General features: G+C 32.9%; 3 protein-coding genes and 1 long non-coding RNA gene across 4 annotated transcripts; 2 read left to right on the top strand and 2 right to left on the bottom strand.

The window, feature by feature from the left end:
- Nucleotides 1–399: 399 nt before the first annotated feature.
- LOC125053893 (centromere protein S-like) lies at nucleotides 400–3,530 on the bottom strand. The gene is made up of 4 exons (XM_047655503.1): nucleotides 3,278–3,530; nucleotides 2,811–2,968; nucleotides 2,025–2,091; nucleotides 400–606 (listed from the first exon to the last, which is right to left on the bottom strand). Exons 1-4 carry the CDS (start codon nucleotides 3,308–3,310, stop codon nucleotides 415–417), a joined length of 450 nt encoding a protein of 149 aa, XP_047511459.1. The 5' UTR covers nucleotides 3,311–3,530; the 3' UTR covers nucleotides 400–414.
- A 599-nt stretch (nucleotides 3,531–4,129) lies between these two features.
- Nucleotides 4,130–8,031, bottom strand: LOC125053965 (GTP-binding protein 128up). Its single transcript, XM_047655601.1, has 7 exons — nucleotides 7,839–8,031; nucleotides 7,544–7,664; nucleotides 7,175–7,350; nucleotides 6,606–6,845; nucleotides 6,207–6,375; nucleotides 5,648–5,900; nucleotides 4,130–5,111 (listed from the first exon to the last, which is right to left on the bottom strand). Exons 1-7 carry the CDS (start codon nucleotides 7,878–7,880, stop codon nucleotides 5,009–5,011), a joined length of 1,104 nt encoding a protein of 367 aa, XP_047511557.1. The 5' UTR covers nucleotides 7,881–8,031; the 3' UTR covers nucleotides 4,130–5,008.
- A 926-nt stretch (nucleotides 8,032–8,957) lies between these two features.
- On the top strand, nucleotides 8,958–114,518 carry LOC125054012 (TWiK family of potassium channels protein 7-like). The gene is made up of 6 exons (XM_047655662.1): nucleotides 8,958–9,493; nucleotides 110,024–110,209; nucleotides 111,167–111,351; nucleotides 111,966–112,185; nucleotides 112,733–112,961; nucleotides 113,795–114,518. Exons 1-6 carry the CDS (start codon nucleotides 9,259–9,261, stop codon nucleotides 114,255–114,257), a joined length of 1,518 nt encoding a protein of 505 aa, XP_047511618.1. The 5' UTR covers nucleotides 8,958–9,258; the 3' UTR covers nucleotides 114,258–114,518.
- On the top strand, nucleotides 36,582–37,013 carry LOC125054013. Its single transcript, XR_007117650.1, has 2 exons — nucleotides 36,582–36,636; nucleotides 36,849–37,013. It is a non-coding gene; the product is annotated as an uncharacterized LOC125054013 (long non-coding RNA).
- Nucleotides 114,519–121,896: the final 7,378 nt, after the last annotated feature.

Here is a 121,896-nt window from a genome sequence, read left to right as displayed (position 1 = left end):
TTTGGGCGTTGTTTCCTTTATAACCATAAGAAATTAAATTAAGAATATTTATATACACAGCGAGTGGAGTTGTTGGCATTAATACCTGCAGCTGAGTTCCATCATCGGTTGTTGAGGTAGAATACGAAATTCCACCCGTATCACCTCGTCGTCCGTCGTTCCACAATTGAGCGATTTTAAGCCAGTTTTTGCCGCGCACCATCACTATGTGGAACCAGCTGCCCACTGAAGTATTCCCGAACCAATTCGATTTAGGGTCCTTCAAGAGCGTACCAATTCTTAAAAGGCCGGCAACGCACTCACGAGCCCTCTGGCATTGAGTGTCCATGGGTGGCTATCATCAGGTGAGCCTCCTGTCCCTTAGCAAAAAAGAGTCACACTCGTGCAAATAAAATACAATTTTAGGTAAAGCGTTTAATCAAAAGTGAGGTCGATTTGATCGACAACCATATCTTCTACGTCCGACTCCTTCGACTCGAGCTGCACATTCGCGGCGCATTCGCCGGATGTGGACGCACCCTTAGATACATCTTGTTTCACTACTGGCACTGTTTTTCTTCGTTTATCCTTTCCACAGTTGGAACTTAGCGAGAGGAGGCGTGATTTCTGCAAAATTAAAAAAGGTTTGTACGTCACGTCATACGTCTATAGATACAATGTTATGCATGTTGGTGTCTCCGCACACATAGACAATAAAATTTGTTGACACTGAAACAAAACTAACTAATACAATGTCTGAGAATCGGCTACTATCTTTCAAACCCCTAAGTAATAAGGGGTGTCCACCTCAACAAAACTTTTTATATTCTTATGATACAGCATACAAAAATACATACAACCCCTTATTTTTAAACCTCTACGTAAAAATAAAAATTCAGAGCTTTAATAAGCTCGGTATTGCATCATCCAAATGTAATGGAATAAACAACTATTATGTGATATAACACCTGTTTATTTACTTTCGGGTGTGCGAATGAAAATGTCATTATGCTGGTTACATGGCGAGAACATCAATTATGTGATTTTCCCTTGAAAACAGCGGTTGCATAAATAACAAGCTCCATCATACGGATAGTTAGTGATTCAGAATCGAATTTGAATTAAAATTGCTATTTTAATAACCACTAACGGATTCATTATTGTCTGTTATCAGGTATTTTGTTATTACTCGTGATAACTAAAGCTGGTGGTACATGGGAAGTAATAAGAAACGCTCAGTTGAAGTTTATAGTAAATGTGTTTAGGTAAAAATACGTGGTAGTAACTTCTTTCGTAAATAATATAAGCTTAGCAGTTGTTATTAACTTTTTGTTGTTAAATAATAAATCAGTGGCGCTACAACCATTTTAGGTCTGGGCCTCAGATTTTTGTATCTGTTTCATGATGTCAATCTAATAGGCTAATCTGTCAAAATAATAGGTGTCCCTGAAGTGCACTTTTTGGTCAAGGGCAAGCTGGTTTTCTCACGATGTTTACCTTCACCGTTCGAGTGAATGTTAAATGCGCACTTAGAAAGTCCATTGGTGCACAGCCGGGGATCGAACCTACGACCTCAGGGATGAGAGTCGCACGCTGAAGCCACTAGGCCAACACTCAAGTCCAAGAGAAGTAGCTTGATTATTAATTTTAGAATACGGACTGGATTAAATGCGTCCGTGTCTAGTGTTTCATCGAATGGAACGCACGTGAATATTACATTATCACCTTTCTGTACTATACGAACTTATTCATGGGAAGATAAGTTTAATCTAGGTAAAACGAAAACTGTAATATGTTTGGTAAGTGCCGCCAGCAGAGAAAAGTATGTCAAATGAAAACTTCGAAGTAATCTTGATGATAAATAAAACATGTAAACATAGTAACTAAAATAATAATACAACAAAATATTGTTAAAAAAGGATTTAGACTAGGCTGGTCGCACCATCTGGCGACGCCCTTGGGTACCATTAACATAGTACCTACCAACTAGATTGCATATGAGGTAAGACTGTAATTAGATTTATTTTTAATTCGGGTATACGAACCAGAGATGGATTTCTTCGAACTAACAACTTGACGTCATCGGCGTTAATTGTTGAACGTTTTGCGTGTCTGAAAAAAAACTCAATTTTAGTGAGCTTCGGCCTATTGCGTAAATTTATTTGTATTGTGGCACAAACAGTCAATACAAGCACAGGTAATATACACCGTCAACAAAGACCTATAGCGCTGAAACAGAAGCTAGTTACAATATTTAATAGACTGATTGAACAATGTTTGCGTTAAAAATCGAATCCAGGACCATCGAATGCCTGAGATGCAATGAACACTAGGTGTATATTATTTACTATTAAAAGATGAGCCCTAACATATCATCTACTAATGAGGATAAAAATAATGTATGGTTGTATTTTTTTATATATTTCTATCAATACCAGTGTATTTGCAACAGTGGTAGAAACATAGACGCAACAGACACGAGTCGCTAGGCTAACACTTCTCCCCTATCAACATACTTAGAAGAATGTTTTATAATATTTTGTAACAATTAGGCGAAAAAACGTAACACTTTTTAGTCTTATAAATTTTACGACTAAAAAACAATTATTGTGAACTACTAAAAGCAAGTTCTCTGACTTGTATGTATTGTTGTTCAAATCGGTAACGATTTAAATCAAGTATATTACAACTAAAAGAAAAGTCTAAGATTTAAGAAAATCGATTCAGTAGTTTTTGAGATCCAATCCACGCATTTCTGTTAATATTTTTTCTTTTTCAGTTGACAAGTCGGTTTAATTTTTTAAATTACTTTTATGATATGTATAGTTTACTTAGCGAATGCCTCTAAATCTGATCCATATACACGGCATTTCTTAAAAACTAGCTCCGCGATCACTTCGATTGCTGGTTTTGTGATTTCCAAGCCTAGAAAGTGGCAGGCTTCAGTACAAATACCTCTTACGTCTTTATGTACGGCCGCTTGTAACTTCTGAAATAAACACATTTAAGTACGAGTTATTTAGTCGCCGAACTAGGAAAAATATGCATTTATAGTAATACCTACACGATTTACGAAGACGCGTTATTACGTGTATTGTCCAGCAAAGTAGGTCATAATAAAAGGGCAGTAGTCCACCAGGCAGATTCTGGCCAAATTAAAATATGATATCTATGCAGAAAACGGTAGGATATTTAGGTTTTTTAATTCGCGGTCAAAACATAACCTCTCAGCCTAAAGTTTATTATCAAAAACCTAATTCAAATAATTTAAGGTCTATATATTACTTTTAGTACATACCTGAGTTGCTGATAGATTCTGAAACATTGCCATTTTATCCTAACTTGTATAGTATAACGCCGAAAACTTGGACGGTTAATACTTTGAAATTATAACCTCCATTCTTACAATAAACAGAAACGTTAATTATTACACACAGAAACTTTAAAATTTCTGTATTAATTAATTAATAATTATTGTTATAATATTTTTTTAACAAAAACACAAACTGGGTACAATATTTATACAATAAACATAAAACAGCTGTTAAATGACATATGACTTATTATCACAAGTCACAACTGCTAGTTGACACTTTGGATTTTTTTATAAATTTCAGAAAAATAATTGTATCATTAAGTTTTAAAAAGTTATGAAATATTATGATATTTAGTTTTAAACTAATATTTTCTATTAAAACAGCGATAATGATAGTTTAAACACATCCCTAAATTATTGAATTACAACGCCATCTCGTGGAAATTATTTTAACTACGATAGACTAAATTTGGAAATAGAAACCATAATAATTATGAATATCCCGAAATAACTTATCTCTTCAGATTGGTGTTCTGTAACTTCATATAATTAAATTTTTATACAATATGTTGATTAAAATACTTTTTTTTTTAAGTTGATGCTTATTAATAACTAAGTATACCGTGAGCTTAATTTTGTAACGTTTTCTGTTTTATTTCTATAACTTTTAAAGTTAAAAATTACATGATTCCGTCCTGTAATTTTTATTATACGAAAAATTTAATATTGACATTGGAATTTATAGGTACATACATAATCCGAGATACGTATCTAAGTCAATTTATTTATTATTTGTGTGATTGTCCATGATATTACAGGTAATAAATAAAAGAGTATGTTTAAATAATTTTATTACAAATAACAATCCTTATAACACTTACAGGGGTTGCTTATTTCATGTAACTTTTAGTTCACAAAAAGTCGACTGCATGATTTCATGCAATTTCTATCTAGGTAGTTTCACATAATTATTTTAGAATATTCTTTTTTATGTAAAAAATTAGTTAATATTTTATTTCACTTATTTGTTTAAAGAAATTTTCATACAATATGTAGCGTTTTAACGGTGCTAATTCTGATGTACACTTCCAACTATACACATATAAGAAAGTATACAAAGTGTATGATATCTGTATTCAGGTTGTCGCTCAAATAATTCTGATGCATATAAAATAACTTTTATTATACAAGTTTTTTTAACCATATATATCTATGTAGATATAGACAATTTGATGTGTCAATAACAGTCTGACACATTTTAAGTTCAATAGACATTTGAAATTTAGTTTTCGTTATATGATGCGTAGCCCTATAAAGGATATGTATTTGCTTTTTTGATCAATGAAAACTAATTGAACGTATGTTACTATACTAATATGTAATTATTTAATTTTGAATTTTAGTATCAATAAATGCAAAGCACCATTACAGCAACCAGGCATGCATAGATCTTAAAAATATTTGTTTCATAGCGTTGTCATATTTATATTCCCTATTATTACCCCCATAAATAAAACAGTATTATTGTATAATATTCACTAAAGTATTCCCATATGTATTCATCTGTCTCTTTTTGTCACAGCGTTAAGACAATTTGATAGAAAGAGACAAGAGTACTTACACAGTACAGATTGAACTGATTAACTTTTATGTACGAAGGGAATTAGTTTTTGAAACACTGGCATACATCAGTGTTAGCACCATCATCTGTAATTACACTTTCTTCACAATTTGGACAACATCTTCATCAGCTAACACATGTTCAATACCAACTTTCTGCGGCTGATGCTTCACCGAAGAACCCCATACCAGGGCACTGAAAAGTTATATGTGGAATAAGTAACATTGGAAGAATAAGTAACACATGTAGGAACATCAAGCTTGTAGCTATTACAAATCTATGTGATACAATTCTTGATTTTATATATGATATTAGGAGCAACATTTGTTATATAATTATTGACCAAAGGCACTTTTTTATAAGACAGGGGGGGCCAGCAGGTTGATATTGTGTACCATTAAATAATAAATAATAATACATTTAATTAATAAAAACCAATACATTTAATTAAAAATAAAGAAGATAAATGCCTTAACATTGCAATAATGGGAATATTTTGAAAATAGAATTGAGATTAGAAATTTTTTTTTTATAGAACCGGGGGGCAAACAGGCAGGTAAAGTGATACCACCGCCCATGGACAATACTCTTAACTCTCAAGAGTTGGTACAATCTTTTCTTGTAGAACCCACAATCAAGTTGATTAAGGATACATTGCAGATACATATTCAATCATTATATAATTAAATGCATACCCTGAACTTCATCATATTTATAAAAGAAATACTCACTATTTAAACTCTTTCACAATAGACCTATGCAGCTTATTACAAAAATCTTCAACACTTGTTCTATCAGCATGCAACACCACAGGTGAGTTGTAATCCGGCAACTGGCCCTTTGGTTTTGTATATATCCTAATCAGTTTCAAATATTCCCACATTTTCTCCAATAAATCATCAAAGTTCCATCTGTGATGAGCGGAAATAGGTACACAATGGGGTATCTTGTAGATAACATCCAATTCCTCTATACTGATCTGATCTGAAAGGATAAATAATAATAAAAGTGAGAAATAAATTATTTTCAAGATGAAATTTGTTTATGTATCATAAATATTCTTTTAAATTATTGTAAAATTAGGAAGATAGACCAATTACCACTAGTGATATGGCAAGAATAGCAATTTTAGGGTAAAAGCATAAACAAAGCCACAATATTGGATGTATTTTAATAACTTTTTGGCTTGGAACTTAGCCCATTATCATACACTTTCCTTCCATAAAGACTCAATTAATGATGAATAGAAGTAGATAGTTATTTATCAAATTTAAAATAAAGTAGGCTTACCAATTTTATTCAACAAGTAGATACAGGGCACATAAATTCTATTTCCTTCAATAACATCAATAAGATCATCACTTGTCGCATCGAACCTTAGCGTAATATCAGCATTATGTATTTTATATTCAGAGAGTATCGTCTTTACAGCTTCCGCATCCAACTCAGTTTGAGGGCACTGGAATTTATAACATACACAATGTTGACCACTAGACCGATTTAATCACAGCAACAAATCTCGTGAGGCTGACCAGAACTTATAATGGTATACAAGTTTTTGTAAATAGATACTATTCCATAACTCTCATTGCCTGATTGGACAGATTACATAAGATAAAATTTGCTAAGATATTTAGTTATTCATTTATGAATATACTTTACACCACCTTATTGCAATTTGATACTTACAGTAGTATTCAAATTGATGCCACCTTTATCTTTCTTTCTAAAGTATATATTAGGTGGTTGCTTGTTTAACCGCAGCCCAAAACCTTCTAACTCATGTTCTAACAGCTTTTTGTGTTGTAGTGGTTTCAATACATCTAGTACAATAAATACGAGACTGCATGTACGGGCAACAGCAATTACTTGCCGACCACGACCTTTACCATCCTTAGCACCTTCAATAATACCAGGCAAGTCAAGAAGCTGAAAATTGTTTTGAAATTGTTAACTGTTTGTCTTTGTAACTTTTACTATACATATATGTTTCAACACATGTAGTATGTGATAAAATAGCAATATTAAATTTAAACACTTATTTGTAGACCTATTAATTATTATATATTAGCTTAGCTAGCTTCACATTGTATATAAATATAAGGATGATATGAAAGTATTTTTATGTGACATAATATTATTTTCTATAACAAAAAATAGAAGAAGTAACGTCAGAAATATGCCATTTATAATTTAAAAGTGATATTTTTTACTTTAAATTCCATCGCAAGATTTAGATAAATAATAATATAAATCACCTGTATTTTTGCCCCTTTATATTTAATACAACCAGGAACTGTTGTTAAGGTGGTGAACTCATATGCTGCTACTTCAGAATACACACCAGCCAAGTTGGACAATAATGTTGATTTTCCCACTGACGGAAAACCCACAAAGCCTATACGAGCATCACCAGTTTTGGCAACATCAAAACCTATAATTATATAAATATTAGGCTAATATAGGGTTAATAGCTTAGGCTATTTATACTTCTAAAATGCCAGAAAATTATGTAATGATGTATGAATCAGTCCATTTAGTTTATATTAAGAGCTCATGCTGTATAGAAATTAAGTCTTGGTTTAATTTAATGAGAAGAAACTTATGTATGACATTTACAAACTTACCCTCTCCAGTTGCACTAGCGCCACCTTTTGGGGTGATCAATTCACGTCTAAGCTTAGCTAATCTAGCTTTTAAAATACCTAAATGAAGAGCTGTGGCTTTATTTTTCTGGGTTCTAGCCATCTGAAAGGTATTTTAAAGATGTTATTTTTTGTCTTTACTTGAACATGCAATTGAGAAGATATTTATTTATTATAACATTAAATAATCTAATAAAATAAATTTGATATAATGTAAGATTTTAAAATTGTATTTCTCATCTAAAACTTCTAGAAAGGCATAACCTATTTCACTTACCTCAGACTCTATCCCAGCAATTTTTTCTAATATGGTACTCATATTGGTATTGTTTCTTGACTAATTTACAATTTAATTTGGAGGAAAACTCAAATGAATAATATTCGAGCGTATTTTTTATTCAAAATATTAAGATTTAAAATAAATACGGAGGCACGGAGCCTACAATACGAAGCGTGTCCCGCCGTCCGGTTTCAACTGTCAACCACGTCAATTTCAAACTAAGCCGTCAATTGTCATATGACAACACATATAAATGTCGAAGTTATTAACAGTTGAACTTAAAAATTATTTTAATAAGAATATCGTTTTTGGCACAAGATACAGTTAAAAATAAACAAATGTTTTAAAAAAATATATTTATGTTTAGTATAGTGTCATCTATCGTTCTTTACGTAAACTACAAAGGTCATCAATACGGTACCTAATTTCAGTATTTAACGGGTCGTACATTACCTAAAATCTTAATTGTCTTTGGGTATACCTACATATTACTGTTAAAATTGATTATTATCCAATTATTCAGTCAGACCAAGCTATCGTAAATTTCGATGAAAGTAATTCTTGGTTACATACAGAAGATTGAGCTCTTGTGGTTTATTAAAAAATAATTAAATTTAATGTATTTTTCGCATTTAAACAAACGTAAATTTATAATATAAGGCTATATTTATATGAGCATTTGCCGCCGGCGTCTAATTCTAGACAAGGGTCAGTCTTCACCCTTCATCATTGCCAAGCTTTTTACTTTACGAAGGGTAAGGAATTTTTAATGATGTCATTGTCTTTTGTTATTGTATCATTTACTTTGCAATCCACTCTTATATTTTATAGAGGGAACGTTTGTAGAAAGTAATTTTAGGAATATATATTTTATTTAAATAATTTCACACAACTCAACATCAACTTTTCTGAGTGAATTACCCGATATACATATTTTGTCCTATTTGAATGCTTTAGTAATCTTTATTATTTTACTACAATATATTATATTACTATTTACATTCCTATCATCAAATAATTGCTGACCAAACCGCGCTGGCGTGTTGAAGTTTAGGCCGTGTAGGAAAACTGAGAACAGCTAAAGCCTAAACGTGAAAACGTCAGTACTTCCCCATCGTTAATGGAGGGTGGTTGTGCGTACTTTCCAACGTCGAGAAGTTTTCGATGTTTAGTGGAATGGAAATAATTTAATACCGTAACGGTATCTATTAAAGTTGTGAATATTATATATCAAGTTGATCTATAAAAAGAATATCTTCAGATTTACTTTCAAATAAAATATATTAGGGCTTTCTGACCATGCAGTATTTAGAAACTGTTGAATATTTAATTTTAAAATGATAAGATACAATCTTATATCGAATAAGTGAAGCAACCTAAATAATTATGGTGCGTTTAGTGTAAATAATAAGCAATAATGTCTTCAGAAGTATCGTTAGATGGACAGGAAAGACCAAATTTTTTACGCCGCGCGGGAAAAGGCTGTTTGAAAGCTGCGTGTTCGCAAATTGGCTTAGTTATTTTGGTTATTATATACGTTCTTCTTGGTGCTGTGCTGTTTGAGTACTTGGAGTCAGGACCTGAGGTGGTGAAACGGTCAGCTATACAACGTTCGCGGGACGAATGCCTAAAGGAGCTGTGGGCAATCACAGGTTAGTTATTAATTTAAGTAAAAATTTTTATATACATATAAAAGAATACTTGTATAATACAAACGAGTTGGGTTGAGCGAGATATTATAAAACTGACGCGTGCGTAGATCTGGGTAGACAAAAGATGTTAAACATTTTAGAAATGCTCCCTGTGTCTTGTGTTTAATACAAATATTAATGTACCTACTGAATTATATGATTAGAAATGTGCAAAACCTTTAAAAGTTACATAAACTAAAGTGAAAGAATTTTTGAAGATAAAAAAATTTAATATAAAATTATGATTCAAATGTTTCTAAAAAGCATCCATATTTGCCTTTTAATAATATTCGATCTTTCAAAGCATAACCAAATGAAACTGACTGTCATAGAAAAGGTTTTTTCAACTGCAACAACGTTTCGTAACACGCACTTAATAGTTAGGCTCAATGCACAGTACATTGTTACGCACTAACTCTTGACGTGACAATTGTCAGAACAAATAGCTCTCTGTCAATCTTTGTCTGTTGGCAGTCGATGCAAACTGATAAAGATTGAGATGATTTAAGATTTTGTGTACGTTTTTATACAGAATATTATGTATTGTTCCTATGTTGAAACTGGAGAAAAAAAAAGTTAGATAAAGGGAGATAGCAGTGTTGGCCTAGTGGCTTTAGCGTGCGACTCTCATCCCTGACTCATCATCGTAGGTTCGATACCCTGATGTGCACAAATGGATTTTCTATGTGCGCATTTAACATTTGCTCGAACGGTAAAGGAAAACATCGTGAGAAAACCGGCTTGCCTTAGATCCAAACCTACTTGCCTATTAGATTGAGAAATGATCATGAAACAGATACAGAAATCTGAGGCCCAGACCTAAAAAGTTTGTAGAGCCACTGATTTGTTTTTTATTTATATTATTTTTTAAGGGAGAATGGTTACCTGAGACGTATTTATGACATATTTAACGCCTTTAGTTTTCTATCGCTTCCAAACCTTTTGAATTAAATTTTTCTATATAAAATTGAGTATTTGATTTTAGAAAACAATCAAGGGTTGTAATTAATAGCTTGGCAGGTGTCGTTGACCGCAGTTTCATTGTTTTGGGAAAGGAATTTGGTGTAATTAATTCAATTCGGACCTGCCTTGTCCATAAGTATACATAAGTTTTCTGAAAATACTGCGCAAACCAATTTGTGATATTCGACTATCGATTGATACCATTAAAGTGATTGTTTTTTTATCTACTTCGATTCCCAGTGTAAGAAAAATGCATTTCTTTGTTTAATTTATGTAAAATTCTATATAAAAAAATCAATGTCGCTACAACCTTTTTAGGTCTGGGCCTCAGATTTCTGTATCTGTTTCAGAATCATTTGTCAATCTAATAGGCAAGTAGGTGATCAGCGTCCTGTGCCTGACGCATGCCGTCGATATCTTGGGTCTACGGCAAGCTCACGATGTTTTCCTTCACCGTCCGAGCGAATGTTTACTGCGCACTTAGAAAGGAAGTCCGTTGGTGCACAGCCAAGAATCGAACCGCCCACACCGAGCCCACAATGAGAGTCGCACGCTGAAGCCACTAAGCCAACACTGCTCAAAATAAAATTCTATTCTATAAATTATAAATTATATATATCCTTAAATAATCCCTTCAAGTACACGGTGCATGTACATATTTTCAATTGGCTGTGAAGTTTTTGCCGCCTCTGCCCCTACAATTGTCATGTCCTAGATTTTTTTGAGTCCTATGGTTTTTGAGTACGAAAATCATCCTGTTTTCAGGCTCCGACCAGTAGTAGTAATATGTATGGGTTGGTAGGGGTAAGAGGGAAATACATTTTCTACAATTTCGCTCTTTTCAATCGTACAAAGTGTAAGCTGAATACACAGAGGTCGATTGCTGGTTGAGGCGAACTAGCTATTTTCCTCTAGAATATTGAAGTTTGCTACACCGAATGTACAATGACAACTTCTAGGGGAAAGTTATCGGCAAAATTTGCAGACTTCATGCAAAACCGTCATGTTTTTGATTTCTATGAGGTGGTAAAAAATATTTGGTTCCCAAATATCAGCCTACTCAGCCTGCTGGTAAATCCACCCCTGCCAAGTGCCGTCGACGGTGAAAGCTATATACATAATTAGGGTTATCTACAGTTATGATGTTTTGTTTAGCTTTTAATTGGCCAAGCTCAAAGCAATTAATTTTACCCTTTCCCTCATTAGAAAGCTATTAGAAATGGATTAGAAGCTCTATTAAAAAGAAAGGTCACGCTTTGTATTCATCATTATTGTACCAATTAAAAAGGTTATCAATTTTTAAATGAATTAAATTTAATCTGTCCTATGTTGAAACATAAAATATTCTTATGGTGAACAATAGTTGTAATAAAATGTAAGTGTTATGTAGTCATTTATCAAGTACCGTTAACATGTCAAATGGAAGAGAGCAGCTACCCACGACACAGGGAATCCTAGTGGGGGGCCTCTGGACTGTCCTTTTAAATAAATGTCCTTTTATTGTGTATAATACAGTATTTCTTTTCGCAAATAAATATTTAAAAAAAATAGACTGCAAATGCATTTGAAATCTCGAGTGTAATCAATTAATGAAAGTTAAAGAAATTGAATTTTTAATACTTGCGTAAATTTATATGGGAATTATATTTTATGAAACCAAACACATTGATAATATTGCAATACTAGAAAACAAATATTAATTTGAAACTAAAAATATTACGTACCTTATGTAAAAGGTATATGTAATGTATATAGAAACTGCTGATTTTAACAGTTAATTAAAAGGCCAAAGGAAAATATAATTTTCACTGACATTACGGGCACGTTTTTAGAACAATAAATTAGGAAGGCGATGTTTTAATTACACCTAAAAATACTTTTTAATATCACGATGAATTTGCCTGGAGTTGAGAAGAAAATTAAATATTTACTGCTAATTACTATCGTTTATAATATAGGCTACTTTTGTTCCCGTATGAACGTTAACGACTCTAAGTATATTATTACAGCCAGTTCTTGAATCATGGACGCAGAACGACAAGAACTGGCAAGAAACTCTCTACCATTCTTTGAATTGCCAATTGTACATAATGTCTGTAACTGCATTACACCTCGTCGGGCATAAGGAACGAATTAAAAAAATAAAAGTTTAAAAAAACTAAAAAACACGCTATCTTTTATTCATCTATAGACGAAGAAGTATGGCACAGAGCGCCCCATGCTTTTTCACAGTAATACCAGTATTTTTTGTTCATTACCATTTTCAGCCTAAATTAGGAATTATTTTTCACTTTTTAGTTTGATGTGCTTTAAAAGCGTGTTTATTAGTTTTTTTAACTATTATTTATTTTTAATTTTTTAGTTAAATTTTTTTTTCGGATTATTGCATTGTCATCGATCTTTGACAGGTGCGCAAAATTTGAATAAAATCTGTCCCTTTAAAGTGGGTCAAAATCGAGTCCGAAGGAGTCGGTTACATACATACATACAGGTGAAGCTAATATAAAGCGTGTAAAAACACAATATTACATTATACTTACAACCTGCCTGAAGAATAATAAATAATCTTTAAGAGTTAAGTGCGCGCCACTATTTCTTTTTATCACACAATTGACATATCGTGAGAAAATCGGCATACCAGGCCGAAAAATCGAGTACGTGTCGACGAAGGACTATCACCGATTTTCCTAGAGATAAACTGATTGAGACAGTTACGCCGAACCTTTCTTTATACTTCTACGACATATTTATTAAGAATATCCATAGCACACACAACACACCCGAATTAGGTATACTTAGTTAAATGTACGAGTATTTAATTTATTTTAATAGATTTTTTTTCCTTGAATATTTGAACCTTTTTAGATATATATATAATATGTAATAAATGACCCGGTGAACACAGAATCACCTACCTACATACGTATATATTTAAGTCAAAACTTAATACATTTTTTAATAACAGACCAAAGAGATCAGACCTCATACTACAGCATCAAACAAAAATTTCTGAAGGTCATAAGTATATGACAACCAAGAGACATTTTTTTATTTCTAAAAAGACGTATTTTTCTTTGCTTATTATTTATCTACGTTTCTCATCGTTTAAACCTTCCCTGAACTTCCATCAATATTTCAAGATCATAATAAGCCAAATGAGTTTTAGCGAGGCAAACGAACGATTTATTTTATATATAGAATTGACCCATCTTTGGACCCATCTTTGGACATATCTTTACCTAATAGTTTTTATTACATACTAGCGGCCCGTGCCGGCTTCGCACGGGTGGACATTTTTTTTTTCAAACATTTTTGTTAGAAAAAATATGTACTTGAATATAGTGTAAAAATTTTTTTTGTTCTATCATCAATAGTTTTCGCAGCGATTGCTAAGGCTTCATTTCTTAATATATAAGCTAATACTTCATATTTACATCTTAGTAAGAAAGAGCTTGACACTCGCACTCAGTGAAAAACCAACAATGGGGAATTGGTGAAAAGAAGTTGTAATGCCATATTTATTTTCTATACGTAATATTTTAAATAACAACAGCAAGCTTTTCCTTAAGGAATTCGTTAGCAAAATTAGGTTACTCGGGAGATGTTTTTAAGGCAGTAAAATCGATTTGAGGCCTTAGTAATGGAGGGTACTAAAATATTTATCCTTATCTGACATTACTTTTACTGAGGTTGGGAAATGTACCTATCAATTATGAAGGTAAGAAGGCAGCTGTGTTCGATATTTGAAAAAAAACTTGTTTGCTAAGATCCATATAGTCCAAAAACAATAACACAAGAACCTTAAGCTTAGTATTAAAATAACTGTTATGGACACATAGTTGTTCGAAAATTGGAGGGTTTCAAAAGGCTATGGGGCGTTCTATTCTTAGGTTGAAAATTTAATACAGATGGAAAAACAGCGTAGGACAAAGCTTAACAAATACAACAAATGTAGTAACACACTCCTAAAATCGCTAAATTCCAATGGCTGATGAACCAAAGAATTTTTTTTTATACTGAACTAAACAGACGTTTGGCAACCTCACCCGATGTTTATGCGGCCTATAAGAGGGCCACGCCTATCCAGGAGATGCCGCTTAAATTACTATATTAACTGTCTTGGGAAGATGAAAGGAGACTCCTTCCACTCCTTTGCTGTTTTAACAAGAAACAAAGATGCAAATCAGTGCTGCATCTTTGAATGTCATTAACGAAGAATTAAAGTCCAGCGTGCTTCTAGAAGAGCGCCCTTTAAAAGGGGAAAACTAACAAAAGCCAAGCTAGCGAAGATGATAGACAGGTGGAAGAATTTGGAGGTGGCTCAGACATTTGATCGCAGCTTCGGATATTGAAAAGAAATATTAGCTATTTCGTATTATTAGTATTGGAACTTAATCTGATTTATAATAGCTGATAAAATCTTTATTGAGATATATCTATATAATGTACTATTAATATAGACTGCATATTATGTCTTTGTATGCGATATACACATTAATATTGCCGTAAAGCACGCGAAACATCCGGCCAGTTTTATAATTAAATTTTTATTACAATCGCATCGCTAGTAAAACATTTGAATAAAGTGACTTTTGCAGTAAATCAAATAATAATAATTATTATTGGTTTCGTCAGTATTAGTGTTGTAGAAACTGTATTTTATTTTGTAACATGTGTGACATATATCGCACACTTGCACTGAAGTGGAACTAATGAACTGAATACAGAATATCAATAATAATCCAGTGGCGAACAAATCTTCATAAGGCCTCTGATTGCAGCTGTTCCCTGATCCTTTTTCTTTTATAGAAAGACTTACCTACAGCTTTCTGTGCCTGACACATGATTTCCAGTTCTTAGTGTATTTCAAGTCGTGATAGCGCTAAGTATGACTCCCTTTAAAAAGAGTGGCGGAGACTTTATTGCCAGTTCTTCTCTTCCGTTCTACGCCCTTGATTTGAGAACTGGCAGTAAATGTAAAATTAGAAGCATTTAATGTATATTTCTTTTTTGACGTTCATAAGTGTACATTGTGTTACCTACATGAATAGAACCTTATGTCAAAAACGAATTAGATTTCGTCATACAAGAGTATGGGTTAAGTCTCCACCTTAAGACCTGATTTCCACACGCTGTTTACTTTCAACGTACGCAAGCGCAAATATAAAACTCAACATAAAGCTTGCCCGTCGCACTTTTTTATAGAACAGAGGACAAACGGGCAGAAGTATCATCTCATACCGCCGCCCATAGACACTCAATGTCAGAGTGCTTGCGAGTGCGTTTCCGGCCTTTTAAGAATTGGTAAACTATTCCGCCACACATATAGATATATTAACGTACCAGTATAAAAAGATTTTAAATTAAAAGTGTTCAAACGTTTAAGTAATTAATTGGAGGCATTATGGAAATCCCTGAAGGCTTTGGAAAAGTAGATTGACGTATTATTGGTCTCTCCCGGGTTAGATAAAGTGGATAGATTATAATCCTTGGACAATCTTCGAGAGAATCCTCTCTTTATAATCCCATAGAGAGAATCTCGAGATTCTCATTGCGTTGTATGCACTCGTAATATGACTCCTTCATTAATCGCTTTCCATATCTGCAAGACAGCGATAAAAGCTGATCTTTGAGCTGGAAATAAAAATTACGTAACTTATGAACGTATAAAAATTTTCGGTCTTTGATTTTCTTATTTGGTGATAAAAAATTTTTAACAGTAATTATTTACTTTTTTACACATATTACCATGTGTAAAAAAAGATATTAGAGCCACTCATGGCCATGTGTAAGACCTTTTCAGTATCCCTATTTAATGCGCCAAAACGTGTAATACAGGCTCACTTTTCGGTAGAGTATTTTTTTATAAAGTAACCAAAAAGTAATGATTAGAGAAATTTTTATATCGTATAACTTAATATTATCTTCAATACACTCTATTAACAACTATAAATAGCATGTCTAACGCGAGGAGTCATCAGTACCAATCTAGTGAATATTATGAAAAATGGTACAGAATGTAGATTTTTTTCGAACTTTAATAGGAATAAGTAAAAAAAGTCAATTTTCTTATAAAAACGTAAAATGAATTATAACTCTGCAGGGGTTGAGCTTAGGGACCTCCCGTAGAACAATTTTTGCAGCTGATTACCTCATCTATCCCCTACTTGCGTTTGATCCACGACTTTTTGGCCACCCTGTATAACACACATTGTCTATGCTTGAAAACGAAATGCATTTTCGAGGATTCCTAAAAAAGTAATACGTTTATGAACTATTATTTGAAAGAGCTTTGCTTACTTTTGATATGAAGAAGCTGATAATTGGGGGATAAATATCCGTATGTCTGCTTACGTGATACTTGAACGGCCCCATAGTGCATATAGCCCTGCAGTTTAAATAATAAATAAAATACTCGAGGGGTTCAAATTTCAGACGCTATCAATCCACAGAACTCCGGAATTGAGTAACTTAGACCTTTATTTATTTACTTGTAACACAATTGAAAGTTTCGCACTCGCGTTATAAATAACACAGTTCACAAGCTCCTTTGAATTTAGTTTTGTAAGTAAATTATTTTTGTGGTTAAGAATGCAATTTACAGGCTTGAGTTAAAGAAAACAATTTTTTTACCGGATTGAAGTTATGTATTATGACTAAAAGATGGAGGGTTTTGGCAGAAATGGCTCACGGTGTCCTCTATTCACCGTGACCACGCACGCTGTAAAGTACGCGAAATGTCGGTTAAATTTAAAATTATGTATAATAATTGTAAATTTATAATAAAACATAACTTCAATCCGGTATAAAAATTGTTTTCTTTAAATGTGTAAAGGTTATGTCAATAAAAGACAATACTATAGGCTTGAGTTAGTTGTTACATAATTTTTATTAAGCAGTAAGCTCTTAATACGTTTAATTGTATACAACATTTGAGAATTTAAAATATTTATTGAGTGTCTAGTGCCTTCCGCATGCGACTCTCATCCTTGTGGTCGTAGGTTTGAACACTGCGCGAATGGACTTTCTATGTGCGCGTTTAACACCCGTTTAACGGTGAACGAAAACATCGTGAGGAAACCGGCATGCTTTGACTCAAAGTCAACGGCATGGTTCAGAAGGCTGATCACTTAATTGCCTATTAGGAAAATTAAATTAAACAAATACAGAAATCTGAGACCTAAAAAGGTTGTAGCGCCACCGGTTTTCTTATATAAACATTTTATATAAAAGACACGTATCTATATCATTATTATTGTCAATATGTGAGCGTATGTACTTCTAACAGTTAAAATACCTTAATAACGCTTTCCCAATTTTATTTGTAAAATACAACTTTAAATATTATGTTTATTATATATTTATATACTGCTATATGTAAGTATATACTACTCAGGAATAATGTGGCATCGCAATGGTAAAAGAATTTCTTAAATTTATTTAGGATTTATTCGTTACAATTAAGCAAAATCTTTTTACTAGAATAGATATTTTGTGTTATAACTGATATTTCATAAAATATGTGAGCATGATAACATTTAAAATATCATCGCAAAATACAAGTAACACAGCTGCATATATTTAAGTTATGTCAACTAATAATATTTTTTATTAATACGTAGGACAAATATTGTAATTTTATGAAAACATAAATTACTTACGCAGGTGTAAATAAGTTCACGCCAAAGAGGCATCGTCACGAACTTTGCGTATTAATCAGAGGAAATGATTCATATATTCATAAGGTCGTGTGCTGAAAAATATAGAGCTTTATAAAGTGTCATAATTTTGGTGGAATATAGTTTTATCTCTTTGCTATATTCGAGACAGATTTTACGTCCTTTCCAAGGCCCAATGGGTATGGGGGGGGGGGGCCAATAATGCTCAATGTTAGGTGGAGGGGCATCTTTTTGGGATTTGCTGTGAGGGTCATGCAGGGGGTTGTCAAAAGAAATAGGTAGTAGTAGAAATAGTAATACAGTAATATAGTAATATAGTAATAGAAAGTAAATATTCGGGTAATACCATTTATGTAAGCTCTTTAACACCTCCGACGACTACATAGTCGGGGAATTATCGGGAAAACGAAAAAAATTAAAAAAAAAAAACGCCCAAGGGGAAGCAGGAGATGAAGACGCCTCAAAAGAAGATAAAAAGAAATAGAAGCGTTAATAGGAAGCGAATGGAGAAAGAAAGCCATGGACAGAGATACTTGGAAAAGCTGAAGGAGGCCTTCTTGATAGGGGTTTAGATTAATAGTTCTGTAGAAACCTAGGATATTAGGATAACAAGGGAAAATTTATACAACAAATTCAAGCTGTATATTCTACTTTTGTAATGATTGGAAATTAAAAGGGCTTTTATTACTATATTATATAAAAGCTTAGTTGTACTTATTTCGTAAACCCACAGCTAACAAAAATTATATATAACAAAAATCAATTATACTAAAGATTTAGCCAAAGATGGAATACATAATATATACAAAAAGGTTCAAACATTTACGAAACGAAATTAGATTATAATTATTATGATGATGTGATGGTGTAAAAGTGTGGGTGTGTTGGGTGTGCACACACACATGCATGATGAAAATGAATTCTAGCCACAAATAGCTTGATATTTTGCCCTTTTCTTCTTCTTCTAGTGCCACTTTATTGCTAAAATGTGGCTGTTAAAACTTGAATTGCTGGATATCTTGTGTTAGTCTAAACAGCTTCACAGATGTGATGCTGGCCCACTCTCGTACGTTCCGCAACCACGACTTTTTCCCATCATTATACGCTGCAACAAGTCGTGGCGATGATGGCCCAAAATGCTTCCGAGATATGCGACTTTCCGTATTTTAATAGTCTGCATAAACTTTCGCATACCATTCTATGACATGACAAGATCTTATTGAACATGTGTTTCAACCCAGAAGTGTATTTTGAAAATTAGTGCCCATTTTTAATGTTTACTAGCCAGTTAATGAAGTAATGTCTTTGTTAACTTAACGAATTGAATTCTGCCCAAGCCCATTTTTAACGCAATGTTTCTTGTTAATATTTTTATAATAAATAAAAGCAGAGTGACTTCAGTGTCTAAAAGTCGTCGGCGTGTGTCAGACACAAGAGGCTGATCACCTGCTTGCCTATTTTATTGACAAATGATCATGAAACAGATACATAAATCTGAGGCCCAGACCTAAGAAAGTTGTAGCGCCACTGATTTATTTTTATTTATTGTATAATAAATAAAAGCAATTCTTGATATAGTATAACTTTAATAGGTATAATAACTATTAATTATATTAATTAAGACACACACTTCTCGTGTTATAAATGAGCGGAGATTAACTAACTCTGTGGGGAGTCGCGTGAGAATTGGCCTGAAAAATGTTAAACTCGCCCAAAATGTAAATTTGCTATTTTGTGTTGGTTTTATGGCTGGTGTAGCCGTTTCGTGTATTAGGCCTTTACATAAAATAAACCTCTTTAAAGATGTAGCCCAAGAGATGCTAAAAAATTTTTTTTAATATACATATTTTGATGCTTATATTTTTTTTCATTATTTCAAGGCATAATATCACCCTCTGTCGCCGACCAATTTCAAAAGTAAATGAAGTATTTTATTTATTTAACAAAAAAGCTTAAATTTATATCACATACAAAACAATACATAGAAACCACTTCTTAAAAGGCCGGCAACGCACTTGCGAGCCTTCTTGCAATGAGAGTGTCCATGGGCGGTGGTTTCCCTTAAAAGATGAGCCTCCTGCTTTGCCTCCTGTTACATACAAAAGAAAATCAAAATATGTAAATTCCTAACATTAATTATTAGGCGTAAAACCTTGGTTGATATTGAAATAAAGGCTTTATTCATTCATTTAATTATTCATGTATGTTAGTTTAAGTATTATTGTTTGGCCTTTTCCTGTTAATACATATTCTCTAAGAGTCTTACCTATGATAGGCCAGACCCAGTGGCTAAGTATACCGTTTTTATATAATAGGGGGGCAAACGAGCTTGCGGGACGACCAAAAAGGGCAGTCTTCGCAGCCCATAGACACCCATTTTTAGTGGGTGCGTTGCCGGACTTTAAAATGCTCTTTAGAATACAATCATTGCAATAGCGATGACGTTTGAATGTCACGATCGCTATTGCAATGATTGTAGGCGTAATGGTATCGCAACAATACAATATACTGGATATTAGATCTGGTGTTCAACTCTCAGCCTATAATTAGCAAGTGCGTCCACTCAATATTTTATGAGGTTTTCGGGATTTCTCATATAAATAAAGGGTGGAAATTATATGTTTTGTTGTTATTGCACATTTCGTATTGTTGTATTTATGAAATATTGTGGCATTGTATTTTTATTATATAATTATTTTTACAGATACACATATACATGCTATAAAAGAAAGCATTTATTCAGTCAAAACAGATTACATTATTAAGCAAAATATACGAAACAGATAACTAAGTACTTTAATAGATATGTAAGAAAACTGAAATTTAACATTAACAACTTAATATTTTAAAGAAAAATGTATTCCGTCTATTGCTCTCACACCCTCTTTGGTAAGGTTATATATGTTAACGTAAAATTGTAAACACCGTTAGATTGTAATCTATCTCGCGAGATTATAAACTGTCGAAAGATTGTGAACCTCAGCTTACTGCTTACAATTTAACGTATTATTATTCGGTAGATTGTACTACACTAACTTAGTTATCATTCAAACTTCTTTGGTCAATTACAGATTAATTTTACTTTCCAACAATTTCATATAACTACCGAATAATAATACGTTAAATTGTAAGCAGTTCGTTGAGGTTCACAATCTTTCGACAGTTTATAATCTCGCGAGATAGATTACAATCTAACGGTGTTTACAATTTTACGGTGACATATATATATGAAACACATATATATATATATGAAAAATCCCTACTGTTCACATCGCCGCTGCCATGGGATGCAATTTATAGAACAATACTTTTTCTACTTCAACTATAACAATTTTAATGTAACAAAATATACAATAAATTTTTAATCAACGTATAAGTATCGTAATATGAGGAAATAGCCAACATTAAAGTCACGTTACCACCGGAATTGAACTTTTTAAATTTGTTTTGATATTCTATTTATCTATTTTTAATGTGGTTAAGAATATTGTGAATACTGTATATGCGTGTGTTGGAAATAAATATTAATAAAACCATTAATTTAGTATTTTTCTCAACTTTTAACGGTAATTATAATACTGAGTTATAAAAATTACATTAATAGTATATGTATAATATATCTACACGCCGTTTTTTGAAAGAAAATCAGACGAAAATTTATAAAATTTTAAGTTACCCTTGCCAGTCTTGAAACGCTTGAATATATGTTAAAAGATTTTTTTTATATATTATAAAAATTATGTTTTTTCTATCAAAAATCGCCTTATAAACTATCCAGTCTTTCATTAGTTTTAATGCCATGCATTTTGTTTGGTTGACTAATATTTGAAAACTCCGTCTCTGCGTATAAAAATAGTGTTTAGATGCAAATGTGTGTTATTTCAATTTATTTAAATGAAGGTAACGTTATTTCAGCAGTGAAAACTTTTGCCAGTTAGCTACGTAGCCGATTTGCGTGAAATTTAAACTCGTTTTTCCACTTAAAACTTTAATATGTGTATTCTGCAAATTGCTTATGTGATTTTGGTTTGTGTGACATATATTATGCTAATTTAAATAAGTGCAGTGTTGGCCTAGTGGCTTCAGCGTGCGACTCTCATCTCTGAGGTCGAAAGTTCGATCTCTATGCACCAATGGAGTTTCTTTCTACATGAGCATTTAACATTTGCACGAACGGTGAAAGAAAACATCGTGAGAATACCGGCTTGCCTTAGACCCAAAAACGAGATACAGAAATCTGAGGCCTAGACATATAAAGGTTGTAGCGCCACTGATTTATTTAATTTTAATACACATACGTTAAAGTTAAGAATTTGCGCAGTGTCAGACTTGCAACAGAGAGTGCGTTTAGGGCAAATCTCAATAGGAAAAAACGCACTCTACCCAAAATACAAACGTAAGGTCTTCTTATCTCAAAAACCCGCTAAATTACCACAAGGAATGTATTCACAGCCGTATTTTATTCCAAGGCCCCTTAATCTGTATAAACCCGGTCCCTTGGTTTTAGTATTCATTATTTTTATTGTATAAATCATCTCTAATCTTTTAAACTGATCTCGAGATTTCGGGTACCTAATGAGGTTTTCATTATTTTTCGCTTTTCCTCATTTTGTTTGAGGAATTTAGTAATTAAAAATTAATTGGTAACTTAAATAAATTAACTGACTTATATTTTTATTTATTTATAATAATACCTTTTCTACTCCCCTGCCATTGTGTCCAGGGACTTTTTCTATATCTAAGCTTCACATCATACGTCTCGCGAAATACGCCCCGGCTACATCTGTAATAAAATAACTTAAATAAATTAACTGACTTATTTTTTTATTATTTATAATAATACCTTTTCTACTCCCCTGTCATTGTGTCCAGGGACTTTTTCTATACCTAAGCTTCACATCACACGTCTCGCGAAATACGCCCCGGCTACATCTGTAATAACTGACTTAATATTAAACACGATAATTTTCATAGTCAATTATCGAAATCTCAGCGATTAATTATCGAATATAAACATTCCACTTAGAGTGGACTTCGTCAAGAAGTGGAAAAGTTGGGGTTCCTAATCCAATAGAAATTTACGACTACGGGTTCAGAAGCAATCAATTATAGGCATATTTCAACCAGACCCATTCGACCACGGTTAATCTCTATTGATACTGGTCATCAATGCGGAAGATGTAATTTGCAAGTTTACGCAGGTGTCTTATGTTTTATCAGAATATCAGACAAGACTGGGTGGTGAGAATGTGAAGAAAAATGCAAGACGCAGAACATGATGTATCATATCGCATGCAATGCGTATTGAGCTGGATATCCTGTTAATCAATCACGATTGAAATCAGTAAAATCATTCTCTTTTAGCAAAATCTCGGCAAAAATTTGGGGGAAAATCGAGAATTCGTGAATATCAATCGCAGTACTATATAAATACTAGCTAACCCGGCAAACGTTTTCTCATGTATATTATTTGTAGGAAACATTTTTTTAGTTCAATAAAAATAACTATCTACAATAACAAAAATAGGGGTTGGTCGTAGAGGGGTAAAAATTAGGGGTTGTATTTATTTTTGTATGCTGTATCGTAAAAAAATAAAAACAAAAAAGGTACATATTTAAAATTACGAGATATATTATATTGAGATTATTATTATTATTGAGATTTATTTATATCCGAGTTTTCCACATCTTACAATCAATCGTTAATGGAAAATGTGATAAAAATAATACTTAGGGTTCAATAGAAACTACGATTATTCAAACAAAAGAAATATTTTACATAACATGACACAATTATACTTGGAAAAATATCTCAGCGGTATGCGAAAAACATTAAAATGCATTCGAAATTCAAATGAACGTTATAACAATAGGCTGGGGAAAAGCACAAATATGCTTTCATTCGGAGTTTGAAGAGCGAGCATATGAAACATAAACACCGCACATCTCATTACTGTTTATGTAGTAAAGCTTTTTAATAAAGCTTTTTATAAATTTGACGAATACTTAAATGATCCTTAGGATTGATTTGCTCTAGTTCAAACAATTTGTAAGACTCAAAAGTTTCTTGCCAGTTCTTCTTGCCCGCTCTACGCCCTTGCGAACTGGTAGTAAATGTAAATTTAGAATTAATTTGACTTCTTTTTTGACGTTCATAAGTATACTTATTTAACTATATGAATAAAGTTATTTTGAGTTTGAGTTAGTTTAATTGTGAACGAAAAACTGTTCTTCTGTAAGATAAGTGTAGAATGGCACTAGAATTTTATGGACCTGGGACTACAATCACTGAGAACATATAGAGTAAAAAAAAATAATAATACAAAAATGGTATTTCCTTATTTTTTCCTGAAAATAAATCAAAGTGATTATAGTGCACCCACGTGGCATGACTGAACCACATTTACGATACCCAAACAATGCGGTAATCAAATTAATATGATTTGTGACGTTACAATTTTTATTTATATTTGCCTGTTATCTACGGTAGAAAATGTTTGGAAAAACTGTTGTTTCACTATCGTAGTATAAATTTTGTAAATTTTAAATAACAACTAGCTGACCGGGCAAACGTCGTTTTGCCATGTATATCATTTATAATAATAAAATAGGGGTTGATCGTAGAGAGGTGAAAGTTAGGTGTTGTAAGTATTTTTAATTGCTGTATCATAAAAAAATAAAAAAATATATTAAGGGGTAGAAAAATATATTAATGGTAGTACCATTTAGGCCCTAAATTTTAGGGGGATGAAAAATAGATGTTGTCCGATTCTCAGACATACCCAATATGCACACAAAATTTCATGAGAATCGGTCGAGCCGTTTCGGAGGAGTTTAACCACAAACACAGCAACACGAGAATTTTATATATGTATTAGATTCACTATAATTATATGATTGATAATGTATTGTAATAGGTAACTTCTATGTAAAAGTTTACCTTTTAAGACAACCCTCACATTATATGTGGCAGAATATGCGAATGTTCTGAAGTTTAGATTGCACCTACCTAATATTTTTTTGCACATAAACTATTATAATTATAATTTGTAGGTTGTATTTTTCATTGGAATCGTACAAGAAATTTTGTTTTATAAATCAGATGATAAATGCAATGCCTTTTTAAGATAACATATGCGTTCCTTAAAGCCAAACTTAAGACCCTGCATAATCGTGTTTACCTTATGGTAGGGGAGCCCAAGAGGGGATTTCGGGATTTACTAAAGCGCGGCAGATTAATATATAGGGGGATACCTTGTACCCGGTTAAGTACCTCCACAAAATATGAGGCCCATATATAAGGCCGCACGTGAAGGAGACAGGATCAGTTTAGTAAAAAAAAATTGACCATCAGAAATTCCCGAGCGCGTCAGATTAAGGTAGGGTGAGTTAATTACATCCTAAAAAGTGTATATTCCACTAATCTGACAATTTGAGAGTGACGGAAAAAAAGGGGAGGGCAACAAAGTTGTAAAAAAAAAACGTCATCTCGACATTCTCGAGCGTAGCTAATTTTTTTTTTATTTTGAAGGAAATAATTCAAGAATAATGAAAAATATATAATCTGACGATTTCCGCAAGCCGAAATAACAAAAATTCGTCGATAAAGTTAAATGCGTGCAGCTGCGTGATGCCTACATTTCCTTAAACCGATCGGAATCTACTAAACGGCGTTCTAAATATTTCCCTCAAAATTACATTTCCTGTGAATTTGAACCGATTCGGACCGATAGATTTTGAGAAATTTCGAAAAATCTTAAAAAAATAAGAAATATTTTTTTTTAAAGTGGTTTCTTTATCGATCAATTTCAAAAACTAATCCGCCTTTGAGCTTGAAAAACCACGTCGATCGCCACCAAGCTGGTCAAAAGCGGTTGATTCGTTCGAGAGATATCGTACACGAAAGAAACCCGAAAAAGTGTTTTTTTTCGGGATTACTCCGAAATTTGTGCTTCGATCAATAAAAATTGCAAAATTATTTATGAGAATGATAAAACTGCGTCGAATGCCGCCAACCGCGTGAAAATTTTATTGATCCATTCAAAAGTTATTGCGGTTTGAAAATTCCAAAAATAGTGTTCTATGAAACTTCTATCAGACTTTCGAGCTGGGAGAGCTCAAATGCATAGAAATGTTATTTCTTTGAACTCAGCGAGCTCAAAATATCAATTTTAAGCGCCCAGGAATGGAATTAGCGGGAAGTTGCAGGCATGGCCCTTTAGGTGAACCGTTTTTCTATTTTTTTTTTGTCAGATCAGGCGAATCCCTCTAGATAATCGTCAGATTATGGGACAGTACGTTTAGAACATAAAGATGAACCACATATATCTTAATCTGACGCGCTTGAGTATTTCAAAATTGCGATTTTTTTTTGCAAATTAAGAAAATGGCTGTGGGTTTGCGTCCCATCGAAATCGTCAGATTAGTGAATGAGAGCTTTTTTTTGGTGCACTTAACACTCCCTTAGAAAATCTGACGCGCTCGATAAAAAAATTTTTTTTTTAATTTTCAACCCTTAAATACAACCACCCGCATCATGCAAACGATCAGATTAACATACGTACATTATTAAAAATACGTAGGGCATAGATGCTATCAATATCTGACGCGCTCGAGGATGTCCATGCAACAGTTTTTTTTTACATATTTAACTATCTATAGCCGCTTCCCCCACCGATGAAAAGGAATTTATCATATAACATTTTTTTCTTCTTTTTATCTAAGCTTTGCATCCCAATAGGTCTCTACGACGCTCGAGTAAATCCCCATTTAGCATCGTGGGCTCCCCTACCATTAGCTTTTTAGGCATTGACATTTCAAGCGGTTGACCAATAATGGTAAAAAAATTGAAAAAATACCTATTCAGGCGTATTGAACCTGCCGCACTGGTAGTGATATCTCTCCTGTTTTCAGTCTACCTTCCTTAATGCAGCTGTTATGACCCGTGACAAAAGTGACTTGGAAACACCAGCAGGTGATTAATAAAATACCGAAAATAAAATAGAATTGACTCGATGGGAAGACAAGGACAAAAGAATAGCTGGTCCAAACTGGAGCCAAATAGCACACGGTTGTGACAAACGGTCCTATTTGGAGGGCTGTGGGCATATATGGGCATATATGTAGTAAACATTGGTGTTGAAGGTTTAAAGATTTTACTAAATATTATGTAAAAGAATTATAAATTAATCAATCTGTAACGTCTAGATAAAGATTGCAAGACAAGTACTCGACTGAGTTTTCATAACAGATGATTATAGCCAGGATTTCACATATCTGTCACATTTTTGTAGCCATAAACAATAGACACGAACAAAGAGTTGAGTCGGCGTAGAAATTGGGGAAGTCATTATCGTAGTACGGCGCGCGGCAATTAGGAAAATGGGACAAGGGAACGCAAATAATATGCGGTATATATTGTGGAAACCGCGTATTTCGCACTACTTTGGAAATTATTAAGAATTTTCTTAATACGCGTTGGATGGCGGTACGTTTGGGGATAATTAGAATTTTAATAGCGCTTACAGCTTTCGATTGTCGACTTGAGTGATTTTTGTGAAATCAAAACGTGCATATTTTGGATTTTAATCGGGGATGCAAGGAAGTTTCTTTGCTCTATTGAAGACGTGTTTTTCTTTCTTATGTATTCAGTACATATTCTATTTTAGAAGTTCGGAAATTTAAAAGTTTAGTTTCCTACTTTTGAAAGGAACAGTGTTTTATTGTTCAGTATATGTCAAAAGGCTCGCGAGTGCGTTGCCGTCCTTATATGTTATATAGATTACCACGCATTCCAAAGTTCTCCCAATATAAATATAAAAGCTCTTGTACGGACAGAAAATACTCCGGTTATCATTTTTAAAGGACCAGTGTAGGCTAAGTGGTTTCAATGTGCGACTCTCATTTCTGGGGTCGTAGGTTCGATCCCCGGCTGTGCACCAATAGATGTTCTGTCTATGTGCGCATTTAGCACGAAGAAAGACATCGTGGGGAAACCGGCATGCTTTAGACACGAAAAGTCGATATCGATCCAAGATACAGAATCTGAGGCCCAGAGATCATTTTTAAAGGTTATTACTATGCGATTCATAACCCTTAGTTACCTTATCTTCATTTTTTAACCAAATTCCCCGAGCGCTTCTGTTTGTATGAACGCGATAACTTCAAAAACCAATAGATATTTTTACGTACACTAATTATATATAGTCCTTATGTATATCGACAAATATATAACAATCACGATGATGAAGACAGAAGTAATATAACGTTTAATCACGCCTAGTACTGTTTTTTAAAAATAATAATAATACTAAATAATAATATAAAAATTGATTTAGTCAGTAAACAGCGTTTATATACCACATTCAATTCAATTTCTAATTCCCAAAAGTAATTTCATATTCATCATGCGCTATTCGGAACTGAGAAGCTCGAAGTTATTTGCATAGCACTTAGATCGATCAGTGGGGTTAAGCAACACTTGCTCCGGTTAATTGATTGGGTATGTGTATATTCTCTTGCACGTTTATAATATTAAAACATTCAGCGATGCGATATCTTTGCACCGTATAAATAATTTTGGCCAAATAGCATTTTGTTCCGAATGCCCCGAAACTAGAAGGTTTCGTATTTAGAAAATTTAAATGTTTGTTGTAACATCCAAACGGTTTTTTTTATATTGTCTTTAAATGTAAGAGGCCTTGTTGTGACCTATTAAAAATATTGTTATAATTTTAAATCGAAGCAATAAATCAAAATACTTATATAGGTGTAAAGCAAATTCATAGCAAGAAATACTTGCTATCCAGATTCAGATTTTTATACCACAGACAGTGTTCGTCTTCCAATGGAACACCGCTCACAACTTAGGGTAATCAAGAAAAGAGCGTACCAATTCTTAAAAGGCCGGGAACTCATTTGCGAACCCACTGGTAATGTGTGATTGATAGTTATTAGTACATCAGATGAGCCTCCTGCCTGTTTGGCCCCAGTCATATAAACGCACTCTGGCAGAGGGATCGAGAGTGCGTTGTCGGCCTTTTAAGAATTGGTACGCTTATGAAGGACTCTTAAGTCGATATTAAGTCTTATTTGAAACTTAACATTCGCCAAGAAGGCATCAATATTAAACTAAGCCATACTGGGCCATAGAAGATAGGTCGCTCCGTCTTTTGTTCTCACTGATGAGAATGACTTTTGTGTTAAAATATTTACTACGGAAGAGCTAAAGTTTGTCGCGAAACGGTACACACTAGCAGCTTAATTAAATAAACTCATTAACTCTGCGGCTTTATAATTTTATCCACACTTTTTGTGAAAAATAACGCATTTGAATGTGAAAAGTTGCGTAATAATTCTCTCCATTAACGTACATTTTTACATTGCGTTTTAAGTGTGCCTTACACAATATCAATGCCAAACGATTCTCATATTTTTAATGTATGAAATGAAATAGATTCAAATTTTGTTTTGTATATTAATGGGTTGAGGGTAGGGACAAAAACAGACACGGATGGTCATTGTATTAGAGGCTTTTGGATTGTAAATTGTTCCTTGTACTATATGAAATTTTGTTTTTTTGTTATAACTTTGTGAGATACCTATAAGTTTTCTTTATTTAATATTGTAGGGTTTAGTTTTATTTTGTTGTGAACCTATTTGAAATGTTTTTCTTTTTTTATAGCTTTGCGATAGGCCCTTAAATTAGTTATCCAATTATAGGATGATAAAAAACAATTTATTTTATGTTACGCAACTCTCTATGCTCTCAACAAAATGCTATGGAAGAGTTCTAACTTACTTTGTCATATCGCCCGACGCGAACCAAAATCTGGACAAGCTGGTTGTCGTCGCCAAGGCGGAAGGCAAAAGACCAAAAATCTCAAAAAACTCTATCTGGTATGGCGGTCTGATATACAGTCGGAATAAGAGTCAATAAAAACCCAGAAAACAGATTTACCTATAATTTAGTGAGTTACCACGTCCGTTGGGACGTAATTAATTGCCATGACAAACTTGCTTCCGATTAATAAAGTTTGCTTGAGTTGAGATTGATAGTTTGGTAATCCAATGCAAATTATATTTTGGCTATCCGCTTTGTATTATGCATGCATACTGATGATTAGTGAATCAATCAATATACTGTAGATATTTATGTAACGTCTCTAACTCTTGTGGCTTAATTAAAAGAAGAGATTTTTCTTTCTAAGTGGAAACAGGCATTCCTTAGACACAAAAAGAACGGTGTGTGTCAGGAACAGGCGGATACTTTCCTAAGAAATATAATCACGAAACAGATACACAAATACCCACGTAGTCCTGGATCCGTGGCTAACCAACGTACAGAAATCCTCGGAGCAGTAAGTTCGCTCCGTCAAGCCTGCGAAGTGCCTAGGAGACTTCAGTGCTTCTGGAAGGAGTAACGCTGGATTAGTGGGCCAGGAGTGTACGCACAATGGACCTAATGAGAGTCTAAGTGCGGAAACTATGTTCACCAACCTTTAAACTTTTGGAACGAAGTTCCTTATCGCGCGTCGTGAACGGAAAAAATTCTTACGAAAAGTTGTCACGACACTTTTTTGCTATTTGCTATTGTAATACACCGGTTCTCGTCCGATCACCGAAGTTAAGCAACGTCGGGCGAGGTCAGTACTTGGATGGGTGACCGCCTGAGAACACCTCGTGATGTTGGCTTTTTTTTTCGTCGTAAGATTGGTGTCGTAAATCTATCATACTGTTATGATACCAATTAACATATAAATTAATCGAAAAAGGAATTTCGTTCCATCCGGGTGTCCCTTGACACCTCTAAATTTTTTTTTAACCTTCAGGTACACAAATCTATGAGGCCTAGATGCCAAGCATTATTTTTTTAGTGTTTTGCTAAGAATAGCATAATAATAAAAATACCCTTTATTTCGGTCTAGTTCCTTTACAACCAATTTAAAGGAAGCCTAATCCCGACAAATTCCTCCTTCAAACCCTTCCATTCTGCCCTTACTCGCCCCTAACATACCAAACCTTACCTGCAACCAGTTTTATTTCATCTTCCAATCTCTTGTAGTGTTTGCCTATTTTCCTTTTTCCAGTTTTTGGGTCCTACTAACCTACTAAATGCGTGAAGCTAAATCTAATAATAGAGTAATGATTTGTATTTTGTGGTTTTAATTAATTAATAATATATCTCTTATAATAATCTCTAGCTCTCTAGCCATCTAATGATATGTCACGATAGATTAGGCAAAAAAGAGGAAAATAAATATAAGAGACTGCTCCAATACTAGGTGAATATTTTCTGAAATTAAATGACAAAAAGTAAATAACAACTGAAATTTTTAACATCAATCGATTGTAAAAGTACAATAAAAGACCATTTAATTCGATTATCCACGTGTGAAATTCCGCTTTACAAATCCACCGTTCAATACAAATAAATGAACAGGTTAAACATTTTTTATGAAAGGGAGGAAAGTTGAGCGATTCCGTGAGAACGTATTGTTCATGTTCTCATTCATGTCCTTGTTTTATGTATGCGAATTTTTACAGATTTAAATTTTTCAGCGTCATATCTCAAAGTTAAGATTTTGTTTAAAATATCAAATTTAATATACGAAGAAGATGTATTAAAATACATGGAATGGTTGCATTTTTTAAAAGAAAATTTTAATTTTATTGGTTTTAGATATTTTGTATGGATATAGAGAAGGAGGTAAATGGAAATCACAAATGAATTGATCGACTTGTACTTTGTACTTTATATACAATAAAGATGCCGAACGCGTCCGCGCTCTCGCTTGCACTGCAAGCCTTAAATGGAACGCCTCAGAGGTAACGCCTCGCCGCGAGGTAACGCCGCATGCGTCATGTTTCTTCGTGCGTGCAGCCGGCTCCATCGAATTATAAGACAGAAAAAAAAAATTGTAATTTAAAAAAATAAGTAAACCAAAGGTTTCACCTCAAAGCAAGGTGGTGCACAACTGTGGGAACAACACAGAAGTAGTGAAGCAAGGCAGAAAATAATAAATACATAGCTGTACAGCGGTCACCACAAGTAGCCCCCGCCGAGAGACAACCCGACGCATGGTCGTCACCACCAATAAATATATCAACGAAAAATACAATTTTCTTAAAGGAGGAAACAAATATGGCGCAATAAGTTTGGGAAATGTTTCTATGTTCGGACTATTAAGAGGCTTAATAAAAAATAAACGAATGAAAACGCTTTTAATAAAAAACAACTCTTCCATCGTTTTATTTTGGCTCTTCAAGTAAATGGTAAAAGTCATCAAAAACTCGTAAAAACTTTACGTTTACGACTGTATTTATTCTCATAATTCACAGGTTTCATGTGGACGTAAAACGTTATGGCAATTAGTATTACAAGTTACGTTACCTTACACCAAGTAGTAATATTTTTATTGAACTACTACGGGGCCAGTGTTGGCCCCGTAAAAGTGGCTTTAGCGTGCTAGTCTCGATACTCGGCTAATGAACTTTCTTTTATTTTTTAGACAATTTTTTTTTGTTTTTATTTTTTTATGATACAACATGCTAACATACATACAACTCCTAATTTTTACCCCTCTACGATCAATCCCTTTTTTATTATAGTAGATAGTTAATTTTATTGGAGTAAATAAAAGATTCCTAGAAATAATATACATGGCAAAACAACGTTTGCCGGGTCAGCTAGTAATATACAGAAATCTAAGGCCCAGACCTAAAAAGGTTGTAGCGCCACTGATTTATTTATTTACTATGAGAGCGACAAGCAAGACTTTTGTGTAAAACCCGGTCCGTTTCCGGCATCGCTTAGATTTGATAAAATAAGATATTGTAACGCTTGAATCACTATTCAACGAGAAGGTCGACGTTTAGATGTCATATAATTAAAGTTTATTGCCAGTTCGTCCGTTCTACGCTCTTGATTTGAGAACTGGCAGTAAATGTAAAATTATAAGCATTTAATATGTATTTATTTATTAACGTTCATAAGTATACATTGTGTTACATATATGAAAAAATGATTTTGAATTTGAATTAGAAATTTATATTAATTTACTAATCGTGTTTCTTTCTTTTTACAAAGTTTTGGGCAGCACTGTTGTTCGGGAACAATCTGTAATATTAATGTCAATATTAATAGGAAATATACAATTGAAACACATATTTTTAACATACATTTTATTATCGGTAAAAAATAACAACACAAACAAAACGTACAAATAAAAGTTCATAGACCATTAAAACGTTCTTCCTATGATATCTGTCTTTATATAAGTCAGTGTTTTAAGGCACTTCCGTGTACCAACACAATAGTGAAAAAAAGGGGGATAGAAATCGAAGCGGTAGCAGGAAGCGAATGGAGTAAGAAAGCCATAGACAGAGTCAGTTGGAAATAGCTGGAGAAGGCCTTTACCCGTGAAGGGGTTCCGATCGACGGTACTGAAGGTAGCTAGGATATAGAATATATATGATAACAAGATAAAAATAATGTATAAAATCTATGCTATGTATCATTATTTTTTTACCTCGATTGGAAATTGAACGGGCTTTTTATATATTATATAACACTATAGCGAAACAGCTGCCCGTCGAGGTATTTCTGAACCATGGTCCTTTGAGAAAAAAGCCAGTTTCAAATCAATGCGATAGACAATATAACATATAAAAATCTCTAGTATCTATAAAAATTCCTTAAAAAAACATAGAATCGACTCCGAAATGTTCTAAAAAGTCTTAGTGTGTTTAATATTTTAATTACAAAACCCTTGCTATGGGACCTATTCGCGAATAAATCGCGAATTATATGACACTTGAATGCATCAGATCCACAGACGGCCTTAGCCAATCTCACGTATTAATAACATCCTTCGGTAAAAGAAAGACTTTATGTCCAAGGATCAAGTTTCAAAGATCAATATAGCGTTTCCGGGGAACAGGGAACATTAGCCGTCATTAAGGCTTCGATATTGAAGTTCACGATAATCTGTAGGGCCGTATTATCCTGCTAAGAGATATAACGTTGAGGCATGATTGTGGTTAGATCTTTGGCATTACGCCAGCCGCTATCGAAGGCCTTTTTCAAATATTAAATGCGCCCTCAATTTGAAATTGCTTATGAGGTTGAGTTGATGACATGTCGTTGACATGAAACTGTTTCGGTGTATTCACTATTTCAATTTGAATTGAATCATTTTGGGATATGGACGTGAATATCTTTTTAATAATAATTATTATTATTTATTGCAAGAATATAGTACAAATATGTGTAAGGTGGTACAATCGTAAGTTCGCATATTCTGCCACACACAATGGCGCGCAAATTTGTCTTTAAAGGAATTTTACATTTAACATTATTAGTCATATGAATTCGTCAATTCTTATATTATTTGTATCGTACATATCATATCATATGTTATTAAATTTATATTCAGAGTCTCACTCAAATAATACATTTTTTCCAAATGTAATACACCAAGTCGATTTTTAAAAACTCTAGTGGGAAGATCATTTAATTCTTTTGGTAAAGTATTGCAAACCTTGATTGCCATACAAAAGGTGTTTTTCTTAAACAGTTCTAGATTGATTTTTGGCACAGCCAATTTCTTCCCAAGTCTACTACATATACATACAGGGAAGAGATACCAATAAGTAAGTAGTTATAATATATATGTATATACAGCTTCTAATTTTAATTTATACTAGTTAAAATCAGCAACATGTACTTTAAAAGATAGCTATATTATTTCCATATAGTTTTAATGAAACTGGTGCCACTTTAATTAACAGGCTAATTTAATTGTCTGAGCGTTCAGCTAGATATTTTTGCTGAGCGATATTTACAAAGTTTTAGTGCATTTCCTGTGTCAGGTCGTTGACCTGTGTCAGGCACAGGAGGCTGATCGCCTACCTGCCTATAAGATTGACAAATGATAATGAAAGAGATACAGAAAACAGCCCAGACCTAAAAAGGTTGTACCGCCACTGATTTATTATTTTATTTTGTTAATATCGTAATTAAAGAACAAAATTCAACGCAATATTGCGCTAAAAATGCTCAAGAAAACATACAGCAAAAGTTCCGTTGAGTTTAAAAATGATTGCGAATAAGTAAGAAGTCGTTGTTCAAAGAACTTACTAGTGTTGGTATTTACCGTTTGCGCGTTAACTTTTAATGGTTTTACAAGTTGGAACTTCACAACTTTGAGGGTCACGCTAAATTAATTTGACTATTGTAAGACTTCGAGTCTAATAGAATTGTACACTGGAAAACTTTGTACGGATAGGTAATTGCGAAGTTAACGTTTAAAGTTCGTATTTGATGATTTGTAAATGGGCGTAACAACTCTTAAGAGGCTTGTTAATTAGTTTTATATTGTCACGCCTTTTTCTCGAAGACCACCTCCACTGCTAACTATTAATTACCTAAGATGTCATGTGGAACATGGTGTAATTGTTGCAGCTCCTTACAATCGTTGTGTAAAACAAAAAACTAGCCGATTAAAAAGAGTTGATTACCAGTTCTTCTCTTCCGTTCTACGCCTAGTACTGGCAGTAAATGTAAAATTAGAAGCACTTCATATATTTTTTGTTTTGACGTTCATAAGTGTACATTGCGTTACCTATCTATAAATGATTTCAATTTTGACTACGACCCTGACATACCTCTCTCTTCAACCACATTGACCATGCATGCTCGTCGGGTACGAGTACTTTTAACTTGCCCCTTCTCAGTTTTATATTTATATTAATTAATGTTATAACATATGCACCGCTACACTGTCAAACAAACTTATACAATTTACTAAATAATTAGTTTAATATTGACAGACTACCAAACAAAGAACCCAATGTATCGATGTGAAATAAATTAATATTGAATCAGAATAGCTATTGATGTTACGTGGCTTCAACCCGTTTGACGCCTCTTCTGTTTGGAAAATAATGTTATAATCATAAGGCATGGATCTCGCAAATAGAGACCAGGGGGCCTACCATGAACTTTCTTAAAACAATCCAGTTGAGATGCAGTTGAGTTTAGGTACCTAAAGTCAATCGCATTTTTTCGTACCATGACCGCCTATAAGCTGAATCGTTTTAGCATCGCAAGACCGAATGAAAGAACGATAATTTTGTTTGTGGTTTCAATGTAAGTTTAGAAATTTAACTGTCAAACTTACTTCGACAGATGTTTCTATAAAAATAAATAAAATATAAAATTATTTTAAATAATTCATCAATTACAATAAGCTATTATGTCTTAATATATATTTATTTAATTTAAAACTATTCTTTTCATCTATTTTAAATTTAAAGTTTTCTGGTGCTGTGCAGTTGACACTTATTGTTTTTAAACGTTTCCTTCAAATTTTGATAGGAGCTTTCAATATATGTTTACAAAATTTCGGTTTCATAAATATAGTTTTACAAATTGTTTAACTTATAAAATAATATGATGGGGTAAGTATTGTTCAAAAATTGATTTATTAAAAATAAATATCTATATCGCAGTGAATTGCTGATATTAAACTCTTTGCATAAGATATTACAATCAACCTATTACTCGAAAATCATAAGTAAATAATGATAAAAATTGATTCCTTAATATGTTACAAATTCAATTTATACGTTAACTAATTCATATAATATAAATAATTATATTGTCTTTACAGCTTAAACCTGACAAACTCGCTGAATTGAGAGAAGGAAATATATAAATGAATATATGTTTATATCCAATTGAACATTGCCTGATTCAAGACAAGACAAGACAAGATTTTTCTATCTTGATGGAGTCATCCTAACTAAATAAATACTGTTATTGTAATACTTTCAAATTGCTTATTATTTACACATTATAAATTTAAGAAACACCTCTGTTTTTTTTAAAGAAAAAGCAGAGGAGAATAATACAATTCATGAACATAATGAGGAAAAATTTAACTATAATAAATATCTACTAGTGATATGGCATTATTATTTATTGTAAATATGATATATTGGGGAATTATGTTTTTGTTAGACATGCCTAAATAATTAATTGAATATTATTGAACCATGTGTAATTATTTGTAGGTACACTGAAATCTTCAATGAGTCAAAGTAGTTAATCTATAATAAATTATAAACTCAATATCTACGAAGTCGGTAGAAGGGCATTGTCGTCTTGTTTCTCATCTTCGTCGATATTTTAATAATTTATTTATTATCACACTCTCTAAACTCAAAATATAAAAAAAAATTTTTTCATATTGTTAGCCATAGTAGATAAATCTTATTATTTTAACTTTATTAACAAGTTTTAATACAAATATTGAATTTTATAGGTTCTAAACTATTATTTGGACATTTCGATACAAAAAAGTTGAACAAAAAGTAACTTTTTTAGAATCGCTTATCCTGTCATAGTTGGAAGGCGCAACTGTCAAATTTCTGAGCGGTCATGGTACGGATTTTCATACAAATTGAACGAACGAAATCTGTTAATCGCTAAGGTCACGTGGGAACCTAAACTGTCTCGTTTTTTCGATGTCATGGTACGAATTAGCGATGCATCTCTGGGGGCCTACCATGAGCTCTTATTGCGAGCCTATTGACAACCTACAACTGAGATGCATCGCTAATTCGTACCATGACATCGAAAAAACGAGACAGTTTAGGTTCCCACGTGACCTTAGCGATTAACAGATTTCGTTCGTTCAATTTGTATGAAAATCCGTACCATGACCGCTCAGCTGAACCGAAATTTGACAGTTGCGCCTTCCAACTATGACAGAATAAGCGATTCTAAAAAAGTTACTTTTTGTTCAACTTTTTTGTATCGAAATGTCCAAATAATAGTTTAGAACCTATAAAATTCAATATTTGTATTAAAACTTGTTAATAAAGTTAAAATAATAAGATTTATCTACTATGGCTAATACATATATGAAAAAAAAATATATTTTTTATATTTTGAGGTATTTTGAGTTTAGAGAGTGTGATAATAAATTATTAAAATATCGACGGAGATGAGAAACAAGACGGCAATGCCCTTCTACCGACTTCGTAGATATTGAGTTTATAATTTATTATAGATTAACTACTTTGACTCATTGAAGATTTCAGTGTACCTACAAATAATTGCACATGGTTCAATAATATTCAATTAATTATTTAGGCATGTCTAACAAAAACATAATTCCCCAATATATAATATTTACAATAAATAATAATGGCATATCACTAGTAGATATTTATTATAATTAAATTTTTCCTCATTATGTTCATGAATTGTATTATTCTCCTCTGCTTTTTCTTTAAGAAAACAGAGGTGTTTCTCAAATTTATAATTTGTAAATAATAAGCCATTTGAAAGTATTATAATAACAGTATTTATTTCGTTAGGATGACTCCATCAAGATAGAAAAAGATGTCTTGTCTTGTCTTGTCTTGTCTTGAATCAGGCAATGTTCAATTGGATATAAACATATATTCATTTATATATTTCATTCTCTCAATTCAGCGAGTTTGTCAGGTTTAAAGAAAGCTGTAAAGAAAATATAATTATTTATATTATATGAATTAGTTAACGTATAAACTGAATTTGTACAATTTTAAGGGATCAATTTTTATCATTATTTACTTATGATTTTCGAGTTGATTGTAATATCTTATGCAAAGAGTTTAATATCAGGAATTCACTTCGATATAGATATTTATTTTTAATAAACCAATTTTTGAACTATACTTACCCCATCATATTATTTTATAAGTTAAACAATTTGTAAAGCTATATTTATTAAACCGAAATTTTGTAAACACCAAAATATTGAAAGCTCCTATCAAAATTTGAAGGAAACGTTTAAAAATAATAAGTGTCAACTGCACAGCACCAGAAAACTTTACATTTAAAATATATCAAAAGAATAGTTTTATATTAAATAAATATATATATTAAGACATAATAGCTTATTGTAATTGATGAATTATTTAAAATAATTTTATATTTTATTTATTTTTATAGAAACATCTGTCGAAGTAAGTTTGACAGTTAAATTTCTAAACTTACATAGAAACCACAAACAAAATTATCGTTCTTTCATTTGGTCTTGCGATGCAAATACGATTCAGCTTATAGGCGGTCATGGTACGAAAAAATGCGATTGACTTTAGGTACCTAAACTCAACTGCATCTCAACTGGATTGTTTTAAGAAAGTTCATGGTAGGCCCCCAGTTGTAGGTTGTCAATAGGCTCGCAATAAGAGCTCATGGTAGGCCCCCAGAGGAGTTAACTGTACTGTTATAATTCTTTTAACAAATTTAAAATTTAATTTCGAAAATGTTAGGCGACTTTACTTCAGTTTCAAATAAACCTAATCTAATCATTGTTTTGATGTATCAATAAAATCCACGCAACAAACTTTTTAGGTCTGACCCTTAGATTTCTGTATCTAATATGCAAATAGATAATCATCCTCCTGTGCCTGACACACGCCGTTATCTTTTTGGGGCTAAGGCAAGCCGCTTTCTCACGATGTTTCCTTCACCGTTTGACCGAATATTAAATGCACACATAGTAAGAAAGTCCATTGATGAACAGCGGGAGATCGAACCTATGACCTTAGCGATAATAGTCTAACTCAACACTGCTCTTTCTGTAAATGTTTCTTAAACCCAAGTTTATTCCAAGATTTGTAATAAACGCTTATTAATAATTACAGAAATATTAATGTTTTATACATTTAAAGATTTCCTATAGGCATTCTCAGGAACGTATTGACGTATTTTCACTCGTAGGATATATCTGTTGATATATTTCGGATTATGTATGTATTTGTTTGGTTTCTTCAGTCGTCTAGGCGTGACAAATCCTACACTAATATTATTAACCTTACTGTATTAAAATATATTTAATTAAAATACAAAGATGAGGATCACACGAAATCGTTTTGTTTGAAGTTAGTTCAGAATCAGATCGAATTTATTAAATATTGCAGTGCAGTGTAGGCCTAGTGGCTTGAGCGTGCGATTATCACCCCTGAGGTCGTAGGTTCGTTCCCCGGCTGTGCTCGAATGGAGTTTCTGTCTATGTGCGCATTTAACATTCGCTCGGACGGTGTAGGAAAAACATCGTGAGGAAATCGGCTTGACTTAGACCCAAAAAGTCGACGGCGTGTGTCAGGCACAGAAGGCTGATCATCTACTTGCCTATTACATTGACAAATAAACATGAAACAGATACAGAAATCTGAGGCGCCATTGATTTTTTTTTATTTATTAAAAATTGTTTTCGTAGTTGATTTGTTGTCAAGAAAAATATAATCGAAATTAAAACAATATTTTGGATTATTTACTAAACTTTTCAAGAAACGCCAGCCTTTTCTACAGCTAGCATAGCATCTATAAAAAAATACTAATTGCGAGCTCTCGCATTTGTCCATGGGTGTCTATCACTTAACATCAGGTGAGTCTCATGTCCGTTTACCCTGTTGCCGATGCCGTGTTCTATAAAAAAAAGAAACCGCTGCTAATGTCAGATCATCAATAAAAGCATATGAATTTTCTAATGTATGAGAGAGATTTCAGAAAATTTGCATGCAACATTGTCATCTCATTTATCGCTCAATATGTTATTAAGTGCCTATCGGCCCGTAACCGGATTAAACTGCCTATATCCAGCTCGTCAAAGTGCAGAGGTCACTTAGCAAAATGCATTCTGATTAACAAATAGGTATAGTGGTATAGGCATTTCAAAATTTAGCACACACTAATGCGAATTGTATTCCTAGATAAATAGATTACCAACAAAAAAAGAAGTGCGTGCGTACAAGGTACACATGTGAGAAGTGAAACTTCTTTGTAAATTAATTATTGAGTAATTAAGCTGCCAAAATCCCATAATTTAACTTTACCATTCTTTCTTTATTAATGAATGATATTAAGGATAATTAAAAACCAGAACTACAATTAGTTGTTGTTAAATATATAGAAATACCACAATAATTCCACCACCAAAAAATAATATAACAAATTCATTATCATACATGCTTATGATAATAATGACTTTGTTAATTTATGTCCATATTTTCTAAAATAGCCAACTGGGTCTTAGCAAAAAAGGTCTTGGTTCTGTGCTCTTATAAAAATACAAAACCAACAAACAAAATGGTAATTTAGTTACTTAACATAACAATAACTAAGCTTAAAATATAATAACTAGAATATATTATTAATTTTATTATTTATTTATTTAACATTATCTATTAACAAGTGACGATGAACAAGAGCATGTAGCTGAAATCTTTAAAAAAAAAAAACAAAGAAATTTGCGCCGAAAGAATGACGGAGAGTTTGATGCTAGTCTGTTCTTTATTTGAGATGAGCACTAAATGTAGAGCACACATTGTTTTACTGACGTTCGTAGGTGTACTAATAATATTTAGATTTTTTGTCACTGATACCGTGGAAAAAGTCCGTCAAGGGCACAAATTTGTCACGTCGGTACTGAGGGCCCTCGGTATATTGTATGGCTCTCTGTAGACCTTGTGTGCAACTCGACCTTGACGTGACCTTCTTGAATACGTAAAACTCTGCAATATTAAGGTGTTTTACATTTAGATAATCTAACTTTTTTTGTTCATTATAGTCTTATTAATTACCTCGCTTCATTGTTCGTTACAAAAATTATCCTATTATGAAGCATGAAATATTTTAAATAAATTAATGAGAATGAACGGAACCTTTTGACAACTTTTAATTTTGTCTGTAGATCAACTTTTTATAATTTCGTATGTGTTTTATTTTTACCGTATTTTCTGTCATTTTTTGGTAGGTACTTACTATAAATGTAATTTTTAAATAATTAAACCTCAAGCCTTTAGTTATCTACTTAACTAATTAGAAATAGTGGATTAAACAATTATAATTAAACTGATAACCTACGTTCTAATAAATTCAAAATCATTTATTGATATAGGTAACACAATCTCCACTTATGGACGCCAAAAAAAATATACACATTAATAGTAACAACTATTAGTTTGTGTATGAAATGCTTCTTATTTTACATTTACTGCCAGTTCTCAAATCAAGGGCGTAGAACGGAAGAGAATAACTGGAAATAAACTCTCCGCCACTCTATTTAATCGCCAAGTTTTTTGTTTTACACAACGTTTGTTGCTGCAACCATTACACCATGTTCCACGTGACATCTTAAGTAATAAATAATAATAAAATAAATTAAAAACAAAGATTTGTCCTCTATAAGCAGGAGTGAATAGGAGCACATACATTCTCGCACATTCTCTAATGGTTCGCTTTATATGTGCAGTTAATACTTGTTGGTTCGGTGAGAGAAAACTACGGAAATCATGATTGAGACCCAAAATGTGTGTTAGACACACAAGTTATGCATAAATCAGACCCTTTTTGGTCTTGTGTACATTACAATATAAAATAATCTAAAACAGCAAATTAATTTAAATTTTACAAGCGGTTTGAAGATTCGGCAGAAGTATTCAAGTGTCTACAGTTGATGGATGGCGCCTTTCTAGAACATCTGTCATGGTTTCTTGATTGAAAACGTTTTAGCCGAGACCCTGTTATGCTAAACTGTGCCTATTTTGTATAGCAAGAACGATCAAATAAGAACGAATTATGTAATTCTTAAACCAGCCCTGAGAGCTTTTTACGGAACGTTTTCTATGGACGTTAGATTAACGGTAGAGAAACGTTTTCTTGATTGTTCCTGTGTGGTTAGAGTTTGGAGTATATTTCTAGTTTCTCATAACTGGTGTTGTACATTTATTTATATATTGAAGCAGAAACAACACGGTTTGCAATTTTTTTATATAAAACATGGCGCATACGTTGGCTCACCTGATATTGATACCCATAGACACTTGTAACGCTAAAAGGGATCGCGATTGCCGGATTTTTTAGAATTGGTATGCTCTTGAGTCTTAAGTCTGAGCTCTTAAGTCGAATTGGTTCGGAAATACTTCAGTGTGCAGCTTCAGGTGTGACAAAAACTGCCTTAAAAACGCTCAGTTGTGAAACGCCGGACGTCGAGGTGATACGAGTGGAATTTCGTATTGTGCCTAGACGGTGATGAAACAGAAAATATATAATAACGGGCTCATAAACACATCAAAATATATTACAGGTTTTGTTTATATCTTGGGGGCCATTATGTCATCATTGTTCTTTTAGACTCTAAAATTGTATGTATGTTGATGACACCTTTATTATCAGCTCAATAGCAAATAGCCAGGACCTGGAGAATCTAGCAACTAAAAAAGAAAACAAAACACAGCATACCGGAAAACAAAGAAAATACAACAACGTCAACAAAATACCCTCCAATCCAGTCGGTCCCCGTGGGGAAAGCGATCACCACCCTCCATTACATAAGAAAAACGAAGAACAGCAGGACAGTAATAAAAAACAATAACGTTAAACACTTTCATCCAAAACAAGAAAAAAATGCATTAATAACAATCAGAAATGGAAAAATATGGAGGAGGCTTTTACCCTAAAAATATTTACAACTTATACTAACAATACTTATAATAAGAAATCTTAACTAACCAACATTTGTATGGATTCAATAATAATAATTAAACACATCATGATACCAATATCTTAAACCTTAATATATACAACCAAAGTTATTGTAATCTATTCAATCTACTTACCTAATTAGCAGCCAAACTAATTGTGAAGCTTTACCGGGTGCTACTATGTGTAATCCCGTTGAGTAAATGTTATGGGGTAATGGGACAGAGTAATACAAAATTAGATAGCGACTCATTATTATTAATTTAAAGATATATTGTGATTAGTAGTAGATGATTTATGTTAGGAAATTATTTAATATTAAGCTTGTACTTTAAACAAAATATAGTTTTAATTTTGCTGAAATCCTATGTTAGACTAGTTTTAAAGATACTTTTAATCAGAAAAACTTAACTATTTTTACAACAAAAGTCAGCGTGATCCTCCCGTTAACGGTCAATTATTGTTTAATTATTTAAAACGGTATTGATAGACTGATATAGTTTCGATGTTGTCTTTAGTGTACAGGAGGTGTTATTAAACATTTGAATTTATTTCATTAAAAAAAACGCAATTTTTATAGCAACCCAATTCGACTTAGGGTCCATCAAGAAAAGAGCGTGCCAATTCTTAAAAGGCCGGCAACGCACTCGCGAGCCCTCTGGCATTGAGAGTGTCCATGGGCGGCGGTATCACTTAACATCTGGTGAGCCTCCTGCTTGTTTGCCCCCTGTTCTATATAAAAAAAGCAAAGAACTGATGAAATGTTCCACGTAGTGGGAGGCCGTTCCACGCTTCGCCGACTGGTCCGGCTATCCATTCCAGGACTTTTGTCCCCATCAGCCATCCGTTATTCGGACATACCCCATGTGCTGAAAAATACAGAACGGCCATTCTAAACAATGTTAATCAAATGTTAATTTATTTATTTCGTAATCCTACAGCTAACATAAATGATATATAATAACAAACAGTTACACTGAAAATTTAGTAATTTTTTTAAATGAAAATTTAGTTAGTAATCAAGTAGATAAAATCCTCAAAGAGCTCTGGGCTTGAATTAGCCTGTGCACATCACGAAACTGAAGATACAGACGCCTCATTTAGTCTCGCTTTACACAACCTCAATGGTAATTTTCGTGAATTTCTACAACTACTTGAGAAACTCAAATACCTTTTATATGCCTGAAAAGCTGAACATCAAACGGATAATATTCATAACTGGTATAATTAAATGCGTATTACGCGAAATAACTCGTTAATTCAATGTGCTTGATACGTTAACAACGTAAGAATGTTTTTTTTGTTTTACTGCCATCGTGTCCTTTTTTAATCTCTTATATTGTTACTAAAAACTTCGTGTTGTTACTAAAAACTTCGTGTTGCGCGTCTACATCGCTAATATTATTATTTTCAATATTCATGGGCGCAATTGCTTGCGAGACCCGGTACTACACGGTTTTTAGCCTTCACATATGAGGGTCGCTCGCTGAAGTCAGCACTACCACTGCTCTATATATTTAATATATAAAACTCTCATGTCACAATGTTCGTTCCCATACTCTCCGAAACGGCTCAGCCGATTTTTATGAAATGTTATATGCATATTCAGTAAGTCTGAGAATCGGCTACTATCTATATTTCAAACCCCTAAGCGATAAGGGGTGCCCACCCCAAATTTTATTTCTTTATGTTTTAGAATTTTTTTTTTTGTTTTTATTTTTTATGATACGACATACAACAATACATACAACCCCTTATTTTCACCCCTCTACTATGAACCCCTATTTTTATTATAGTAGATAGATATTTTTATTGAACTAAAAAATATTTCCAAGAAATAATATTCATGGCATCGTTTGTCGGGTCAGCTAGTAAACTTATATAAAAAAAATAACTATAATACACTCAAATGATTCGTTAATTAATTTTGATATGATAATTATATATACTTAAGAATTAATTTGTTAACAAAGTTTACATATTATATTTCCCTTTGTGATAAATGATCACGTCGTGTTAGGCTTTGGGGGATTACTGTTACAGCCCGACGCGGCATAGTTTCATGTTATGGCGGTTTCACCCAGTTATTAAACGACTTTACTGGACTTCTATAACTGTTATTTATAACCCTTTAAAACTTCTATAATACGTATTTATTTTTTAAACATGAATGGACTGTTTTTGTATGTTATACTACTTTTTTGAAGTGAAACTTCTTTACTTCTTTAGGCGCATAAGGGTTACATTTTTACGGAACGTCACGAAGATGTGCAGCGTTTTTGTCGAAGAAAAGGGAGAGAGCGACTGAGATCGATTGAGAGAGAGTGCGTAGTGCGAATTACTTATTAGTATTTTATATTTTATGCAAAATAATTTATGGAAATCTCAAATGACGAATTTGAAATTAAAATGCCACGTGTGTTTATTATTATCGAAGAAAAAAATATCATTTTAATGACAGTTAAATTCCTAACATATCTTTCTATTTTCCTCCTCTAAGTCTCGAAAATCTAAAGTTTTAGATTTGTATAAATATGAACAAGACTTAAAATTTAGTTTGCCAAAGAAGTTTCACTTCTAACATGTGTACTTCGTCCGCACGCACTTTTTTTACTTTTTATGGACTCCTTAGCCGTACCGCGTTGTCTTCGTTATTAATATGAATTTGATAACGTAACAATATATTTAAAAAATGTGATAATGTGGTAATGTGTGATAATGTGGTGTAATATAAAACTTTACTATAATGATATGACTCATAATGTAATTGTAACTTTGTACCCTTTAAGACAAATTTGCACGCCATTTTATCTGGTAGAATATGCGAACTTTAGATTGTACCAACATAACACTTTTGTACAATATTATTTCAAATGAATTATTATTATAATTATCCCGAGTAAAAGTTACGGTAATACAATATAATTAGGGCTTAACTTCTATAGTCAACTTATTTTTATTTATTTATTACAGAATAATACAATTTAAATCATGGCATATTACATTTGAAAAACACTGTTTGTATTAATGTAACAATAGCAGTCAGGAGCGCGATAAATACATATAAAAACTATAAAATTACGTAAAATCAATAATATAGTTAAAAATAAAGAAAATACATAAATTAAAGGCTCCCCCTATAAGGTTTTGTCCCGAAAAATATCTACATATATATATATATATATATATATATATTAATTTAAAAAAATGTTATACGTATACGTACAAAAAAAAAGTACTATAAGTTTTTATTTTACTATATATTTAGCTTTATTTTATATTATTCTGAACCATATTAAGACCACACATAGTTCAAGGAGGTAACATTAACAATAGAATATATCAAATAATCTTATTATATTCATGGATAATCAATTTAAGGCTAGATTTATGAAGCAATCGATTTACCGATTTATTGGTTTCGAGCGCTGAAAACAATATTGATGGATGGTATTCGCCTGTTTTCGATCAATATTTAACCTGTTTTGACAGCCTTCGTCTTGGCTACAAATTATTCGCTGACAAGTTTTGACTTAGTATAAACAATCCTTAAGCATTTATAAAGCTGTATTAGAAACTTGGAGCCGACAAGCTTGAATATAAGGGTTTCGTATTGTAATGGATAGTGTCTAAGACAAAAGAATTGAAAGGAACTTTTCGGCTTATACTATGCGAAACCAAATATGTGAGCTTCCCAATCCAATATAACCAAGGGTCCTTTCCAAAGTTGGTATAACTGCTAAAAGGCCACAGAAAGTCGCCCTATAGCGAAGTCCTGCCAATTATCATAAAAGTTATAATTACACGAACAACTCTAAATCATTACGTAAATTTTTCTTAAACGAATCATTCCCTTTCTATTTATTAATATACCTTAATGTATAAATAAAAAATTGAAGATAAATTGCTAACACAAAAAGGAAAGTATAATGTTTTAGGATGGAGATCCGACGCGCCCCTTGAGATCGGATGACGAAATAACATCCGATAAGTTGATTACCTGTGCGTTTATGGGGATTTAAATTAAAATTCTGCCGAATAATATACCTTTATTTATCTGTTTCTTCCTGTTTACTGTATGTTATATTTGAAAATCTAAAGCTTTTTACATAACAGGTTTTTTTTAATCTATTGAAAAACTATCATGAATTTTAAATATATAATTTATCTTCCTATGATAGCATACAAAAGGCATATATTATTACACGTTTGCTGTCTGAAGTCTTAGTAAGGATTTACACAAGTTCGCTTTACATAATTGGGTTATAGAAACGTGAGTTGTTCAGTTCTTTAGTTATTTCAACACTTCGGGGTTTATTCTATAAGTAACGCACGGCTAGTAGTAGTGGCTAGTATAATTATGGTTCAAACCATAAGGATGTAGGAAAGCTTAGATTTAATATATACGTATATATATATAATTTCTCACCACGCTGCGCTCAACGACATCATGCGCCGCTCTCTTGCCTTCAATGTTCCAGCTATTTTAGAGCCGATGGCAATATACCTTTATTCGTCGTCTCACCTCCCTCAAACAAGCACAAAAGCTGGCGCGGCCGTAGAACAGGCGAGAATAGTAAACGGCTTAAATATAGGAGTCTTTTCTCTAACTTTGTGTGCCGTAGGGTTAGGGTTAAGTGCACATACGCCAATTAAAGAGTAAACTTGGCAGCCTGGTGGATGGTAGCCGTGGCCCCAGAGCTGGTGCTTTCCTCGTTCAACGAATAAGTATCGCAAAACAGTGCGGAAATGCTGCCAGCGTTAAAGGTACACTGCCACAGGGGCCACACTTTTTAAGTTTGTTTTAATTTTATATTTATTATTATTGCTATGTCGGTTAAGTTAATTGACATATTAACACTAGATTGCGCATGCAAGAATTTAAAATAATAATTCTCAAAACTCAAAAAATAAATACAAAATATAAAACACTATATTTTTACGAAAATTTGACTGGCTGTCGGAATTTTAATCCAATAATGAAGAGCCCGTGTAGGTGTCAATGGCAACGGGATTTATTAAGAGATCACGTACTGGCAATATATTCTTTATTAACAGCGAAATAGGTACGTGTGGTACAAATTATAACTTGTTACCGATGTAAGTTAATGTTAAGTAATTGATGACCACAGACTGCAGGAATATTGCCGTGTGGTTACACCATAATAGCCATGCCTACACTAATAATTAAACCGCCAATAATTTAATGAATGGCTCTACGAGGTGTATTGTACGTTTATATGAAACAGGAACATATATGGGTGTTTTAGAAATCTCAAGTACGGCATTTATTCGGCTGAATTTGTATTTCATATAAATAGTCCCAATTAGGCTCTTTGAACGAACGTTGCCTAAGTAAGAGGTCTTCAGACTCGGTTTGCGTTTTAATGTTGAATATTTATAATTCCTAAGATAGTTATTAAATCAGATACAGAGAACTGCCCTGCGATTCTGTAACTCACTTCACGAACTCACACAGCGGTTTTTGCATCGGCGGTCGCTCTTAAATCAGTCGTGAAGCAGTCATTTTATGATTTGGCATTCTGATAAACAATAAACTACAAGCTCCCACCTTTTCAGAATGCCAAATCATAAAATGACTGCTTCACGACTGATTTGAGAGCGACCGCCGATGCGAAAACCGCTGTGTGAGTTCGTGAAGTGAGTTACAGAATCGCAGGGCTGTGCTGTCGGAACATTTATATTTAAAAAAATAATCGCAAAATATGATGCTAAGCTCAAAACTCGAACACGGCTGGGCCAATTTGAGTATTTTTGAAGTTATACATCTTTTGGCGCGTTAGAGAAAAATGATGAGAGTATATTTTTACGATGCGCGCATAATTTTAATTTTTAAGTCAACATTTAATTTTTTCTACAAACGTAGAATATTTTTTTTACAGATTTTTATCTTGTTACGCCAAAGAAGTATAACTTATAACGCGTGTACACACACGTTTTTTGTTTATTTATTCCTTGAACTCTGAGGAAGGTTTTTTGGAGATAAAAAAGGAACATTAATTCTTCTGTATACGCCAAGATATCAATTTTGAGAATAGCAAGCCTTATTTATACCACAGCACATAATGAAAAAAGGTTCCCGAGTGTACTAAAAAGCCTACAAAGATATCTTCACTAAGTGCTGTCAGGAAATACGTCATCATCGCCTCGTCATTTCAAGAACACTCGACATTCTAACACTTAGGCGATTGGCATCCCAATCTCAGTATAGGGTGTCTGAAACCGACGCTTAGGTATCGTATTATAAAGAACATTCAGAGTGCAAGACTTTTTTGCCCCTAATGAACAGATATGCTGAGTTATTACTAGTACTAAACTTATACGATAGTTTCAAAAAATGAATAATACAATATTTGTGTGAATTCACTCTGCAAGCATATAAAGATGTCGATAGCGTCGAAGACAGCATTCAGTAAGCGCAGTCTTTGTTAAGAGATCTGTGCAATAGACTGGTTCTGCCCTTGGTATCGCAAACAACCCTGGCCTTCGCCGTCGCACATTTCTCCTAGGTACAAAGAATCCGAGTTCTTGGAGAACAACCCACTGTTGGTCCCATCTTGTTTCTAATGATTGTGCCCCACCAGTTAGGACGCAGTTTAAAAACCGAACCAAATCAAATCAAAATGATTAGGTAACACAATGTACACTTATGAACGTCAAAAAGAAATCTATATTAATAGTACGGGAGGTAGCAACGTTTGAAAAAAAAGAATTTTAGGTCAGCTGATTTTGTGATATGTCTTCCTTCTTGCACTTCCGGTTAGAGTCTGGGCAATCTGGCTGGCGGTAGTGGTTGCGTTCATTAGTGCGCATCCTATCTGTCCAGGTAAAAATCCTGGATTTTAAAAGCATTTTAAGAAGCGTAATTTTTAATTTTTCGTTTTTAAATACGTCTACCTGACATACTTTTTTTATTGCCAGACATTTTTCACGTTGCTAACTATGTGCCAGACGCGATTTTAAGTTTTATTTTTATAAAAATTTCAAAGCATTTTAGAATGTCTGTAATTTTAATATTATGTTATTTAAATATAAGAAAAACTGAAAATGAATTTGCCAGACATTAATTCGATTGCTAAGCCTTGAATTAAAATGAAAAAGTATTGCAGTATAATGCTTGTAGTACGAGCATAAAAAGGAATATAAAATTAGATTAAAATTAATAATCAACACTTTATTTAAATTGTCCTAATTACTAAATGTAAGTTATGAATAATTCATGCAACGTGAAAAATGTCTGGCAATAAAAAAAGTATGTCAGGTAGACGTATTTAAAAAGGAAAAATCAAAAATTACGCTTCTTAAAATGCAATGCTTCATCATACTGCAATACTTTATCATTTTAATTCAAGACTTAACAATCGAATTAATGTCTGGCAAATTCATTTTCAGTTTTTCTTATATTTAAATAACATAATATTAAAATTACAGACATTCTAAAATGCTTTGAAATTTTTATAAAAATAAAACTTAAAATCGCGTCTGGCACATAGTTAGCAACGTGAAAAATGTCTGGCAATAAAAAAAGTATGTCAGGTAGACGTATTTAAAAAGGAAAAATCAAAAATTACTCTTCTTAAAATGCAATGCTTCATCATACTGCAATACTTTATCATTTTAATTCAAGACTTAACAATCGAATTAATGTCTGGCAAATTCATTTTCAGTTTTTATTATATTTAAATAACATAATATTAAAATTACAGACATTCTAAAATGCTTTGAAATTTTTATAAAAATAAAACTTAAAATCGCGTCTGGCACATAGTTAGCAACGTGAAAAATGTCTGGCAATAAAAAAAGTATGTCAGGTAGACGTATTTAAAAAGGAAAAATCAAAAATTACGCTTCTTAAAATGCAATGCTTCATCATACTGCAATACTTTATCATTTTAATTCAAGACTTAACAACCGAATTAATGTCTGGCAAATTCATTTTCAGTTTTCCTTATATTTAAATAACATAATATTAAAATTACAGACATTCTAAAATGCTTTGAAATTTTTATAAAAATAAAACTTAAAATCGCGTCTGGCACATAGTTAGCAACGTGAAAAATGTCTGGCAATAAAAAAAGTATGTCAGGTAGACGTATTTAAAAAGGAAAAATCAAAAATTACGCTTCTTAAAATGCAATGCTTCATCATACTGCAATACTTTATCATTTTAATTCAAGACTTAACAACCGAATTAATGTCTGGCAAATTCATTTTCAGTTTTCCTTATATTTAAATAACATAATATTAAAATTACAGACATTCTAAAATGCTTTGAAATTTTTATAAAAATAAAACTTAAAATCGCGTCTGGCACATAGTTAGCAACGTGAAAAATGTCTGGCAATAAAAAAAGTATGTCAGGTAGACGTATTTAAAAAGGAAAAATCTAAAATTACGCTTCTTAAAATGCAATGCTTCATCATACTGCAAAACTTTATCATTTTAATTCAAGACTTAACAACCGAATTAATGTCTGGCAAATTCATTTTCAGTTTTCCTTATATTTAAATAACATAATATTAAAATTACAGACATTCTAAAATGCTTTGAAATTTTTATAAAAATAAAACTTAAAATCGCGTCTGGCACATAGTTAGCAACGTGAAAAATGTCTGGCAATAAAAAAAGTATGTCAGGTAGACGTATTTAAAAACGAAAAATTAAAAATTACGCTTCTTAAAATGCTTTTAAAATCCAGGATTATTACCTGGACAGATAGGATGCGCACTAATGAACGCAACCGCTACCGCCAGCCAGATTGCCCAGACTCTAACCGGAAGTGCAAGAAGGAAGACATATCACAAAACCAGCTGACCTGAAATTCTTTCTCGAAAACGTTGCTACCTCCCGTACTATAAATGCTTCTAATTTTACTGCCAGTTCTCAAATCAAGGGCTGGCAATAAACTCTCCGCCAAGTTTTTTGTTTTACACAATGTAAGGAGCTGTCACCATTACACCATATTCCACAAGACATCTTAAGTTCATCAAAACATGTCCTGTATGAGTTTAATTACAAATACATGCGCAGATTTATAAAGATAAATTATTATTTTATCTTTGTGTATAAAAGATTTCAACATGGAATTCGAATTTATCAATTTTTACTTTTCGGACTGGTGATGCGTTTTCGGTTATCTGACAAATATGTGAAAAATGTTTATTCAAGTCACCCTGAAATCCAATAAAACCGGTTCTGTTTTTACGATAGCCTATCTGAATAAAGTGTGATTTTAAAATAAAAGCTAACTGCAACAGGCATGTTTGATTTACAAGTTTTAACCCTACCTCTGTGTTCGATAATTTTGTGTGAGATAATTTTAACGTAACACTTTAAGATAAATTACTGATATAGTTATAATTTTAACCAAAACATAAATAAAATGAAATTTTGTTATCTAAGGAAATTCCATTTAAAATCATAACTATAACAATTTAAAGGTTCTATGGTGACAAACATGTCGCCTTATATTTAGGACAATATCAATTCCTAAAAGGCCGTCAACGCACTTCCCCTACATCCAACGAGCCTTCATATGTCTGCGTACAGGTCGATCTCTTGTAGACCTCTCTACCTCCACTTAAGCTTTTTCTATTTCAAAAATACCAATTCCTAATAGGCCGGCAACGCACTTGCGAGCCCTCTGGCATAAGTGTCCATGGGCAGCGGTTATTACGTAGCACCAGGTGAGCCTCAGTAATATTTGCCCTGTTCTATAATACAAAAGTCCGTATACATGTCGAGCTTTTGCAGACCTTCCTTCCTCCACTTATACCTGTTCCGAGTAGCTTTTAAGCTGTGTATATTCGAGAATTAATTTTATTTTATTTATGTGTGAAACGTTGGCTGTTTGGCTATTTATGTGGAACTATTATATTATCTAGCTGTAAATTCAAAAAATAAAACACTATATTTTTACGAAAATTTGACGGGCATTAACGAACATGATTTTAATCCAATAATGAAAAGCCCGTCTAGGTGTCAATTGTCTAAAATAATGCATGTCAAATATCATATTACTTCTTATCTGTGAGACAATTGTAGCAAAAGTTTCGTAACTCGAAGGCGTAATTAATAAAGAGGATAGCTGAATCAATCAGTGGCGTCACGGACAAGGCTCCCAAAACCGTCTCGTTACATCATTAATTACTTAAGCTTACATTTTGAGACAGCTTTAATAAATTGCAAGTTAAGTAATATTAAAAATGGGATAATGATTGACGAAGTATTCTGTTCAGAGCACATTTAATAAGATTATTAAGAGACTTGAAAGAAATTCAAAGTTAATTTGTCAGGTACCATTAAAGTCACGAATTAGCTAATTATGCAAAGAGAACTACTTGACTTAAAATGCTACTTTAAATTAAAATATCACGGCAGTTAAAATGGTCAATATCTATGGTCCATAATTCTAATTAATTAATTTGCGATATTTGTTTTAAAATATGTTTTGTTTGACATAGTCATTTTGTATGATGATTTGCTATTTTAAAAGAGTACCGGCTTTTTCTTTCGGCCTTCACCGTTAATGACATGGAATAAGTGATACCTGTATCTTATTTTCCATAACAAACATTTTTTTTTCATATTATTGACAGATCTGAAAAACACGATTTCTATAATATGTGTAGTAATAATAATACAACACAGACAAATTAGGTACCACTTAGTTAACGTATTTAATAATTTTTATTATTTGTTTCCTTTTTTAAACCTTTTTGTTAAATAGTATGTATTCCATCTCTGGCTATATTTTCAGTGTAATTGTTTTTTATTATATATATAATTTTTGTAAGCTGTAGAATTACAAAATAAATAAATAAATAAGAATATGGCGTACAAATTTCTCTTAAAATGTAGAATAGAAGTTACAATTACATTATGAATCATATCATTTTAGTCAATTCTTATATTATTTTTTTCGCAAATAATCCTCACAAACACGAACTAGTAAAGGCTATCCGAAATTATGTAATTTTTCATTTTTCATTCTCCCGAATCGTCCCGAAAATACTTATGTATAAGTACCGTCAAAATATACATATTTATGAATGGTAAACTACAACGCAAACTATAGAAAAGAGCGTACCATTTCATAAAAGGCAACAAACTTGCGAGCCTTCTGGCAATGAGAGTGTCCATGGGCGGCGGTATCACTTAACATCAGATAAACCTCCTGTTTGTCTCTTATTATATAAAAAATATATATACTTAGGTATAAATATACCAAACGGAACAAAGATAAACTCCGACCAACTATTAGCACCTTTTTCATTCATTTTATTGTTTATCGAGATGAATTGGGCTCTGGATTAATAGCTACAGATCTGCCCGCAACAGGCCCTGATAAATGTTTAGAATTTGGACGCACTATTCACGTCATGAAGGGTAGTCCACAACTTTATCTAGTATAGTAAAATATCCTGAACACTTTTCTTAATTACACTACAGTAAAATGTAATTTGAACTTGTAATTTAGTCAAATAAAATTAAGTGCATACTCGTATAAATTTGTTAATATCATAAAATATCTTTGTTGAGAATGTCACGATTTAAGAGTTTTCTAAACCTTACCTTACCTTACCGTTTTTTTAAATCTTCGGTCTGAAAAAATTAAGAATTTAATAGAAACTCCCATTGGTTCAAATAACTTAAAAAATAACTAAACTTTTTTTAAACAGAGATTTTTATCGCTTGTCTTTCGCATTGAAACCTCAGAAATTGATTATAATTATTATTAGTAAGCCTTTATTGCTGACACCCAGTATTATATATTTTTGCACATGTATAAGTTACGTAATCTAACTTAATCTAATACATCAGATGTCGGTTTTGGTGATCAGTGTTAAACCAACCATGCTTCTTTCCATTCCTCTTTGGCATGTTCACAACTTTAAAAGATGTTTCTGAGATAATGTTCAAGTCTGGCAGCTGTATCTGACACATGGTAAGATATATAAGTTGAACACCTTTTTCTTAGCTACCATTGGAAGTACTAAATTCAACTAAAGACTAAATATCTAATATATAAAATTCTCGTGTCACAATGTTCGTTCCCATCCTCTTCCGAAACGGTTCAACCGATTAATTTTTTTATGCATATTCAGTAGGTTTGAGAATCGGCTACTATCTATGTTTCAAACCCTTATGTGATGAGGGGTGTCCACCCCAAATTTTTTATTTATTTTTGGATATTTATGATACATATCATAAAAAAATTTAAAAAACCCTTAATTTTCACCCCTCTACGATCAACCCCTATTTTTTATATAGCAGATAGTTATATTTATTGAAATAAAACAATGTTTCTTAGAAATATACATGGCAAAACAACGTTTGTCGTGTCAGCTAGTAATAATATAAGGATTTATTTAGAATTTCGAATGCTTATAAAAATGTCATCTACTATAATATTTTCATTTTGGAACTTAACAATGAAATACAAAATGTCTTCTAAAAATGTTATTCCATTTTTGTGAAACTTACGAAGCTTCTTAATTTAAACGAGAACTTATTTTGTCCAAAGGATAAACTCGGTGACTTTCACAAATGAAAATGCTCCGACAAAGGTCATTGACATTTTAAAACCTAAACCAACGCTAAAGCCTTGGAATAATGTGCTTTTACTTATATAATATTTTCCTTTGTAAATAATCTGTACCTCGATATCTATATATTCTACACATTAACCAGATGAATTCTAATACAAATTTGCCCTCTGTTTTGGATCAAAGTTATAACAATTGCAACCTTTAAAAAAACATTCGGTTTTTGAAGTGAAACTTCTTTAGAATCGTTGTGATTTCAAACCGGATGCAACGGAAAAAGCGACAGTAAAAAGAGACAGACACATAAATTAATAGGATTTGGCGTGGGAGAGAGTGAGAAAGCGACAGTAAAAAGAGACAGACACATAAATTAATAGGATTTGGCGTGGGAGAGAATGAGATAGGAGGCATTATACAGTGTATAAACTTCAGATTTGATGAAAATTAAATAAGTAAGTCAAGTAAGTAGTTTAATTATAAAATTAGATTATTTATCAATTTTATTTACAAATCATTAGTTATAGAAACTTTTTGAAGTGAAAACTTCGTACTACACTTAATTAAAAGTTTATACACTGTATAATGCTTCCTATCTCATTTTCTCCCACGTTGGATCTTGTGAATTTATTTCAAACTTTTATTATTTTAGTTTTTACCAAATTAAATATTGATATTAAAGTTATAAATAAAAATTTAACATTAAAATATATATTTTTTTAAAGAAAAGATCCTACATTTAGATAGAGAAAAAGTCTAATTTACATATTTTAAATATAAAAACTTTGTTTTTGAAGGTTTCACTTCTACCACGTGGGAATTGGACACATGATGTTTTTATTATACTGTTTTTCAGAACAGGGCAAACATAAATAATATGGTTTATAAACAAAAAATTTTATTATCAAAAGTGTCGTAAACACCGGTCGCATCAGATTTTTTAAAATTGAATAGGGCGGCAAACGCTCCTACGGGAGGTCCAAAAGGAGCAATCATCGCAGCACATGGACACCCATTTTAGTGGATGCGTTGCCGGCCTTTAAAAGAGGAGTATACTCTTTCTTCAATTGGAGGTCGTATCTTCCGGAGAAGACCGCTATCGGGAGTCGATTCCACAGTTAGTTTAGACTTCCAGCCATCAAGATGATGCTGATGAAATACTGTCGTATATAGGACAGAGATAGGAATCTTAGCCAATTGTTCATTTTATTCAAAAATTAATTAATTACGCTCGCTCGTGAATAATTTGAGTCAAACAAAGACAAGATTTAATATAAACGTATTAAAGATACGCGACAATTTACGCTAAATTAAATTCCTGATTTATTTCCGTTTGCATTGCACAGGGCGTCATAAACATTTGAGTGTCGTTCAAACGAACTAAAGAAAAAGTAATCTGCAGTAAATATCTTTCACAAGTCACGTTGGCACGGTTGATTTGAGTCGGATGTATTACGATCGTATAGTCTAAGAGCTAAATGAAAGTAGCGTAGCGAGTCCCGCCCAGAAACAAACCCGCGGCTGTCTGACGGTATTGGCGATGGCTAAGAAGAAAGGAGGCTGGTTTGCTGGTCCTCCAACATAAAGGAGGAGGACCAGTCTAAATACTCACGGGCCGGCCCGAATGCTCGAGTATTCTAGATTGTAGATGTTGCTAAAAAAAAAAAAACTTAGTAGTTGTATCTGACCGTCTTGAATATTTCATGGGGGTGAAAAAATGTTACATAGATGTCGGCTGGGTCAAAAGACAATGTAATATGATATTTGAAAAAATTAAGAATCTTTGTTAAGATCGTTTTATTATTCTTAATGTAAAAAAAATGTTATGATAGGAACCAGGTTCAAAACAAATACTCTACAAAAATCAACATATTAGGATTTACTAGTATAACAGTGTGAGAATAAAGTTTTATTGTCTTTATACATTTTATTTTTTTATGACTTAGACGAGGTTTTTAGCGGCTAAATGTTTTTTTTATAAATTATACTCTCTGATTATAGAATGATTTTTCGCATATTTGCTATCAGTAACCTGAGAGATCTAAGTGGAGATAGTAAGATTGATGGAATAGTTTCGTGGCTTATTAAAAGGTATGTTCATAAAGACGGGATTTGGACATACCAGAGTCCTAGTTAAAATCTTCCCCTAAGTCTTGTTTTTGTACTATATTGAGTCGCATCTAAAATACATATAAACCATCTAGAAAGCTAACAAAACGTTGCTTTTCTCGTATTTTACAATATAAAGCTTCAACAGATAAAACTGGAACGTGTTTAAATGCTTGGGCTCTCAGACTATGCCTTACAAAGCACAGTACCTGTCCAAGGTTCAAGTAGTATTAAAAAACAAGATTACATCTTTCGATTTAGAAAAGGTCCAGGACTGTGCATTGCGAACTTTCAATCGAAATAATTTCGTTAGGGTTGTAATAAAATTGTATTAACGTTTTGTGTTGAAAAGGGTTTTATAGTGAATTTTAGGTAACTATTTAGGTTCTTTCTCAAACGTACTTGCAAACCTTTAAAAGCATAAATTTCACCTGTTTTATTTGTTTCCTGTTCTGTTTAAAAACACCTGATCGAGTGTAAAAAGTATGAATACTGTGAACAGCGCAACATGTAACTTCCAAAAGCGTTCATTAATACGTTTATATTAAATATTGTCTTTGTTTGACTCAAATTATTCAAGAGCGAGCATAATTAAATATTTTTTGAATTAAGTAAACAATTGGCTAAGATTTCTATATCTGCCCAATAAACATTAATTCATAAGCATTACCTTGATGGCTGGAAGTGTAAACTAGCGAACTGCGTTTTTTAAGGCAGTCGACTTAACCAATACTTAACCAGTACCAATACTTAAAAGGCCGGCAATGCACTCGCGAGACCTCTAGCGAGTGTCCGTGAGTACCACTATAACATCAGGTGAGACTCCTGCCCGTTTGGCATGGCGTTTTAAAAAACAGCATGACATAGATAGCAGGTTATTTGATTATGATATTAAGATCTAACGACTTATCGCAAAAATATACATTACGAAGTTTGTAACTGAATATTACGAGACAGACATTGAACACCCGTTCAATTTAAGAACCTACAAAAGCAATGAAACGTTCCGTCGTTTCTTCCAATTTTTCAATGTTGATTGATTGGCTGATATTGAGTGATTACTCCCAACGCTTGTATCGGGAAGTCGTTAGCATTGCTTTTAAAGGCAAAGTGGGTATTTGAATAGGAGTTTGTTTGGTGCCTTGACATAATGAGGGTGTAAACAATCTTACTTACATTTGGTATTGAAATGTAGGTCTGAGCTTTCATAGCCTTTCATAATAGAGACCCCCCACACTAGTGTCGTCGTGTCAGCCTCCGCACAGCGTCGACGTGACGTCGACGCCGCGGCGACGTGACGCTAGCGCTGGTCGCGCTCCAAACGCCCCGGGCTTACGCGGCGCAAGCGCATAGTTTTTTACGAACGCGACGCCTGCAAATAGCATTTAGTAGCTGGCCAGCCACTAAATGATCCGGTGAACTTCGTATCAACTATTTGTGTCACAACTTAATATAAAATTTTCAAAACAGACCAAAGAGATCGGACCTCATAAGAAACACAATTCTGAAGGCATCTATAAATATATGATAACCATGTGGCAATTTTTTATTGTAAAATGACATCAAATATTTCCCAGGAACAGTTTGTATTGGAAAATTCAACTGTCGTTTTTAGTATTATTCCTTACTTATGTTACAGCGTTTAAACCTTTTTTGAACTTCCACAAATATTTCTAGATTATACATAGCCAAATCCGTACAGCCATTCTCGATGAATTCTTGAAAATCTCATATGAACGTGTTCCTGTTCATAAGTTAGTATTGCTATATTCAATAATGCATTTTATAAGTATGTTTTCATAATGATTTTGACAATAATGAACGGAAAAATATAAATATAACTTTTAAACCGTGCCCAAAAAAGGGAAATTTAAGAGGCGTACAAATTATTGATAGGCCGGCAACGCACTCGCGAGCCCTCTGGCATTTAGTGTCCATGGGCGGTGGTATCAATTAATCTCAGGTGAGCTTCTTGTCCGTTTTTTTATATAAAAAAAAGCCTTAAAACTTTATAATAAAGATAAAACATTATTTTTTTCGAAAAAATACTCTTAAATGAATAATTTACTAAAAATATACGAAAAACCCGATTCAATAACCTAGAAAAGAAATTCGGCACAAATACTAAGTGCTTTATTGTGTTCGTAAATCAAGAAGAAATGTAAGTGCTATCTATTATTGGAATGAAATTCCTTACGTACCTATTATTTTCTGACAACGACAGGTTATGATAATATGAAGACACAAAGCTACAAATTCCATTACCGTTATTATTTTCTCTATAAAATAAATACTATGATATATATACTAAAACTACGCAACACCTACGAATTCATTTTCGCCTTTTTAATCCTCACTGTGAGTGTAGAAATCTTAATATAAATATAGTTTAATCAATTTCATAAAATGCCTTATCATTAAATATATAGATTAATGGGATAGTGGTACATAAATTGCTTGCTATAATTAATATAATACTAATAACAAAGAATAAATGTGAAATAAAATATTTAATAAAACAGTTTAAATTATATACAAAACAGAATATTAAATACATAGTTACATATACACTGTGATACACACATAAACACGCACTCATCAATATTTATTTATTTCGTAATCCTACAGCTTACAAAAATGAAAAAAAATAACGAATATAGAATACATAATATTTACCTACAAAAAGCCTCAAAGATTTACATAAGGGAACAAAACAAAAATTATTCAATACATTTAACTTAGTGTTTACCTAATTTGGCTGTGTTCTGTGATGGTGTAAAAGTCAGGGTAAGTTCGTGAAGGTGTGTATGTGGGGTATTGGGTATTCTCAAGACTCCTTTTAACGAAATATTTGGATTATAATTATTTAATATATACATTCTATTTTACTAAAAAGGCTATTTCTTGAAATGTTTTTCGTTCTAGATTTGGATTTGTATTCTTATATAAGCCGTCGGCTACCTAAATAAAAAAAATACTCTAACACAGCTAATCTAAATACCATAAACGCAGCTAAATTCCTCGCATAGTTCAGATATAAAACATATGCCGGAAAGGTTTTATCGCACAAATGTGGCCACCGGCTACTAGCCCTTATAAATTATGCAGGCGAGAATGTGTGAACAGTTTATATTGCTAGTATAACGAGGCGTTATCGTTTGTATTAAAACGCTTTTATGTGTTATAATGTATATGCATATAGTTAGCTCGTAGCGTTATAGACCAGTGCAGATAGCCTTTAAAATAAATAAAAAGTGAAAAAAATTACAGTAGGATGAAACCCATTAGAAAAGGAGGGGAATATGATCAAAATGAAAGGAAAAATAAATTACGGTCGATCTGAGGTCGGGAAGGGGAAGGGGGGGGGGGGGAGTTTTAAGGGTAAAAAACGGTTTATCTCGATTTCCGGCAAAACTAAAAGTCCTATCGAAGAAAGTTAAATGGCAAAGTTGTAGGTAATAAAAAGATCTAAAACTTTTGTATTCACACATTTTTCACATAACCTCAAAATTTATGTGAAAAATTCAAAAAACCAAGTTTTTGGTTTTTAATTTTTATCTTTAACAAAAATAATTTTTTTTTAACGAAATTTGGTGAAAACTTACCTTTCTATTAGTCTTCTTTCATGATTGGACAGAAATAAAATGTTTTCCAATGGTTCCTGAAGTTAGTGCGTTCGTCAAATATTGGGAAATCTTGAAATATTAGTTTTGATTGATTACATTGATTGGTTCATCAACTGACAACAATTTAACATATATATTTTTCTCAAAATGTTATTAGTGCCCAATTAAAATTACAAATATGATCAATCAAGTACTACATGTATTTTGTTAAATTTTTGAAGTTATACTTCTTTAGGCGCGTTATGAAAAATATATGAGAGTGAAATTTTACGATGCACGCGCACCGTGACACGAAATTAACAGAATGAAGTTGCCCACGGAAGATGCTACGGCATTGGACATAATTTAAAAACAACATTCGAATAATAACAGAATTTATGTTACACTTAATGTAAGAGAATAATAATATTTATTTATTTAATTTTTCAAATGTAAACTGAACTTTATTGACTATAATGACTCCTTTTCCAGTCTTTGATTATTTAATTGTAATTAATTATTTGCATGTAATCAAAAACTATTTTTAATAATGCCAAAGAAGTATAACTTCTTACGCAACCTACATAAGTACACGCACCCTTTTTTTAGTAGTCTTATAAAAATACTATAGTACGAGACACTATATTTAAAATAATAGATGGCACTACGACCTTTTTAGGTCTGGGTCTCAGATTTCTGTACCTGTTTCATGATCATTTCTAAATCTTATAGGCAATTGGTGATCGGCCTCCTGGGCCTGTCACACGCCGACGACTGTTTGGGTCTAAGGCAAGCCGGTTTCCTCACGATGTTTTCCTTCACCGTTCAAGCGAATGTTAAGTGCTCACATAGAAAGAAAGTCCATTATAGCCGGGGATTGAACCTACGACGTCAAGGATGAGAGTCGCACGCTAAATCCATCATCATAGGCACTGCTCTATTATATATATTTACTAAATCTATTTATCTGTCACAATCCATTACACAAGTTTCGTCTAACGTGAATTGAATGTTGCCATAAAATCCGACAACTTCCTTAATTTTCCTGTAACAGGATAATGACTGTCGTTTAATCAGTGCGAGGGGATTTTCTTTTGATTTTATAACCCGCTTGAAAAGTAAGCGGTTGCTATGAGATCTAATTTTACTAGACTATTTTCCCTTATAAAAACTAAATCGTCCACAGAGTTTTAAATACCTATTAAATGTTTTACCTTTTTCTTCTTGTCTTTAGAATAATTCATATAGAATCTTAGCTAATTAAACATCATATCGTAAACTTTAATATTACTATAAAAATTTTGGAATGTATTGTGTTTAAATTCTAAAAACGTTCGCTTCAAGTTCACACAATTAATTAATTTAATTAATTATAATATACAGATTAGATTATTTTAATTTTTTTTCTTTTACTTGATATCCTATATATACTAACTGCCTTCAGTAGGTACCGTCGATCGGAACCCCTATACGGGTAAAGGCCTCTTCCAGCCTTTTCCAACTAACTCTGCTCTCTTTCTCCACTCGTTTCCTGCTACCGCTTCTATTTCTTCTATCCATCTTTTTTGGGGCGCCCTCTTCTCCTTCTTCCTCTTGGTCCTTTCCACACAGTTGTACGTCCACCTTTTATCTGTGTATCTTGCTATATGCGCCACCCATTGCCACTTCTGTTTTAGGCTATAATGTAAGGCATCTATAACTTTTGTTTATCGTCTTATTTTTTCGCTTTTAATTTTATGTATTTTTCTTATTTTTGGTACACCAGACATGCCAGAAAGCAATGGAAAGAATTCCATTGCTTTCTGGCATGCTACTAGTTTGGTCTTTATTATTTTTTAGTTGTCTAGAACTTAACGTTAAATACTACTAGTATTTAACCGAACTTGGAATCCCTTGCCTGCTTCTATAATGGAAATTAATATAAAAAATATGAAATTAACCGTTTTCCTGGTGTTCCATGACGGTATTATATATCAGATGAACCTCCGACAATTTTTTGGTCTATAATGTCTAATCCTTGAAAATATCTATATTAAAGGACATCATTTCACAAATTCAATTGTAAAAATTCTCTTTTACATTTACTAAGGAATAGGGTAGACCGTGAATACAAACAAATACAAGGTTTAAAAGGTTATTTCGGATAAGTACGGTCCCTAAGAAAAAACTTAGAGACTCGTTCTATCTTCGGCCATTTCACGCAATTTTATGATCACGTTTCAATAAAGAAGAAATTTAAGATCCTGTTGAATAAATTGACTCCCGTACATGGTCTTTGATGTTTTCTCTTATAAATATCGGAAATTCTTAGTTTTAGTTTTCTTTGAATATTTAACTTATATAGTTTTATCAACACAACATAGTGATTATTTATACCCTCTAAGAGTTAAAGGGAAAGTACTAGAAAAGAACAAGACTAATGTTTCCCTTTTTATCATAATAATAAATATATATATATATATTATCGGAAAAGTATGAAATCTTAACATAAGTTATAGCTTAAATTATAAAGATGATGAAATATAAAATATAAAGATGGTGAAATTTTAAGAATTTTTTTTGTTTCTATATAAAATGTATCCTTAAGAAGTGGGCAACCTCGCGTGCCTTCTGGCACTGTGTCTAGTACTGAATCGCTAAATATTAGATCTTGGGTATGTACTGGCCCAAGAAGATCTGTAACAAGCAACTTTAGGAGCGCTGACGAGACACTCCCATTAGCCAGCAGATCAAGCAATGCAAGTGGAAATACACTCGGAGAGAATTACATCCCCAAGCAGGCGCTTGATTGGAACCCACAAGAAGAGCAGAAGCGTGTCCGTCCCAAGCAAACGTGGCGTCGTACATTTGCAGATAAAGCAAAGACAGCCGGACAGACTTGGAGCTGGGTGAAATATGAGGCTCCAGACTGAACGCGATGGAGACTCACTCTGTATGAGAATCCTGCCTATTTGTTCCATACAAATCAGCACTTTTGCATAACGTATGGGATTACTGGTTTCGTTCAAAGTTACATAAAACGAAAGTGCACGTAAATTTTTTATGTTTCGGCACAGTCGTTTACACTTTGGGAATTTTATGAAACTCGAACTTTCAAACATTGAATATCCGTTACAAGCTCTGGAATTTTCGAGGTTCAATACATGTAATTGAATAGCTATTTTGAGTACAAAAGTTGTAGCTCCAATGAATTTGGTCTAATTGTTGTTTATAAACCAGTTTAAAAAATACGAACGTTAGACACCGTGACCACGCACGTTGTAATGCACGCGAAACTTCGGATAAATTTAAAATTATGTTAAATAATTGTAAATGTATAATAGTACATAACTTTAATCCGGTTAAAAAGTTTTTTCTTTAAATACTAACGTTAATCAACTTTCAGAGAATAAATTTTAAAATTCTATGACGTCGAGATTTCATATTATTTATTTTAAACTAAAGAAAGCAAAGTTAATTTAACATTGTTTCTTTTGTAACAAGTACATCTCTACGAAATTACAATAAGATTACAAGGAATGATTTTTGTCAATTATGAATTCATGATAATTTTTTCGTGCTTGATTATGATTCTATTTTAAGAAGTAAATTTAAATGTTTTGAATACCAGAGAATCTCGAGATATTAAATTTAATATTACACTTTTTTCAGTTTCGATTTATGTAGCAACTCGTAGCTACCCGTAGCACTCATCGTAGATGAAACGTAGCTCTTCGTAGACATGTTATCAATACAGTAAGATATCATTGTCTCAAAATTTTGTATAGTTTTTAAATGATACTATACTAGAGGAAACAATACATTCATATATCTAGTAGTTTTGCAACTGTGGCTTCGCGGGAACTAGTTGCCCATAAATTTACTAGTAATATTCTAATGACCAATCGAGGGAGATTAATTGTGCTGAGCTTAGCATGTCATGTCAAACTGCGGACAATTAAATGACTTATGACTAATGCTGTTTATGAATTTCCGAAACAGATATTTCAAATTTCTTATTAAATTTATTTATTTATTCACAAAAATACATACACTATCCTTAGTACTAGATACGATAATGTCGGAATAAATTAAGTATAAAGAAATATGTCGATAGAATTGGAGACAGCATTCAGTTAGCGTAACATCTTTGTTTACAGGGGGGATCTGTACAACAGACTGAAACAGACTTTTCTAGCTTTTATAAAGAATAACAACGTTTTTACGTTTAGTCGTATTAAAAATCTATTAAAATGTTTAATGCTGAGGCTGATTACACAATACAGTCCAGAGACTGATTATGCTTGAACACAAAAAGACGTACAATTGTAAAACTTTGGCCTTTGAGTTCTGAACGTGGTTCACTTCTGTGCTTTGAGTATTTTTAATATTTATATGTCACTTTAAAATAGTGGATGCAATCTGAAATACTGAACAATGGTTTGAGGACAAAGGATGTCAAGACAGAGATAAACGAAACGGCTTTTAAGTCAGATTAGGATTAAAAGACGAAGTTGGAAATGGACTACAACAAAGCGTTTGAAAAGTTGCTTGAAAAATATATCTGTTGCAGGTCTCATATCTTGCAAGTAATTGTTTCAACGGGACACGGTTTACTCTCTAAATATTGGTTTGGTTGCAATACAAACTTCTTTTTTGGTTTTTCTGAACAAGAAAGAAGGCACATCATTTTGGAATACACTGGAAATGTTAAAAAGGTTTTCATTTTATTTCATTACCTTTCAATCAGGATATTAATACAAAAACATAATGTTCGATGATGAATATTACAAAGTTATGTTAAGTTTGAAGTTGTATGCGAACTTAACGTTATAATTAGTGTGAAATATAAAGTATTTATTTTACAAACCAGCGAGCGTACCCTGTAAATTTAATAATGATTTCGATTCCTACTTTAAAACACTTCACAACAGACATTGAAAGAACTACGACGAAAAGGGCTTTTATAGATGAATTATTGGAATCGGCACTTCGTAAAAGAATTGCAATAATTAAAAATTGGTATATTTTTTTTAGAATATCTCTGCAGACCTTAACAAAAAAAAAAATTTGTCAAGTATTAACAAAATCCTATCTAGTAATTGCAATATTCCTGCTCTGATACTATTGATTGCGGACATAAATACTTATTAACTCAAAGCCCATTTTACTTTCAAGCTTTAATAAAATAATTTGCTATTTTTCCTAAAATTAAAGCTATTTTTTTACATATACTTATACTATTTACAACCTAATATATCTATCATGTTTCGCACCTTTGAATACGACAGTAAGTCTTACGATTTTCCAGAAAATAATTCTCAGCGTACAATTGGAACTTAGAAAGTAAATAAAATTAAAGGGTTGAGAAGTGTTGAATTTATCTGTGATTTTAAAAATTGAGGAAGAAGGCTGTTCTTCCTGTAACCTAAAGAGAGTATTCTCGACCAGTCTAACCACTGAAAGGCCCAAAGGCCCCAAAAGCCAAGATCATCCATGGGTGAATCCATGGGTCCCGGCTTCTATCCCCGGCTGAGACGAACATCGATGTGATGAGCATTTGGTGTTGTGCTTAGGTCTTGGGTGTTTAAATATGTATTAATATGTCTATCTATCTATAATATGTATGTATATCCATTGCCTAGTACCCATAACACAAGTTTCAGCAGCTTAGCATGGGACTCGGTCAATTGGGGTGAATTGTCTTAAAAAAAAAATTGTGGTTTGCGGTCGGAATAATGTCGGTAGCGCGTCATCGTACTGATTTGTAGCCTTAAATTGTAGATAGGCCGACTCATTTCTGCTGTTCTTAAGTTATTAGTAGGTCCCTAACAATCCTCAGAACTTACTGGGAATTCAAGACAATTAAATCAGTCCTATTAATCCATTGGCCCATATTGACTAACGCCTATATGATTACGTAATACCTAAGTAACCAGTTTTTCTATTCTATAAGTAAACGTGGCATTAAAAGAGTCTAAAATTAAATATATAAATAAATATGATTAATAAAATAAAAGTCTAAACAATGTTTTTTATTGTTATTAATAGCAATAGCAGATTACAAGTTATGCAAAAGTACATTAAGTCTAATGTACGCAAATACATAGGTTACATAAGATCTGGCAAAGTTGTCGCGAACTTTTCAAATTTACGAAGGTGCTCAAACCACGGCTAAGATGAAATGAGATATCGCCAAGTTGGCAATTGACACGAAAAGCGGTAAACTTTACAGTGGCTGGTTTCACGGCATAATTTCCTTGGGCTATGTACAAAAAATAAACCTGAATGAAACGGCCTTGTATGAGGTTTCTGGGATTAAAAATACTGTTTATAAAAACGGTTTTCTATAAATATATAATAAGGTATCTTAAGAAATAAGTTAAGCAGCTAGTTAAGTTCGGTGTCGGTTGTTGTATGGATATGTTCAGATTATATTAAATGATTAATAAAATTAGTTTGAAGCTGTTTAACAACTGGTTTAATTGTTTAAAACACGAGCTTATAACTAAGATAACATTAGGGGTAGTGGGGTTGCGACGCTAGAAAAGACTAACTTGACTTATTGAAGAGTTCGCAAATCTAAGTGACACTTATGTTATTGGACATTATCGGAAACGAGAATGTTAAATTACAATTTATGAGAATGGTAAAAACTAAAGAGCTCATTTTGGCTTCAAGTTTGCGATGATTGCTTAAATTTTGTTTACGTTGCTAATTACTAACTAAAATATATATGTAACTTAACTAATGTCAGGTTGATGATCATCATCTATCATCATGGTATCTATGGTGTATCTTCAACCTATCTATGTTTTATAACTGAAATCAAACCCCTTCTTTCTTGTTTAATAATTAATTTTTCCTTCCATAAACGCTACATTGTGACTTTCTCTTTACAATTCTCGTTATCGCTTGTTTGCCAAACCCTTGACGTTTGTTTTTAATATTTTTATTATGCAGTTTGTATTGAATGAGGTATTCAGTCTGCCAACGATTTAAATAAAGCAAAAAGCTCTTTCATACCGTAGTATCATTACTGTAGATTGCGTGGAAACTTTTTAAAAGTATCGTTATTTTTGATGTCGATTTTTAAATACGTCCCGCGTTTAATGATATTAAAGATTCAGATGGATTATGTTGATAAATCACGGGGATTTATTATGTTTTTGAAACGGGCGTAGTTTTTTGTTATTCATATTATATGAAGACAGTTTATTTTATTATTGTATGTATTATTATTGGTTTTTTTAACCCCTTTTTCCTTGTAAGTAGCAACAGTTTGTGGCCTGTCTCAACTAAATTTTGGCATTTTTGTTTAATAAATATAGCCTAAGAATAATGTGGCATTCTAACGCTGTAATCGTTTCGGTTCTTGATATCGTTCTAGTAGTTTTTGAATTAGTTGTCCGTAATGCTCATTTCTGAATATTTGAAAAAAAATCTACAGTTTTTTTTCATTATTAAAACTAATTATAAATTAACTAAGAATACAAAAATACCAAAAAACCTAAAATCAACTTCCTAATTATATTTCGTCTTCGGCATGATAAGCTAAATCAAGATATATTACGCAATTATAATAATTGAGTAATATCTTTGTATGAAAGAATATTCATAAAATGTTGTATTTGTATGTCAATGATGTTGAACTTCAACAGGTAAAGTCAAATTTCCTGAGCGAATCGATGTTAGGCAAGCACTCGAACGTCCTTTAACAGATTGGATTCCGATCGGAAATAGATTGTTGAGCTTAGAATTCTGTCATATTGAATTATATAACGACACTTCTATGAATATTTTACCATAATGAAGGAAATTAACTAGATTTTACGACATAAATATAAGAAAGTCGTTAAAGGATTGTAGACATTATTTGCAATAATAATGTGAAATAGATAACAAAATCACTATGGTCGAGTAGTATCGAGTACTATTTTTATTACGGGAAACCAATTTTTTTAAACAATGGGTGGTATGACAGAAACATAGAGTGCCACATACTTTTATTGGCCGGCAGTTGAAATTGGTACTACCGTCGCCATTTTGGCGCGTACAATAAATAATTTTACTATCTACGTACGTACGTATTTATTTTTATTCCTTGCATTATTAATTACAATAGCAAAATTGTAATTATCGAACGGTTCTGATTGGTAGGTATCTTAAAATATATTATATTAATAGTACAGGTAACAAAACCTATCATATCAGTTATTCCCAAGTTTGTGTCACATTTATTTAAGCCTAGAAGTGAATGTTCTAGATACTAGTATACATTGTTTTATAAAGAACTTTTTCAATAAATTATTAAGTTAGCCTGTATAACTTTAAATTATTCCCCTTAAAATTTTTAATTAATTTTTATTTACTGGCAATCCATGACAGCGACTCTCTTACCGGCCAAGAAAAGTATGTGGTACTGTAAGTACAGTAGTAATCTATATATTTAATTTTTCAGTTCATATATGTTAATATGTTGGTCCAAGACACGTCATAAACGATTGGGTTAATACCACATATCGAATAAAATCCATCCATGAGTGCGGTGATTCAAACTAAGTGTTTGACTACCTATCAAACGTCAGATTTTGGCTACTTTGTTGTTTGTTATAGCGTAAAATCTTCCTATTGATTGATTTAAAAAAGCTTTCCAACGCTCGGCACACTGATATATTAAACAAGAAAGAAAAATAAACAATATTCAATGTGACAAGCACTTATAGGAAAACATAACAAACACGAAAAGATAACAAAATTTAACCATAAAATTTCGTTATAAAAACTAAAGGACAATCGATTTTGAAGTGTGAGGGGAGCAACTATGGATATTCAGACCAGAATGGATGATATTTTTTTAAATTCGAATCAGAAATTCATGAGTTTTCTTTATAATATTAGTAAATTTTGAAACAATCTAGTCAAAGGCCGTATGCTAAATTTGACTCCTACATAACAATAACCTTATGGATAATGAGAAGACAGCCCCGAACAAGTAACTAACGTATAAATCGATTACAATATAATAATAGACTTCGATTTTCGATAGAACATTGAACTCTTTGTCAACATAATTGCTAATTGTTCGTTTATAATTACAAAACAGTATGTATTCATATAATTTAAATCCTAACCTTAGATAAATGACATTGACAAGTCCTACTAATGACAGCTCACACTGGTTTTTCATCGTTTTACTCACTGTGTATATATGTACATTATGTACAAAGTGTACATAACACACGTAGAAAAAACTCCAAGCTAATCAATAAATCAATTGAACAGTTAAAGTTTCAATTAAATAGGTACTCGCGTAATTCAAGGACAATACACGTTATTCCCACCTAAAGAATAATAGAAGATTCAGTCGAGGCATAGCCTCAAGTGTGCCTGTATGCCAAACATTTTGGATTTCAGACTAACACAGAGTAGAAAGAAAGAAAAGTGAAGTAAAAAATATCATCAGCGTTTTCTCGAAAGCGAAAAATACAAATTTTTAGAATCAATGTAACTTACAACAATAGATCATTGATATCTCGAGTACCTAACCATTATTTAAATGAAAGCAATCTGAATAATTAATTCATACGATCCGATATTCCGACTCATGAAAAATGCAACACCAATTTGTAGAATGTTTTTATTGTTACTTACTCCGTTGGAGTAGCGACCCAAAGTGGGCCTTGGCTTCCAAAACGCCACTTTTGACGGTAGCACCCCTGGATATACGAACTTGCTGACGGGTTGATGGCTGGCTGGTATTCCGAGATACGTTTTATTAATTTCTAGATCTTTATATTAGGTATAACACTTAACATTTTTAAGTCTAGTCAAGTTAAAATCCGTGTGGTTTTGATGTGTGTGTGTGTGGGGGGGGGGGGGGGGGATTTCATAATAATTATTATTTTTATGATTTACCTTAAAGCTAACCTACTACTATAATATTAGGCAAAATTGCAACTAACACATTAATAACCATATAGACTTTGAATGTCTGCTTAAATAAATAAATTATTATTATTATAAAATTCTCTTAAACGTGAAAAGAAACTTTATCGGCATATAATTAATTAAATACATGTGTCGAACAGTTTATTAAAAATGAATGAAGAGATACATGCAAGCTTCATTTTGGTCCTTTAAGTCGTTTAAATTGAAAGTGTTAATTGTATCTTGGGAAATTTTCTGCAATTCCTTAGATACCTTTAGCCAAGTCGTTATAGCAACCTTGTAGTTTTAATTTTTTGCTATTATTTTTTTTTTTTGCCTTGTTATATTTTTACCTAATCGCTATTTACATATTAACCTTATGGATAATGAGAAGACAGCCCTGAACAAGTAACTAACGTATAAATCGATTACACTATAATAATAGACTTCGATTTTCGATAGAACATTGAACTCTTTGTCAACATAATTGCCAATTGTTCGTTTATTACAAAACAGTATATATTCATATAATTTTAAACCTAACCTTAGATAAAGAACATTGAAAATTCCTACTAATGACAGCTCACACTGGCTTACATTGTTTTATTCACTGTGTATCTATGTACATTATTTTTATATATTTACGATGTATTATCGCGAAAGCTTGGCGGACCCATGCGACATCTTCGATACAAAAAGTCCCTTCTGGAGTTGTGTGCTGCGATGTGGGCCACTCGATTGTGAGAAAGTGTACGAGTATGGATCTGTTAGCGCTGCTAGTTCTTAAGTTCTAATGTCATTTACACACGTATAAATCCCTTTTCTAACATGTTTTCATAAGTGTCTAATTGTCCTCACGTGTTTGAGTGCATAAATAAAATAAAATAAGTATTTTTTCAAGTGAAACAAATTAACCTAGACGTTCTTTATAGGCTTTTGTAAACAGGAATTTTGTACTAACTTTGCTTTAGTCTCGTTAATTTTAAAACATTCTGAAAGCTTAAATCCAGAGTGGATTCTGAAAGCTTAATAAGGTAATTTAGAAACAAAAAACATCATAATATTTAGTTACTTGCCGGAAATTACTTTTTGGATTACTGATTTATGACCCTTTCTGACCCGCATTATAAAAGGTTGTACGGTTAATGCTTTTGAATTAAATTTTTTATGCGGTCAATTGAAATCATCCTCTGATAATATAGAAATGTTTTTGTTATTATCACCACAGTTAATTTATTACGGTACATATATTTTGACGTTCATAAGTGTACATTTTGTTACCTATATGAATAAATGATTTTATAATTTAAATTTTTAAATTTTTAAAGGTGAATTTATAGTGTGGGAGAGTATTTAAACCATAAGTTTTGACAACAATTTCAAATAAATTAACTCTTCGTATTATTATGATATTATAATAATTAATATAACATTTGTATGCCTCTTTTTATATGACTGATTGTGCGGGGCTTTTGTATAATTAATTAATCTGATTTTAACTTTCTTTGCAAAAAAATATATTTTTTTATCTATTATTGACAGGTCAATGAACTCATTTAAATAAATGCCTAATAACTAAAGCAAAACAATTTTGAGTACAGCAGTTAGTAACAAAACTATAAAGTAGCATGTGTGGGTAATTTAACTCCCAAAATGTTTTTAAAGTAGCCTTTATAATTGTATTTAGTATTGAGTTTTTTTTATTAATTTGTCTGTATGACTACAACACATATAACAACATATATTCTCACCATTTAACAACCGAACCGGAGCTTCTCTAATAGTTTAGTATTAAACCGATTTAAGAAAAAAAAGTAAAATAAAATTAGAGAAACAACTTACTAGAAATGTACTAAAGAATATAAATTAAATACCAGCCAAGTGATCTCTTTTAATTACCTCGCCCCAGCGGATTAATTTTTATTTAGACTAATTAATTTGCTGACGTTTATAATCCGTTAGATTTATTTTGTTCTCTTGGAGAAGTAGCAGCCTTTTATATCATAGTCTCATTAGTCTAGTAGTATAAAAAATGTCGCGTTTTATTCCCAGTGCCGAAATATAAACGCAAATCAATTTTGTATATGAAAAACCCGAATATGTCCATTCTGCATCTCATCTTGTGATATGTGATGGCCGATATCCGTTTATGCAGTGTGAGGTATGCTAGAACGTCACGTCAACTTACATAGTTTTAGGAGCTGTCAAAGCAGGCAATTTGAAGTTAGAAATAGTTGACATATGGGACAAACTAAATCAATGGTAAAACCTTTTTAGGTCTGGGCCTCAGATTGTATCTGTTTCATGATCATTTGTTAATCTAATAGGCAAGTAGGTGATCAGCCTTCAGTGCCTGACTTTTTGGGTCTAGGGCAAGCCGGTTTCCTCACGATGTTTTCCTGCACCGTTCGAGCGAATGTTAAATGTGCACATAAAAAAAGGCCATTAGTACCCAGCCGGGAATCGAACCTACGACCTCAAGAATGAGAGTTAAAAATTAGTTTGCCAAAGAAGTTTCACTTCTAACATGTGTACTTCGTCCGCACGCACTTTTTGTTAAATTTGTAACAAAAAAAGTTGAATTTATTTCTTTATTTACATATACTTATGTTTTAAGTGCTTTTCAGCAATCGTGGTTAGTGTGACCTGGCACATAAAGTACATATACAGATTTGATATTATGATTATAGTGATCACAAATTAAAAGCATATATTGCTGAGAAGTTGGTACTTATACCAGCTAATGGCTAACCATTAACATACTTTTTTAAAATATACTTTAAAAAAGTATGTTAATGGTTAGTTAATAGACAAAAATAATATCGGGACTGAACTGTCACAAAAGTTTTGGTCATTTTACAATACAAACTACAGTTGCTACGGCGAAGTAAAAACAGGTCAACTTTTGTCACGTATTGTTGGAGCGAAACTAAATAATTAACTGTCTTCATACAGTGACACACTTTAATATGTTGTTCTTGGAAGCGGGAAAATACAATTCATAGATTAACAAAAGAGTAATAAATTTATAGTTATACGATGCCTGTGGTAAAAGAGATTATATCAGAGGTTCTCCGTTCGATTTTCAGCGACACAATAGTTAATTTTTAAAGGGACAAGGAGCAAACAAACAGGTGGACATACAACACCTTGCAAGTCATTTGCATTTAAGGGAGTGGTACGTGACTGTTCTTCTTAGAGCCCCAAAGTCATATCGGTCCGGAAATACTTCATTTTATTTATTTCTTTATTTAATGAAAAAAAAATACAAAAAGGTGTAGAGGTGTAATTATGTCTTTATCGTAATTCCATTTGTCATGTGGATCAAGCAGTCGCCCTAAAACCGCGTATTAATAAGGACAGTGAATATTATTTTCGGTTTTCATTTATGTACCTCTAAAGAGGTGTGACGTTGGGACAAAAATTGGTTGCAATTTCTTCGTCCACCGAAGCGTCGACATTCATTACAATCTTAATATATATAAATTACGCGTCACGTTGTTTGTCCGCTATGGACTTCTAAACTACTTAACTGAGTTCAATCAAATTTGTACACCGTGTGCAGTTTGAGCTATCTTAAAAAATAGGATAGCTTACATCTCTATTTATACCCGCAATATTATTTGACTGCAAATTATTTGTTTATTATTTGACTGTCATAATTCTAACAGCTGAAAAAACCAACGTTTCACATAAGCTACAATTTAATGGTATAACCACCAAAAAACGTGGTGGTAATCATGACTGGTTTTCTCCTACCGTTTCCCTTGAACTACTATGTAATATTTAACAAAAACATTAGCCCAGAAACGCTTAGCCGGGTCAGCTAGTATTATTATATTTATTGATTTACAATGTTAAGGTAATAGGTACTTGGAATGGCAATGTCTAAGTTAGATCACCGAAACAGAGATAATGTGTCTTATATTTTTCTCTCAATAATATTAATATCAATTCGGAAATTCAACTGCCAACGCCTGGTTCCAGGCACAAATGCGTGGCCCAAAACGATTAAAAGCCAGTTATTATGCAAATCAAGGGGCAACTTTGATTAAGCTGTTGCTAGAAATAACTAGCCATAATTACAGTTATTTATCGTAAACCGTAATTTTAGTGTGAAATATGTTTTATTTTAACTTTATGACTGTTATACGGCGAGATATATTTCAAAATGATATTATAAATTTGCTAACTAGATTTTTCCATATAGAATATATACAAAATAGATAAACGAAAGAAGGAAAAGACTTTTAAGGGTAAAAAACGGTTTATCTCGATTTCCGGCAAAACTACAAGTCCTATCGAAGAAAGTTAAATGGCAAAGTTGGAGGTAATAAAAAGATCTAAAACTTTTGTATTCACACATTTTACACATAACCTCAAAATTTATGTGAAAAATTCAAAAAACCAAGTTTTTGGTTTTTTATTTTTATCTTTAACAAAAATATTTTTTTTGAAACGAAATTTGGTGAAAACTTACCTTTCTATGTCCCAAATACACTGTAATTTATTTGATTAAAAATAAAATTTGAATTAATATCGAAAAAACACCCTAATTTTCAATCGAAAATTCTGACGTCAAAATTTCAGCTTTTTTCAAAAAGTTGGTGTGCTTTCAGTTCGTTGAAATCTCTACTTTCCTATGTTAAAAAAATATATATATATTACCATACTAAATCTTCTCAGAAAACGCAAAAAATCGTATACAGTAACGCCCAGACCTGTCATCCCCTTCCTTACTATTATTCGTGTTCTGAATTCAAAAGATAAATCTGAGGATTTCAAAGCTCTTAATAAAATCCACAACTCAAACGACTGGTTTGAATAAAGAATCAGGATGCTAGATTTAAAACGGACGGAATCCGGAACAAAACCTGTTTAAATGTTAACAAAAATCGGGTACGGCATTGCACCAAAAAGTCTAACAATTCGCGTTTGAGTAGAAATTCAAAATAGCTGTATAATATCCGTTGCGGGTTCGATCGCCATTTCCAATTCCATTTGTTATGCAATTCCGGCAGAAATTCAGATTTGTTACCACGATACAGAATCTCATTGAAGATATTTACGTCTGGCTTATCAAAGGTCCTTTGATCTAATTCTATGAATAATTTGACTTACAAGACTGCTTCGGAGGATGCGTGAATCTTATGCTCTTAAAGTGTTCCATTACCTAATGAATCATATGAACCTGATTTATTAGTAGTATATAGACATTTGTATAAAATAATCAAACAACTAAAATAGAAATAGGCTGGGCATTTGATAAGAAGTAATACGGAAAAACGGACCAAAGAAGTTATGGAATGGTGCCCTAGACGTGCTATCGTAGATAGGAAGATGATATTAAATAGGTGTCAGGAGCGACATGGATGAGGAAAGCAAGAGATCTTTGTGGAGAACACTTGAGGAGGCCTATGCTGAAAAGCAAGACGATCAAGAAACCGGTGTCTAATAGGAAATAATATATTTACATTTACAAAAATAATATATAACTTTGAAGATTGTCAATAAAGGCTATATTTATTTATTTTATAGACATTTGTACGTACCAAAAAAATTAAGCTTTTTTCGTAAAGAGAATTTATGGAATATTAGTATTTTATATTTTATGCAAAATAATTTATTGAAATCTCAAATGACGAATTTTAAATTAAAATGCCACGTGTTTTTATTATCGAAGAAATGAATATTTACATTCATTACATTTTCGACACTTTTAATATTTTAATGACAATAAAATTCATTAAATTCCTAACATAATATCTTTCTTTTCCCTCTCTCTAAGTCTCGGAAATCTAAAGTTTTCGATTTGCATAAATATGAACAAGAGTTAAAAATTAGTTTTCACAAGAAGTTTCACTTCTGACGTGTGTACTTTGTACGCAGTACGCACGCACTTTTTTTATCTATGGTTAATCTACCTTCTAAATTATCTTCCTCTTTTTCTTTTACTGTACCTTAAGCTACACAGAAACAATTTTCTAACAATTCATTGTGATACTAAAAACGCCAGCCATTTTCCACGACAAAAGTGTTCAGTGCAATCACCTAGTTATAACACAGGTTTTAATGTTATTTGCACTCAACGCAAGCTACAATGACCGCCCCAGTTTCATTCATTTTCTACAGGAAATGTTGACGTTGAACAAACAATGGCAGGACATGTTTTGCACTTGCACGTCGCACATTGACGCGCCAGTGTGTCGAACCTTCTATTACGTGATGTTAAAGCAACAATGTATATTGTCCAGTTTACAATCAACTGGATTGTATAGAGGTTTAGTTCTATCGAAGAGTTTTCTATGCACTGTGATAAAGTGATTGTTATGCAGCGGAGATTTTCAATATTATCTGGTCTTTGTGACTGAAATATGCTTATATATTATTACGCGTCAAAATAAACACTGAACATTGTTCTTAATTGTAGATCGATATTTAATGGGAATATTCTAAATTAATTTTGAGAAAATAATAAAATTTCGAAAAACCCTTAGATTTTTTTACTTTTTTTTTCTACTTGTCATGGGCAAAACGAATGTTTCAAATCATTGGTTTATTTTAATTGTTTAAGGAGTGATTCATTAAAACAGTCTGGAAAATTAGAAACTAATTAGAAAAACATTTTTATGAATTTTTGTCTTCTAATTTGTAATACCTTATTGTTAAGTCGTTGTTCAATAACGATAACTTTATAGCTAAGTAAATATATTTAGAGCTCAAAACTAACTTTGCCGAGCGATTTTAAACACCTAAATACTGAACATCTTAATCAGTAATCACCAAGTCTTTCAGCAAAGTTTGTGAGACACAATATATACAGTGTGTTTACTAATTTGAAATCCAGTTTTCTTAAAGCTAGTTATAATAACTACACAATATATAAACGGAATACACATTTAAACATATTCAGATACAGGTATTAATTAAAAAAATTAAAAGAAAACATTAGAAAAGATACAGGTTTACTAAATAAACACAAACACAATTTTGTTTATATTTTCTTTGGCTAATTCCCCGACTATATTGTAGTGGGAGGTAATAATTTAGGTGCGTAGAGATATTATCGTTAGCAAAATAGCATTTGTAAGAAAAATAAGTACAACTTATTTATGTTAACAAGTAATTATAATATATAAATCTCTTAAGCTTTCGACATTATTTCTTTGAAGTTTGTTTTTGTTAATTCCTATAATTTGTTCAGTATTGTACCTGTCGTAGGAACTAAACACACACTTAGCTTATTCTAATTTATTCTACGTTCAAGAGTACAAAGCGGCCCATGGACACTCACATTGCCAGCAGGCTTGCGATTGCGTTGCCAGCCTTTTACAAATTGGTACGCTCTTTTTTGAAAAAGACCCTACGTCGTAATGGTTCGAAAATACTTCAGTGGGTAGCACAAAGTGCGCGAAAAAAACTGCCTTAAAAACGTTCAGTTGTAGAACGACAGACGTCGAGGTGATATGGGTAGAATTGGTGGGTGCTACCGTACTTATTCATTTTTATATATTTTGACAGATACCGAGATTAAAAAAGCTCGAATCTTTTTAATCGTGTTTAACATCGTGTAAAAAAATTTGTTTAAATTCTACAAAAATTCTAATACTTTTAAATAAAAATATTTTTTTTTTGAACGGATTGAAGCTATGTATTATTATAAATTTACAACTATTTAAACATAATTTTAAATTTATCCGACGACCGAAAAATGGACACCGTGAGCCATTTTTGCCAAAACCCTCCATCTTTTAGTCGATACCAACTCCTGGGAAATAAATACAGATAATGCAACTTTCTCTGCAGCTGTGATACTTTTTGACATTCAACATCTTTTGTCTTCAGTCACCGTGACCACGCACGCTGTAAAGCACGCGAAACGTCGGATAAATTTAAAATTATGTTTAAATAGTTGTAAATTTATAATAATACATAGCTTCAATCCGTTCAAAAAAAAAGTTTTTTATTTAAATGTATAAAAGTTATGTCAATCACAGACAATTCTAATACTTCATAAAAACAAATTGCATCCAAATATCTGAAATGACTCATTCAACTCATTGCCTTGAAATAATAACTAAACTGATACAACTAAATATAAATTACGTTCAAAAATATTATATTTAGTTTACATTTATCATTAGTGCCTTGTAAGCAACCTGTATAGCGAACGGGTTTTCAATGAGTTAATTTGCTGTGCAGCGAAGTGGAAGAAGAGATTGCGTTAATGAGTACCTGAGTAAGAGTTACTTCAATACCTGTTTACGTAAGACGAAGAGTAATATCAACTTGATGATATCAAAACAAAAATTATATTATACAACTAGCCGATCCGGCAAACGTCGTTTTACCATGTATATCATTTATAATAAAAAAATAGGGGTTGATCGTAGAGGGTTGAAAATTAGGGGTTGTATGTATTTTTTAATTCTGTAACATAAAAAAAATAAAAAATAAAATTTTATCTATAAATAAAAAAATAAAAATTAGGGGTACCCTTAACATCTGGCGGGCTTATTTGTGAATCTAAACCATTCCCAGATCCCCTTGAACACACACAAAAAATTTCATCAAAATCGGTCCAGTCGTTTAGGAGGAGTTCAGTCACATACACACGCACACAAGAAATATATATATTAAGATGGTCATGTGCGGAGCATACTAGAATACGGTACAGTTGTTTGGAGGCCGACTACTCGAGAGATTATAATAAAGATTACTGTGGCATCTACATATCTCCAGTAGTATCTCAAAAAAAAGTTGTCTACATACGAAACCAGGACACTTTAAGATGTAGTCATTGGAGAATTTTTTTTTTAATACAATTCACACCAATTGACCTAGTCCCATGCTAAGCTGGTGAAGCTTGTGTTATGGGTACTAGGCAACTGATATATATATATTATTATAGATAGAAAGATAGATAGATATACATACATATTTAAACACCCAAGACCTAAGCACAACACCAAATGCTCATCACATCGATGTTCGTCTCAGCCGGGGATCGAACCCGGGACCCATGGATCCGCCAGTCAGGGGTACTAACCACTAGACCAATGAGTCGTGATAATTGATGTATCGTTTGCATTTAACAATCAGGTTGATTGCCCCAACCTTTTATCAAAATTTAAATCTCGTGTACCCTCTAGTTCCCCAGGCATCCCATCATTCCTTTTGCCCCTCCTTTCCAAAGAACGCGTTTTGGTCAAAGTTCAACGATATCCAGATTGAGCATTCTGATAAACGAGCTAGGTCTGGATATCCATAGTTGCTTTCTACACACTTTAAAATCGATTTTCGTTTGTTTAATATTTGTATTATCTCTTCGTGTACGAGTATGTCATGTTTGTTACATTGAAAAATTGTATATTGTGGTTCTTTTACCAATGTATCTGTGTGCCAAGCTTTGGCAAGCTTTTATCAATAAAAATGTGAATTTACCTGTTATCGTCGGAATAAATATTGTATTTTCCTTAAGCAGTTTCTATATAAATTCGCACAAATTGTACATTTAATAAGCTAAAATAGTAATTTCCAAGCCCGAATATTTACGCATATCACCATAATACATCTCCATCATGTTTACGAACTTCATTATTTGGATTAACTCTGGGTTACGGAGGGTCCTAAGTATCCTAAACACAAGCTTATTGGAGAGTCGGGCACGTAGTATTTTTGAAATGGGATGTAGAAAATACGAGGAGTTATTAGAGGAATATATCTATTTTATTTGTAATTATTCTATAGAGACTAGTAGGTGACATTGTATTGGTATTTAAATACATTTCCAGCCGATCCTCAAAGTTAGTTAGTTAAGTATAGAAAAAACATGCTAATTCCAGCGGCTACATATATATAATACTAGCAGACCGGCCAAGCGTTGCTGTGGCTAAGGTTTTTGTTATATTACAATTACATAGTAGTAAACTATTCAAGGGAAACGGTAGGAGAACACCAGTTATGGGGACCACCATGCTTTTTTGGTGGTAATGCCATTAAATTGTAGCTTATGTGAAACGTTGGTACTTTCAACACAGCGCCATCTGTTAGAATTGTGACTATCAAATAATAAACAAATATTTTGCAAAAAAATAATATTGCGGGTATAAATTGAGATGTAAGCGTATCTTTTAAGTTAGATCAAACTACATACAGTGTGCAAATTTGATTGATATCAGTTCGGTAGTTTAGGAGTCCATCGCGGACAAACAACGTGACATGTAATTTATATATATTAAGATAGGCGTATTAAGAAAGTCCCCAATTAGGCACAGGACAGACACATTTTTTCATCTGTGGTACATTTAAATATGTCTTAAGTCCAAGTCCATTTGGGCGGATGTTCAACGTGAATTTGTTAACAACAGAATGAGTCCTATGAACAACTAAGATTCTCGCGCCCTTATTTTCAAATTCTTTAGAAAAGTTTTATAACAATTACATAGAATGTAATTAAATGAATATCAAAACTTACGACACATTATAAGACTACATTCATAGATTCCTATTTATTTATATGTTATGTGAATAATCAATTCGTCCCTATATCCGTTAAAAAAGTTTCATCCAATGTATAGTGCGTAATCCGAAGACATGCCTTTTGTTTATGCTTTTTTGTAAATAATTGACGATAAACATCGTAAAATAATTGTATAAAGATCTCTATCTAAATTGTTTCTTTTCGTGTTCATGAAGTACAGCGTTAACAACCTTTAAGGTTCTAAGATAAGCGTAAAGCTTTAGGGGTTTTCTATATAATTTATAGGCATTTAAATTACAAAAAATAAGTACTATACGCCCAGTGGTAAGAGACGCGCCTCTCAACCTCGCCTTCTCTATAGGCGAAATACCATTACAAAATTCGCTCCAATCGGTCAAAGGATCGCGAGGAAACTGTCATTCCTTAGAGGCTTAGACCTAAATAAACCATGATCGTAGCCGAAACAAGATCTGATAGGATTATAATAATTAAAATTAAGCATCTTCTGAAAACGATTTGTTGGTATGTCTACTGATATTTTTTCTATATTACAAGAGGCCAACGGGCAAGAGGCTCATCTGGTGCTAGGTGATACTGCTGCTCATGGAAAGTCACACAGCCAGAAGGCTCGCAAGACGTTGCCAGCTCCTTGCCAGTTGCCAGTTAGGGTCCTTTAAAAGCGTACCAATTCTTAAAAGGTCGGCAACGCACTTGCGAGTCCTCTGGCATTGAGAGTTTCCATGGGCGGCGGTATCACTTAACATCAGGTGAGCCTCCTGCCTGTTTGCCGCCTTTTTTACAAAAATAAATTATTTCTTTTCTTTTTATAGAACTTATGAAACCTGTTTTCTAAATGTATGTAGAATTTCGAGAAGATTTTATTCGTATAAAATCTTCTAATAATTAAGTCGTTTTTGTAATTTTTTAATGATAAATTATATGGCGTATGTACATAATCTTGAATTTCGTTCGCGTTCTTTATCGTGACAAACGAGGGCAACTTTACTAATTTGGTATGATTAATTACAATTGTACATATTTACAATTCAAATTAACTTTATAGAAAACAAAAGTACTGCACTATGTGTACTGAATGTTATACCAATGGCGCTACAACCTTTTGGGTCTGGGCCTCTTGTAGCTATATAATAATATGTACATAGCGCGCTATTTTTAACTTTTGTACCTATAATCTATATGTAGTTCGTGTTTATTGTTTTTCAACAGACTCCGAACCCCCTTTTAAAACAAACTCGACCCTGCTTAGAAACGATGCACTAGGCCAACACTGCTCATCACAGAAATAGAAAAATACTTTTTTAACGGATTTGAAGTTATGTCTAATTATAAACCGCGTGCTTTATAGTGTGCGTGGTCATGGTCGCGAAACGTCGGTTAAATTTAAAATTATGTAAAATAATTGTAAATTTATAATAAAACATAACTTCAAATCCGTTAAAAAAGTGTTTTTCTATGTCTAAAAGTTATGTCAATAAAAGACAATACCTACTAACTGCTCATCACGTTATAGTAGACAAGAATTAGTTGCTACAGTTAAAACAAAAGAATGGGAAAAAATTCAAACTATATTACACCTTGAACCATACACTCCGGTCCTGGCTGATAATGAATTGAATATATATAATATGTGCACTTTTAATTATAATAATTATGCTTTCATTTTGTATGAGCGTGATTACACTTCGTGCATCCAGTCGGAAATCCATCATCATGGAAATTGATAATTACGATAGCTAAATCAATTAAATTATACGTTTTTGTTTGATTAAACATGGCCATTATATTAATATGGTAAAGTTTTGCATTGTGTACCTGCATACAGGCTAGTTTTTTGAACACAGTCGATAAGGAAAGTAAAGTTCATTTAAAATATCGACAAAGATAAGGCAGCGAAATACGCAGCCTGCACATTTTTAAAGTGGAAATGGGCCGGTCATAATGACAGCGTTTGTAATGACAGCTGGGTCAAAGAGACCCTTACTTGATAAGGCCTATTTTGAAGAAAAAAGAGAGGACGCCCACCAGAAACCTGGATGAAACAAAAGAGATACATATTGGAAAATAGTAGCAAAAATGAGAGACAGATGGTAGAATTTGGAAGAGGCCTTCACTTCTTCGAAGGTTGTGTGCTAATATTAAATATAATAACATAAACTTAATGTTATCCTGATTATAAAGTAATCGAATACAGTCTTCTTTTATTTTGTGAAGTGAAACTTCTTTAGGCGCATGAGGGTAAAATTTTTACGGAACGTCACGAAGATTTGCAGCGTTTTTGTCGAAGAAAAGGGAGAGAGTGATTGACACCGATTGAGAGAGAGTGAGAAGGGCGATTATAGAAATTATATTTTTAAAATTAAAATTTCGTAAAGAGAATTTATGAAATATTAGTATTTTATATATTATGCAAAATAATTTATTGAAATCTCAAATGACGAATTAATTGTAAATTAAAATTCCACGTGTTATTATCGTAGTCACTTAATATTTTAATGACAATTAAATTCATTAAATTCCTAACAAATCTTCCTTTTTCAAAGTTGTAGATGTGTATAAATATGAACAAGAGTTAAAAATTAGTTTGCCAAAGAAGTTTCACTTCTGACATGTGTACTTTGTACGCACGCAATTTTTTTTTATTTAAATTTAGTTCAATGAAAACACGTTAAGCAATTAGTACACGCCAGTTCCATCTAAAGAAACAGAGGTTTGATTTATTTATTTTATATTAAAAGCGTCGTATGATTCTTTTTTAATATGTTTCAAGTTAAAATGTAATATTACAAAACGTTAGTGAATTCCATTAGTAATACTAAAACCATAGTTTATTATTTAAATATCGACAACTAATTTTCAGAATCCAACGCTACCTGTATGGCCAATTTTAATTAAAACTTTGTAACATTTTGTTGACGGGTGCCGCTCGCCCGTGATTTGGAGTTTACCTTGTATTTTCGTGAGTTACTTTTAGAACAACTACCGAAATTCGTTTAGATTTTAAACATACAAATATATTATTTGACATAACATATTCTTACCCGAAAACAGAAACGACAATTAAAATCATAACATTTCATTCCTTTATTCAACACAATCACATTTTTGCAATTCCTTCAATTAATTAAACACTTTTTTCAATTAATTATACCCCGGAGAACTCAACCGAAGCAAAGTAACTAAAGTATTTCCGAACCATAGACTTAGATTCCTTTACGGAAAGAGCGTAATCTTTTGAGACAACAAATCTTGTCATCACGTTTATCAAAACTTTTCAATTCAATTCAAAATCGTCGAAACGTCACGAAGAACGTTGAACGTCAAAAAAAATGAAATGCTTCTAATTTTACATTTACTGCCTGTTCTCAAATCAAGGGCGTAGAAGAACTGGCAATAAACTCTTTGCCACTCTTTTTAATCGCCAAGTTTTTTGTTTTACACAACGTTTGTAAGCTGCAACTATTACACCACGTTCCACATGACATCTTAAGTAATAAATAATAATAACATAAATTAAAAACAAAGATTTGTCCTCTATCAGCAGTAGGCATGGTGAAATAGGAGCACGCACTTACATTCTCGTGTGAACAACACGCTAATGGGAACAAAACATTTGATATAATTCTAAATAGTATCCATCTGAAAAGAGATAAATATGTTTTAGAGATGATTAATAACCACAGAATTTAATTAATTAGTAGGACGCAAAATAACATAAAAAGGCTGTATAAAAATTTCTACTAAATATTTTTAAATTTTGAACGATATAATTTCAGATTTCAGTTACCGACGATTTCAAATTAGCATTCTGATTAAAGTGAATATTAAATCATACGTAGCTAATTTGATTAATATTTTGTATAAATTTTCCAATTATATTAATTTTATAGTTCGTTAGTTTTACAAATATTTTAATTATTGGTTATTAATTTATAATGATTATTTAAAACGTTGCAAATTGCAGTATGTGAGTTATCTAGAAATATTTAATGCTTAAATTAGTATATCCACTCAAATAATTGTTTTATGAAACGTTACAACATAAAGTAATTAATAAATGGCACTGAATTGATATTAAATAATCAATAGAATATTAACCTAAGGTGTATATAATAATAATAAAAATTAAATAAATAAAATACCAAAAGGAATTTAAAAAGTTTGGTCCTTGTGATTGTGTGTATTGCGATACCTGTTCGTTGAGCGAGGATCTTGGGTCACTGGTATTATCTAATAGGCGCCAACCTAAATCTATTATAATTAACGCTTGTGCACTTGAGCCCCATAGCCAAAGAGTCTACTACACTATTACAAAAGGAACAAAACCAAAGTTGGAGTTTTGCGGCGATTTTTTAATAAATGTACGTCTTTCTAGAAGTGAATGTTACTATAATAATTTAATATTGAATTTGGCTATCTGGTGGTTCAGCTCCGCAAATAATTTTAATAAATTTTCGGGCTAAAAATACTCTCTTGATTTAGTCAAAACCGTTTACGACGACATCGTTTAGAACAACACACCTATTGACCAAAATCAAAGGTCTCGGCGGGTAAAAGTATTAGGTACTTAATAACAACGTCATCGGCTGTTACGACTATCGGTTTTTACGAACAAATATGAGTAGTCCCTTCGGTGTCGTTATAATAGCGTTTGACTGTGTATTTTAATGTATTTTTGAACCTAGCATCGTGATTCATGACTCTTAAGATTATTCTTGTTTGTTTTTGTTATTGTGTCTACATTGTTATCTGTAAAAAAATATAATATAGTTATTCCCTTCTTGCACTTTACCTATAGTATTTATTTTTCCTTATTAGGGCAGCCTAGAAGAGATCGCTTGTTAGCGATAAGGCCGCCCGTTGCCTCCGTTGCAAATGTACCAAATCAATAAATAGACGTCCATGATAAGCTGTGATAGCAGGTATTAATTTTATTGTCGTATGGATTCGTATTAGGCCTACACGTAAATCAATATCGCAATTCCAATATGTAGTTGAATAATTTGACGTTCCAAATTTGAACGTACGCTCTCACTTGCGGAAAATGTAATTAGCACCGGTTTCCGGAAACACCGGAATGTCACAAAATTAATAGCTTATTGGAAGGGTCAGCAAACAAGGAAGACCAATCAGGAAATTTATGTTTCCAAGTAAATTGAAAATTTTAAGTACACCGGGAAATATAATTAGAAGTCCGAAGCTGTATATATAATTTTTTGATATAATATTTTTTTTATTAACATCATTTCCGCTATGGACTTCTTAACTGATTTCAATCAAATTTGCACACCGTGTGCAGTGTGATCTAACTTAAAAGATGGGATAGCTTACTTATATATAAACTCACTAAGTCACTGAACTCCTCTTAAACGGCACGACCGATTAGAATGATATTTTTATATGCGTTTGGGTGGTGCCCTGGATGGTTTAGATTCACAAATCAGTCCGGCAGTTGGCGCTGCAGTCGGTACTTACATGCTTTGTTTAATATCCTAATCGTTTGAAATATCATGCAGGACAACGTCTGTCGGGTCCGCTAGTAATAATTACATATTATCAAAAAGACATTTATTTACAGAAGTAAATATAAAGTCCCTTATTAAGATATTACCTCAATTGTGGTTTAACGAAATAAAAGACTTTTTTGTTTCTTTATTTTATAAGTAAAATATATTTATCGTATTTTTACGTAGACCAAAACTTGAATCAAGGAAAGCGACCGTCTTTAACAAAGCTGGCGACTTACAGTTGCAGGTGAGAATGAGATAGTCTACAAGACTCGAATGCAAAAGAAGATCACTATGGACAGTCTGTTCTATCCAGGGGTCAAAGGTCAAAGGACATTCATGACATAGACAAACCCTCATATAGGAGATACTTTATTTAAAGATTTAAGTTGGCGCCTGGTAGATAGTACCGGTGACCTCAGAGCTGGTGCTTTTCTTGCTCAACGAATAAGTATCGCAATACAGTAGGGTAATGCTGCACTAATGGTACACTTTTAATTTTCTATTTATCCATTTCCAATTATTATTATTACTATGTAGATTAAGAATATTATACATAACGTTCTTTATTTAGTCGTAACATACACATAACAAATTATTTACAACAAAATACAATTAAACTATTCATATATGTGAATAAAAAATATATACAAAAAAGTTCAAATATTTACGAAAAATTCAATTAAAAATATTAAATTCGCAATACTTAATTCGGCTGTGCTGTGTGTGGTATGAAAGTAAGGGTATGTAAGTGATGGTGTGTGTGTATGTGGGGTACTCATGATGGCATTATATTTGTAAATTTTAATTTTTAAATATACTTTTGAATATACACAGCAATTTTTTGAGTAAACTGCTAAAATAAAACACAACTCAATAGATATAAATTACGAATATCTATACTGTCATGTATTATGTTACATAGAAAAACCAAATTCCTAAACAATAACTCGTATTTGCGTGTACGTAAAGTTACCGAATTTCGGGCAATAACTGAAATAACTTTTGTTTCCGCGGTACGGAATTTCTTTTCTAACTAGTTAGACTTCAATATCATTTACTATAATTGTCTGGATTTTTCTTTCGGTTGAATGGTACAAAGTTCGCTACTTTGAGTACTTATTTTTTTATGTTTGTCTTCTTCTTCTGTCTCTTCATTTCTGAATGTCGTGGTGCCGCACAACTTTCTTAACTCTTCCCTAGGGTATTTCAAGAAAAGAGCGACCCAATTCTTAAAAGGCCGGCAACGCACTCGCGAGGAATCACTTAACATCAGATGAGCCTTCGCTTTTGCCAGCTATTCTATAAAAAAATGGAGGAAAGATGTTAAAATGTATTATCTCTCTATAATTATATATTTGATATAGGTATATAAGGTCGTAAAAACGGTCGCATTAAAGGAGCCGATGCATAGAGTAGCTGAGAGCGATATGAAGTATGCGCATACGCATTCTTACGGTCCTACTGCTTGGTCGCAAGCTTTGAATGTGGAAGAATATTGCAAATTTGTTGTAATGCGTATATTATCAGCCATGTTGTTAACTGTAAGTATTTAAAGAAAAAAGTTTTTAACCGGATTAAAGTTATATATTATTATAAATTTACAATTTATATTATTTAAATTTACCCGACGTTTCGCGTGCTTTACAGCGTGCGTGGTCACGGTGACTGAAGACAAAAGGTGTTGGATGTCAAAAAGTATCACAGCTGTAGAGAAAGTTGCATTATCTGTATTTATTTCCTGTAAGTATTTGTCAACATAATATGTTCATTTATATACAACTCATTGTATACAACTGGGTCAATTCTTTCATAAAATTGTGTTAATATCCTGCTAGAAGCTAAAAGCTTCAAGTTAAATGTCAGTATTTCAAAATGTATTGACTTAACAAAGTGAAGGAAATTGAAGTCGCGTATAAAAGACACGCTTTTCACTGTGTTTAAATACTAGGTCGGCTCACATTCATGCCAAATTTGTATTAGGACAAATGTGCTTAATTACGTAGAGAAATACTTCAATTGAATATGTGCTCATTTTTTTAAATCTACTAAACATAATGTAAATTAAAAACATTTTTCAAAATATTTATTTATATACTAGCTGATCCGGCAAACGTCGTTTTGCCGTAGAGGGGTGAAAATTAGGGGTTGTATGTATTGTTTAATGCAGTATCATAAAACAAATATATCTAAAAATTAATAATTTAGGGGTGGACTACCCTTAACATTTAGGGGGATGAAATAGATGTTGCCGTTTCTCAGACATGCCCAATATGCACACAAAATTGCATGAGAATCGGTCAAGCCGTTTCGGAGGAGTTTAACTACAAACACCGCGACACGAGAATTTTATATATTAGATTACCTTAACTGGCGAAGCAATTATTATTTTGAATTAGGCTGACGGACTGATCGACAACTCACGAAATATTACGTAGGCCAGTAGGTACGTCAGGGTATGGCTAGAGTGTCAGAGTAGAGGAGGATCTGGAGCAACTGAAAGCCAGTAACTGGTGGGAAGGTGCACAAGACAGGGACTGCTGGAAGTTTCATTATGGGTACAATTCAATTTAAGAGGCTTGATCCTTTGGCGTTGCGTAGAGATGTGGGTCACTCTGCATCTTCTACCGCATTTACCATGGAGAGTGTTCAGAGGAGTTGTTCGGATTAATACCTGCAGCTGAGTTTCGTCATCGGACGTCGAGGCAGAGTACGAAATTCCACCCGTATCACCTCGAAGTCCGCCGTTCCACAACTGAGCGTTTTTCAAGGCAGTTTTTGCCGCGCACCACCACTTTTTGAAACCAGCTGCCCACAGAAGTATTTCCGAACCAATTCGACTTAGGGTCCTTCAAGAAAAGAGCGTACCAATTCTTGAAAGGCCGGCAACGCACTCCCGAGCCCTCTGGCATTGAGAGTGTCCATGGGCGGCGGTATCACTTAACATCAGGTGAGCCTCCTGCCCGTTTGCCCCCTGTTCTATAAAAATAAAAATTTTGATGGGACAAAAGTGTCTACGGAGTATCAAAGAGCGTTGCAAACAAATCTTAGCCTGCAACCTTGTTCAACGAAGATACGTTTAAACAGTTTTCTCAACACCGTATCAGGAAGCGACTTATTTGATATGAGTTTCAAATGCTTGTAGTGGATAAGTGGATCTTTTAGAAAACGTTTGCGGCTTCTTGAAATACTGTTAACAATGCTGTATGTAGCAAAAAGGTATTACGGGATACAACCCAAACTGAAGTATGTTTGTGCAATCTAAACTTAGGACTAATTCATATATTATCAAAAAACTGTCATAGCATATATTCGCTGATCATGAAGCCAAAATGTGTGTATGTTCTGAACTAAATTTTCAACGTACATATAGGTAGTGCACATAAACCGATATACTGCGCAAATCTTGATATTTTCGAAACGCCTTTGACTAAATCTATGATATCTAAAATGTGTTTTTTTGTATAAGTACATTTTACATATAATATTAAAGGTATTATTTATAGTTTGTTTTTGTCACAATTCTTAGCTTTTTCATTTGTTTATGACGTGTGTGTGTTATATTGGGTCCACTGTGGTGAACCTTTAAATAAATAAATTAAACCAGTCAAACTTTACCAATAATAATTAATTAACGTTTTATTGCTAAATATAATTAATTTCCTGTAAAAAGAAAGCAAAAAGAAAATCAAAGAGAAATTTCCAAAGTTTTCAGCGATGACAAGTCGTTAAAATAATAACTTGGAGTGTCGCAAGTTTCGAGAGGTTTTGATTAGGTGAGATGTAATAAAAAACTTTTTCAAGTTTCGTCAACTGTAATTTAACTCATTTCATAGATATTAATGAATAAAAGTTGGATGTTTGTCGAAATTAATCAACGGATTATATATAATATTAAAAAAAAATCCTTCACTTTACAGGAATGAGTTTTTTAATAGAACACAAGAAAAGAGTGTCTTCCCCTAAATAGAGACTGTAAGTAGTGTTATTGGACACTTTCTTATGTTAAATCCCTGCATAATAAGGTTAAGCCGGGTCCACATTTGTAGCATTTCGGTGTATCGTATCTCCGTTGCGTGGCTTCGGCGCGTATCATGATCGTTAGTTTGGACGCAAAATGATACCCGTTTATGATACATGCCGTATCGGATACGGCCCGATCCGCACTAAGCGCGTATCTTGATACACCTTGTATCCGATACGCGTATCACGATCGGTGGTATGGACGTATTTTGACACTGTATCACGATACTGTATCGCGATACGATACTTGATACACCCCGAACCATCCTGTGTCGGTTTTTTCGCGATCATCAAAGGGAATACACAAATCAATGGGTGACATGCGAGTGAAATTTTTGTATTTTCCGCTGGTATGCTGAAATTTGAAATCTCTCATCAATGGTATTCCACCATATTTGTTTCGGTTTCTAAACATTTCCAGCGCCGTCTACGTCTGGATTTAACTTTTTTTTAAATACTATTAATGATAATATAACAGGCGCTAGTCACCGCCAAACTGTGAGCAATTGCTGACATGGCTAAACCGTTTGGGAACGAAGACATGACTGAACCGTACGAGAAGGGAAAGGTGCACTGAAGGACACGCGTATCAGGATACATCGGAAGAAAAGTGAAGCGTCTATATTTGTAAAGTTAAAGCCGATACACTGACATGATACAGCATTAATTGATAAGTATGGACGCGTTTTTTACAAGATACGCCTTAAATATACGACATGGACAAAATGAGCGTCCATATTTATGATACAGATACGAGATACGATACGACTGATCGTGATACGTCAACATGCTACAAATGTGGACCCGGCTTTAGAATACTTAAAGCCGGGTCCACATTTGTAGCATTTCGGTGTATCGTATCTCCGTTGCGTGGCTTCGGCGCGTATCATGATCGTTAGTTTGGACGCAAAATGATACCCGTTTATGATACATGCCGTATCGGATACGGCCCGATCCGCACTAAGCGCGTATCTTGATACACCTCGTATCCGATACGCGTATCACGATCGGTGGTATGGACGTATTTTGATACTGTATCACGATACTGTATCGCGATACGATACTTGATACACCCCGAACCATCCTGTGTCGGTTTTTTCGCGATCATCAAAGGGAATACACAACATCAATGGGTGACATGCGAGTGAAATTTTTGTATTTTCCGCTGGTATGCTGAAATTTGAAATCTCTCATCAATGGTATTCCACCATATTTGTTTCGGTTTCTAAACATTTCCAGCGCCGTCTACGTCTGGATTTAACTTTTTTTTAAATACTATTAACGATAATATAACAAGCGCTAGTCACCGCCAAACTGTGAGCAATTGCTGACATGGCTAAACCGTTTATGAACGAAGACATGACTGAACCGTACGAGAAGGGAAAGGTGCACTGAAAGACACGCGCATCAGGATACATCGGAAGAAAAGTGAAGCGTCTATATTTGTAAAGTTAAAACCGATACACTGACATGATACAGCATTTGATAAGTATGGACGCGTTTTTTACAAGATACGCCTTAAAAATACGACATGGACAAAATGAGCGTCCATATTTATGATACAAACACTAGATACGATACGACTGATCGTGATACGTCAACATGCGTAGTGTTTGTATCATAAATATGGACGCTCATTTTGTCCATGTCGTATTTTTAAGGCGTATCTTGTAAAAAACGCGTCCATACTTATCAAATGCTGTATCATGTCAGTGTATCGGTTTTAACTTTACAAATATAGACGCTTCACTTTTCTTCCGATGTATCCTGATGCGCGTGTCTTTCAGTGCACCTTTCCCTTCTCGTACGGTTCAGTCATGTCTTCGTTCATAAACGGTTTAGCCATGTCAGCAATTGCTCACAGTTTGGCGGTGACTAGCGCTTGTTATATTATCGTTAATAGTATTTAAAAAAAAGTTAAATCCAGACGTAGACGGCGCTGGAAATGTTTAGAAACCGAAACAAATATGGTGGAATACCATTGATGAGAGATTTCAAATTTCAGCATACCAGCGGAAAATACAAAAATTTCACTCGCATGTCACCCATTGATGTTGTGTATTCCCTTTGATGATCGCGAAAAAACCGACACAGGATGGTTCGGGGTGTATCAAGTATCGTATCGCGATACAGTATCGTGATACAGTGTCAAAATACGTCCATACCACCGATCGTGATACGCGTATCGGATACGAGGTGTATCAAGATACGCGCTTAGTGCGGATCGGGCCGTATCCGATACGGCATGTATCATAAACGGGTATCATTTTGCGTCCAAACTAACGATCATGATACGCGCCGAAGCCACGCAACGGAGATACGATACACCGAAATGCTACAAATGTGGACCCGGCTTTATTAGTCTTAAGCCGGGTCCACATTTGTAGCATTTCGGTGTATCGTATCTCCGTTGCGTGGCTTCGGCGCGTATCATGATCGTTAGTTTGGACGCAAAATGATACCCGTTTATGATACATGCCGTATCGGATACGGCCCGATCCGCACTAATCGCGTATCTTGATACACCTCGTATCCGATACGCGTATCACGATCGGTGGTATGGACGTATTTTGATACTGTATCACGATACTGTATCGCGATACGATACTTGATACACCCCGAACCATCCTGTGTCGGTTTTTTCGCGATCATCAAAGGGAATAGACAACGTCAATGAGTGACATGCGAGTGAAATTTTAGTATTTTCTACTGGTATGCTGAAATTTTAAGTCTCGAATCAATGGTATTCCACCATGTTTGTTTCGGTTTCTAAACACTTCAAGCTCCCACCAGCGCCGTCTACGTCTGGACTTAATTTTTTAAAACATACTATTAATGATAATATAACAGGCGCTAGTCACCGCCAAACTGGGAGCAATTGCTGACATGGCTAAACCGTTTGGGAACGAAGACATGACTGAACTGTACGAGAAGGGAAAGGTGCACTAAAATACACGCGCATCAGGAAAAGATACATCGGAAGAAAAGTGAAGCGTCTATATTTGTAAAGTTAAAGCCGATACACTGACATGATACAGCATTTGATAAGTATGGACGCGTTTTTTACAAGATACGCCTTAAATATACGACATGGACAAAATGAGCGTCCATATTTATGATACAGATACTAGATACGATACGACTGATCGTGATACGTCAACATGCTACAAATGTGGACCCGGCTTTAAGTTAATAAGCTACGTCGTAATGTTCGATAATGTCGTAGTAAAGACACATGTATCAAAAAAAACAAGAATGAGGTACCTATCTGGATATCGATAATAATTAATAAAATTTTCGTGATGAAAAATTATGTTTTTATATATAAATATATTACGTAGGGAAAGCATAGCATTAAAAGCCTATTTTCACTACTTCACGACCTGCCTTAAATCAGACTATACAATAAACCTAAAGAACAATATTTCCCAATGGGGTTCAAAATAACTTCCATTGTGATCAAATTATCACTTTATGAACAGTGAATACACACAATCAAGCCGTTATCCCATCGACAACCCTAGAGAATAAGAATAAACAATGATGATCCAGGTGTCCGCTCGTAGGCTAGAAAAAGATTTACGACCTCCGTGTATTTTTATTTCCAAGTTTGTTTATGGAGATAACACAGACTTATGGTCCAACATACTCAGATTTAGAGATGACTCTAAACCCTAATGGGAGAACCAACTTAAGTTAAAACAACAAAACTTTACACAAGTAGCACTCGTAGAACTTCGTAGCTCGTTGTAGAAGATTTATTTCTTAATTTGAGAAGGATAATTGAACAGTTATTAAGTAATTATTCAAACGAAGAAGGTTTGTTGTGACACAATAAGAAAACACTTATCTTTTAACAAAATTAATATTATTTTATATACGATGAAATCCTTACACGAACCTATGTAAATTAAATAAATAAATCAGCGGCGCTACAACCTCTTTAGGCCTTGGCCTCAGATTTCTGAATTTGTTTCATGATCATTTTTTAAATCTAATAGGCAAGTAGGTGATCGGCCTGCAGTGTCTGACACACGCCGTCGAATTTTTGGTCTAAGAGATGTCGGTTTCCTTCACCGTTCGAGCAAATGTTAAATGTGCACATAGAAAGAAAGTCCATTGGTGCACAGCCGGGAATCGAACCTATGACCTCAGGTATGAGAGTCGCACGCTGAAGCCACTAGGCCAACACTGCTCCTGAACATATGTAAATATCGACACAAAAAGTAAATAAATAAAAATGAAATTCCTAACTTATTAAGTATTGAAAAGCAATCTTAATTGCAATCTAAAAGCTGTTTACACTCAGACATATGACTCCTGAACGATTCGTTGAAGGCTGTTATTACTATTTGCATTAAAACCAGGATACCATATTCCTGGAATGCACTGCACAATTTTTCAAATAATATTTGTTATGCTCGTTGTTATAAATATAACTGCAAATTTAAGTGGTAGGAAATTATTCACGTTAAATATAAGCAATACTAATTAGTTACATGTTGAATATATTTTTATTTATATATCCATTAACATTTTATAATAGTAATATTAAAATGTAAAGGTTTTTTACACCCACATTTTATAACACAATATTTACATTTATTTTAACTTACATGTCTTATAACAAAGTTATTAATAGATAGCATTATATAAATAAAAAAGGCTAAATTAAATTATATTTAAAAGTATTATTAAATTAAGGTTTTCCAAATTATAACTTGTTAATTCAAAGTGATCACAATAAACCCTTAGCTCTTTGCTCATTTCGCTAATATTCCTTAAGGCCCTATCCCAGCACGAATTACTGTGTCAGTGTCTCGGGGTGGACTGCGGGTCGCAGTGGAGAGCTGGAGCACTGAGGCGCGCCGGCCCGTAATAACAATTAGTTATGTAAAACATTAAATTAATTAATTTTATCAATTTTCTGAAATAGATTACTTGTCTTGCGATAAAATATATCGTGAAAATTTCAAAATCATGTTCTATATAAATTTTCGTCATAAAATGAATTCAAAGTGTCAAAAATTGGCTATGTTTGGATTTTTTTCTATCAAGCGAAGTTATTTGAATCTTGTATCGATAATTCAAAATGGATACATAAACTACTCAACTACACCATATACTTTTTCCATTTGTCCTACTTCAAGAAACGATGACGAAAAATGGAACGACAATTTTTCCTTTTTTGGAGTTTGGCGACCAGATCGGTCCTTAATTGCTTAAGTTTTACTTTGCATATTACAACGTAGTTTTAAATCACATGAATCCATGACATATGCTTGAAATATAAAAAAGGTGCAAAACTCTAATCTTCCATATCTATATAGCTTTGTCGTGTCACGCTATATGTAGTTTCCATTTACATGACTAATTAGCTGGCTGGTTGCCAAGAAGTTATCGCCTACTATTTCGATGTCATCGGTCACCTTTTACAGGGGAACCTACTGACAAACTAAAAATGTTGTATGTAAAAATATAATAATAATAATAATAATATAGCCTTTAAATTCCGAAACTCTGTCACTTTATATATCTAAACTTTAATATATTTTCACTCCAGTATATCTCGGAGTTCGGTTTGCCTCTTGGCAAAGGCCTCCTCTAACCCTTTCCACTGTTCTCTATCTTTTGCGACTCTTCTCCAGTTGTAGCCTGCTGTTAGTTTCAGTTCGTCCTCCCATCTCTTGCGTGGTCGACCTCTTCTTCGTTTTCCGTCTCTAGGGTACCATTCCGTCACTATTTTGCTCCATTTTTCATGAGAGCTCCGTAGCATATGACCCGTCCATCTCCATTTCATTTGGTCAATCTTAGTGAGAATGTCTGTCACACCTGTTCTAGCTCTTATGTCTGCGTTTATTTGTTTATCTAATTTTCTTATGCTCAGCATGCTTCTTTCCATGGCTCTTTGGCAGTGTGATAGCATATCCCTGTGCTGTATGTAAAAATAAGTCTAGAAATATTATATGGACACTTTTTTTAATAAAACTCCCAACGGGTATTACAATTTAGGTTTAAAGCATTGATATACAAAAACCCAAGATGCACAATCAACGTCTAAAAAACGTCCTCAAAAAATGAACGCAACATTCTAAATTGTGCGCTCATTTCAAATAGTCCCGCGTGTAATAAGTGGAGTCGATGTTATTTATTTGTGTTTTTTTTATAAATAAATTTATGTACTTTTGAACTTTTTTGTGTGTAGTTTTTGACAAATATATTTACGCTATATAAAGTGTAGGTCAGGAGGTAGCCAATTTAACATTTTTTTTTAAATTTAATAAGATCAAAACACAAAGCAGGATGTAGAGTCATTGAATTATTGTTTAAAATTAATATATTTAAAGATCAGTAAGTTTAAATAGTATTAAAAGCCTCGTCGCAAAATAATTTTCTTAAAATTATGCTCAATGAATCTTCTAAATATTTTTATACTTGATGAAGTCTACAAAACCGTATTAATCTCTCGTTTGAGGAAACCACAGAGAAATTCGAAAGTTCACATAAGGCTGTATTTGCTAACAGGTTTTCCAGAATCAACCAGCCTTATCGCTTCAGTGAGCCGATAACTCAACTAACTGAATGTCAGTCGGTGGTGCAAATATTCGTGTCGATTGAACTTTCGCAGACCAATACTGTTTGTTCTTCGCCCAATTTTTCTAACACAGATCTTGTGAATTTTTCATTACGTATAGCTAGAAACCTTCTTGTATGACATATGATAATTCACTAGAATCCGCGTGACTTTAATCTATATAAGTTTTGACGGTTGTTTTTCTATTATTTTTTTATAAAGAGGTAGGTAATCAACATTTTACGGCACACATTGTTAATTTGCTCTATGCAACACTGCTCTTTGCTGCGGTATTAGAATTTAGACTTTGTTTGGAGTAATATAAATACAAGTTTTATTTTTATCTGAAGTCTAGAGAAAGTTATTGTATTTCAAAGATTTATCCGTTATAATTGAATTTACTTCCCTTATATAGAATATAATTAATAAATATTAGGAAATAAATTCAATTTTATATAAACAAAATTGCTGATACTAAACAAAAAGTTATCTTTTAGAAATATTTCGATTTAATTGTATTGGAACCAACCTACGGAGTCGTTGAGACAAGGCCAGAATTAAAATTAGTTTGTATGCAACAAGCAACGTTTGGAGTAGTTTATAAGTAAATAATAAATTACTTTTAATTTAAACGCGTATTTGAGCTTTCGACTTCGCATTTATAATTTATGAATATGATATATATAGGTGTTAAAAATAATTTTAACTTTGCAATAAAAATGTCACAGATACGAAACGATTAATATTTGCCAAGTTGCTATCATTACATTTTTATTTCAAATCAAATCTTTACTTATAATGGCGACTTCTGTGTAAATCACAATTCCGCCAATGTCGCGTTCTAAGTCTTTACACGGTGAGGATAGATTTGATGGATTGAATTTAATCTAAGCAGAGACAAAAACAAAAATGACGTCACAATAAAGACAACACACACAGACATCTAATAATATATACAAGAGGAACATTTTTATTAAATTTAAATAACAACTGATTCAACGCACTACTGACAATTTGACTCTGACACATTGACAATTTACTCCCTGTAAGATGTCTATGATATTGCGTGATGTTGCCATTCTAATAAAACAAATGACATCGTGTTCTCTTATTACATAATCTCTGACATATATTCTTAATAATTTTCGTGGAATAGTTTTGATGAATTATGGATAAATGCTATTTCTGAGTTCAATAAGCTAAGGCAGACAATAGAAGCGTCTCATTCTATTGTCTGCAAAATACCTTTGGAGGCTTTTAGGAAGAGAAGGATAATTTTTGTATGAAAATGTTTTATTATCATATTAACCTATAGTCAGGGGTAGAGTTATTTATTTGTATATCTGTTCTTGAAGTCAAATTACAGAATAAAATTACTGCTTTAGAGAAATAATCTATGTCAAATATTTGTCGATTTGCGGAAATTGTTTGCAGTGAATCCCGAAGTCCCCCAAACACCTTTGTAAGCTTATCCTGTCCTTTACAAATACACTGTAATGGTGTAAAGGTATTTTTATCGCTTCTTGCTTCACAAAACAATTTATTTATTGTGCTTAAGAAAATAAATCCATATCTCTATTGTTTATCATTTCTGTTTTATTGTAACTAACATTATGTATACATTTATGGAACTGGGCCAAAATGTGTGACATGAATTTCTAGATAAGCATGTGATCTCTGTGCCTGACACTATCTATGACATGTTTAGTAACGATGTTGTCCTTTACAACCTGTCTTAACAATATAAAAACAAAATGGCTTCAAAAAAACGACCCCAGGGAAATACACGCCTAAATTGCGCAATTTTCAATAATATTTTTTTTATTACATATTAAATGGTATATACAGATGTACTAATAAGTTAAGGCCCTATCCCAGCACAAAAAAAGCGGTGCGCAGTGGAGAGCTGGAGCACTGAGGTGCGCCAGCCCGTAATAACAATTACTTATGTAAAACATTAAATTAATGTGATTTTATCATTTTTTTTTCTGAAATTTATTACTTGGCTTGCTTGCATGTTCTATATACATTTTCGTCATACAATGAATTCAAAGTGTTAAAAATTGGCTAAGTTTGGATTTTTTTTCTATCAAGCGAAGTTATTTATATCGTGTATCGATCTTTCAAAATGGATACATAAACTACTCAATTCCAAAATATATTTTTTCCATTCTCCCTGCTTAAAGAAATGATGACGAAAAATGGAAAGAAACAATGTACTTTTTTGGAGTTAGCCGACCATATAGGTCCTTAAGTTGGCGCCTAGTAGATAGTACCGGTGACCCCAGAGCTGGACCTTTCCTAGTTCAAAGAAGTATCGCACTACAGCGAGGAAATGCTGCCAGCGTTAAAGGTACACTGCCACAGGGACCAAACATTTTAAATTTGTTTAAATTTTCTTTTTATTTATTTTTATTATTACTATGTAGGTTAAGAAAATTGAAAATATTGTTGTAATATTCTTCCACCCAATTACCCAATCATTATCAGAATCTTTTATGTATTGCCTTCATCCAGTCAACAATTAATTAATTTTGAGGTAAAAGGCGCAACGGTCCAAACAGGATATTTGAGATCAAAAATAAAGTAACGCTTGTTTGGTACACGTCAAACTTTTAATTGAGAAAAAGTGTGCGTTTGATGCGAAAAGGAATTTTAATCAGCTTTGCCCCTTACATTTGATTAAATTTATTTTTTGGACTACTTAGAAGGGACATGTACGTGTATCTAAGGTTCTTATAGAATATAGTGTATTATTTTTTGAATCTCTTTGAAATTTAACAAGGTAAAAATTGTAAGTAATATGTATTTTTAACATCACGAAACGCAAAAATATTTTGTTCTTTTACGTTTTTGTTTTATTATTAGTAGTAATATTGTATAACGTCCTTTTACTGTGATCAAACTAATATTTCTCAAGCTACCGAGCCGGCACATTAATAAATATATAAACACATATAACTTATCTGTACCGGAACAAGTGAGTAGTTAATGTAAAAATCAGTATGCTCATTTTTATGTAACTGGGGCAAATGGGCAGAAGGCTCATCTGATGTTAACTAATACCGCCGCCCATAGACACTCACACTGCCAAAGGGTTCGAAAGTGCGTTGCCAGCCATTTAAGAATTGGTTCGGAAATACTCAAATGAGCAACTGGTTCCACATAGTGGACACGCGACAAAAACTGATCCAATGACTTCCAGTCTTCATATTATATTACATTGATTTTATATACACGCAAAAATTGTCAACACGAATACCCAAATATTTGACGTAGACGCTCTACCTAGAATGCAAACTAGTATCCGTTTTTCCAACAATAGGATCGTTTCCTCTTTCAGAGGCAAAACACTTCTAAAAATAAACTGAAAACTCTGAAGCTTGTTCGTGATAAACCGCGAAAATAACGGCAACAATAGAGGAAAATGGAATAAAGTTTGATCGAAACAGGGACAGAGTGAGGCTTTGCGTGACCGGCGAATGATCGCCAAAAGCACAACGGCAAATGCCAATTACAGTTGAATTAATCCGTTTAATTCCTCGGTATTTATGGCCAAAGATGTTGAAAGACTGTTAAGTGACTTATATTTTAATGTTTTCTTCTTAAAAAAAATTTGCTGGTTTAATGTTTCATTTCAGTTTTGTTTTCTTATTTATTAGTACATTTATTGAGTTATGTTTTCTGTTTCGTATCAATAAATAAATATTTAATTATCAGTATATTATTCTATTTTGGTTTTCGTTCTTTTCCATAGACAATGAATTCATGATATCGTACATGTTGTGTTAGATATACATTCAAAGCCAGCATTAGCTTCTGAAGCTAAATTCAACCGATTTTACGCACATATATAGCACAAACAGTTTGTTTAGTATTCATTAATCATATTAATAATATCTATTTTTGAAGTTATACTTCTTTAGGCGCGTTATGAAAAATTGATGAGAGTGAATTTAACGATGCGCGCGCACCGTGACACAAAATTAACAGAATGAAGTTGCCCACGGAAGATGCTACAGTATTGGACATAATTTAAAAACAACATTCGAATAATAATAGAATTTATGTTACATTATTAATGTAAGAGAATAATAATAAATATTTATTTATTTAATTTTTCAAATGTAAACTGAACTTTATTGACTATAATGACTCCTTTTCCAGTCTTTGATTATTTAATTGTAATTAATTATTTGCATGCAATCAAAAACTAATTTTAATAATACCAAAGAATACACTAACGTCTATTACTGTAAAAAATACAATTTTGTTGTGTGTACGTTTACAAAGGTTATCTGAACCGTTTTCTTGTTATAAGATACTGTTGTCGATATATTAATCCCGCCTTACTATGTGGGATACAAAGGATTCAAGTTAATAAAACGGGGAAGAAATTGCTTACAATATTACAGCATTGATATTATGTTCAGAACATTATTTTGTCGTAAATTCATCACTAACATATTAGAATCTTTACGATCACATACAATATAAATTAAGTAATATTTATATGTTTATTTTATTTATGTATTATGTATTAGTAAATAAAATATTGCTAGAGTAATGTTACATATTAATATTTTAGTTAATAATTAGAAGCGCAAACCAAAGGTTAGCAAACATCGCACACTTAAAGGCAAAATGAGCGCCAATGTTTTTGGTCCAATTAAACTACACTTATATTCTTTATAGGTAACAGAAGTGTCACTTAACTTTAAAAATTAAGAAAAGTTAGTTTTTTAACCAGCGTCGCAACCCGACTACCCTTAATTGTATGTTAGTTATAAGCTCATGTTTTAAACAATGAAAGCCATTTGACAGCTTCAAACAAAAAGTTTCATTTATTAGAACATCCCTCCAACAACCTCCAACGAACTTAACTCAAGGCTTAACCTTTAAACTTTAATTTAAAAGGCTAGCGTGCACAGCGTTTATCAGGCATTATACTGTAAAACATATTTCCCCATAATTCGGATTTGTTTAAATCATATCATGCTTTTATTGCAAATAAGTTTCATCACTCATGTTCTAAAATCATTGAGTTCAGTCTCATCTGTATCAGATACTGTTGGCTTTGTAATCAAACCTAATATGTGAATTTCGTTTCGGTCCATTGAACGAAACAATTTATCGTTCGCTGCTCTTTGAATTCGATGTCTTGAGTTAACTAATCTAATTATTAAATGGTATAGTTTCAAATAATATTCTGATTAAGGTGACAAAGGAAATGCTGATAGATGTGACCATTCAATTTATAGTAAAACATAAGGACGAAAGAGTGATGTAGGCACTGTAAGCGTACTACAAGTATAAAGTGATACGTGACTAAACTTACATGATAGTCAAAAGGATAGCAGTAGGCATCGGCTCTTCACAAGAGTACAACACAAAAAAGAACTAAAAGACTAGAACAAAAAGACAAGACGCGACCTAGCGACCTGTGAGATACAACCTCCAATTGTTTATAGAAAGAGTGCAAGCCCTTGACTTTCGAACTGGTAGTAAATGTACATTAAGAATCAATGGAACATCTATTCCGATGACGTTCGTATGTATACTTGGTTACCTATATGAATAAGAGTTATTTTGAATTTAAGTAATACTCCTCTCTCAAAGGCCGGCAACGCACCCACTAAAATGAGTGCCCATGGCCGATGACTTCCCTTTTTGGGAGTCCCTTAGGCTAGTTTGCCCCCTAAAAAAAGGATACTGGTTTTCTACTAAGTCAAAGGTTTGGTTACGATGTCATTTTGTTGTCTAACGATATCTAAAAGAGAATGCGGTATTTAAGTCAAATATTAAATTAATATAATTAAACTTAAGAATGCTGCAAAATAGTTAAACAACAGAAAGTAAAGAATTAATAATTAATTAATTAATTTGATTTAAAAAATCATAAATGATTAATTCAGTCATTAAATAGGCGTATGAATGATTGAAAAATTCAGATAAATGTCGTTTTAATTTTATGCAACGTGGTTTACATTCGTGAATACCCAATGAGATTTTTACTCCATTAATTAGTCATTTTAAATCCAATTTCATCACGCTATATTAAGCCGAGTATTGGTTTTTCAATAAAATATAAATCATGGTATGTATTTAAAATATCCTTTACATAAAACAGGACTTTATATAATTTAGGACAATTTAAAATGTGATAAACATATTTCTCAAAAAACTTCACTATTCGAATAGTGTATTCTTAGAGCAGTTTTGTAGGTTCTACCCTGCATGTGTGTGAACTTGCTACACCAAAAAACTTTGCCTAAAAAGTTATTAGTTGTTATTACAAAATAGTCCCCTGCTGTACACTAATGGACTTTCTTTCCATGTGCGTATTTAACATTCGGTCAAACGGTGAAGGAAACCATCGTGAGGAAACCGGCTTGCCTTAGAGTCTAGGCTTAGACCCAAAAAGTCGAGGTCATGTGTCATAGGAGGCTGAACACCCATTATTAGATTGACATATCATGAAACAGATACAGAAATCTCAGGCCCAGTTATATTAACGCCTTTTAATATAACAAAATAAAATATTCCAAAATCACTTAGCGCTCATATAACTCAGTTCACATTTTTGATTATATTTAAAAAAATCTCAACATTTTCCAATAACCCTTTAGACTTATTCCGGAACACGTTTCCAGTTATCTGCCGACGTAAAACTTGGTAATTCAATATAGATACGATCTATTCGGCAGTTGGAAAAACTCACGTGTAGGCACGGACTAGCGGTATTGCGTTCGTGATTTCGCAGACGATATAAGCATGAACCGAGAGCTAATATTGTCATATCATTCGGGCTCATCACTTGATCGTGTTGTTATGGGATTTCATGTATGGCAAGACACGTTTTTAGACAACACACTCAAAGCTTATCTTTTTTAACATGCTGGCTGTAATAGACTGGAGAAGTCTGTAGCTGGTGATATGTTCTTATACAAATAGTAACAGTACCCTCTAACAGAACATTAACATTGTCGTCCCTTATTCATTCCCAAGGTTTTTTCGCACTTAGACTCTCACTAGGTCCGTTGTGCGTAAATTCCTGGCTAACTAAGCTAGCCTAGCTCCTTTCTGAAGCAAAGAAGGGCACTTGGAACTTCGCAGGCTTTACGGAGCGACTTCACTGCTCCCAAGGTTTACAATCTGAATTTTCCAAATTCCAAAAACGTCCGACAACTGAGCGTTTTTTTAAAGCAGTTTTTTGCACCACTGCCATCCACCACAGCACGTTATACAATATTGCATCTTTAAACAGGTAAATTTACATGAATAATGAATTGATTTAATTAATTTTTATTTAATTTAGATGAATTGGCAGTATAATAAATTAAAAATTCATTTTTTTATACATTTTATGACATTCCTTTTATTGACTCTGTTTCGTTATTGGATCGAGGTCATATTTATTATTGTTTAAAAGAGTTTCAAAGGTTTTGTTTTTAAAATAGTTCAATGTTAAATAGATGAAATGCTTTAAGTAATACTCAACTGACTGCTTTGTTTTTTCTATTTGAAAGGCAGTTTAAAAAAATCAGTGGTGCTACAATTTTTACTTTCTAATTTCTGTATCCATTTCGCGATTTTTTTTATAATAAGCAAGTAGGTGATCAGCTTTCTGTGACATACGCTGTCGACTTTTGGGTCTAATGCATGCTGATTTCCTCTCGATGTTTTCCCTCACCGAACGAGGGAATTTAAAATGTATATAGATAAAAAGTCCAGTCCAGTCCAAAAGTGCCGGGATTCAAACCTAAGACCTTAGGAAAGCCACACATTGAAGCCACTGGGCTAACACTGCTCAAACACTGATTCTTGTGATGAAATATAGATGATATTCGGAATCATAATTATGTATGTTTTTTAAATAGCGTTTTAACTCATTAAGACTAAATTAAACTTTTCTTGTACTGTCGCCCGCACGTTAAGCTTAATTAAGAGCTTTTTAACGACATTGTACATAAATATTGTTTTACTTTTCAAATAAAATAAATGTGATGCGATATTATTGTTTTCGTTCATTTATAAAAAGTATTTTTAATACAAAATTTTGATAATAAATTCACTTGATAAAATAAATATGATGATAACTTACTTGAATGAGAAAACAATCTGAAACCTTAGCAAATTATTTGTCATAAAAATTGTGTTTTACCATTCTTCTTATCGATCTATTTTTATTATTAAGCGACTTCAAAAACCCGAATTTATAGTTTAACGTATTATTTTTATGTTAACTGTTTACTGCTATATTAAGATAACAATTAAGGTGATATGATGATATATTTATTTATGATTGATATAAACTAACCTAAAACTTAATAAAAACGAAACTAGGTTAGAGAAATCGCACTGTAGACTTGGTCACTTGGGCTCTCGTTAATCCAGCTACAACTGAAATTGCATCAGTCAAATTTAGCCTCAAGCTGAGGCCGAAATACGAACTGTGCAGTGTTGTAAACTCCGTACGTTCAAATCTTTTCTTTCTCAGAGCGCAATTAACATAGCTCGTTAAAGGAAAACATAAAGAAACTATGTTAGGCTTACAATGCAAGTTTGGTCGACTTGTTTTGTTATAAATGGATAAAAAATAATCATTACAACAGACGTAAAATGTGTGTGCCATAAAAATAAAAACTAGCAAGATACGGACTTGTTTAAATTATTGCTGGTTGTTTTATTAGCTATGGCCGCTGTGGTCTCTGGCAGAATGACGAGCGCTGTGGTACAGTCTACTCGTCAGCATAATGCTGCGCCAAAGCCAATTACAACCACAGCACACACGCATTACACACTTGAAATGAACCGAAAGGGAAAAGGAAAAAAAAATTGTACTCTCTCATTTTTTTTCCTTGATTATTGTTATTTTATGTGTGTGTGTTTTTGTTAGTAATAAATGCTATGTCTATGTCTATTTATTTTTAAATTTCAATCGTATTTATATTTTTTATAATAACTACTAACTGAACTCTGAGTATGAAACATGGATATCACTTTTCTGAAACTATCTGTTTTTGATGTAATGATTTGTGAAATGATGTTGGCTACCGGTGTCAACGATTTGACAATTCATTTCCTAAGAACAAGACCAATTCACTCGCAAAAGCCACGAGGTATTTTAATACTTGCGGCCGGGTTGTAGTTCCTACATTATCTTTTAATATTTTTCCATAACGCCAACAACAAATTAATATCACCACATTTTGTTTATCTATGTCTATCATAAACTGTAATTGACGTTATAAAAGCATAAAACTATATTTGGTGTAGCACAAACTGATTTGTGTTTCCGACCTAAACCAATTAACTTCACATTTACTTCTAAAAAATATTATCTTTATTATCAATTTATATCGACTACAATAAACTGCTACACATACATCATTAGCTAATCTTTGCTATTATTTTGTTAAATCTATAATACCATTGAAAATTTTAACATTTTATTAGTATTAACTATTAGTATTAATTTTGCTAAGAGGTTCATGGATATCGAAATGATCTGCACTGTTTCAGAAATCTTACGAAAGGTATTTGAATTCTATTAGACTCGAAGACATCAGGAAACGGCCCAACAGCGCGATGTCCACGCCGTCTTTTGTTTCTCACATCCGAAAATAAACGTGCGAATTTCCGCATTCTTTTGTTTAAATAAAGGCTAAATACTTAAAAGTTAAATGGTTCTTTTCAGTTCTGATTAACTAAACGTCTGATTGCGGACCTCATTAATTTCGCCGAAGCTCCATCGAAGTTATAATGGCCTCTTAACTTGAAATGTTAAATTCTACTTTTAGAATTTATCCTATATTCCGAAGAGATTAGACAATCATGTTTTTATTGATATATCGGGATAATTTTTCTAAAAGCTCTCTATAAATTATCATAATATTCATCATATTATGATACATTATATTATCAATTCAGTAATTTAATTAAAATTGACGTTGTTTTAAAACATTATTAAAGTTTTATAATGTAATTACACGTGAACCGAAAACCTATCCAATATAATGAGTGAATTATTTATAAGCCTATTTGTTTGAACGAAATTTATTTGTCATAAAGCGTAATAAATAAAAGTAAAATAAAATATGTTTATAATGGAACATAAGGTACATGTATCACTTTGTACACATGTACACAATTTGTCCCTACTCATCGGCAAAGAAGACAGCGGGTGTTTGTAGGCCGAGAGAAAAAGCCGGCGTAAAAAACTCTCGGTACTCTTTTAAAATAGCAAATCAATCGCAATGTAGCATCTACTTATATTAATATACTTTATGTCCCATAACCCATAGTTGGGGCAGAGGGCATCCTCAGTGAATCTCCATAGCGTTCGGTCTTGAGCCTTGTATTTCACCCCGCTTCAAGTCTTTCCGGCTCTCTTTGCATCATCTGCAACTGTACGGCACCACTTCGGTTTCTTGAATCGTTGATTCTCTTCTCATTCTTATCTTATATTAATATACGTACATATAAATGTCTAATAATATATCCAAATATATTATATATACTCTATTTTCCTAGGATGTGTCGTTCTTGCTAAAAATTTTTTTTAAATCAGCATTCAATTCTAATTATGCCTTTAAGCTTTTGTCTATCTAAAATAAATGAAGAAAAAAAAAATTTAATATTGACATGTTTGAATTCTTACTGTCTAAACCCACCTATTAATATAATGTAACAAACTATAAAATAGCTGTATTACTTTTTCTATAATATGAATTTTACTTCAGTTTAAATGACACGTGGCCGTCTATGCTAAACCAAAAATTGAAAAAGTAAGAACAATTGAATGTTACACAGTGCCATCTGTTACTCAATCCAATCAACAGTTACCGGCATCTTTGAAGCTAACAGATAATTGTAATACGGGTATAAATTGAGATGTAAGCTATCCTATCTTTTAAGTTAGATCAAACTGCACACGGTGTGCAAATTTGATTGAAATCGGTTGTTTAGGAGTCCATAGCGGACAAACAACGTGACGCGTAATTTATATATATTAAGATACGAAATCCGCTACAATCTTTAATAGGAGTCGGTATACTCAAGTATGATTAGTATAAGCATATCCATATAGGTGATCAACCGTTCTCCGCTTGTCTGGGCCTCAGATATCTGTATCTGTTCCGTAATCGTTTCTAAAAGGTGATCAGCCTCCTGTGCCTGACACACGCCATCTACTTTTTTTGGGTTGGTCAGTCATGCCCGGTTTCCTCACGATATCTTCCTTCACCGTACAAGCGAGTGTCATATGCGCACTTAGACAGAAAGTCCATTGGTGCATAGCCGGCAATCGAACCAACGACCTCAGGGATAAGAGTCGTACATTGGAACACACAGCAAGACAGCATGTCTTCACTAAATAGGCGTGCATTAATCTCAAACATATAAAAATTTATTTGTGAAAAGTCGAACGGCATCCTTAGAAATCCAAGGGCTATTAGGCTCACAATATTCTAAGTATTCATTAAATAAATAAGGACCTTTTTTGTTGCAGAACGCCTAAATGTATTATACGAGAGGAATTGGACGAGATTGGTGCACGAACAGCTTCGCAAGTTTGAGTCTTCCATAGTAGCGGCCGCGAGGCAAGCAGACGTGCGGTCTCCAGAACTGGTGCTTGATACTAAATGGACATTTTCTGGATCTCTCATATATTGCATCACATTAATAACTACAATAGGTATGTCTTTTATCATAATGCATTAACTTGAAGAAGTCAGTGGTTATTAAATTAGTTTAAGCTGACAAAACAATAAGCGATCATTTGCTAAAAGTCAAGTGTGTAGAAGACTTTATAGTTTGTATATTAGTAACTACATAGTATAAAATTGACATAACACCGACCCACCACATCATACACAACGCGGTACGATTATCTAAGCGTACGACCAACCAGTCTCCAGAAGATAAACCACTCCTTATATGGAAATTGTATTCATTTTTACTCCCAAGCGAAATTAGAAAATTAACACTGAATTCATTCAAAAGTCTTGCTAAAGGTAAATAATCAATAAAAGAAATTATAAATACTATTTATAATAACAATTATTTAAATATTTTTTGCCCCAGTTCAAACAATTTATAAGACAGAATCAATTTAACATCTTTTCTGTTGACGTTCATAAGTGTTACCGATATGAATAAAGTTTTTTTGAGTTTCATTCATAAAACACGCACTTTTGTCGCCCAACGCTTTTTCTTTATCCACTTTCTTCAAAACCAAATTTTCACTAACGATTCAAAACTTTAAACATTCACAACAACTACTTAACTTCTCCTATGATGAAAGGAAAAATTATTTTTATTGTGGAACAATAGTTAATTATAAAATTATAGGTGTTATGTAGAAATTATTGTCAAGTAGTTAAACGGAAGAAGCTAGCTGCCCCCGACACGGGGAATCCTTGTGTGGGAGCTAGTGCACTTTATTTTTAACTAAATGTACTTCTATTATGTATAAAAAAGATTTTTCTCTTTAATTGTGTTAGAATATTTCTGAATGAATTTAAAATATATCAAAAGTAAGTTTTGGATGTAATAAAATAACTCCTTACAGTTTTTATTATGATAATCTCACAAAGAAGGCATTTTATTAGTAAATAAATATGTTCTCTTATACACTATTTAATATGTTTAGGATATGGGAACGTTTCACCACGAACTGCTGCAGGGAGAGCAGCTACAGTTGCATATGCGGCAGCAGGTGTACCCTTGGCGTTGGCCTGTTTGGCTGGACTCGGCGCGTCATTGGCAAGACTCGCTCGATTAGCTTGGCTGCGAGCTACAAAAGATAAAGTGCCTAATACATGGCGGAAAGAAGAGGTACAAATTGTGGACTGTTCGCTTGTTGAGTTAAAACGTTGAAACGTGTTTTGCGTTGAAGCTAACAACTTGTTTCGTTGTGTGTATTTTTTGTTACATTCTCTTAGAGCATTCATCAATTCAGCCCATCTAGGGGAAACTACTTATTCCCTGGTAGTTTTCCCTAGATGAAACCCAGAACTTTTGTTAGGTTATAGACCCAACTGAATCTGTATTTTAGTTGTGATATTATTATAATTTATATTATTTTTATTAAGCCTTTATTGCTGACGCCCAGTATAATATATTAACACTTATTTAAGTTACATAACGAGAAGCTCTCTATTTTAAGTGAAAATACACATTGGAGGGGTAGTTCTGTAAAACTTAAGACTACTCAACATAATACAAATTCCCTAAAGAACTAGAAAGTTCTTCTTGGGAGAACCCAAACCGAGTAGTGGCCGACTGAAAAAGGCTTCCGGAAAGTGTAATCAGTGCACCATCTTTGAACTCTTTTAAAAATAGATTGGACAGTTTTCCAAATCTCAAAATACGCGCGCATCAGCTTATTACTGCTAGTGTGCTTATATACATAATAATAATAACAGACTCAGTACTCACTTGAATTACAGATGGAGAATCATTTTCAACTGCACGAGCAACAAAGATTGCTTCCTCAGCCAATAGAGAGCAACCAATACACGTCGTTTCCACCAAGAACCAACCGATCTCCTGGGACTGTAATGGTTAAGGCCGGGGAAAAAGGCCAGTACTCTCAAGTATTTGAAAAGGCCCCGGCAAGTCCTAGATCAGCAACTTTAGGCCGAATGAAGCGGAGTACTTTTATCGATGGTAATTTATTTAATTGTGTAAATTTTTTATATGTATGAGCAGTGTTGGTCGTAGGTTTGATCCCCGGCTGTGCACCAATAGATTGTCTACGTGCGCATTTAACATTCGCTCGATCGGTGAAGGAATACGTGTGCCAGGTACAGGAGGCTGATCACCTACTTGCCTATTACATTGACAAATGTTCATGAAATAGATACATAAATCTGAGGCACACACATAAAATGTTTATAGCGCCACTAATTTATCATAGTATAGGTCAAGTTAGTAGGCTCAAAAATATCACTTTTGATTTGTCGTACTATGAAACGCAAAATAGAATTCTGTGTTGGCCACCATTGACAATGTTTGTAAAGGAAAAACGTCGTAACCATAGAAAACAGGAAACTATCTTTAGTCCACGTTTTAACAAGACAAAAATAGTCAAAAAACGGCATTTTGGTTCGTTAAGCAATCTAAATCGTGGTTTTTGCAGTCTAGTAGTTGACCTAATTTTATTTAACAATATTTAAACATTTAATATAGCCCATAATTAAATTTCTCTTTACAGAACCACATACTTCATCCTCGTTACAAACGCAAACCTTAGACAGAAAGAAGACTGTAGGAAACACAAAATGTATGGCCACAGTACATAGCCCTAACAGAGGTCTTCCCAGGGGAAGAATAATTCAACGGCCTCGAGGGCCAGTTATTGACCAACTGATTGCTGAAGAATGCAGGGAAGTTCATCATAGAAGCCAAGAGGATCTTGACGACTCGGAAGATGCTGATGAATCGTAAGTAACTCTTAAATACATTTACTTGGGAATAGGTTTCGATTAGTACTAAAGGAATTTAAGTTAACGAGTAATCTGAAAATAATAAATGTCATGTTGGCCTAGTGGTTTCAACGTGTGACTCTCATCTCTGGGGTCGTAGGTTCGATTCACAGCTGTTCACAAATGGACTTTCTGTCTATTTGCATTTGAAAACATCGTGAGGAAAGCCTTAGACCCAAAACAGTCGATGTGTCGGGCACAGAAGGTTGATCACCTAAAAAAATATTACGGTACCGATACAGAAATCTGAGGTCCAGACCTAAAAAGGTTGTAGCCCTATTGATATATACACTGAAATACCGCATAGCCGCTTTCAAATTAGACATAAGTTTTAAGTTTAGTCTAGATAACAATAAGCTGATGATCCACTTTCCACAAAAGTATTGGATTGTCCCATGTCCCATCAAAATTTCTAGCTACAACGGCGCTATCTTTTGCCAAACAGAGCATAGAAATAAATTCGCTTCCAGTTAATAATATAATATTATAAATGCAACAACAAAAGCTTTCTTTACCACTTACAAACTGGATTCTTTTTTGTTTGTGTGTGAGGTCAATTAATTGCATTTAGATTAACTTTAGTTAATCGTTTTCCTAATTAAATATACTGAAAGTTAAAGAATCCGTATTAATCAGCGTCCTCTAACTTGTTTAAGGTATTTAACTAACCTCAAACAATTACCCAAGGAATGTCTATTTGATAAGGACATACTATAAGGATTTATAATTTATAACACTATTGTGTATACTTTAACTATTCCTTTTCAATCTTATATTTTTCTTATTTACAGAATCTGTCCCCACGATACGCCATCCCGAGTGCCTTTAATCTGGAATCAAGAGAACAAACAGAAGAGCTGCGCTGTTCCTAGCAGCAACACAATGAATATCCAGCATATTCACATAGAACACTGCCAAATTCCCGTCAGTATAGTTCTCTTCCTCTTATTGGGCTACATTTTCATTGGCGCGGCTATCTTCTCGACTTGGGAGAACTGGAGTTTCCTAGACGCCGCCTACTTCTGTTTCATAGCTTTAGCTACTATAGGCTTCGGTGATTTTGTTCCTACGAGCTTTCTAATTTCAAAACCAAATGTAGAATATTCAAAGAGCGAGTATATACAAATGATTGCGTGCTGTGCATATCTCGTTTTTGGGCTCATATTGATAGCAATGTCGTTCAGTCTTCTTCAAGACGAGGTTGTAGCGCGTTGTTCACAGTTAGCAAACAGTTTGGGATTATCGCGTCAATGACAATACGACAAGAGCGAATGTAGCTCAACCGATCACTTGAGAATGTTATGATCGTTATTGTGAGTATTGTCCGGTGTATTTGGATGCAAACTATAATATATTTTCTAGATGTCATTGTATCATACAGAATCTCATGTATCTGGTTATAATTTATTGAACCTTTTTACGGAATTTATACTTGTTTAAGACCTGTAAATAGTGTATAAATATTTATAAAAGCAAGGCTGACGTTGTAACAAAACAATAAAATTGTGTGAATTCTGTTGTTGTTTATTTTCTCCAATAAAATATATTTCTGGAAACTATGTTTCGTCAAAGTACAATCGACCTTGATGATTGGTCTCCGCACCTGTTTCCACTCTCTACCAAGAGTCTCACTGACAAGAGACCGACGAGAGATAAGTGTTAAGTGCAATAGCACGAAATGCATAAATCGTGTATGCAATGCAAACCTTGGTCCAAAAGTAACGCTAATACGTAATTACATTATTCTAATTATTTGTGGTTGAATTAGATTGCGACAATCAAAGTGGTTGAATGATCCGCTTTATTCATATGACGTATTGTGCTATTGGCAATTTTGTCAACACCAGCGAAGGTGATGGAGTCAGCGCCAAAAGCACACACGACCAGGTTCTACTCTCTTACTCCCTATATGGATTATGAGCAGCACCTGCTGGATAGGCGTGCTAGTCATTACGTCGTCTATCGTAGTTTAATATAGTTAAAAAAATAATTAATCACTTAATATATTTTTAATTACACAAAACACTGTCACAAAATATAAAAATGATAATTTTAGAACCATTATTTAATTTACGTTTATAAAAATATTTAAGATCTATAAGTCTTATTGAAAGCCCAAAACGTGAAAAATTATATATATACACATAATACACATAATCATTTATAACGAAGCAAACAATACTTCGTATTTATAAAGGCCAAAGACTTTAATAAATAAGCATATATGCTGAAAAGTTATGTTACACTGAATGATAAAGACGTAAGGTGGAACTGGCTATTTGATACCATATTTAAAAGTTATTTATTCATTTAGGTACAATTTGTACACTTATGCAAGTCAAATTAACGCCATCCGTTCATTAGTTCATATGAGGCCTTATTCTGAGAAGAACAGGCAAGAATCTAAGCAAGTTCGTTCCTCCCTTTACATTATTCATTTTTATTACGGGAAAGGTCACAATTCACAAGTTCAATACGTCTAAACATAATAATAATAAGAAAAAATATATATACAATGAAACCATAGTGAATTATTGGCGTATTACCTTCTTCGTTCCTTGCATCTTCAGACAAAAGTTTTAAATTGTTTCAATAATAGTTTTTTAATTGTTATATAAAGCAAGTGATGAAACCCATTTAACAAATGTTTGACGTCCAATATAGGTAACCTGGAGTCTCAGTTTAGAACAATAAAGATCGACGTAATTATTTACGACGACATAAATCATTAAGAACGGACTGTCATCCACAAAAGCTAACCAAAAGTTATTTAGTAAATCCTCCTACAAAGGATTAGCCTAATTCCTCATCTATTACTAGTGAGTCCAACGAAGAGAATACATGTACTTATTTTGTGCACCATAAAACCCAACGGGATGGTTGGATTACGTGCGGTCTGACATACTACGCTTGTGATTTATGGCTACACTATAATTTCATTTGTTTTACTTCTCTGAAACTAATATAATTGTACAATATGTTCTAAGTTCAAAGGAGTTCTTCGTTCATAGTTATTTAATACAACTGTACTGCAATTCAATTAATGTGCAAATTGTTAGTAGAAATGTTTATGACACTCTTCTAACTAAAGTACTTTTTCTATACCCACGGACGCTCACAATGCCAGAGGGCTCGCGAGTGCGTTGTAGGCCTTTAAACCTTTTTCGTCTGTTTCTGTCAAACTGTCTTACGCTTCGATGAATAGTGAACTTTGGTGCAATTAGATGGATTCATTGTTTAAAATCAAGGTTTAATTTTTTTACGAAATAAATGTAAGAAATGCTTCGTCCTATATAAGATCGTCTTCCATTTAGTAAAAGCTGTATAGGTTTTCAAAAGAAATTTATAGAGTAGATGACTTGTACATTTAGCTCAAAAAGTTATATGTATAGATTCGAATTATGTATAGAAAATACACGTGGAATTGATTACTTCCCTCCGATTTATATAGGTAGGTTTAAAGAAAAACTTACAGAAACCATTCAAAATTATTCCATACTAATATATTCCGAAATAAAACTAGTCTATTCATAACTCCTTACCAAACACACTTTGAATACCGAAAGTAAACTCAACAAATCAAGGATCAAATCCTCCAATTTGTCGTGAAAGTTATTCAAACTAGTTCGGAATAGCAAAATATCGCGCCCAATACTCTCCTACCTGCCTCTAGCAGCTCTGGGTAAACTTAATAAAACTTTTCAATGCAGCGTTTGGTGACAAACTTTCCCTGAATCGAAACCGAATTAGTCGACACAATGTCGACAAATTAAATTAAAGTTTGATCAAGGATTTGAAGCGTTTAACATATAACATGAGTTCTGTTATAACAACAGGTGGCATACCAGAAGTAGGTTGTATTGTCTTTGATTGACATAACTTTTACTCATTTAAATAAAACACTATTTTGACCGGATTGAAGTTATGTATTATTATAAATTTACAACTATTTAACATAATTTTAAATTTATCCGACGTTTCGCGTGCTTTACAGCGTGCGTTTAATAGTTATTATAAATTTACAACTATTTAACATAAAATTATGTTAAATAGTTGTAAATTTATAATAATACATAACTTCAATCCGGTCAAAATAGTGTTTTATTTAACAGAAGTAGGTTGTTAACAGGCTTACAATAAGAGGTGCTAGACCCTCAGCTAAGTATTTCCAAGGTGATAAATGTTAATAATTGTTATAAAAGAATTCAGTTAGAATTAAAAGTATTGGCCTCTCAACGAATATGAACGACTATTTGCGTGTTGTTCCCACGAGAATGTAAGTGCGTGCTCCTATTTCACCATGCCTCCTGCTGATAGAAGACAAATCTTTGTTTTTAATGTATTTTATTTATTACTTAAGATGTCATGTGGAACATGGTGTAATTGTTGCAGCTCCTTACAAACGTTGTGTAAAACAAATAACGTGGCGATTAAAAAGAGTGGCGGAGAGTTTATTGCCAGTTCTTCTCTTCCGTTCTACGCCCTTGATTTGAGAACTGGCAGTAAATGTAAAATTATAAGCATTTAATGTATATTTCTTTTTTGATGTTCATAAGTGTACATTGTGTTACCTACATGAATAAATGTTTTTTTTTATTGATTGATTGATTGAATAAGTATCCCAATACAGTCACCAAACTTTTTAAATTTGTACAAGTTTTCTATTTATCCGTTTTTAATAATTATTATCATTGATTTAAACTCAAGTCTGATTGCAGTCTTTTAATCTTCGATCTCTTTTCATTACAGCGAAAATCAAATTTAACTGAGGGTAAAGGTAGTACTTACTTAGCAGTGTTGGCCTAGTGGCTTCAGCGTGCGATGATCCCTGAGATCGTAGGTTTGATGTGCACCAATGGACTTTCTTTCTATGTGCGCGTTCAACATTCGCTCGAACGGTGAAGAAAAACATCGGGAGGAAACCTTAGACCCAAAATGTCAACGGCATGCGTCAGGCACAGAAGGCTGATCACCTACTTGCCAATTTGATTACCAAATGATCATGAAACAGATACAGAAATCTGAGGCCCAGACCTAATCCTAAAACCTAATGAAGGTTGTAGCGCCATTGATTTTTTTTAAACAGAGTATTATGATTAGTAAGTCAAACTTTGTTTGTAAGGGATACTTAGGGGGCTTAAAATGTCGGTTTCTTACGTAAAAGCGTAAGAAGCTATCTTTTTGAGCTCGGAGAACTCAACATAACACAGAATTCGTTAGTACGAAACGAGCTCAATAGTTTGAGCTCGAAGAGCTCAAAAACAAACGTCAGCCGTTTTCCTAAATTTTTTTTTCAATCAGAAAAAAAATTGCGTGATATTTGCCGAGACCCCCCCTCTCTCCAACGTAAGATTAAATGAGATTTGACTCGATCCCCTCCCCCCTTTAAACACCTCACGTAATTTATGGACGCCCCCTTACTAATTACTTATTTTACCTTATATGTATTTATTATATATGTAGTTTCTAAAAGGACTTATGAAACAAAGTAACTCCTAAAACGCTTACAAATTTAATTTGTCCCTGTCGAAACGAGTAAAGGCTGATGGATTACCCTTAAACACCTGTTTAGGAAGTTTTTGTTCCTTTTTCTTTCCATTAGCCTTATTAGTTTGGTTATTAACATTTTATGTGGCTGACGTGTCGGCTGTGTCAATAAAATTTTATGTGTAGTGTTAAATCTTTACATTTTCCAAGTAACGTTTTAACTTTAATTACAATTTCCTTGATATTAGCAGGCTGTTCGGATAATAATTTTCATCATTGAAAATTATTTTAGTTAATTCCTTTCGTCTTTGTTCTGTTATCTTCTAATGGATTAAAAAAAACAAGATACCATAAGGTCGCCTCCAAATACGGAACTTTCCGGGTTTGATTACCGACGCAGCAACAAAATTTAAGGTGACGATCAACAAAACGGATGGATTTCTAACATCACGACTCATTGGTCTAGTGGTTAGTACCCCTGACTGCGAATCCATGGGTCCCGGGTTCGATCCCCGGCTGAGACGAACATCGATGTGATGAGCATTTGGTGTTGTGCTTGGGTCTTGGGTGTTTAAATATGTATTTATATGTCTATCTATCTATAATATGTATGTATATCCGTTGCCTAGTACCCATAACATTAGCTTCACCAGCTTAGCATGGGACTAGGTCAATTGGTGTGAATTGTCTTTAAAAAAAAAAATGTTACAAAATATAACTGATATAATAAATTCGCATTTATATCTGTTAAAGAAGTTTTATTTAAACGTTGTTTAAGTTTGTATGAGCCTCGTATCTCTTTTCTATAAAAAACAAAAGTTTAAAAGCTCAGAAAACAATTCACAATTCTGAAATGGACCGTTCACAAGAAATACGAAGCGATTTGTTTGGACTACAATGGAGCAAGCCTCAATCGGATATACAAGATTGATTCCTATATTCCCGTAATCCCTCGGGATCCGACGCCCAATATTCTTCTTAAACCGTCTCTAAATCTATTAGAACGTATTTTAAACGTTCGACCTACTTCAAATTGGGTTTGTTCAGTATAGTTTAGGATTTATGAATTGTTGTTATTATATTTATCGAATATTTAATTATTGTTATAGAGCCTTACAAAGGATCATAGGGCAGATATTTAATTGTTTTAGACAAGTAGATCTGGAAACACGAAACAATTATTGTTTCCCCGGGAAACCATTTCAGGAACGATCTTTGTCGACCCGCACAAATACGAAATGAAATAGCTTTAGTAATAGAATGGTAAATATTATTTTTGTTTATTAAACTTAACAAGTATTAACAGACTAATAAAATCTACAATAATTATGACAATTAAACAACTACGTGTTTATAGCACCTGTATTTTAATTTTTTTTTAAAATAACTCTCTCCATAGTAGCTTATCATTTAAAAAATCAAAAACATCACTACACGCAATACTCGTCGAGTGAGTTTTCTTATCTTGCCGAAGCGGCGTACAAATTATTACAAGAAGTCTTAAGTATGAGGGTGTGCAATTATTTTATTAATAACCGTCTAAAATTCGTAATATTCGCGCGTTTCACCAATTCAAAAGGGCATTAAAGATACATATCAGAACGAGCCTAGTAGACTAAAATTGGAACGGCTGATGGCGACGTGTTCGTATATTATATAAAGTTTCTCATGTAAATAAAAATATATTTTTTGTAATGAGAAATAAAGTTCTTTAAACATTAGTATAATCGTTAGTACGTTCTAATAGAATTCGTGCAGAAAGAAAAATCGACATTGTATCATTTACGAATCTTGACGAAGCTAAATTAGTATAAGCGGACAAGGCTCTGCTGTTACCGCATCCCGCCTAAGGCGATTGTTGGTGGCACCTTGGGGTTTTAGTGGGTATGCACATTCGCGAGTCCCACATAACAGTCGCACCGCGGTGGGGTATGCGCAATGCATTTCCCCAATTAAAAAAAAAAAAAAAGCTAAATTAGTATAGTGTGTCCTCTGGTCTATGGAGGTTTAAGTGTTTATATTATTCATTCACTTTATGGAATTGCCGGACTTTGACAAGACCTCGTTATCGTCTTTTGTAATTTAGCTAAAAGGGACCTGGCGTTTATATGTTAATTGTAATTTCCGTCGTGGAATTTTTGGACCCTCGCGTTTAATTATACATGAGTTGCTTGGATTTTATTTGCGGTATTGCAAATTGAACCTAGGTATTTTGTACCTTAATAAATTGATGCGATAAATGTTTTTTTCAAGTATAAAATAATTTAATATTAAATTAATAAAAGTTGTGCTAGTGTCAAATCATGTCTCTCTATTAATAACTAAAAAAACCTCAGTTTGTATCGAGCCTGTATATTACAGCCTTGACTTGTTTAAGCTATCGCGGATTATGCTTAAAAGGAGTATTAAGAATATCCATAGCCCAAAATCACCTGCATCACGAGCATACCCCACATGCACACCTTCACATACATACAGCAACACCATCACAACCAAATTAGGTATTACTTAGTTAAATGTATTGAATATTTTTTATTGTTTCTTCAATTTGGCAAATGTTTTATCCTTTTTGTATTGTTTATTTAATAATTAGTGTAATTGTTAGTTTTTATATATATGTTTTGTTAGCTGTAGAATGACGAAATAAATAATTATATCTTAATAAACACATTTTTGCGTCAGTTCTTCACAGTTCATCTAGATCAGGTCCCAAAATGTGTCAAATTAGCTTGCACAACTTACACCACTCTCTGTTACTTTTTCCAAGTTAATATTTCTGTATGCAACGAAGTGTTAATAAATAATAATAAATAAATATATAATCCCTGCTTGGTAACTGAAAATTCAGGCGTCTAATTTTATCCACAACGAAGTTATGGGGAGTCGAAAGTGACCTAAACTGCTTCGAGAAAAGAATAGCACGGCCGTGACGCTTTTTTACTCGACTTGGCGGTCGCACTGCCGTGCCCTCTGAATTAGTACAGAACATGTATGAAAACGAAACTTAAATTGTGTTAGTTCCAACACTAATGAGCCAACGCTGCCGAGTTAATGGTTGTAGCTGGTTTATCTTAGCTTTTTATTTCATAAGTTTTCCCATTAATTGTAATACACATATTCCCTTCTAATTTTATAATATTAAGAGGCGTGTAAACCTCGAAGTGGTGTGTTCGAACTCTGCTTTTAACTATATTTATGTGCACACTTGCTTCTATAGGAAGCAAAGAGAAAGTATTTTCGCCTTTTGGCTTTTTGGATCTAAAACTGTATGTCTCATATAAAATCGATGATCTTTGGTCACGGACGGTTAACCACATGCCTATTATGATAAATTAAACATGCGTTTGTCTCTCACACGAAATCAGTATTGAATCATAAGTTAAAATTTCAATGAAATGATAAAAAA

Source organism: Pieris napi, chromosome 11 (genome assembly GCF_905475465.1).
Source record: "Pieris napi chromosome 11, ilPieNapi1.2, whole genome shotgun sequence".
NCBI classification, from domain to species: Eukaryota; Metazoa; Arthropoda; class Insecta; order Lepidoptera; family Pieridae; genus Pieris; species Pieris napi.
The sequence above is the reverse complement of the archived record's forward strand: the minus strand, read 5'-3'. Positions and strand labels throughout refer to the sequence as shown.

Coding starts and splice junctions, on each gene's coding strand:
- LOC125053893 (XM_047655503.1), bottom strand. CDS start 3,310: ATGGCAATGTTTCAGAATCTATCAGCAACTCAG. Junction 2,969..3,277: donor AGAATCTATCAGCAACTCAG/GTATGTACTAAA, acceptor TGTTTATTTCAG/AAGTTACAAGCGGCCGTACA. Junction 2,092..2,810: donor GATTTAGAGGCATTCGCTAA/GTAAACTATACA, acceptor GTTTTTTTTCAG/ACACGCAAAACGTTCAACAA.
- LOC125053965 (XM_047655601.1), bottom strand. CDS start 7,880: ATGAGTACCATATTAGAAAAAATTGCTGGGATAGAGTCTGAG. Junction 7,351..7,543: donor CGCTAGTGCAACTGGAGAGG/GTAAGTTTGTAA, acceptor ATATAATTATAG/GTTTTGATGTTGCCAAAACT. Junction 5,901..6,206: donor CTACTTGTTGAATAAAATTG/GTAAGCCTACTT, acceptor TTATCCTTTCAG/ATCAGATCAGTATAGAGGAA.
- LOC125054012 (XM_047655662.1), top strand. CDS start 9,259: ATGTCTTCAGAAGTATCGTTAGATGGACAGGAAAGACCAAATTTTTTA. Junction 111,352..111,965: donor ATACATGGCGGAAAGAAGAG/GTACAAATTGTG, acceptor CTTGAATTACAG/ATGGAGAATCATTTTCAACT. Junction 112,186..112,732: donor GCGGAGTACTTTTATCGATG/GTAATTTATTTA, acceptor TTCTCTTTACAG/AACCACATACTTCATCCTCG.